This window comes from Anolis sagrei, chromosome 2, assembly GCF_037176765.1.
Source record: "Anolis sagrei isolate rAnoSag1 chromosome 2, rAnoSag1.mat, whole genome shotgun sequence".
NCBI classification, from domain to species: Eukaryota; Metazoa; Chordata; class Lepidosauria; order Squamata; family Dactyloidae; genus Anolis; species Anolis sagrei.
In genome coordinates this window covers 13,646,772-13,777,470 of record NC_090022.1, presented here as the reverse complement: position 1 = coordinate 13,777,470, position 130,699 = coordinate 13,646,772, and the positions used below count along the sequence as shown (strand labels likewise).

The following is a 130,699-nucleotide window of genomic DNA, read 5'->3' as shown; positions in this document are numbered from 1 at the left end:
GCATGTACCTGGCATCTACCAATCCCATTGTGTGCCGGTTAACTGAGAGTCTACTGTAATAATGTTCTGCTAGCCATACAGTGTCGTCTGCGTATCTTCAACTGGTGATCATCCTCTGATTTTCAAACCTCCCCCTCCCACTGTGGATGCAAAGTAAGCGGATGTAGGTTATATCCTTCAACGTATTGTTAAGAATATATATTTCCTTGATTACAATTGAATTGTGGTCAAGGGATGAACCAAAGCACAATAATGTTTCTTTGAATGTGAGAAACTCAAAGGAGGGAGGAACTCAAGTGTGCATCTACACTGTAGATTTAATGCAGTTTGACACCCCTTTCATGGTGCCATGCTGTGGAACCATTGGATTTGTAGTTTGGTGAAGCATCAGAGGCTGAAGACTTTGTCAAACTACAGCATTGACACCCAAATGTCCTGCCATTGCAAGAACTAATAATAATAATAATAATAATAATAATAATAATAATAATAATAATAGGGTTGTTGTAGGTTTTTTGGGCTGTATGGCCATGGTCTAGAGGCATTCTCTCCTGACGTTTCGCCTGCATCTATGGCAAGCTTCTGAGGATGCTTGCCATAGATGCAGGCGAAACGTCAGGAGAGAATGCCTCTAGACCATGACCATACAGCCCGAAAAAACCTACCACAACCCAGTGATTCCGGCCATGAAAGCCTTCAACAATACATAATAATTGTTCATATTTTTACCTGCTTTCCCCCATGGATTGAGACAATGACAACAACATCAACACATTAAAATACAACATGTAACATCACTTCGAAAGAATATATGAGAACACATGGCTGGATGGCCATCTGTCGGGAGTGCTTTGATTGTGCCTTGGCTGGTTGGACTGCATAGCCTGCAAACTTAATTGGCAAACAGTCGTTTTAGTTTTGTAATAATAATAATATGGTTCATTCCTAAATATACCAATGTCATGGTTTGAACTAATTCAAGCTTCCAAACTTGACTGTGCACTTTGAAACAGCAGCTCAATGCAGTTAAAGGGTTAACACCATGGAGAGGAATTTCCTAGAAGGGAGAAGCAATAGTGAACAAGCACTGCTGCAGGAAGCAAGAGGAGGCTTATTTCCTTTTAGGGGCAGAGCTTGGTGGATTTGAATAATCCCAAAGGGAACATGGTCGCAATGAAGTCCAGACCAACACTTCCGGTAATGAATTGAACAATCTTCCACTAAATATAGAGATCTCAAATTCTTTTTGGAAATATCATTTTTGTTGTGCTCATTCCCTTGGTAACTTTGCTTGCAATTTTTCCTTTGGATGCCTAAATACTCAAATGCAGTGGGAGAAATTTGAAATCCTGAAAGATAAATATAATGGATGGGCAAAAAAACTCATTTTTGGGGATCTTTTAACAAAAATTGAGAGGCGTTGGAGGTAAATGAAGTTTGGGAAACACAGTTTGAAGATCCATTATCTAAAGTGCTTGTTTGGGATTTTGGATGTCTTTATTGTTTTTTCCCTGAAACTTTGCATATACAAATAAAATTATTGTTATTATTATTGTTATTATTATGTGATGTACAAGAAGAGTAGTACACAGCAAACACTATGCTGGCTTTTGGACACTTCCCAAGTGTCTAGGACTATGTCATGTATCAGCGAATAATGTGTGCAGATCTGAGTAGGTTGGCATTTTGTGGCTGACAGGTGGTGGTTTTGTCAGCTCGGATTGTTTTTAAGTGCAGGCCAAGGTCTTTAGGCACTGCACCCAGTGTGCCGATCACCACTGGGACCACCTTTGCTGGATTGTGCCAGAGTCTTTGCAGTTTTATCTTTAAATCCTTATCTCAGGGGTCCTTAAACTTTTTAAACAGAGGACCAGGTCACAGTCTATCAAACTGTTGGAGGGCCGGATTATAATTAGAAAAAAAACATAATTTGAATTCCTATGCACACTGCACATATCTTATTTATAGTGCAAAACCACTGAAAAACAATACAATAATTAAAATGAACAATTTAAACAAATACATACTTATTAGTATTTCAATGGGAAGTGTGGGCCTGCTTTTGGCTGATGAGATAGGATTGTTGTTGTTGTGTGTTTTCGAGTCGTTCCAGACATAGGCTGACCCGGGTGAATGCCCTTGGAGGGCTGTATCTGGCCCCCAGGCCTTAGTTTGAGGACCCCTGCCTTATCTTATGTCAGCTTTTCCAGTTGCTTCTCGTCAATTCTACTATCACCTGGTATTATTATTATTATTACTACTACTACTACTAGCTGTCCCCTGCCACATGTTGCTGTGGCCCACATGGGGGTTCTGTGTGGGCGGTTTGACCCAATTCTATTGTTGGTGGGGTTCAGAATGCTCTTTGATTGTAGGTGAACTATAAATCCCAGCTACGACAACTCCCAAATGTCAAGGTTCTATTTCCCCCAAATTCCACCAGTGTTGACATTTGGGCATATTGAGTATTTGTGTAGAGTTTGGTCCAGATCCATCATTGTTTGAGTCCACAGGCATCTCTGGATACAGGTGAACTACAACTCCAAAACCAAAGGACAGTGCCCACCAAACCCTTCCAGTATTTTCTGTTGGTCATGGGAGAACTGTGTCCCAAGTTTGGTTCAATTCCATCGTTGGTGGGTTTCAGAATGTTCTTTGATTGTAGGTGAACTATAAATCCCAGCAACTACAACTCCGAAATGACAAAATCAATTTTTTTGAGTGAAGGACATACATTGGGTTGTTTGGTGTCTTGTGTCCAAATTTGGTGTCAATTCGTCCAGTGGTTTTTTGAGTTCTGTTAATCCCACAAACGAACATTACATTTTTATTTATATAGATTACTATTGATATGGGTGTTTCGTCTATGTTGTATTCTGTGAGGAAAAGCAGGTAATAAATAAAATATGCATTATTGTTATTATTCATAAAATCTCTCGGATATGGGACCAAAGTCTAAATATGAAATTAATTTATGTTTCTTATACACCTTATAGCCAGAAAGTAATCTTATACACTGTGTTGTTGAAGGCTTTCATGGCTGGAATCACTGGGTTGCTGTGAGTTTTCCGGGCTCTATGGCCATGTTGCAGAAGCATTCTTTCCTGACGTTTCGCCCACATCTATGGCAGGCATCCTCACAACCTCTGAGGATGCCTGCAATAGATATAAGTGAAACGGCAGGAGAGAATGGTTCTGGAACATAGCCATACAGCTGGGAAAACTCAAAGCAACCCAGTATTAGGTCTGTCTTTAATAGTAACTCTCAAGCATCCAGAAATTGCATGTACCTGGCATTTACCAATCCCATTGGGTGCCGGTTAACTGAGAGTCTACTGTAATGATGTTCTGCTAGCCATACAGTATCGTCTGTGTATTTTCAACTGGTGGTCATCCTCCGATTTTCAACCCTCCTCCTCCTGAATCTAATCCTGCCTTATTATGCCTTTTTATTACACTTGGTAATAAAAAAGAAATGTACAGATATAGGATTGGAGACACGTTGGAAACACTCCATGTGAATGGGATCTAGAAGAGTTTAGTTGACTCCAAGCTGAACACAAGCCAAGAGTGTGATGCAGCAGCTAAAAAAGCCAATATGATTTTAGGCTGCATCAATAGAAATTTATTTATTATTTATTTCATACACTTTTACCTTGCCAAGGGTGGACTCAGGGCGGCCTCACATAAGCACCATACAATGCTCTCATCATACAAATAGTCAACAAATACATTAAAACAATAGATTAGTCACACCAGTTAAAATCAAAACCAAGTCTGGGGTTAATTCAGTGTCGCAGTATCTAAGTCTTCTTTCCAATGTAGTGTCTAGACCAGGCATCGGCAAACTTCCTAACTTGGGGGCCGCATGCTAGCACTCCTTGCTAGGAGGATTGGCTGCCCACTGATGAAAGGAAGAAAGAAGGAAAGAGAGAAGGAAGGGAGGACGAAAGAGAGGAAGGGAAGGATGGAAGAAGAAAAAGGGAGAGAGGGAAGAAAGAGGGGAGGAAGAAAAGTCAAAAGGGTGGAAGGGAAGGATGGAAGGAGAAAGGGAGGTAAGGAAGGAAAGACAAAAGGGAAGGGAGGTATGGCCATCTGTCGGGAGAGCTTTGACGGTGCAATCCTTTAAGGCAGGATGGGGTTGGACTGGGTGGCCTTTGGAAGTTTCTAGGAGCCTATGGTTTGATGAAAGGAGTGAACAGAATTAACAGAAGCTTGCCTCTGGGGTGGCCAGATCAGGTTTAGCTTTGACAGAGGCAAAGTATGGCCATCTGTTGGGAATACTTTGGAAGTGTCATCCTTTATGGCAGGATGGAGTTGAACTGGATGGGCTTTGGAAGTCTCTAGGATCCTGTGATTCAATGAAAGGAGTGAACAGAATGAACAGAAGCTTGTATCTGGGGCAGCCAGATAAGGTTTGGCTTTGACAGAATCAAGGTACAGCCATCTGTCGGGAGTGCTTTGATGGTGTCATCCTTTATGGCAGGATGGAGTTGGACCGGGAGGACTTTGGAATTCTCTGGGATGCTATGGTTTGATGAAAGGAGTGAAGAGAAGCTTGTATCTGGGGCAGCCAGATCAGGTTGGGTTTGACAGAATCAAGGTATGGCCATCTGTCAGGAGTTCTTTGATAGTGTCATCCTTTATGGCAGGATGGGGTTGGTCTGGATGGCCTTTGGGAGTCTCTGGGATGCTATGATTTCATGAAAGGAGTGAACAGAAACTTGTGTCTGGGGCATCCAGATCAATTTTGGCTTTGATAGAGTCAAAGTATGGCCATCTGCTGGGAGTGCTTTGATGGTGTCATCCTTTATGACAGGATGGGGTTGTACTGGAAGTCTCTAGGATGCTATGGTTTGATGAAAGGAGTGAACAGAAGCTTGTAACTGGGACATCCAGATCAAGTTTGGCTTTGACAGAATCAAGGCATGGCCATCTGTCAGGGGTGATTTAATGGTATCATCCTTTATGGCAGGATGGGGTTGGATTGGAAGTCTCTAGGATGCTATGGTTTGATGAAAGGAGTTAACAGAAAACTTGTATCAGGGGCAGCCAGATCAGGTTTGGCTTTGACAGAATCAAGGTATGGCCATCTGTCGGGAGTGCTTTGATGGTGTCATCCTTTATGGCAGGATGGGGTTGGGCTGGATGACCTCTGGGGGTCTCTTCCAGCTCTAGGAATCAAGGAGCAGGAGGAAACCTCTGTGTTTGCAATACAACCTGCCTGGTGGAGCTACTGGAGAGAGGGCAGGAAGGAGTTAACCAGGAATGAGCTGGAGGAGGAGGAGGAAGTCCTGGGAAATTTGAGCAGGACCTGGAAGTGGTGCAACTGCCAAGCTCTCTTTCCTGCTTGGCTGGGAGGCTCTGCTTGCCTTTGAATGGCTGCAAGAGAGAGAGGTGAGCTTAAAGGGACAGATCCGGAGAGGAAAAGGGGGAAACCACACATGGATTCCCAACACCATGCACACAGCAATGGGGAAAGCAGCAAGGCAAGGGCATGGCTGATTGGGAAAGTTGGAAAGAGATTTGCTGGAGTTTCCAGCAAATTACCCAATCAGCAAGCAAGCCATGTCACATTCTCCAAATATTGCTTTCCCCAATGAGTTGTGAGAGCTAGTTTGCCACCTAAAACAGGCATGGGTAAACTTTGGCCCTCCAGGTGTTTTGGACTACAACTCCCACAATTCCTAACAGCCTGCTGGCTGTTAGGAATTGTGGGAGTTGTAGTCCAAAACACCTGGAGGGCCAAAGTTTGCCCATGTCTGCTCTAGAAGCCACTTTATTAGGGTGAGAAGTGTTTGCTCTTTGTTATGTTGGGCTGGCTCTCTACACTGAGGAATTTATGCAGTTTGATACCACTTTAACCACCCTGGCTCAAGGCCGAATGGTGGAAAGAGTGATTGGAATGGTGTCTGATGCCTTTATAAACTAGCAAAAAGGGCCATCATGAGGCTGGGCTGTCAACTAGTATTATAATGTTGGGACTCCTGGATGGGCATTGCAGTTTTCCAAGGTCTACCGCCTTCTCAGCCACTTCCTAACTACAAATCCTGGATTTCCCTAGCATTTAAAAGTGGAGTCAAGCCAGGTTATTTCTATAGTGTTCATGAAGCCTTCTTTGGAGGCTTTTAAACAGAGGCTGGATGGCCATCTGTCGGGAGTGCTTTGAAGGCGGTTTTCCTGCTTCTTGGCAGAATGAGGTTGGACTGGATGGCCCATGAGGTCTCTTCCAACTCTAGGATTCTATGTGGAGTCAAAACATATTGATTCTAGAATGTAGATGCAACCTGAGGCTCCTCTTTTGAAGGCTTTTAAGCAAAGGCTGGATAGCCATCTGTTGGGAGTGCTTTGAAGGCGATTTTCCTGCTTTTGGCAGAATGAGGTTGGACTGGATGGCCCATGAGGTCTCTTCCAACTCTAGGATTCTATGTGGACTCAAGCCATGTTGATTCTAGAGTGTAGATGCAACCTGAGGCTCCTCTTTTGGAGGCTTTTAAGCAGAGGCTGGATGGCCATCTGTCGGGAGTGCTTTGAAGGCGATATTTCTGCTTCTTGGCAGAATGAGGTTGGACTGGATAGCCCATGAGGTCTCTTCCAACTCTAGGATTCTATGTGGTCAAGCCATGTTGATTCTATAGTGTAAATGCAACCTGAGGCTCTTCTTTTGGAGGCTTTTAAGCAGAGGCTGGATGGTCATCTGTCAGGAGTGCTTTGAAGGCGATTTTCCCACTGCTTGGCAGAATGGGGTTGGACTGGATGGCCCATGAGTTCTGTTCCAGCTCTATGATGCTATAAGAGAGTGCCAAAAAGTCTTCCTTTCCCCATGCAAAATGGTTTAATAGAAACTGCAAACGAAAGAATACAAAAGTAGTGATATTTTAATCAGCCATTTGGAGGTAACGAACTAACTTTATTTGGATGCCATCCTGAGATCCTGTGATATAGGGAGGATATTTTAAAAAAAAGATATTTGAGTAAAGTAACCTAACTGAGCTCCCGGTGGTGCAGCGGATTCAACCGCTGAGCTGCTGAACTTGATGACCGAAATGTCAGCGGTTCGAATCTAGGGAGCGGAGTGAGCTCCCACTGTTAGCCACAGCTTCTGCCAACCTAGCAGTTTGAAAACATGCAGATGTGAGTAGATCAATAGGCAGAAAGGTAACAGCGCTCCATGCGGTCATGCTGGCCACATGACCTTGGAGGTGTCTACGGACAACGCCGGCTCTTCGGCTTAGAAATGGAGATGAGCACCAACCCCCAGAGTTGGACATGACTGGACTTAATGTCTAACTTTACATTTAATCTAACAAAACATGATGGGATATGTGAACTAAATTTATTTATCGTGTCAGGAGCTAATTGAAAATAGGAAAACCGCAAACAAAGTTACAAACTTGGCATTATATTAAATGTCCTTTGACTAGAAGCTGGCCACTTGTGAGTGCCTCTGGTGTTGCTATAAGAAGACCCTCCATTGTGCATGTGGCAGGGCTCAGGTTGCATTGCAGCAGGTGGTCTGTGGTTTCTGTATTGCAGCAGGTGGTCTGTGGCTTCCCAGAATAAGGACTCCCAAGCAATATGTCCCAAATGCACTTTACGAGAGATTTAGTACTGTCTGCACGCCCACCTATCTTTAAAATATCCAACCTATTTCCCTGGAGATGCCCAGCAATTTAAAATTTTCTTACATTTGGCCGGTTTTTAATTGCGTCGTGTCACTATCATATTGTTTTGCTTTTTTATGAGTTATTTATTGTTGTATTGTTGTTGTTATGTTTTATGATGTATTTGGGCTCGGCCTCTTGTAAGCCGCACCGAGTCCTGCGGGAGATGGTAGCGGGGTATAAATAAAGGTTTATTATTGCTCTTCTCCACGCCCGCATGTCATGGACTCCACTTGGTGGCCCCATTTCTTAAGGTTGGCTCTGCATCTTGTGGTGCCAGAGCGCAGTCTGTTCAGCGCCTTCCAAGTCTCCCAGTCTTCTGTGTGCACAGGAGGAAGTCTCTCATTTGGTATCAGCCATGGTTTGAGGTTCCGGGTTTTCTCCTGCCAAGGCAGCCACCTCTCCACAAAAGTCAACATTGACACTGAAATACAACACCGCCTGAGCACTGTGAGTGCAGCATTTAGCCTCGGCCACTGATTAGTGTTCTGCGAGTGCAACAATCAGTCTCTGCCACTGATTGGTGTTCTGGGTTTTAGCCTGCCACAGCAGCCACCTCTCCATAAAAGTCAGCATTGACACTGAAATACAACACTGCCTGAGCTCTGTGAGTGCAGCATTTTTCCAAATGAAGCAGAGAGTGTTTGAGGACTGGGACATCCGTAGGGAGACCAAGGTGCTTGTTGATAAAGCTATTGTCCTCCCAACCCTGCTATACGCCTGCAAAACGTTGACTGTCTACAGACATCACACTCAACTTCTGGAACGATTCCATCAGTGTTACCTCCAAAAAATCCTGCAAATCTCTTGGAAAGACAGGCAGACAAATGTTAGTGTTCTGGAAGTAGCAAAGACCACCAGCATTGAAGCGATGCTCCTATGCCATCAACTCTGCTGGACTGGCCATGTTGTCCAAATGCCCGATTATTATCTCCCAAAGCAGTTACTATACTCTGAACTCAAGAATGGGAAACATAATGTTATTGGACAGGAAAAGAGATTTAAAGATAGGCTTAAAGCCAACTGTGGCATAGTCACCGAGAACTGCGAAGCCCTGGCCCTTGGACACTCTAGCTGGAGGTCAGCTGTGACCAACAGTGCTGCAGAATTCGAAGAGGCACGAATGGAAGGCAAAACTGAGAAACGTGCCAAGAGGAAGGTGCGTCAAGCAACCCTGACTGGGACCGTCTTCCACCTGGAAACTGATGTCCTCACTGCAGGAGAACATGTGGATCAAGAATAGACTCCACAGCCACCTATGGACCCACAGCCAGGTAACTACACTAGGAGGACCATCATCCCTGGACAATGAGTGGTTGCCTAAGTAAGTGGGACTCTTGCTTTCTGAGGTGTTCCTGCAAGTATCTCTGTCAATCTTAGGAAACTCTTGATTTAAGGCATTGGCTTGCTGGCTGATATCCGAACAGAGGATGGGCCGGCGATGTCACTGCCTTGGTCCTTGCATTACAGGCTGTTCCTTCCCGACGAATGTCGGGTGGTGCAATACCGGCTAAAGAGTATAATTTCTCCAGTGGTGTAGGGCGTAGACATCCTGTGATAATGCGGCATGGCTCATTAAGAGCCACAGCCACTGTTTTAATGTGGTGAGATGTTTTCCATACTGGGCATGCGCATTCCGCAGCAGAGTAGCCAAGCCTGTGGAGCAGGCTTGTTGTCTGCTGCCCTGGAATCTAGGACTCGGAGCAATGGGTTCCAATGGCAGGAAAGGAGATTCCACCTGAACATTTGGGAAGAATTTCCTGAGAGTACGAGCTGCTCAACAGTGGAACTCCCTTGTTTCGAGTTTGGTGGAAGCTCCTTCCGTGAAGGCTTTTAAGCAGAGACTGGATGGCCATCTGTCAGCTGTGCTTTGATTGTTCTTTTCCTGCATGGCAGGGGGTTGGACTAGATGGCCCATGTGGTCTCTTTTGTGATTTGCTGCTTGCTTTTTGGCATATAATGTTTTCCATTTTTGTTGGAAACTGCCCAGAGTCTTCTTGGGGAGGTAGGGCGGGTTACAAATAATAATAATAATAATAATAATAATAATAATAATAATTGTTGTTGTTGAAAAAGAACAAGATGAGTCCACAGCAAACAAGATCACTCTGCTGGTTGCTGTATTGGATCACACGTCGGACACTTCCCCAGTGTCTAGGACTATGTGATGTATCCGCAAATAATGCATGCAGATCCCAGTAGGGTGGCCTTTTGCAGCTGGCAGATTATAATTTTCTCAGTGCTGATTGTGTTTAAGTGCAGGCCAAGGTCTTTAGGCACTGCACCCAGTGTGCCGATCACCATTGGGACCCCCTTGACTGGCTTGTGCAGTTCAATCTTTAAATTTTCGTATCGTGTCAGCTTTTCCAGTTGTTTCTCTTGCTGTCACCTGGGATTGCAACATCGACAATGCATACTTGGCTTTTTAACTATTATTATTATTGTTATTGTTATTATTATTCCGGGAGCCCACGGTAGCGCAATGCGTTAAACCCCTTTTTTCCATGTCAGGAGAGACTTCAGAAACTGCAAGTCGCTTCTGTTGTGAAAAGATTACCCATCTACAAGGACGAATGTTTGATGTTTTTACCATCCTTGTGGGAGGCTTCTCTCATGTCTCCGCATGGAGAGCTGGAGCTGACAGAGGGAGCTCATCTGCGCTCGCCCTAGATTTGAACCCCCAACCTGTCGGTCTTCAGTCCTACCAGCACAAGGGTTTAACCCATTGTGCCACCGGGGGCTCCACTTCTGTAATAATAATAGCTATATTATATCATATCTATAATAATAATAATAATAATAATAATAATAATAATAATAATATTTATAAGCCTATAATATCTCTAGGTCTGTAATAATAATATCCATACATCTATAATAATATCTGTATGTCAATAATATCTACACATCTGTAATTATAATAATACCTCTACAATAATAATAATAATAATAATAATAATAATAATAATAATACTTATATGCCTATAATAATAATGGCCAAGGCCATATAGCTCGAAAAAACCTACAACAACCCAGTGATTCCGGCCATGAAAGCCTACAACAATACATATAATAATAATATTTAACCCATTGTGCCACTGGGGGCTCCTGTTAAACCCTTGTGTTGGCAGGACTGCTGACCGACAGGTCAGCGGTTCGAATCTGGAGAGAGCGGGTTGAGCTCCCTCTGTCAGCTCCAGCTCCCTATGCGGGGACGTGAGAGAAAAATTTCCAGAAGGATGGTAAAAACATCAAAAACATCCGGGCGTCCCCTGTGCAACATCCATGCAGACGTCTGTTCTCTCGAGTGTGGAGAAAAGCAAACCACTGACCACCTGCTGCAATGCAACCTGAGCCCTGCCACATGCACAATGGAGGCCCTTCTTATAGCAACATCAGAGGAACTCCAAGTGGCCAGATACTGGTCAAATAAAGCTGAATCTCTTTGCTGCTGATGCAATGATTATTACAAATCAACCGTTAATTATGATAAAAGATACGATAAAAAAACTGGAAGAGTTTAAGAATATATCAGGATTATTTGTTAACATTAAAAAGTCAGAGATACTATGTCTTCACACCCCACCAAAAGAACAATTGGAGATTAGGAAAATATCAGGATTAAAATTAGGATCAAAGAAGCTAAAATATTTAGGAGTTTGGATATATAGAAATCCAAAGAGTATAGTTAAGGGGAATTACAAACAAAAATGGAAAATAATAGAGAAACTACTTAAGAACTGGGAAGGGAAAACATTAACAAGAGTGGACAGAATAAGGGCATTGAAACTGTTCATAATACCGAAATCATTATACTCATTCCAAACCTTACCAAACACAGTAGAGAGGAAGGCGTTAAAAACATGGGATAGAAGAATAAAAATATGGGCATTTGGAGGGGAAAGATCCAGAATAAGGGACAAATGGTTGAATGCAAAAGAGGAAGAGGGAGTCTGGGGGATCCCAAGTTTGGAAGTTTATCACGATGCATTTCAAATCTAAAGATTGCTGAAAATACAGTATACGGAAAAAATGGGTAAATGATCTGTAATTCTATGAAATACTAGCCGTCCCCTGCCACACGTTGCTGTGGCCCACATGTGGGTTCTGTGTGGGAGGTTTGGCCCAATTCTATCGTTGGTAGGGTTCAGAATGCTCTTTGATTGTAGGTGAACTATAAATCCCAGTAACTTCAACTCCCAAATGTCAAGGCCAATTTCCCTCAAACTCCATCTGTGTTCATATTTGGTTGTATTGAGTGCTTGTGCTAAGTTTGGTCCAGATCCATCATTGTTTGAGTCCACAGTGCTCTCTGGATGAAGGTGAACTACAAACTCAAACTACAAACTACAAATTACAAACTCAAACTACAAACTCCCAAACTCAAGGTCAATGCCCACCAAACCCTTCCAGTATTTTCTGTTGGTCATGGGAGTTCTGTATGCCAAGTTTGGTCCAATTCTATCATTGGTGGGGTAAAGAATGCTCTTTGATTGTAGGTGAACTATAACTCCCAGCAACTACAACTCCCAAATGACAAAATCATATTTTTTTGTGTGATGGTCACTCCTTGTGTTGTGAGACGTTTTGTTGCCAAATTTGGTGTGATTTCGTTCATTGGTTCTTTTGTTTTAAAGGCACTCATTATGCACAGAGCATTTTTATATATATAGAAGATGGAGAAGATAATAAATAATATTAAAGGAAAAGAAATAATATTTAGGGAATGGAAGAGGAGAGAGGAAATAGAACTTAAGGAGCCCTTTAAAAGAACAGCAAAAGTGTGGAAAGAAAGGAAGAAGAGGTTAAATCCAGGCAATGAGAATAAGATGGCAACTATATGGCAAATGAATAATAATAATGATGAAATTATAGGCAGAACATTGAGATTAATTGAAAGTAGAGGGAAAAGGTTAATAGCGGATCTATATACAGAGGATGGAAACCCTGTAGAACAAAAAGAAATTCAGAATTGGATAGGGTCCCCTGTGCAAAATCCTTGCAGACATCAGTTCTCTTGAGTGTGGAGAGGAGCAAACCACTGACCACCTGCTGCAATGCAACCTGAGCCCTGCTACATGCACAATGGAGGCCTTTCTTGCGACAACACCAGAGGCACTCCAAGTGGCCAGATACTGGTCGAAGGACGTTTAATCAACTACCAAGCTTGCAAACTTTGTGTTTTGTCTGTCTGTTTGTTTGTTTGTTTGTTTTGTTAAAAAAGTAATACAACTGTCGGGTTGCTCCTGACACGATAAATAAATAAATCAGTTCTCTCACACCAGAAGTGACTTGCAGTTTCTCAAGTCGCTCCTGACACACACAAAAAATATTATTCCAACTCTGTTATTCTATGATTCTGTGATTCTCTCTTTCTTTTTTTCCTCTTTAGGGATCAGCCCTACTTACTGTTCTTGGCGAAAAGGTGAGGCAAGATGATGTAGAGTTGGTCACTTGGAACTGAACGGTTCGTAGCCAAAATTATCCTGTCCTTCGACATCAAGGTGGTCAGACTACAAGTGGGGTGCCGAAATCTCCCTTTCTGAAAAAGATAATTCGTAATGGAGGAGGGTTTGGAAGCTGCAGGGAAGGCTCCGCATGTTGTGAAGGCGAGGTGCTTAAAGGAATTGCCGGGACGAGCAGCACCGCAAAATGGCAAGCATCAGCCCCTCGATGGGTTTCCGCCAACATGGCCAGCCCAATGCCAAGAGTTCCTGAAGGCACAAGATTGCCATTGCTCTGGATCGTCAAAGCCGGGGCCGTGGGACGATGCCAAGGCTTTCCTGGCCTCCTTTGAGCAAGTGGCCGAAGCCTGCCGGTGGCCAAGGAAAGAGTGGGTGGCCCGGCTTTTGCCTGCATTGAGCGGAGAAGCCGAAGAGGTCTTCAGTAACCTGGAAGCGGGAGACAAGGAAGACTATGAGAAAGTGAAGGCTGCCATCTTGCGCAGGGAAGCCAGCGGGATGGAGGCGCTGCGGCGGCACTTCCGGCAGTTCCGCTACCAGGAGGTGGAGGATCCGCGGAGCGTTTATGGGCACCTCCGGGAGCTCTGCCACCAGTGGCTGAAGCCGGAGAGGCACTCCAAGGAGCAGATCCTGGAGCTGCTGATCCTGGAGCAGTTCCTGGCCATCTTACCCCAAGGTGTCCGTAGTCGGATCAAATCATGGGGCGCGGAGAGCGGCACTGAAACAGTGGGAGCGGCGGAGTTCCTGATAGGAGCCCAAGGGGACAAGAATTGGGAATGGCAGGTGAGACAGTGTGTATGTAACTGGTGGAGGGTGGAGTTGGGACTTGGGAGATCTAGGGTACAGCTACACTCTAGGACAGGCATGGGCAAACTTTGGCCCTCCAGGTGTTTTGGACTTCAACTCCGACAATTCCTAACAGCCTATGTGCGTGTGTGTGATTGTGCAGTGGCATGTCTTTGTCCCTGGCAGTTCAAAGACATGGTTTATCAGTTTAACAGCTGAGCTACCTGTGTGCCATTACACGAATTCTTGTGATCATCACTTTTTCAAAGGATTGACTTCTAACAAGGGCATGCCTTTCCTTGACTAGTGGTTTTCAGAAGGTGGTCTCCAGATGTTCATAGAGATTCACATTTGCGAAAAGGAGATGACATCATTTTTCCTTTTCAAAAAAGGTTATGAATGCAATTCCCTCCAAAAAAAGAACAAATGTAGCTTGGCACCACTTTCACTGCTATGGCAAACTGCATGAATTCAACAATGAAGAACATTAGTGCTTTCACCATTGCAATCTACCCTGTTCTGTGTGTTTTTCTATCTCCTAACTATGATGCTCCATGTCTCTTTCAGGTGCCATTGGAAGAAGTGCCTATGAACCCCTCAAAAGTAGAGGGGGCCCTTCAGAGACAACTCTCCGCAGAAACCAAGGAGAAAGTTGATGAGGATCTTCGTCTGATAGGTGAGGATCCATTGACTTATTTATTTATTATTTACTAGCTGTAACTGCCACGCATTGCTGTGGCTAACCTTCCCTCCCTCTTGCTCTTCTTTCTTTCTCTCCTTCCTTTCCTCTCTCTTTCCTTCCTTCCTTCCTTCTTTCCTTCCTTCCTTCTCTCCTCCTCCTCCTCCTTCCCTTCCTTCCCCCGCCCTCTTTTCTTTCCCTTCCTCCCTTTTCTTCCTTCTCTACTTATTCTTGGACTGCAACCCCAGCAGTCCTCCTGATCTAATCTATCTATCTGGAGGATTGCTGGGAATTGCAGTCCAGGAATAGGAGATTGGAAATCTGCAAGGATTGGGATGCTCAAAGAAATCCAAGGAGAAATCCTTTAAAACCCCCCGTTGTTGGATTTCAGTTCCCAAGAGCCATAGTTATGATTGCTGAGGGATGATGGGAGTTACAATCCAGCAACATCCATAAGGCTATATATTGCCCATCCCTGGTGTAGGCAAAAGATATCGACGATGGCCCTTCTTCATCCATATCCTCTTCTCTCCTTCACAGCCAGTGGTTCAGTGCTGCCCCCTGAAGAAGAAATGGCCCAGGCTGGCCTTTTGAAGGTATGTGACGTTGTGTTGGAGTCTTTTCAGGAGGTGCATTTGGAGTCTAAGAGGTGCATTTGATAGATCACAAAATTAAAGGCAATTGAAGTGATGCGGAGACTGAATTTTTGCAAAATGCTGCCTTTTGTCATACTTCTCTATGCAGTTCTACTCTCTGGGGTAGAAATACTCTGTATCTGTAACTTGAAACTGCAGGAAAAGAGCTATGGTTCTACTTTAAATGGCATTGGTTTTATCTCTTTTATCTCACCCAAGTTTTTAATTAGTTTTTAATTAGTTTTTAATTAGTTTCTGATTAGTTTTTCTTTTAATCATTACATGTAGCCCTCCCATTGTCATTGTGTTGGTGCTTATTGTAATTTTATATTGTTATGTATTCACATGTTTTATGTAATTATGATGTTGTTTATTGTTCGCATTTTCAGTTTGCGTTTTCGGTTTTACTTTGTTGTAATTGTTGTTTGGGCTTGGCCTCATGTAAGCCACTCTGAGTCCCCATCGGGGAGATGGTGGCGGGGTATAAATAAAGATTATTATTATTATTATTGTTATTATTATTGGTTGTAAGATGCATAGTAATATCTGTACTACCAAAACAATGCAAAACAAATGCATGGGCCGGGCTAGCACAGCGGGCTAAACCGCCTGTTATAGAAGATCCTGCTGACCAGAAGGTTGGCAGTTCAAGCCATGGTTGGGGTTAGCTCCTGCCGTCAGCCCGGTTTCTGCTTACCTAGCAGTCTGAAAACAATAATGTAAGTAGATAAATAGGTACTGCTTTGGCAAGGAGGTAAAAGGTGCCCTGAAACACATGCCAGCAAAAATCTGACCAGGAAAGGCATCCTTGCCATGACAAATGATACAATAGCACCTCCCCATGGCCAAGTCAAGCACAGCTGGATGCCGGAAATGAAAAGAGGGAAACCTTGCCTCTGTGTATGTACTGTCTGCCTTTGTCAGTTGTATAATGGCATTGAATGTTTGCCATATATGTGCTCTGTAATCTGCTCTGAGTCCCCTCGGGGAGATATATATATATATATATGGAGCTCCCGGTGGCGCACTGGGTTAAACCGCTGAACTGCTGAGCTTGTTGACCAAAAGGTCGCAGGTTTGAATCCGGGGAGTGTCATGAGTTTCTGCTGCCAGCCCCAGCTTCTGCCAACCTAGCAGTTCAAAAACATGCAAATGTGAGTAGATCAATAGGTACCGCTCTGGTGGGAAGGTACCAGCACTCCATGCAGTCATGCTGGCCACATGACCTTGGAGGTGTCTACAGGCAACGCCAGCTCTTTGGTTTAGATATGGAGATGAGTACCAACTCCCAGAGTCAGACATGACTGGACTTAATATCAGGGGACAACTTTTGCCTTTACCTATATATATAAACTATATATATATATATATATATATATATATATATATATAAAATAATCATTATAATACGGATGTGTCTTAGAATCATAATTCTAAGATACATCCCATTTTTAGAGATATTTATATGGGGAGGAAAAGTGCCTCTTAGAACTGGGGAAATGCAGTATTGCCTCGTCTGTCCTGCTTGCTCAACATTTATTTGTTTATTGATTTGCATATTATTTATTTTATGTATATGCCAACCTTCTTTCCCCAAATGGGACCCAAGGCAACTAACTCAATCTACAAAACTGATTAAAACCTAAACAAAAATTATTAAAAACATTCTGAAATTATTTTGAAAGGAGAAATAACAGTATTTCAAATAGAGTTGTGCTACTTTTTTTGGTTTTGATTTTTACAGAGTTGATTATACACAGACTTGATTTTAAAATGTTCTCTCTGAAAAACAACCTTCCTAATGCCGCGACCCCTTAATACAGTTCCTGATGTTGTGGTGACCCCCCCAACCATTAAATTATTTTAGTTGCTACTTCACAGCTGTAATTTTGCTACTGTTTTGAATCGTAATGTAAATGTCTGATATGCAGGATATATTTTCATTCACTGGACCAAATTGGGCAAAAAGACCCAATACACCCAAATTTGAATACTGGTGGGGTTGTGAGGATTTATGTTGTCATTTGGAAGTTGTAGTTTATAGGTCACCTACAATCAAAGAGTATTCTGAACTCCACCAATGATGGAATTGAACCAAACTTGGCCCACAGAACTCCCATGACCAGCAGAAAATACTGGGTTTGGTGGGTATTGACCTTGAGTTTTGGAGTTGTAGTTCACCTACATCCAGAGAGTACTGTGGCCTCAAACAATGATGAATCTGGACCAAACTTGGCACAAACACTCCATATGTCCAAATATGAACACAGATGGAGTTTGGGGAAAACAGACCTTGGCATTTGGGCGTTGTAGTTGCTGAGTTTTATAGTTCACCTACAATCAAAGAACATTCTGAATCCCACCAATGATAGAAATGGACCAAACTTCTCACACAGAATCCCCATGATCAACAGAAAATAGTGTGTTTTCTGATGGTCTTTGGCGACCTCTCTGACACCCCCCCAAACCCCCCCCCCCAAGGTTGAGAAATGCTTCCCATTTCCATAATGGTAGGCACCCCTTCATTTTTACTTGATTAGACTTCAGACTTGTTCTGGTTAATGACAATCTGCTGTGTATGTGTGTTTCAGGGGACTGGGAATCTGAATGATGTCGCAGTGTCCGTGGACAGCACCGAATGGTCAGCGTTAAACCCCAGGCAAGGAACGATGCATTGGGAAGTCATGCCGGAGAACATCAGCTGTTTGGGTAAGTCCTTCCCAATGTGGAGGAGCGAAGACAACTAATTGGTTTCATCATGGGATAATGCCTCTACATTTGAAATTATTATTGTCCCTCCTATCTATGGAACCGATATACAGGCAGTCTTCTGTAGGTTTGTTCTTAAGTTTAATTTGTATGTAAGTCAGAACAGGTACATTTTTTAAAGTATAATTTCATATATATATAGGGAGGAGGGAGTTTGAAGCCATTGTTCCGCATCCTAGTCTCCAGGGCAGCAGAAAAGAAGCTTGTTTTTACTGTACTATTTTAATCTGTAATGATGTTGCACTTTGTGGTTTTGTATATTATTGTATTTGCATATATGCTGGAAACCGACCTGAGTTCCTCGTTTGAGGTGAGAAGGCCAGTATATAAAACGTCTAAATAAATAAATAATTAAATAATTGTTCCCTCCTCCCTAGGACTTCCTCTCACATACTTATACATGGCTATCATGTCTCCTCTCAGCCTTCTCTTCTTCAGGCTAAACATGCCCAGCTCTTTAAGCCGCTCCTCATAGGGCTTGTTCTCCAGCCCCTTGATCATTTGATCATTTTAGTTGCCCTCCTCTGGACACATTCCAGCTTGTCAACATCTCCCTTCGTCTCCCTTCAAAAGGCTGGTTTCCCTTTTTTGAGAGATACAGCTGAGGCATTTTTTGCAGAGTCCACTTTATTTATCATGTCATCAGCAATCATACCATTGTATTACATTTCTAACAGAACAAAACAAACAGATTAAAAAAAACACAGATTTTGCAAACTTGGTAGTTGATTAAATGTCCTTTGACCAGTATCTGGCCACTTGGGAGTGCCTCTGGTGTTGCCGCAAGGAGGTCCTCCATTGTGCATGTGGCGGGGCTCAGGTTGCATTGCAGCAGGTGGTCAGTGGTTTGCTCTTCTCCACACTCGCATGTTGTGGATTCCACTTTGTAGCCCCATTTCTTAAGATTGCCTCTGCATCTCGTGGTGCCAGAGCACAGTCTGTTCAGTGCCTTCCAAGTCGCCCAGTCTTCTGTGTGCCCAGGGGGGAGTATCTCATCTGGTATCACCCATGGATTGAGGTGCTGGGTTTGAGCCTGCCACTTTTGGACACTCGCTTGCTGAGGTGTTCCAGCGAGTGTCTCTGTAGATCTAAGAAAACTATTTCTTGATTTAAGTTGTTGATGTGCTGGCTGATACTCAAACAGGGGGTGAGCTGGAGATGTCACTGCCTTGGTCCTTTCACTATTGGCTGCTACTTCCCGGCGGATGTCAGGTGGTGCAATACTGGCTAAGCAGTGTAATTTCTCCAGAGTCCACTGAAAACGCTGCAGTGTTGTTGCTAACTGATTCATGCCAGTGGGTGTTGTTCAGAAACCTTTTATGTTGCCAGATTATTAGTTACCCCAATTTAAGGCCAGGGCCCACAGTTTAAGAAGAGGGAAACCTTGCCTCTGTCTATGTATTGTCTGTCTTTGTATAATGGCATTGAATGTTTGCCATATATGTATTCTGTAATCTGCTCTGAGTCCTCTCGGGGAGGTAGAGTGAAATATAAATAAAATATATCAATGCTGCAATTAATTAACTGGTTTATAAATGGCAATACGCTGTGTCCCCAAATGTTGTTCTGTGTCTCTCCTTGTTAAGGTGGATTTGTGATTCCCAAACCTGAACCCATGGTCCAAATGGAGCAAGAAGAAATGCTTTTCATCCCTGACACTGAGGCATTTCCGAGTAACATGTCAGGTAAAGTGACCTCAGGGCTTGTTGGGGTGGGGATTGCCAAGGGATCCATCCCAGTCTTAAGGAAATGTTATCACAGGTATGAGCAAACTTGGGCCCTCCAGGTGTTTTGGACTTCAACTCCCACAATTCCTAAAAGCCTCAGGCCCCTTCCTCCCCCCCCCCCCCCCCCCCCACAAAGGAACAATGTCTGGCGTGATAGCAGTACATGTGAAAAAGATCTTGGAGTCCTTGTGGGGAGGAAGGTGAACATGAGCCAGCAATGTCATGCAGTGGCAAAAAAAGCCAATGGGATGTTGTCCTGCATCAATAGGAATCCAGTGCCTAGATCCAGGGAAGTCATGCTCCCCATGCTCTATTCTGCCTTGGTCAGACCACACCTGGAATCACACTGCTTCCAATCCTGGGCACTGCAATTGAAGGGAAATGTTGACTCTAAGTGGGAATGTCTCCAGAGGATGGCAACTCAAAGAATCAAGGGTCTGGAGAACAAGCCCTATGAAGAGTGGCTTGAAAAGCTGGGCAAGTTTAGCTTCCAGAAGAGAAGGCTGAGAGGAGACCTGATGAGGGCCATTGATCAAGAGGTGAGGGGAAGTCATAGGGAGGAGGGAGCAAGCTTGTTTTCTGCTACCCTGGAGACCAGGACATGGAACAAACTACAAAATGGCTTCAAACTACTGGAAAGGAGATTCCACCTGAACATTAGGAAGAACTTCCTGACTGTGAGAGCTGTTCAGCAGTGGAACTCTCTGCCCCAGATTGTGGTGGAGGCTCCTCCTTTGGAGGCTTTTAAGCAGAGGCTGGGTGGCCATCTGTCGAGGGTGCTTTGAATGCGATTTTCCTGCTTCTTGGCAGAAGGGGGTTGGACGGGATGGCCCACGAGGTCTCTTCCAGCACTATGATTCTATGATTCCATGTGAGGTCTAATCAAAGTAAAATAGATCTCGCCAAACCACTGGTATCCTTTTCTTCCAACACCTCTCACGCTTCCACTGCTGTCTCTATTTTTAGGCCTGTTCCTGAGGTTATTTGGGACGCTGATTCAGAAAGTTGCATTGAATGGACCGCATCAGCTCTAGTTTCTTAGATATGGTTATCATGGTTTTCTATGGACGAACAGATGGTGACCTGTAGATGGCATACATTCTGTATCTCAAAAACAAGAGCCAATAAAGGCAAACTGGTGCAATTGTTTGAATCAGTGGATCAGATATACCCAGAATGCCCAGGCTGGCCCCGGGCTGCTTTCTCTCTCTGTGACCATGACATGAAGGGGGGGGGGGGGGGGGGGTTGTGGAAGATGAATGAGAGTACACTACAGATAAGACCATTTGGTCTTGTGGGAAACCAAAATTGTAGAATCACCACTGTGGGAATGGAATGTGCCCAGTAGAGGGGGATGGGATTGGGGACTGATATATACTGGGTTGTTTGGCAGGAAACCTTTAGAACTGTCTTTATAGGCATCGTGGAAAGACAGAATAAACTTGTTTCCAGAGATTGTCCTTTGTGAGCTTGTCTTTCATTCTGTGTTCGTCAGTGTTATCTACTTCTTTGGATCTCATTTTCTCTATTTTCCCTTGTAGATGATGAGGGACTCTTAAACGTTAAGGAGAATTGTCATGAAGAGAGCACAGAGCCTGAGGAAACGTACAGCATGTCACTGGAAATATCCCAAGGCAAGGCTTCTCTGGTTGCTGAGATTCACGAACAAGGCTGCGCCCCTGATGGACAGCGTCAGAAGAAGCCCACAGAGATGTGGGAGGAAGCCACAGAAAGGACCGTAAATCATTCAGCGCTGAAGGACTCCTCGAGGCATACCCGAGCGAGCAGGTTTTGGCACTCCAAAGGTGGGAGATGGTACCGGTGCAAAACAGGAATGGTTACCAATCAGGTCCTACATTCTGGAATGATGCCTTACGATTGCCCCGTGTGTGGGAAACATTTCCAGAGAAAGAGTGACCTTGCCAGACACCAGAAGATCCACGTTCAGCTGAAGATGTATTCGTGCTTCGATTGTGGGGAGAGCTTCGATTGGAGAGAGGAGTTGATCCGGCACCGGGCCAGCCACACGGGAGAGAAGGTGCACAAATGCCGCCAGTGTGGAAAATACTTCAGCCAGAGGGAAAGCCTCATCCGGCACGAGAAGATCCACACCGGGAAGAAGCCCTACGAGTGTCCGGAGTGCGGAAAGACCTTCTGTCGGAGGGATTCCTTGGTCCGGCATCAGAAGATCCATACGGGAGAGAAGCCGTACCCGTGCCGTGAGTGCGGCAAGAGCTTCAATCAGAAAGAGATCCTCCTCCGACACCAGAGGACCCACACGGGAGAGAAGCCATACCAGTGCCACGAGTGCGGGGAGTGCTTCACACAGAAAGCCATACTGCAAAGACACGAAAACATCCATACGGGGCAAAAGAGCGTACCAATACTCTGATGCCAGTGAATGCTTTGCTCCGGTTTTCAAGATATGCTGCCCTTGTGTGCATTGTGTGTGTGTGATATTTTTACAGGTTTTTTAAAATTAAGCCTAAATACAGTCCGCCCTCCACATTTACAAAAGTGGAACCTGCAGATGTGAAAGGCTAACTGTAATTCTGCTACTCTCAAGCAGTCAAGGTGGTGTTTTTATTTATTTATATCTTGCTTTTCTTCTGATTTAGAGGCTCAAGCGGCTAAATCTTTGTTTCCCAGCCCTTTCTGGCTGGTTCTCTTGTTCTCTCCAAGCAAGATAAAGTCCTCCCATTTTTGGTGTCCAGACAAAAAAGAATATCATGATATAAAGCAGGCATGGGCAAACTTTGGCCCTCCGGGTGTTTTGGACCTCAATTCCCACAATTCCTAACAACTGATTGGCTGTTAGGAATTGTGGGAGTTGAAGTTCAAAACACCTGGAGGGCCAAAGTTTGCCCATGCCTGATATAAAGTATGTACATTACCTTCAACATGTTCCCCAAACTTTATTTTACTATTTTGACATTTTGTTTTGCCATAATTACGGAATTGCATTGTCAAAGTGGGTTGCAATTAGCAGCAGCAGAAAGTTGAAACTGTGTAATTTTGCAGTGGAGGTGAATCGAGCAAAGGAGTGCAGAATACAGATTGCAGGAATATGCTTCACCAAAGTGACCTGATATTGCACCTATGTTGAGAAAGTGATGGTTCACATATCGGTGTCTTTTCATTTGCGTGTTGCGATTGCTGCGAGACAACAGTCTGGTGTGATAAATCCCGATGTTTGTCTCATACTCTTGTTTTGTAACCAAACGTGGGCATATGTGGATATTATAATTAATGTTTTATTTTCCCTTGGAAAGTTTAACTGGGCTTTTAAAAACACTTTTCTACATAGCTTTGCACACTTTTTGGAGCTGGGATAAGATAAGGACTCTGTTCCATTTCTTAAAATAAATCAACTCTTTTGTCAAGCATTCTTTGTGTTGATGGTGATTGTTCCTATGACGAAACTGCCTCCTGAATGTCTTAATCTCAAGAAATATTAATACACTAGCATATATAATCAGCATTACCACGTTTGCCTTTTGTTTATGGCTTTCTTTTCTTCTTTTGTTTTCCTCATACATCTACTCCCTCTCTCTACTTTTCTTTCCCTTTTCCCTTGCTTTTCTTTACATCTTTGCCTTTTCTTTCTTTTTATCCTTCCTTCTTTCTTCCCTCACTTTTGTGTCCCTTTTCTTACTTTCTCTTCCCTCTCTCCCATTATACTTTTTCCACTTTTCTTTTCCTCCCTTTTTTCCACTTTTTTCATTCCTTCTGTCCGGAGCTGTAGCTTTCTGGCGAAGAAATTACCTCACAAACAAAGTTGGAAGGCTTTAATTCAAAAGCATGCATTAGGGAATGCAACAAAATTCCAACTGACAGTTTATTTCCCTCACGCCTCACCCTGGCCACTCCCCTGCATTGTTTCCATCGACATGGCAACCCTCTCCCGGACTTCAAATCTACACAGGACTGGTCTAAAGCCTGGTCAAATTTCCTGGCTTCACACAAAACCAGGAAATAAGGTCACGACACCTTCTTTCCCTCATTCATGTCACCAAGTAGCAGCCATCTTCTTCCCTCCCTTTCTTTCCCAGTGACTTCAGAGGGACACTTCACCTAGCAACAGTTTCAACCCCTCAATTATTGTATATACTCTAAGATAAGCCCTTATTTTGGGATGAAAAAGCCTCTCTTGGTTTATAATGGGGTCAAGCACGGCAGCAGAGGCTGGGGGCCATTGCTTGCAATATATGTATATTTCTTTCTCTTCTTCCCTTCCCTTAACAGTGTATTTTGCTTTTCCAAATTCTCCCTTGCTCACTGGAGAGGAAGAGAAGCCCTTGCAAGTCAGGAATATCCATTAATTTTATAAAAACATTTTCCCTTAAATATTTGTTAATCTCTCCTACAGATATATAGGCATTTCCCCCTGCAAGCCTTTGCAATCCCTATGCCCCTATATCTCTATCTACATTAATTTTACGTAGGAATTTCACCTCACGTTTGCAAGTCTCTGCATCCTATATAGATATTGATATCAGTAACTATATGGAGGTATCTATATATATCTGTATGTATATGTGTGTGTGTGTACAGTATATATATATTCATATATGATTTTTTCCCTCACGTTTGCAAGTCTTTGCAAATCCTATATAGGTATAATTATCTATATATAGAGAGATGTCTAGATACCATCATCCTCGGAGAAGGAGGGATCACCTAAGTAAGATAGATATATTTGAATATATATATAGGGCTTGCAAATATTATAGGGGGAAAATGCACACACAAATATATATAGAGACATGTCTAGATAGATATGAATATAGATATATAGGGCTTGCAAATATTGCAGGGGAAATGCACACACACATATATAGAGAGAGATGTCTAGATAGATATAAACAGATATATAAGGCTTGCAAATAGTGCAGGGGGAAATGCACATATATAGAGAGGCTTTGAAAATGTTTCAGGGGAAAATGCATATGTGAAATTAGTATATATAATTATAGATCTATATCTAGCTCTGCATTGTTTATATAGAAATTGAATGTTTGCCTGTTAATATGTTGGAAGCTGGCCTGAGTCCCCATGGGGAGATAGGGTAGGATACAAATAAAGTGCTATTATTATTATTATTATTATTATTATTATTATTATTATTATATTATGTTATTGTTGATATTGTTTGACCATATTTTTCCACTTACAGAGCTAGTTCACTGTTTTTCTATGAAATACGGTAAATATTCAAAAACATTTAATTTGCGAATGCCTCTATTAATGTAATTTTATTGCTATCTATTTTTATTTTGAAATTGACGTAGCTTCTGCATTTCCCACCCTCGGCTTATACTCGAGCCAAAATGTTTTCCTAGTTTTTTGTGGTTAAATTAGGTGCCTTGGCTTATATACGAGTCGGCTTATAGTTGAGTATATATAGTATTTAAAGGTGGACAATGAAGGGTATGTTGTGTGCCATGTTTGATCCAGATCCATCAAGCCACAGAGGAGCCTTTGTGGTACAAACAAATCAACATACATACGTGAAATTAGAAATGGTGCAAAGAAGAAACAGCACTCGTGCTACCTTTTCTTGGTCTACTTTATAAAGGAATGTTACAAACAGCATTACAATGCATTTGGAGGCTCTGCAAATCCAAATCAGATTAAAAACAATACACCAAGTTCCATAACCGAACACAACACTTGAACAATTTTCCAAAAGAGTCCCACATCTCCAAAGAAGCCCTAGGGAGGGACCTGCTTGCAAAAAACAACACATTTCAAAGTTTAAGGACTTTCAAACTGTAAAAACCCGTAACAAAAATACAAGCTAGGTACAAATACATAAAGCCACTGTAAGGAATGGGCTTCCCTAGTCCTTTCTACAATAATTATCCATTCAACTCCTATTGGCTACGTCTAATTTAATGAGGGGAAGCGGTGATTCATGGCCCACACGCAGCCCTTGAATTCCACTTTTGTGGCCCACGAAGCTCCCTGCCACATGTCCCTTTTGATGCTCTTATTCATCTAACTTATAAAAAAAATTATCCAATTTTTTGGTGAAGTTCATCCCAAAACTATACAGAAACCTCTTCCCGTTCATCTCTAACGTCATTTCCCAAACACCACTGTTTTCAACTGAGTCCTTCTCAAAATGGTGGGCAAAAATGATGCAATATCACTTCCAGGGGAGTTTGGTTGCATGCTGCAAGTTGCTTCTGGTGTGGGGGCCAGAGAAGCAGATGGCGAAAACAGAAGAACGGCATCCCTCAGGGAAGCATGCTTCCTCCATCAGTGTTTAATATTTACATATTATCAGCCTCTGCCAGAGGGGACAGAGAGTTTCATCTATGCTGATGATCGTGCTATCATCGCCCAAGCAGGGAGCTTTGAGATAGTTGAACAGAAGCTCTCAGAAGCTTTAAGTGCTTTTACTGCCGATTACAGGGAAATCTAGCGAGACACTCGCTGGAACACCTCAGCAAGTGAGAGCCCAAAAGTGGCAGGCTCAAACCCAGAACCTCAATCAATGGCTGATACCCAATGAGAGACTCCCCCCTGGGCACACAGAAGTCTGGGCGACTTGGAAGGCGCTGAACAGGCTGTGCTCTGGCACCACAAGATGCAGAGCCAACCTTAAGAAATGGGGCTATCCAAGAAGTGGAATCCACGACATGTGAATGTGGAGAAGAGCAAACCACAGACCACCTGCTGCAATGCAACCTGAGCCCTGCCACATGCACAATGGAGGACCTTCTTGCAGCAACCAGAGGCACTCCAAGTGGCCAGCTACTGGTCAAAGGACATTTAATCAACTACCAAGTTTGCAAACTTTGTGTTTTGTTTGTTTGTTAAAAAATGCATTGCAACTGTTTGGTCTGCTCTTGACATGATAAATAAAAAAAGCTGATTCAGAATCCATCTAAAACACAGGTGTGTACTTTACATCTTAAGAACACACAAGCATCTGGATGGCATATGTTCTCTATCAGAAGCTCAAGCTGATGTGGTCTATCCAATGCAATTTTCTGAATCAACATTCCAAATAACCAAACTGAATTTAAAGTTGACCAAAAATTGATTTTGGTACTAATGTTGCAGAGTGGTCCCGGTTCAAATGGTCCTTGGTCAAGTGGTCCCTGGTCAAAAAAACGTTGTGAATCACTGTCTTATAGCCATCAATGTTTGGCACAGAATGAAGTCTTAGAGTGGAATGACACCTATATTCAGCACCGAACATTTCCTTATTGCTCTGAAATCTATACTATTTGCCGATAGTTGATAGATGAATTCATGTTCCAGGAGAAGAGCTGTTCAACACTAGATTTGCAAAAAGGCAATTGAAACTGAAAACTGCAGGATGGAACACAGTTAATGTGTGATGTGCATTCTGTGTTGGCTAACCAATTCGCCCATGTGACCAAAGTGTTCTCCATATTGGAGACGTCCAAAATAGGCCTCCTCGATGTGAAGTATCTGGTGGCGCTTCAGAGTGATACTCTTGGAGAAGCCCTTTCCGCAGTAGGCGCACTTGTAGGGCCTCTCCCCAGTATGGATCCTTTGGTGCTCAAGCAAGGTGTCTCTCCGTGAAAAGCTCTTCCCGCACTCGGGGCATTCGTAGGGACTCTCTCCCGTGTGCCGCCTCTGGTGGCGCCGCAGGTGCCCGTGTTGGGTGAAACGCTCCCCGCAATGGGAACACTCGTGCGGCCTCTCGCCCGTGTGAATCCGCCGGTGGATCTTGAGGATTTTTGTCGAGGAAAAGGTTTTCCGACAATCGGGGCATTCGATTCGTCTCCCGTATTTGGAGGCCAGGGGCGTTTTGGATCGGGGATGCTCCAAAATCTCACTCCTGGCACCTGGGAGAATGGACTCGTGGTTCCCATTCACTGGTTTCCTCCACTGCTGCTTTCTGGAAGTACACCTTGGTTCTTCGACCTCTGTTGTTATCGGCGCATCGCTCTCGATTATACATGGGATTGCATGAGATATTTCCTCTGGCTGATCTCCTGCACGGTAAGGATTTCCCACTTTGAGCTTAAGTTCCTTCCCATCACCTGAAAAAGACAATTGGAATGAGAGAGTCTTGACCTCATGTTGGAAATAGCAACTTCCCCAGCCTTTCATATTGATTTGGTAATGTATATATTTGCTAATCTGCATTCTATGAGTATGTTGATTTGCCAGTTTAACTTAATTTTTTGGTGTGGGAGGGGTTACAGACATATGATTGTACAGAGCATGTTCAGACTCTGGACTCCATTTTGTATTCAGTCTGCTTACCACCTCACTGGAGGTGGATGTGTCTGCTGAACACCTCATTGGAGACAGATGTGTCTGCTTTCCACTTCAATGGAGGTGGATATATGTTGCGGTTTGGGATTTAGTAGAGAAGAATCCTTTAGAGCAGGGGTCCTCAAACTGTGGCCCAGGGGTCAAAACGGCCCTCCAAGGTCATTTACCCGGCCCTCGCTCAGGGTCAACCTAAGTCTGAAACGACTTGAAAGCACACAACAACAACAACAACAACAACAATCCTATCTCATCAGCCAAAAGCAGGCCCACACTTCCCAATGAAATACTAATAAGTTTATATTTGTTAAAATTGTTCTTCATTTTAATTATTATATTGTTCTAAAGTGTTTTTTGTACTACAAATAAGATACATGCACTTTGCATAGGAATTCTTTTTTTTTTTTCAAATTATAATCCGGCCCTCCAACAGTTTGAGGGACTGTGACCTGGCCCTCTGTTTAAAAAGTTTGTGGACCCCTGCTTTAGAGCTCAACCTTCCTAATGCCACGACCCCTGAATACAGTTCCTCATGTTGTGGTGACCCCCAACCATAACATTATTTCTGTTGTTACTTCATAATTGGAATTTTGCTCCTGTTATAAATTCTAATGTAAATATCTGATATGCAGGATGTATTTTCATCCACTGGACCAAATTTGGCAAAAATAATCGATACACCCAAATTTGAATACTGGTGGTGTTGCAATCCAGAGCAGGGAACGAGGCCCTAAGATAACTTTCCACCACACTTGGCTGTGAAAAACAATCCTTTTTTATTGAAGAAAAATGGTTACAAAATAAAGGAAAAATGCAAGTCAAAAGCCACAGCAAAATCAGCAAACATGAATTTAAATGGACAAAGCAAAACCAAAAGCCTCACTGGGAAATACTGGAACCTGTTAGCAATCCACTAACCGTACATGATATCCTAGAAATCTTCCCAAACTATGGCCAGGGAACCGGGAGAACTGCCAAGGTCTTCATCAATTCTGAAACGATGCCTGAACTGAGACAATCAGCTCGGCGTATTGCAATTAAAACTCAAGAATTGGTTCATTGAACCGCCCTTCTGTTTTGAAGCCAATGTTTTTAATTCTTGAATTCGGGAGGATCGACGCAAACTGAGTGATTTACTTCTGTCTTCCCAAATTTGGCCCCTTCTGTTGTCATTACAGTTAACAGGTGCAGAAGGGAGGGAAAGTTCAAGGTCTCCCTCTGAAACATTCTCATGAACACTGGTACTTTCATTTTCCAAATCTACAGAAGTTCCTTCCTCACTAATTTCGGGAACATTGGCATTTTCCAAACCTACAGCAGTTTCTTCCTCACTAATTTCAGGAGCATTGGCATCAAAAGGTACATTTCCACTAGCATCAGTAAATATATTTTCATTAGCATCAGGAGGAACAAACAGAGAATCAGGTTCAAGTTCAAACTCAGGCTGAACCCCAACAGGTGGGGGGGGGGGTGGGAGGAGTGTTGATTTTGTCATTTAGGAGTTGTAGCTGCTAGGACTTATAGTTCACCTACAATCTAAAAGCATTCTGAACCCCACCAACGATAGACTTGGGCCAAACTTCCTACACAGAACCCCATGGCTTGAAGGGACTCACTGGTGCGAGCCTCCCTCCAGCCTCGCGCCCTCTTCCTCGCCTGCACATGCGCACAACGCTGGCATGCCTGCTCTCCCCTCCCTCGCTTGGAGTCTCAGAAACAGCCCTCCCCTTGGCTGAGAGACTGGCCAATCACAATGGAGGAGGGTTTTTGATGGGAGGATTCACTGTCTGTTTCCAAAAAGGAAGAGAATAACAGGCAGCAAGATCTTCAGCCTTCTCTGCCAAAGGGGTTCCCAAGACCATCAGAAATTTATGTTTTCTGTTGGTCTTTGGCAACCTCTCTGAAACCCCCTCGCGACCCCCCCCCCCAGGGGTCCCAACCCCCAGGTTGAGAAACGCTGCTTTAGAAGTATGATTATGGACTTCAGTGAGTACAGCTATACCTAAGACTATAGACTAATGATAAAGAATGATATCCTGTGTACTCAATACAGAGAGACACCTACATCCTATTTATAACTGAACGTTAATAAGAAATGTGGCAGTATGATGAATGAATGCAAGTTGTTGAGTAAACAAGATAAGTTATTTTAATAATAATAATAATATACTTTATTTGTTAACCCGCCACCATCTCCCCAATGGGGACTCGAAGCGGCTTACATGAGGCCAAGCCCAAATGACAATTACAATAAAGAAAAACCAAAAACACAAACCGAAAACGCGAACAATATACAATAACATCATAGTTATATAACACACATGAATACATAACAATATGAAAAATAAAAAATATGCACAGGCACAATAATAATGGGCGGGCAACATGTAGTAATCAAAAGGACTATTTTTCAAAGAAGACTTTGGGTTTTTTTTTAAATCTCTGAGTGCATAGTTTAATTAAGAGGTTTATTTATTTATTTATGCTATTCCTACCCCGCCCATATAAGCCTGAAGGCGACTCAGGACAGTGAACAAGTCGGCACAATTCAGTGCCATATATAAAATACATACCTTAATAAAAGTAGAAAAAAAATCACAATGCATTTAAACACATTTAAAAAAGTGAACAATAAAAAATTTAAAACTATGTCTTCATGTTCAGTCCTCATCTGTTCCATCGTCTTAGCCGTTCTTAGGTCATTTTCCGATTCAAGTTTGTTATTTTCAAGGGAGTGTATATGTTTTGGGCAACTGCAACTGCAATTAGAACTGCAATTTCAACTGCAAAGAAACAACCATCCTCTGCTAACCCAATTCAGTAGAGTCTCGCTTATCCAACATAACCGGCCCGCCGAATGTTGGATAAGCGAAAATGTTGGATAATAAGGCGGGATTAAGGAAAAGCCTATTAAACATCAAATTATATTATGATTTTACAAATATTATATTATTTTACATTATTATATTTATATTATGATTTATATTATTATATTATATACTATATTATTATATTTCTATATTATTATTATATTTATATTATGATTTTACAAATTAAGCACCAAAACATCATGTTTTACAACAATTCAACAGAAAAAGCACTTCAATACATAGTAACATTATGTAGTAATTACTGTAGTTACAAATTTAGCACCAAAACAGACAAAGGTTCTTACTTTCTCCCACCCTGGACATTATTCCAGGTGGAAGGCAGACTGCGTTGGATAATACAGAACGTTGGATGAGTGAAGGTTGGATAAGCGAGACTCTACTGTATATTTTTCTAGTGGCATGTCTTTATCCTTGGCAGTTCAAATACATGGTTCTTCAGACCTCACAACCTCTGAGGATGCTTGCCATAGATGCAGGTGAAATGTCAGGAGAGAATGCTTCTAGAACACAGTATTGATTTATGAGTATTTTCTCTCTCCTTCCCTTTTCACCTCTTCAACTCACACCTCTTACCAGGAATATCAGTTGCCACAAGCAGGTTTCCTGCAGGTTCTTCTGCCAACTTGACATGAATGTCCCCTATGCCACGCTCCTCTGTCTTGACCAGAATTCTCTTCTCGCCTGGACAGAAGAAAAGGGAGAGAGAAAATAATCTCACTCACATACTTGTCCACCAGATTTCTTGTACTTTCCTGTTGTTGACTTTCTGCTCTCTCTTCTTGGGGTGTGTAGTGAATCTTACCTAGTAGGCTGGAAAAGAAGCCTGGGTAACAGTATGGCAAACCTCTATTTTTGGAGTGTAAGCCAGGGAAGCAGCCATCTTGAGTGAGGATAGCTAGAAGATGGAAGGAGTTTGAAGTCTCCTGGGATTGGCTAGTGCAGATGGAAGGGGCCAAGTCTTAGGAGGGAAAAGATTTCAGCTTCTGTGTGAGTTGAGAACTGGGAGCTGGTGGGTGAAGAAATGTTTTAGAAACTGGGTTTTCAGGGAGAGAGTGTCTGTAAGACAGGGGCTGATTAACTGACAGGAGAAAGGTCAGAAAGCAACCTGATTTCTTGGGGGAGACAGCACAAGGGATTAGCTCTCTAGACTGAGTTAGCAGGAAGAACTCTGGGAAGAGTTAGCTGATAACTCAGGGGACTACCTAGGATAGGTTAGTCAGAAACTCATTACTATTTCTCTGAAGTAGAGTGAGGGATTTTTGTTACTAGCAGCTAGATCTGTTTGATTAGCTCTGACTGTAACTAAGTGAAGAAACTCATTCTAGCAACCATCAAACTGTGGAACTTTTGTAACAAGTCAAGCATTTTGTGCCTCTCAGAAGTAGTTAGTTGTCTGTTTTTATATATAAATCTTTTTCTATTTAACTTTCAAAAAGGTCTCTATTGTTCCTCAATTTATCAGTAACCCTTTGTGATAATTCCAGTAACTTTAACATCCTGATACTACAGAAAGGCCTCTTATCCAAATAGTCATTTTAGGAGCGAGGGGAAGAGCAGTGTTGGTGAAAGTGGGAAAAGTTTACCTCAAAAACTCATTTTAAAAATCCTAAGGCAACTTGTGTTGGTGGCAGCTTTAAACCAAAAGAAGACTAAAAGACAAGCAGTGTTCATTCTATTATTACACATATCTATCTACATCTCGCTACCAAATTGGAGGCACGGGAGTAGAAAGAACTATCCTGCCCAGACATATTATCAATAAGCCTCTAGCCTCGTGTCACTGGGTGTGATACCACATACATTCCTTTATAGTGGTGTCCAGCGGCGTGATATTTGGTGATATATTATATAGGGATCTGTTATACTGGTGTTCAGCTGTGGGATATTATAGTGAGTATGATATAGGGTGTGTCTCCACTGTTTGATGATACTTTACCTGCCATCACTCAATGCTGGGAGTTGTAGCTTTACAAGATCTTTAGCCTTATCTGCCAAAGAGGGCTGGTGCCTCGCCAAATTACAACTCCCAGGGCTCCATCACACTGCTTTTGCTTGTATACTTTTGCTTTTCTATTTACTGTATATTTTTGATTACATGCACAAGATCTCTTTCTATATACCTTAACATACCTTTTTCCAGTTCAAAGAAAAGCTGCCAGATCTTGTTGAACATCAGTGGAAGACATTCTTACCTGAAGCAGGCCGGCTCCCAGCATCCTCCTGCAGAACTTGCCAAAACATGGTCTGTTGTTCAGGCTGCGTCTGGGTCTCATCCACCATGTGCAAAGACATACCTGTCTCCTTGAGGTTCACCGGTACCTGCTGCACAAGAAAACAGTGTAAATGTACAACGAGGGTTCCTCAGTGCTGGAAGAATCCTCACTATTCTCTCTGATCGCCAACTAAGAAGAGCACTCTCATCTCCAGGCAATTCACACCTATCTCCAACAGACAAGAGTTCTTTCTCCCACCCTGGACTTTCCACAGATATATTATATAAACCCAATTTTCCTAGTTGTCAACAGACCTCACAAATCTGAGGATGCCTGTCATAGATGCAGGTGAAAAATCAGGAGAGAATGCTTCTGGAACATGGCCAGACAGCCCGAAAAACTCACAACCCAGTAATGCCATATCTTGGAGATGGGACCCAAGTCTAAACATGGCATTCATGTATGTTTCAAGTAGGTAAAGGCAAAGGTTTTCCCCTGACATTAAGTCCAGTCGTGTCCGACTCAGGGGTTGGTGTTCATCTCCATTTCTAAGCCAAAGAGCCAGCGTTGTCTGTAGACACCTCCAAGGTCATGTGGCCAGCATGACTGCATGGAGTGCCATTACCTTCCCACCGGAGCAGTACCTATTGATCTACTCAAATTTGCATGTTTTTGAGCTGCTAGGTTGGCAGAAGCTGGGGTTGACAGCGGAAGCTCACGCCGCTCCCTGGATTTGAACCTGTGACCTTTCGGTCAACAAGCTCAGCAGCTCAGAGGTTTAACCCACTGTGCCACTGGGTGCTCCATGTTTCAAATACACCGCCTGAAAGTAATTTTATGCACTGTAATAGTTTCAATAGGAAAAAGGAAGAGGGGCCGACCAAGGGCAAGATGGATGGATGGTATCCTTGAAGTGACTGGATTGACCTTGATCAAATCAAATCAAATCATTTATTTTGGTCATTGACCAGCACAAGGATTGACCTTGAAGGAGCTGGGGGTGGTGATGACCAACAGGGAGCTCTGGTGTGGACTGGTCCATGAAGTCACAAAGAGTCGGAAACGACAGAACGAATGAGCAACAACAATAGTTTCATCCATGAACCATCGGAAAGCAAAGGTATCACTACTTACCAGTATTAAAAAAACCTCAAAAATTATAACAGTAAATAAAAAAACACTCAAACACAGGGGAACTCCAGACAAGAAACAATCAGGGACAGCTAATCACCTCTCAACAAAGGATTCCCACATGCAGTAACAAGCCTCACCAAAAAACCGTCAGGCCATTGAATGCTAATCAAGGTGGCCAATTGAAACATTCACACCCATCTCCAACAGACAAGAGTTCTTTCCCCCCACTCTGGACTTTCCACAGATATATAAACCCCATTTTCCTAGTTTCCAACACACCTCACAACCTCTGAGCATGCCGGCCATAGATGCAGGCAAAACGTCAGGAGAGAATGCTTCTAGAATATGGCTAGACAGCCCGAAAAGCTTACAACAACCCAGTGATTCCGGCCATGAAAGCCTCCGACAAAACACGGATCCATACTTTCCAGGCTTTTGATGGGTTCCATCACGCTGCACACTGTTATGGACAAAATAGGAAATCCTCACCTGCCACTTTCCCGTTTCATCCACTTGCTGGCTCATCATGAAATCCTCCACAAGGGCCACGGCCTGGGAGCAACTGTCCGGTCCTCCGGCTCGGATCCAGGCTTGGAGGTCTTGGGGAAGACTGGCCAGGAACTGCTCCAAAATGAGCAGCTCCAGGATCTGCTCCTTGCTGCGTCTCTCCGGCTTCAGCCACCGACTGCAAAGCTCCTGGAGCTGGGCATAAATCCCTCGAGGGTCTTCAACCTCCTGGCAGCAGAACTGCCGGAAGTGCTGACGCTGTGCCTCCATTTTCAGGGCCTCCGCTCGCAAGATGGCCACCTTGACTTTCCAATAATCCTCCCTATCTCCGGTTTCCAGGCTCTGGAAGGCCTGCTCTGCTTCTCCGCTCAATGCGGGCAACAGCCGGGCCGCCCACTCTTCCTTTGGCCACCGACAGGCTTTGGCCACTTGCTCAAAGGAGGACAGGAAGGCCTTGCCGTCGTCCCACGGGATGGCCTCCGAGGTGATGATGTTCTCCTCTCCGGTGTGAACGGGCTGCATAGTCTTCAGGAACTCCTGCCATTGGGATTCCCAGTGCTGTTGTGTCCCGTTGCCCAGTTGCCCTTTGGTCTCTTGAGGTGCCCGCCATCCTAGCCGGTCAGCCATAAATCCTCAGGTTGAAGCTGTCCTGGTGGGTTCTTCTTAACCTTCTCCTCTTTCCGTTCTAGTCCTTTATGATCCTTCTTTTCTCTTCTGATTAATCCGCCAGACCTAGACAGAAAAGCAAAATAATACCAAAGTGTGATTCCAGGCAAAGTCCTTTAGGGATGGATCTACACTGCCATACAAAATCCAAATTATATGCTTTGAACAGGGTTATATGAATCTATAACCAGGCATGGGCCAACTTGGGCCCTCCAGGTGTTTTGGACTTCAACTCCCACCATTCCTCACAGCCTCAGGCCCTTTCCTTTCCCCCCTCAGCCGCTTGTGAGGAATGGTGGGAGTTGAAGTCCAAAACACTGGCTGAGAGGGGAAAGGAAAGGGCCTGAGGCTGTCAGGAATTGTGGGAGTTCAAGTCCAAAACACTGGCTGAGGGAGGAAAGGGAGGAACTTGAGGTTGTGAGGAATGGTGGGAGTTGAAGTCCAAAACACTGGCTGAGGGGAGAAAGGAAAGGGCCTGAGGCTGTCAGGAATGGTGGGAGTTGAAGTCCAAAACATTGGCTGAGAAGGGGAAAGGAAAGGGCCTGAGGCTGTCAGGAATTGTGGGACTTTAAATCCAAAATACTGGCTGAGTGGGGAAAGGAAAGGGCCTGAGGCTGTCAGGAATGGTGGGAGTTGAAGTCCAAAACATTGGCTGAGAAGGGGAAAAGGAAAGGGACTGAGGCTGCTAGGAATTGTGGGAGTTGAAGTCCAAAACACTTGGAAGGACCAAAGACTGAGAACCATTGCTTAGAATTGTCTTCTTTAAAGAGACTTCATTTCCCAGATGCCTCAGCCATTGTGGCCAACCCCAAAGGATTGTGGGAAGTGGACCGCACATTCCCCAACACCGCTCTAGTAGCCTTGGGTGGCTGGTGAATTGGAAAGACTCCATTTCCCAGAAGCCTCGGCCATTACCGCCCTCGGCAAGGCATTGTGGGGGTTGTAGTCTCTAGGCTCCCTCCGCCTCTGGCTGCAAAAAACCAACCACACCCCCCGTCCCCGCGATGGCTTCTCTCTGTGCCTCACTTTTTCGGAGCCAGGCCTTCTTCGTCGAGGCGGGATTCAGCCCGGTTTCGTGGGGATGCGCCGGGATGGCCCGTTTGCAAGGCTGCGAAAGGGTAGCGATGCTTCCCCGCCTCTTCGCCTGGGATTCAATGGCGGAGCTGCAAAGGCTGGGAAGGGCGGCTCTCGGGCTCCCCCAGCCGGCCGCCTCTGGTATTACAGCTTCTGGCCCACACTCATGAGATGGTGATAAGGATGATGAGGATAACAAAAACAATAATAACAATAATAACAATAATAATAATAATAATAATAATATAATAATAATAATAATAATAATGAGATGGTGATAAGGATGATGAGGATAACAAAAACAATAATAACAATAATAACAATAATAAAAATAATAACAATAATAACAATAATAACAATAATAATAATAACAATAATAATAATAATAATAATGAGATGGTGATAAGGATGATGAGGATAACAAAAACAACAACAATAATAATAATGAGATGGTGATAAGGATGATGAGGATAACAAAAACAATAATAACAATAGTAATAATGATGATGATGATGAGATGGTGATAAGGATGATGAGGATATCAAAAACAATAGTAACAATAATAATAATAATGAGATGGTGATAAGGATGATGAGGATAATAAAAGCAACAATAACAACAACAATAACAACAACAATAATAAGGATAATAGTCATTATTGTTGTTTTATATATATGGTATGCAGTATATGGTGATATGTTTCAATTGTGTTGTGCTATGGGGTCCTGGGAGCTGTAGTTTGGTGAAACACCAGAACTCTTTGGCAGAGAAGGCGAAAGGCTTGCAAACGACAACTCCCACGACCCAATAGCATTGAGCCCTAGCACCGAAAGGGGAGTCATGCTTAATCTCACTCAACACAATAGACTTCTCCCTTGGAAACGTAAACCCATCCACCCGGAACAGCCACCCATTGTTCCTTCAAGGCAACCTTCCTTTCTTCCAGCCGATGCCAATCCACAAGCATTGTTTACCTAAAATAATTCTCTCTTGGTCTGATGGGCAGGAAGGGGAAGACTCAGACATAAGAGATGGATTCAGGAATTCCGCAAATAAGAACTTAATGGAGTTTCCCAATATCCTGTGCGCCAATCCCAAGAATAACAAAGCCAGTAGACCTGATGGGATCCCTGCTGAAATCTTTAAAGAGGGAGGACCTGAGCTGACACACCAACTCCACCAGCTCATAGAAAAAGTGTGGGTGACCGAGAAAATCCCAGCAGATTGTCCGTATTTTCCCCAAATCATTCGTATTAATGATACAATAAACAGAACTATGAGTAAATAATCCTTACACAGTAACTATAAACATGTCTTGATCTTCTTCCAACTTGTTTAGTCTTCTCAGTTTATATCATTGCCATTGTCTACTCATATTATTCTTAACTGCAAATACCCAAGTTTGTTGTTTTAACATAAAGTAAGTACATAGTCTATATTTATCTAACAGTCGTATATCCTGTTGCACTTGTATGCAACTAAATAGATTTGATTTGTTGTCTAAGGCTTTCAGGGCCGGAATCACTGGGTTGTTGTGTATTTTCTGTGCTGTATGGCCATGTTCCAGAAGCATTCTCTCCTGACGTTATGCCCACATCTATGACAGGCATCCTCAGAGGTTGTGAGGTCTGTTGGAAACTAGGGAAATGGGGTTTATATATCTGTGGAAAGTCCAGGGTGGGAGAAAGAACTCTTGTCTGTTGGAGGTAGGTGTGAATGTTTCAATTGGGCCACCTTGATTAGCATTTGATTGTCATGATAGTAAAGCTCTCCGAGATTTACTATCTTTTCGTAGAGCTTGTAAAACTTATTTATTTAGGCTGGCATTTGAATCTGGTTGATTGAAATTTTTCTTTGTTTTGAAATGTAATGTATTGCATATGTATGTTGTAAACCGCTCCAAGCCTTCGGGGAGTGGCGGTATATAAATTCGATTAATAAAATAAATAAATAAATAAATAAATAAATAAATAAATAAATAAATGACTTTTCAATAACTTTAAAGCATAGGTTCTTTTTATTGCAATTTCCAATGTGAGAAGGTATATTAGATTACAGAAAAAAATTTAGACATCCAGACATACAGATTCTATGCAACTACGTTGGATTTACAATTACATGGCTAACAAACAAACAAAGGGGAATTACAATTTCACTCAGCATTCACACACATGTACATGCATCCATCCTCGTGCATCCAAATATTACCATATCCTTTTCTCCCTCCTTGGAGAAACACCTGTTAGCCCAAACCCTGCTTTCCTGCAGCCTGCCAACGCATAGTTCCATAACTTCCATAACTTCAAAATCCCAAAACTCCTTTTCCTAAGGACAGTGCCAAGGACTAGATCTCTGTTTTCCCTACAGCAGAACCTGACTCCTTGCACAAAATCTAAGACTCCAAAAGTGCACTTGTTCCTCTTCCCTTGAGAAAGAAGCTCCAAAGTATCCAGAATCATGCTTTCCCATCGCATATCTGACACTCTCCGAATACACCATCTCTGTCCTTCCCATGGAGCAGAGAGGCGGCTGAACCAGACTCCTCAGGTCTGTCACACTTTGAGCATTATTAGACTGAGTCTTTTATAGGAATATTCTACTGATGTCATCCCAAAGTTGTAAATGAATGATAGATGTCTTCCATCCTGGCTCCATCTCAGTTTCCTGGCCAGATGCTGACTCTTCTTGATTGGTGTTGACAAACACAAGGCTTGTGTTGACTTCCTTCTTAACATAAAACTTAACTTGAAAGAACCGTTGTCACAGTCCTTATCAGAGTTTATTTTTCAGTTCTTATTAGCAACTTTTAATTACAGTCCAGCAAGCAGGTAGTCATTGAAGGCCTTAAGTTATTTTACTGGTGTTTCCAAAATGATTAACTCCATCCATACATCCTTCCATTCATTCCCACACATATATTAAATTCACATTTATCAAATCTGCACATTGAATTTCTTGTGACATGATGGCCTGACAGTTTTTTGGTCCGGCTTGTTACTGCCTGGGGGAATTCTTTGTTGAGAGGTAATTAGCTGTCCCTGATTGTTTCTTGTCTGGAGTTTCCCTGTGTTTGAGTGGTTTTATTTACTGTTATAATTATAGAGTTTTTTAGTACTGGTAGCCAGATTTTCATAGTTTCTTCCTTTCTGTTGAAATTGTCCACATACTTGTGGATTTCAATGGCTTCTCTGTGTTGTGACTCAGATGGAATCACAGAGTGATGGTGTCAATTACTCTGATGGGGATGATGAGATTCACATTCAGAGTCAGATGCAAAGCAAGGATGTTCCTGTGTTAGACGAGGAAGACCAGGACCAGGGGGCAGAAGTTCAGTTGTTTCCCACAGCAATGGTTGACGCTGGGGAAAGTGAAACTACTGAGAGTGAGAGCCAGGTGCCTAGTGAAGGAAGGGAGGAAAGGCAAGATGCAGGAAGGGAGGATACTTCTCAGCCAGCTAACAAGGGATTTGACCTTGACGGGGCTGGTGGTTTAGAGAGGGCTGATCGATTGGTATTGAAAGTGCGAAGGAGTGTCAGGATCGCCAGGAGGCGAGAGAGAGAGGCCTGGGGCCATAAAAACGCCTTCATGTTGTCCAAAGAGTATTAAATAGGCTGTTTGAATGTGTCTCAGTGCCAGAGCAACTTCCCGCTTCAACCAAGAGACTTTGGATTTATCTTGCAGCTTTTCATGCTCATGTTTCAGGACTTTGTCATGTTCTCATGGGACCTTGCCTTTGCCTTCATGGATCTTGTTTGCCTATGTTACCTTGGATTGATCCTTTGAAATATACTTTTGCTTTTTGAACCTTTTATCTTTTCTTTTAATAAAACTATAAAGACTAGTGCTGGACTGATTGATAACTGGCAAATAGAGGGAGAAACCGTGGAGGCAGGGACAGGATTTGTCTTTCTAGGCGCAAAGATTACTGCAGACACAAACTGCAGCCAGGAAATCGGAAGACATTTACTTCTTGGGAGGAGAGCAATGACCAGTCTCGATAAAACAGTGAAGAGTAGAGACATCACACTGGCAATGAAGATCCACATAGTTAAAGCAGTGGTATTCCCCATAGCAACCTATGGATGCGAGAGCTGGACCACAAGGAAGGCTGAGCGAAGGAAGAGAGATGCTTTTGAACTGTGGTGTTGGAGGAAAGTTCTGAGAGTGCCTTGGACCGCCAGAAGATCCAACCAGTCCATACTTCAGGAAATAAAGCCCGACTGCTCATTGGTGGGAAGGAGATTTAGAGGCCAAGGTGAAGTACTTTGGCCACATCATGAGAAGACAGGAAAGCTTAAAGACAATGATGCTAGGGAAAATGGAAGGAAAAAGGAAGAGGGGCCAACCAAGGGCAAGATGGCTGGATGGAGGGAAGGATAGTAGAGACAAAGATGAAGTACTTTGGCCACATCATGAGAAGACAGGAAAGCTTAAAGACAATGATGCTGGGGAAAATGGAAGGAAAAAGGAAGAGGGGCCAACCAAGGGCAAGATGGCTGGATGGTAACCTTGAAGGGACTTTCTTGACCTTGAAGGAGCTGGGGGTGGTGACGGCCGACAGGGAGCCTTGGCGTGGACTGGTCCATGAGGTCACGAAGAGTTGGAAGTGACTGAACGAATAAACAACAAATGTATCTGATCCAGTCCTCATTGTAAGTTTTGTCACTCTTTGTCTTTGTGTACATCTGAATCCATGGTGGGGTGATAAGGTGGGCCCGTTGTACATGCAAACCCAAGTACCCAATTATATTTGACAGCTCTTTATACATTTCGCATGGCAAGCCATCCACTTCAAATACAGGTGTTTTTTTTGTCGTGTCAGGAGTGACTTGAGGAACTGCAAGTTGCTTCTGGTGTGAGAGAATTGGCCGTCTGCAAGGACGTTGCCCAGGGGATGCCTGGATGATTTGATGATTTTATCATCCTTGTGGGAGGCTTCTCTCATGTCCCTGCATGAGGAGCTGGAGCTAATAGAGGGAGCTCATCCACCTCTCCTCGGATTCTAACCTGCGACCTGTCAGTCTTTAGTCCTGCTGGCACTAGGGTTTAACCCACTGTGCCACCGGGGGCTCCTCAATACAGGTTGAGTAACCCTTACTTGAAATGCTTGGTCTGAAGGTCTTTTTATACAGAATCTTTGCAATCACGTTGTGGATAAAACCAAGTCTGTGTATGTTGTGACTCAGCTGGAATCTCAGAGTGATAGTGTCAATGATTCTGATGGGGATGATGGGATTCAGATTCACAGTCAGGTGCAAAGCAATGATGTCCATGTGTTAGAGGAAGACCAGGAACAGGGGGCAGAAGTTCAGTTGTTTCCCACAGCAAGGGATGACGTTGGTGAAAGTGAAACTACTGAGAGCCAGGTGCATGATTCAGGAAGGGAGGACGGTTCTCAGCCAGATAATGAGGGAAAAAGCACTAAGGAGGGAATTGACCTTGATGAAGCCGGAGGTTTAGATCGAGGTGATCAGTTGGAATTTAAGGTTCGAAGGAGTGTCAGGATCTCTAGCAGGCGAGAGAGGGAGGCTTGGGGACATAGGAACGCCTTCATGTTGTCCAAAGAGTATTAAACAGGCTGTTTGAATATGCCTCAGTGTCAGAGCAACTTCCTTCTTCAACCAAAACTTTGGATTTATCTTGCAGCTTTCATGTTCATAGGACTTTGTCATGTTCTCATGGGACTTTGCCTTGCCCGTGTCTTCATGTTACCTATGTTACCTTGGATTGATCTATTGAAATATACTTTTGCCTTTTTCAACTTTTTATCTTTTACTTTAATAAACCATAAAGACTACTGCTGGTGTGTTCTTTGGTGTCTTAAGCAAGGTGACTTTACTCTGAGGTGCGACAGTGTACCCTGAACCACCAGGAAGCAAAGTTATCATTCTCTCAGCCACCTATGGGGATAATTACAGTATATTTCTCATTTCATAATTCTGGATAAGGAATGTGCATAAGTCTATCACTTGGCTTGGAAATCAGGTCTGTAATAATCATGTTATGCATTAAAGTTAGAGGACCCAGACTTGGATTTGCAGATCTTCAAGAGAGATGCTATAGGTGTTGTGAGGAAGTTAATAATCATTTGCATGATTTAAACTGTATTTATGGGTTTGTGTTGGCTGCAGTAACTCTGGAGCGGCCTACTTCAAAGGAATCCTCCATCTGCGTTGCCATGGAGACCAAGGCAAGCCGGCAGAGAGAGAAGTGGGAGGAGCCTAGAGGAGAGAGTTTTGAAAAGAGACAGTTAGTGAGGCAGTTAAGATTGGAGGGTGAGGAGTTGGTAGAGAAAAGTATTAGGAGGTGGTAGCTGAAAGAGAGTGAATTGTGAAGCAAAGTGTTGAGGCTTTGGAAAGCCAGATTAAGCTACTGGAAGTTTCTTAGGCTAGAGAGGCTGATAAGGAAAACATCACGTTTGCAGACGACACCAAATTGGGAGGGATAGCCAATACTCCAGAGGACAGGAGCAGGATTCAAAACGATCTTGACAGATTAGAGAGATGGGCCAAAACTAACAAAATGAAGTTCAACAGTGACAAATGCAAGATACTCCACTTTGGCAGAAAAAACGAAATGCGAAGATACAGAATGGGGGACGATGCCTGGCTCGAGAGCAGTACGTGTGAAAAAGATCTTGGAGTCCTCATGGACAACAAGTTAAACATGAGCCAACAATGTGATGTGGCGGCAAAAAAAGCCAATGGGATTTTGGCCTGCATCAATAGGAGCATAGTGTCTAGATCTAGGGAAGTCATGCTACCCCTCTATTCTGTTTTGGTTAGACCACATCTGGAATATTGTGTCCAGTTCTGGGCACCACAATTCAAGAGAGATATTGACAAGCTGGAATGTGTCCAGAGGAGAGCGACTAAAATGATAAAAGGTCTGGAGAACAAGCCCTATGAGGAGCGGCTTAAGGAGCTGGGCATGTTTAGCCTGAAGAAGAGAAGGCTGAGAGGGGATATGATAGTCATGTATAAATATGTGAGAGGAAGCCACAGGGAGGAGGGAGCAAGCTTGTTTTCTGCTTCCTTGGAGACTAGGACGCGGAACAATGGCTTCAAACTACAAGAGAGGAGATTCCATCTGAACACGAGGAAGAACTTCCTGACTGTGAGAGCCGTTCAGCAGTGGAACTCTCTGCCCCGTGGTGGAGGCTCCTTCTTTGGAAGCTTTTAAACAGAGGCTGGATGGCCATCTGTCAGGGGTGATTTGAATGCAATATTCCTGCTTCTTGGCAGGGGGTTGGACTGGATGGCCCATGAGGTCTCTTCCAACTCTTTGATTCTATGATTCTATAGCCAGTATTCTTTTAGTTTAAGGAAAGGCTAAAGAATAAGCTTATTAAGTATCTGATCAAGGGAGGATCAGATCAGGGAGACATCCCTGTATTGAAACTTTGTTTAGTAATAAGTGCTTCACCTCAGGAAGGTACTGTGTAACCTGAAAGAGTGAAACGTTCAACTAACCAAGTATTATTCTGAGTTCTATAACAAAAGTTACAACTTGCAACCACACGCTTTGTACTCAATAAATTTGTTAACTTTTGTTTGAAGACTGCCTCATCTCCATCAATTCTGCGTCCAGAGTGCCATTTCTCACAATAATACATCTTACCTCACGTTGGTGGCAGAAATACAGAGAAATAAATAATAAATCTCCCTCTACTCTCCTTTTACACAACAGCACTTGTAATTTAGCTACTCCTCTGCTGACTACTTCTCTATTTGGTGGCAGTGATAATTAATGGAACTTCGCAAATTGGTGGCAGACGACGGGATCCGTTTAACAACTGATTTAGTGCCTTAAGATCGCTTAGTGATAATTACAGCATCCTCACAGTGTATTTAATAGGATGAACAGATCTGATGTAACATATTCCGAACTTTCTTTGCTAGTAGCCCATGTTGTCAAATACCTGAAGGATGGGATACATAAATCACCGTATGATAAAGCCATGTGTGCACCCTCCATTTTCATATGCAGTTTCTCAAGACGCTCCTGACACGACAATAAATAGATAAATAAATAAATAAAAATGTATGTAATGAACAAATACCTGAGCATTAGGTTGTTGTATTCTGTAGTAGTTGAAGTGTATCTATTGTTCTTCGTCCTGTGTGTCTTCAAGTCTAAACTTATGGCAACTCTATCTAGGTTTTCTTGGTCAGATTTGTTTAATTTCCTCTGAAGGCCACCCAGTGGGTTTCCATGGCTGAGCAGAGATTCAAATCCCTCTTGGGAGTCCTAGTTCACCACTCAAACCATAGCATAGAATCATAAACTAATTGGAAGAGACTACATGGGCCATCCTGTCGAACCCTCTGCTTGGCAGGAAAAGCACAAAGCATCCCTGACAGATGGCCATCTGTTTAAAGCAGTGGTCCCCAACCTGTGGTCTGTGGACCACCAGTGGTCCGCAAGAACTAAAATATGGTCCGCGGCCTCAAAGTTACTAGATCATTGTAATGAGAGTGACTAGTCTCACAAAACCCTCTTATAGTGCCTAGGCTTATTAAATATGATTTTCTGTGGGCAAGCAGATGCCAACTACTGGATGGCATATGTTCTGTATCAGAAACTAGAGCTGATGTGGTCTATGAAAATTATTTATTTATTTATTTATTTTACTTTACTTATATACCGCTGTTCTCAGCCCGAAGGCGACTCACAGCGGTTCACAACAAAAAATATGGTCCGCATTATTATTATTAAGTGATTTTGTATACCGATCTTCTCACCTCCATCGAGGGACTCAGGCCGGTTTCCAACAACAATATTACAAACAATCATTAAAACATCATAATTCAAAGTACACTAAAACATTAAAATAGCAAGTACAGTCATCATTACAGTGGTCAGACATCATCCTAAAATCATTGTTCGTCATCATCCATCCATATCACAGAATCTTGACTCATTCGTCGAATGCCTGTTTCCATAGCCAAGTTTTCACCTGTTTTCTGAACGTCAAGATAGAAGGGGCAGTTCTAGTCTCCAGTGGAAGGGAGTTCGAGTCGAGGGGCCACCACCGAAAAGGCCCTGTCACTCGTCCTCACCAGACGCACTTGTGAGGCCGGTGGGACCGAGAGCAGGGCCCCTCCCAACAATCGTTCGGACAGGTAAACCGGTCCGGAGTCGTTTAGGGCTTGATAGGTTAACATCACCATTACTCCATCGTTGCCTCAAAATCACGCGGCAACGAGAGCAACTGATCTTGTGAAATCCTCTTATAGTGCTGAGGCAATGGGGATGTCGGGAGGGGAGAGGCTGACTGCCCACAAAATATTACTACTACCACATCAGCTCTAGATTATTAATTATGGTTTTCTGTGGGTGAGCAGATGACGACTACTGGATGGCATATGTTCTGTATCAGAAACCAGAGCTCATGTGGTCTATCCAATGCAATTTTCTGAATCAGCACCCCAAATAACCAAACCAAATCTAAAGTTGACCAAAAAACTGATTTGTAACCTCTTTGGTACTAATGTTGGAGAGTGGCCCCTGGTCAGAAAAAGGTTGGGAACTACTGTTTTAAAAGCCTGCAAAGAAACTGCCATACTTTGAGGCAATGAGTTCCACTGTTGAACAGCTTTTACAGTCCTTACTTACTTACTTAGGTGATGCCTCATTGTCTGAGTAGGATAGTCTTCCAGGATCGGTGTACTGGTGGTAGGTCCGTAGGTGACTGTGGAGCCCTATTCTTGACCTGCATCTTCTCCCACAGTGAGGGCATTGGTTTTCAGATGGAAGGTGGTCCCGGTCAGGGTTGTCTTGATACGCCTTTCTCTTGGCACGTTTCTCTCTTTCACCCTCCTTCAAATTCTACAGCACTGCTGGTCACAGCTGACCTCCAGCTGGAGCTCTCAAGGGCCAGGGCTTCCCAGTTCTTGGTGTCTATGCCACAGTTTATAAGGTTGGCTTTGAGACCATCTTTAAATCTCTTTTCCTGCCCACCAACATTCCATTTTCCGTTATTAAGTTCGGAGTAGAGCAACTGCTTTGGGAGACGGTGGTCGGGCATCTGGACAAGGTGGCCAGTGGAGTTGATGGCGGAGGACCATCGCTTCAGTGCTGGTGGTCTTTGCTTCTTACAGCACGCTGACATTTGTCTGCTAGTTTTCCTAAGAGATTTGCAGGATTTTTCGGAGGCAACGCTGATGGAATCGTTCCAGGAGTTGCATGTGACGTCTGTAGATAGTCCATGTCTCGCAGGCGTATAGCAGGGTTGGGAGGACAATAGCTTTATAAACAAGCACCTTGGTATCCCTACGAATGTCCCGGTCCTCAAACACTCTCTGCTTCATTTGGAAAAATGCTGCACTCGCTGAGCTCAGGCGGTGTTGTATTTCAGTGTCAATGTTGACTTTTGTGGAGAGGTGTCAGTCAGGAAGTTCTTAATGTTCAGGTGGAATATCCTTTCTGTAATTTGAACCCACTGCTCTGATTTTCAGAGAGATGTACTCAAAAGTGAGTCCAACGTTTAATGGTGACTTGCTTTCATGTAAACACACACAAAGAACTAACATTAAAATGCTGTAATTATTCAATTCTAAGATGCAGACTTCCCCTCATATCTTTACAAATGGGGTGCATCTTAGAATTGGGGGTGCTTTTATACATAAAATTGTTTTTTCTGTGTGCATCTTACAATCAATGGTGTCTTAGAACAGAAGAAACATGGTATTCAAGCCAACTGACACAACTGTTGAAAAAGGTCTCAAAGTTGTAAAAACCTTTATTAGCGAGAATCATATCAACAAATTGATTCAACCCCATCACAATTTGTACAAGCAACATAACCTGGGAGCTCTAAATTAATTTTATTCTTTTAACTGTTTGCTCTAATATCGACATAAGACCTTTTTTCCCCACCCAACCCTTTGGGAATATAGGGATTTATATTGCTACAACATACTTTGAACAAGTTCTGCTGAACTCAGGGGAACTTACATTTTCAACAGACCTATACAAGGGTTTGCACGGTAAGACCACCACCTTAACTCTGGGCCCTGCACTCATGCATTCAACAGTATCAAGATATAAAAGCAGAACTGGGAGTTGGGGTTGGACTACAAATCCCAGAACACCCGAGCCAGTATGCCTAGTAGTGTAATGCTGGATGGGAAACTCTGGGGCTCATAATCCCCGAAAGAGGAATTTTCCAAGTTCTGCACAAGTTAAACAAGAGCTTTCCTACCACTTAAGCTGCCTGCCACACCTGAATGTTTAAGAAACCGGTTTCCAAAGGACCGAGAGCTGTAAGTGAAACTGAACCTCTGTATTCTAATGCAGTATATCTCAAATATTGTTTGCTGGTGGAGAGCGGAAGAACCGAAGGCAAGGATGGCGGTCTTTAAATTTTACTTGTGGGGTTACCCAAAGCTGTGAGAGAGAGGACGCTGAACTATGTAAACGTTTAATCCAATTAATAAAACATTTCATCTCCTTATGACGCCAAGCCTATTAAAATGCAATAATTAAAAAACAATACCCAACCATCCCTAGAAGCCCTATGTTCAATGTGAAAAACAAAATAAACTTGAGGCAACAGCAAAGAAATAGAGGGAGGGAGGCAGACAAAGTTGGGAGAGAAAGAAGCGTTTCCCCACAAGATGGGGGGAAAAGGGCAGGGAAGAAAAAATATACAATGAACTGTCTTTAAAACCTCAGTTGTGGTTGCCTGGTATATCTCAGTTAAAAGAAATGAAACAATCCCTTCCAAAGCACGAGGGTGATGTCGAAGAGCTAAAGTATGTTTGGGGACATTTCAAACAGTAAAACAAAACACAAGACAATGGGATTTCCAACATCACAAAAGCATAACAAAACACAAGAAAATTGGATTTACTAGTCAAACAGGGGGTTGTGGTACAGTCACCAAATGGCCCCTCTCCCTGAAGCTTGCTTGGTTCTTCTGCCTTCAAAGAGGGCTTTGAGGTGGAACCACAAACGGATGAAGCCCCCCATGAGGTAGAGGGAGGAACCACCAGAAGCCCTTGGTTCAAGAGGCAATGCCATGTAGTGCAGCAATTGGGTGTCCCTCGGTTTGGCAGCAGCCCCAAAGTCTTGGGAATCACTTAGAATAAATGTACAAATAGCGCCGAAGAAGTGTATGAAGGTATGGAAGCGGGCCTTTACTCAAAATACAGTCAGTGATCGTGTGTAAATAAAAAGGACATGGAAAGGTGAGCCATGCACCACAACGGAACTGCCCCAAAGGTTCTGCCTGGTCCTCTTTCCCTTTCGTCTCTCCTTGGCTCCCTAGCAGTGTTGCTCTGCGTGGCTCCTCTTATGCCTCATCAGCTCATCCTGCTGAACAAAAACCTCATCGCACTCGCCACACTCGTAGATGTTCTCGAAGCCGTGCGTTTTGAGGTGGATCACCAAGTTGTCTCTGCAGTAGAACTCCTTCCCGCAATCGCAGCAAGGGTGCGGCTTCGGCCTGGCCTGGCCCAGGTGATACTTCAGCAAGTTCTTGCTCCACAAAGTAAAATCCGGCTGGTGCTCTCTGCTCTCCACGGGCGTGGGCACCGCATGGGTATTCTCGTGGAGAGTGAGGTCGATTTTCATCTCAAAGGCTTGGCCACATATGAGGCATTTGTAGGACGGCTTCGGTTCTGCTGAGGCTGCCGCATCGGTTGAAGACCCTGTCTGATCTGACTCCGTGGTTTTGCAATAGGCAAACTTCCCCAGAATGGCCCGGAAGACTGCTTTCTTCTCGGCGACATCCTCCTTGGTTTCTACCGTGGCCTCTTCGCTTCTTTCCACTGGGTCTGGGTCCTCCTCATCTTCCTCCTCCTGTAGCTGCTGCTCTGGCCTGTCGTAACACCATCGCTCCCGGATCATCGCTATGACGGGAGCGTCCTGCTGAATGACCAGGGTGTTGTTTGGTTCATTTGGCAGTAGATTCTCTTCACCCACTTGTGTTGGGTTTGTGTTGTCTAAGATACAGAGAAAACAAAAAGAAAAAAAGTACTGAGTATTGGAACTCAACCACATCCTGCACAAGTTTGTGGTCCTCAACAAGGAGATAGGTAGATGGAACGAAATGGCTAATTATGATGTATGTTTTAAATGTGTTTATTGATGTTGTGATATGATAGGTGCAGGCCAACATTTACTGGTGGGAATGAGAGACAGGGCCTTTTCTGTGGTGGCCCCCCGGCTATGGAACTCTCTCCCGAATGAAATTAGATCTGCCCCCTCCCTCCTGACCTTTAGGAAGCTAGTGAAATCCTGGCTGTGGAAGGAGGCATTTGCAGAATGACAGCTGAGGCCGGTAATTGACCAATGTTATTGACTACAATATGAGGACTGAGTTGGACATGATTTTATCCGGGTGAATTGCTTATATGTATTTTATTCTATATGTATTGTTGATTTATTATTGTCGTATGTTGTTTTTAGATTTTTATTGTTAGCACTGAATTCTTGCTGTGAGCCGGTCTGAGTCCCTCTATGGAGGTAGAGAAGATTGGGCCATAAAAGCTATAAATAAATAAACAATACTGTGGTTGCCTTAGATAATGCATTGCCATAGCGACATAGGCCTCCAGGCAGAGGCAAAAGGGGTGGAGCTAACTGCCACTGGTGGAGAGAGGGAGTCATTGGGGAGGAAACCAAAGAGGATGGTTGGTTCTGGTGTGTTGATATAAGTCTTCAGCCTGTGTATTTAAAGAGTCAATTGGACCTGGTTAAAGGGGAAAAGAAACCGCAGTAGTAATCCATAACTTCAGTTGGGAGAGCTGAAGGGAGAAAAAGGGAAGCCAGTGCCTTGAATTCTCAGTTAAGAAAAGAAAGATACTTTTCAGTGAAATAAGTTGAAAACCAGTCTGGTGGAAGTAAAAGCCATACTGAGAGTTTTATTGGAAACTGTTACAAGTATTTGTGTTAACTAAAGTCAACTGTAACAACATTTAAAGGAATACAGAATAATGTATGTATATATGTAGGTATGTGTGTGTGTATACACACACACAGTGTTCTCTGGCAACAATGTAGTGTGGAAGGGGGTTTTCGTACTCTTAGATCTGCCGGGGAGGTCCTGCTCTCAGTCCCGCCAGCTTCGCAAACATGCCTGGTGGGAATGAGGGACAGGGCCTTCTCGATGGTGGCCCCCCGCCTGTGGAATTCACTCCCCAGTGAAATCAGATCGGCACCCTCCCTCCTTTCTTTCAGAAGAAAACTGAAGACGTGGTGGTGGAACCAGGCTTTTGGCTAATTGATACAACGGCTCCTGAACATTGAATCAGGCCATATGATTGTTGTAATGGAAAAGGCTTTATGATTGTTTAACTAACGTTGTTTTAACTTATTGTATTGTATGTTTTTATCCTGTTATTATAATTGTAATTATGGCGGCGTCGAATCGTTGCCATTGTTAGCCGCTCTGAGTCCCCTGCAGGGGTGGAAGAGAGGGGCAAAAATGTTGTAAATAAATAAATTAATTAATTAATTTTAAAAAATCATCCTCCCCTTTGGGAGAGAGGCAGCCAATCAAGAGAGATTGCAAAGCTTTTCTCGAAATGTGACAAGGAAGGAAAAGCTATAAAAGCCAAAGTGAGACACCCCCTCCCCTGAAACAAAAAAAACATTGATCTCATTTGCTAAGTGATCATTTATTACCATATAGGTCAGCGGTTGTCAACCTTCCTAATGTCACGACCCCTTAATACAGTTCCTCATATTGTGGGGACCCCCAACCATAACATTATTTTTGTTGTTGCTTCACAACGGTAATTTTGATTCTTTTATGAATTGTAATGTAAATATCTGATATGCAGGATGTATTTTCATTCACTGGACCAAATTTGGCACAAATACCTAATACACCCAAATTTCAATGCTGGTGGGGTTGAGGGGATAGATTTTGTCATTTGGGAGTTGTAATTGCTGGGATTTATAGTTCACCTACAATCAAAGAGCATTCTGAACTCCATCAACGATGGAATTGAACCAAACTTGGCACACAGAACTCCCATGACCAACAGAAAATATTATGGAAGGGTTTGGTGGGAATTGACCTTGGGTTTTGGAGTTGTAGTTCACTTATGTCCAGAGAGCACTGTGGACTCAAACAATGATGGATCTGGACCAAACTTGGTAGAGATACTCAATATGTCCAAATGTGAACCCAGACGGAGTTTGGGGAAAATATATCTTGACATTTGGGAGTTGTGGTTGCTGGGATTTATAGTTTACCTACAATCAAAGAGCATTCTGAACCCCACCAATGATAGAATTAGGCCAAGCTTCCCACACAAACCCCAATGGCTGACAGTAAATACTGTGTTTTCTGATGCTCTTTGGTGACCCCTCTGACACCCCCTTGCGATCCTCCCCAAGGGATCCCGACTCCTAGATTGAGAAACACTGATATATGTGATAATGCAGACATGTTGTTAGGATCATTTACTTAACAACAATTTGATAGCAGAGGCAGAAAACTGGGAAAGGTGAAGTGTAAGTGATACTGGGCTATGACTGTAGAGACCAGGGTTCAAATTATGTAGTTTTACAAGGGGTCTTTGGCCTTCTCTGTCAAAAGAGAGTTTATCTCACCAAACTACAACTCCCGGGATTCTGCAACATTGAGTCAGAGCAGTTTAATTGATTTTTTAATATTTACCTGAGGAGATCAGGAAAGCCCCTTCACTAGAAACATTTAAAAAGAACCTCAAAACCTGGCTTTTCCACTGCGCCTTTGGTGAGTAGGTGCACAGCATTATATTTTACACCTCTCCACATTTTCTGCTAATGGAGTTCGTGCCTTCCAAATAGGATGTTCTGCCTCACAACTCTGTGTGTTTTATGAGTTCCATTTAAACGTCCTGCTCCTATCTTATCTCATCATAGTTTGTTAACAGTTTTTTATTCAGAATATGTGGCCCGCCCATTGTCATCTCTATCGTGATTGTGTTTATTGGAATGTTTATTTTATTTTATTATTATTATTTTTAATGTCATTTTGATAATGTTGTTGTCTGTTGTATATGCTTTGACTGTATTGCTGTATTATGTTGTCTGGGCTTGGCCCCATGTAAGCCGCTTTGCGTCCCCATCGGGGAGTTGGCGGCAGGGTAGAAATAAAGTTGATTATTATTATTATTATTATTATTATTTCATAGATGTGTTTAACTATGTTGTGCCCCGCCTGGTGTAAAGGAGGGGTAGAACAACAACAACAACAACAACGTCAAATGGCATATATTCTACAGTGTGGACAGATGTGCTAACTAAAACAAAAACCTTATTTTTAATACCAATATCAAGCCTACCTTGATGTGTCTTCATATGTTGGAAGATAGATGGTTTTCTGCTGCTGGGGCTGCTTTCCAACTTGTGTGCAAGTGCCTCATGCCTCATGAGATCTGTGTGGAAGTTGAAGGTCTGTCCGCACTGCTGGCATCTGTATGGATTCTCGCCCCCGTGGGTTCTCATATGGACGAGAAGGGTCGATAATTTGTAGGTCTTATGTCCGCACTTGGGACAGGTGTGTTTTTTATCTCCTGGGCCTATTGGGATTCTCTTTGCAGCATTTTCTCGACACAGCGGGATTTTTTTGTAGTGGGTGTTGAGGGCTGACTTCTTCAAGAAGGTTTTGCCACAGGTCTGGCATCTGTAGGGAGTGTTATACTTGTGTCGATTCTGGTGTCTCTCCAGTTCGGAGAGATAATAAGCCCGATAGTCACAGTCAGGACACTGGTATTTTTTCTCGAGCTTTTCGTATCTGCTGGTCTTCGAAAGCTCCTGGTTTTTGGGAGGCCGGCCAGTTTTGGCTTTTCCTGCCAGATGGGATTGTTTGGAACCTCCTTGTTGGAGGAGGTTAATTAACTCCTCTTCGTCTGTGGGGTGCAGAGATAATATTAATACATTATAGATATCTCTCTCTCTCTCTCTCTCTATATATATATATATAAATGCTCTGTGCATAATGAGTACATTAAAAACAAAAGAGCCAATGAACAAAATCCCACCAAATTTGGCAACAAAATGTCTCACAACACAAGGAGTGACCATCACTCAAAAATTATGGTTTTGTCATTTGGGAGTTGTAGTTGCTGGGATTTGTAGTTCACCTACAATCAAAGGGCGTTCTGAACTCCATTAACAATGGGATTGAACCAAACTTGGCACACAGAACTCCCATGACCAACGGTAAATACTGGAAGGGTTTGGTGGTCATTGACCTTGAGTTTGGGAGTTGTAGTTCACCTACATCCAGAGAACACTGTGGACTCAAACAATGATGGATCTGGACCAAACTTGGCACAAGCACTCAATATGCCCAAAAATGAAGACAGATGGAGTTTGGGGGAAATAGACCTTGACATTTGGGAGTTGTAGACACTGGGATTCACAGTTCACCTACAATCAAAGAGCATTCTGAACCCCACAAACGAGAGAATTTGGGCAAACTTCCTACAGAGAACTCCCATGACCAACAGAAATTACTTAAGGCCATCAAGTCCAACTACCTTCACCAGGGCAAGAAAACATAATCAAAGCCCTCCTATCAGAGCGCCATCCAGCCATAGATATAGATAGATATGATTCACACACGAAGAGATAATAGTATCATAGATTTGAAAGGGATCCCTAAAGAAGGACAATGATGTGTTGCATGTTCCAGAGTGGGCAAACCAGACACTCTCCATATCAACACTGACAAAGAAACAGCAGAAAATACTGTTTACCCACAAGCACAAAGAAATTATATACATTAGAAACCAACACTTTCTCATTACTTTATTTTCCAGATCAACAGACTGGGCCACAGCAACGTGTGGCAGGGGACAGCTAGTAATATATAAATGCATACAGGATGGAACTTGTAGTTCCCACTGCATCAAAGCAGAGTACTGTGACCCTCTTCAATAATGGATGTAGACCACATTTGGCACACAGAACCCTCATGACCAGGTTTCAGGGAATTGATGTTGCAGTTCACTCTTACCCAGAGAACACTGAACCCAGCCAACGACAGATCTGGGAAATTGTGAATGCTGGCTGGGTTTGTGGGTGATTGCTTTGGGAATCTGGGAGTTGTAGTTCACCCTTCTCAAGAGAGCACTGAACCCAGATGATATCGGATCTAGACCAAACTTGGCACACAGACCCAATACGGCCAACTTTGAATAATGGCAGGGTTTGGAAAGCATTGGCCCATAATTCTGAGATTTGTAGTTCACCACAGCCATATACATTTTCTAATGGGAGCATTAATAAAGAATCAAAAGGAAAAGATTGTTTTCTTTTCTAATAAATATCAAATAAAAATCAGCACCTCTTTCCCACCTGTAATACAAATGCAGTTAAAGAAAGGGATGAGGGAGGAAGAGAAGAAACAAGCCATCACTGGATTAATACTCACCAGTAAGAGTGACGTCACATTCAGCAACGGAGACAGGAGCCGCCTGCTGCGGAAGCATGGGGGTCTGCTGACGGTGCCCCATCAAGGCTGACATTCCTGCCGGGTGACCCATGGATCCTCTAGCAGCAGCAGCAGCAGTAGTAGCAGCAGCAGCTTCATCAACTAACTCCTCATCTTCCAATTTGATATCCCGATTTAAGAAAGGTTCTTCTTTTATCTTCTCCTGGACTGTAGGGATAGGAGGTAATTCAGATATGTGCTGCATTCCCCAAGTTACAGATATCCAACGTACACACAACTCATAGTTAAGAACACGGGTGACAACAGGAAGTGAGAGAAATCTACCCTTCAGAAGGGAAATTCACTCCTGAAACGTTATCATGGAAAAGGTTGCCTCCAGTGAAGCTTTCTCACCAATCCTTGTTTCCACAACAAGCCAACTTTGTTCAAAACCCAATTATCTCAGGGACAGAAAATGAGGTGAAATCTTCCCAGCAGGGGCATGGATAGCAAAGGAAACTTCTCATGGGTTTTAATCCTTCCCTAAGCTTTGCAAAACTCTCGGTCTCTCTCTCACACACACAGTTACACACATTCAACATAAGAGCAACGTAAGAACAAACCTACAGGACCTATCTTGTAAGTAACATGGGGACTGCTTGTATATGGATTATTTTTTGATGTATAGTGTAGGATAAGTTTCATATCTGTGGAAGACCCCCATGTGAATCCCTTTTATTTTGTGTCAGGAGTGACTTGAGAAACTGCAAGTCGCTTCTGGTGTAAGAGAATTGGCCGTCTGCAAGGACGTTGCCCAAGGGATGCTGGATGTTGCACTATGGGCCACGGGAGTCCATGCTCTGGTTACATCCCAAACAGACTACTACAACACGTTCTGTGAGGGGTTGCCTTTGAAGACTGTTCGGAAGCTTCAAATGGTCCAATGGGCGGCAGTTAGATTGCTCACCGGAGCAGCATACAGGGAATGCACAACCCCCCTGTTGCGCCAGCTTCACTGGCTGCCAGTCTGCTACCGAGCACAATTCAAAGTGCTGGCTTTAGCCTATAAAGCCCTAAATGGTTCTGGCCCAGGTTACCTGTCTGAACGTATCTCTCCCTATGAACCATCTTGGAGCTTAAGGTCATCTGAGGAGGCCCTGCTCTCGGTCCCACCTATCGCAAGCGTGACTGGTGGGGACAAGAGGCAGGGCTTTTTGAGTGGTGGCCCCTCGAGCTGTGGAATTCCCTCCCTAGAGATATTAGATCAGCCCCCTCTTCCTGACCTTCTGTAAGAAAGTAAAAATGTGGCTTTCTGATCAAGCCTTTGAAGATCCTACGGAATAGATAAAATTGGAATTATGAGCAATGACTATTGGCCCAGATGACGAATTTCGATAACGTGGTTAACAGTGAAGGCATTGTTTTATTTATTTATTATTTATTTCATATTCTTCTATCCCGCCCTTCTCCTCACAAGGGGGACTCAGGGCGGCCTCACATAGTCATCAACGATGCTTGCAATGTATACATCATAAAAATACAATTAAAACAGTAAAACAATAAAAACATCTTTAAAACATCATACAAATCAGCGAATAAATTCATTTAACATTAATATTAGAGTGCCAGTAAAAGCAAAAATCAAGCCAGGAAATCCAATGCCGCAAACCCAAATTCCTTTCTTGTTGTCACTTCATCTAATCAAACGCCTGGCCACAGAGCCAGGTCTTCAGTTGTCTTCTAAAGGACAGGAGGGAGGTAGACAACCTGATGTCCTTAGGGAGGGAGTTCCACAGACGGGGGGCCACTGCCAAGAAGGCCCTGTCTCGTATTCCCACCAATCGCGTTTGCAAGAGTGATGGGATTGAGAGCAGGGCCTCTCCTGATGATCTTAAGGTTTGTGATGGTTCATAGTAGGAGATACGTTCGGACAAGTTTTACATGTTTAAATGAATTTTATAATTCTATTTAAATGTTTATTTTAACTGTACATTGCTTTTGAGGGCAACAAAAAGTTTCGTAAGTGTAAACCGACTTGAGTCCCCTCCGGGATGGAGAAAGACAGGATAGAAACTTTGCAAATAAATAAATAAATGATGACAAATAACAACAATAGCAACTAGTTCTTCCACTGCAGAAAAAACATCAGGGAGGGGACACAATGATGGCATCAGTGAGATGGAGAAAAGCAAATGAGTCAAGTTGTCATGCCTACCTGTTTGGGTCTCCTGATGCCCTCCAAAAGAAGCACTGGGGACAGTCCTCTTGGGGCAAATGACTTCACTGTGCTGCTGAAGGCTTGATAGCCACCGGAAGCTTCTCCCACAGTCCTGGCATTTGTAGGGTCTCTGTCTTGTATGGGATCTCATGTGATTCGCGAGATGAGTAGCATTATCAAAACCATACCCACACTCGTTGCACTTGTGCTGCTTCCCAGTCCGAGAGCCAAGTTTTGTCAGCACAACCCTGAGGGTTTTGACTCCTTGCCGGACAGGAGGTTCATTCCCACCTGCAGTGACCAGAAGGGAAAGAAAATCAGGCACATGGTCTTTCCCCAATTAGAACAAAGAGAAAAGAGTGAAAGAGGACAATAGCAGAACTGCAAGGCTTGTAGCTGGCTTACTGATGTATTAACTAGGCACATGTCTATGCTCAATGACTGGCAGATTAATACAGGAAGCGATTCCAGTGGAAAGCCTATCTATCACAATATAATATATACCTCTTGTATTGTGACATAGCTAAAAAACCACCGAATTACAGAATTTGAAGAGACCACAAGTGCCATCCAGCCCAATCCCATTCTCTCATGCAGGAACATACAATCAAAACACTCTGGACAGATGGCCATCCAGCCTATTTAAAAGCCTCCAAGATTCCTCCATACTCCCAGGCAAGTAGCATATTCCACTAAAGAAGAGCTCTAACCATCAGGATATTCTTTCTCATGTTTGGGTGGAATCTCTTTTCCTGCTATTTGAAGCCATTGCTTGGTGTCTGAGTTTCTAGACTAGCAGAAAATAAGTTTGCCAATCCCTCAATAGGACAGTCATGCAAGTACAGCAGAGTCTTGTTTATCCAACCTGCACTCATCCAACATTCTGTATTATCCAACACAGTCTGCCTCCTGCCTGGATCCACAGCTCTTTCAATACATTGCTATGTTTTGGTGTTAAATTCGTAAATACAGCAATTACTACATAATGTTACCATGTATTGAACTTTTTCTGTTGATTTGTTGTAAAACATGATGTTTTGGTGCTTAATTTGTAAAAATTGTAAAATAATTTGGTGTTCAATAGGCTATTTCTTATTATTATCCAACATTTTCGCTTATCCAATGTTCTGCCGGCCTGTTTATGTTGGATAAATGAGACTCTACTGTATTTTGAAATGGCTACCATGACCCCTCACAGCCCTCTTTTCTCCAAACTAAACACATCCAGGTCCTAAGGCTGCTCCTCATAGGGCTTGGTTTCCTGATAATTTATCATTCGAGATGTCTGAATCCTTGGTATGAAAGTCAAGAGAAAAAGCTTCCACCTCAAGGCCAGGCTTTCAGATTCCTTCCCTAGGGAGGTCTTTACTTTCCTTCTCCAACCAAGGCAAATCATTCTTATCCTTTTAGAAATTTACTGAGCTTTTAATGTTGTGCTGCGTAATATAGCTTTATTTAATTTTAATGTTTTTAACTTATACAACAACAGCAACACTTGTTTTCAGAAAACACCTCCATGTTAATGAATTTAAATGGTCTGCTTGAAGCTTCCAATAGCAATTGCAGTGTCTTTAAGTTGCAGACCTGACTAACATTGATGGGGAGATATTGGAAATATAGATATTAATTTATACATAAGCTGTATGTACTTTAGAAGCACTGAAATGTATAGAAAAATCAGGCTCTCTCTGTATTAGAAAGCCGAGCTGACAAGACAAAGGGAAACTGAAGTATCTGTGTCCAGGCACAGCAAGAGGGGGGTAAACATTCCAGGAGGGTGAAGATAAGCCCGTCCTAGCACCAACAGCGATAAGTAAAGAGTAAGGTTTCTCTCCCTCCCTCCTGACAGCTCAAAAGTAGGCTCCTGATGGATGTAAGCTGCTTTATAAAAAAATATAGAGACATGTCTTTTGCATGTTTGAAGATAGAATTTGATAGTTCCACGATGCTTAAAGTGATACAGTGATGATGTTAATGTATGTAGAAGCATGTTTCTTTGTTTGCCTGCATTTGTAGAGGTATAAAAGGCAAAGTCAACACCTTTATCCTCACTTTGGTTTGCTTTTGGATGAAAGTCCACACCAAAGTCTCAGCTGATAATAAAGCCATAGGGTTGTTGTAGGTTTTCCGGGCTATATGGCCATGCTCTAGAGGCATTTTCTCCTGACATTTCGCCTGCATCTATTGCAAGCATCCTCAGAGGTAGTGAGGTCTGTTGGAAGTAGGAAAATGGGTTTATATATCTGTGGAAAGACCAGGGTGGGACAAAGGACTTTTGTCTGCAGGAGCTAGGTGTGACCACCTTGATTCACATTTAATGGCTTGGAAGTGCCTGGGGGAATCTTTCTTTGAGAGGTGATTTGATGTGCCTGATCGTTTACTCTCTGTTGTTTTGCTGTTGTAATTTTTGATTATCTCTCCTATTATCTCTCCTATCTATTATCTCTCCTATCTGCTGCTACAACATGAATACAGATTAAAGTCTACAGTAATAACTTCTAAGCTGCAGATGTGACTAACTAGATTTATCAGTTTCAGTTTCTACACTGCAGACTTCATTAACTTGAACACAGATCTACAGCTAAAGCCTGAAATACCAACTTCAGCCTCTAGGTTGCAGACTTCATTGAGCTAAATACAGATTTACAGTTAAAACCTGCAAAATCAACTTCAGTGTCGAAACTGCAGAATTCATTAACTTGAATACATACAATTATAGCCTACAATACCAACTTGACCCTCCAGGTTGCAGACCTGACTAACTCAACATAGGTTTGCAGCAGCGGTTCCCAACCTGTGGTTCGTGGACCACCAGTGGTCCCCAAGAACGAAAATATGGTCCACAGCCTCACTGTTATGACATCATTGCAACAAGAGTGACTGGTCTTGCAAAACCCTCTTATAGTGCCAAGGCAATGGGGATGCTGGGAGGGGAGAGGTTGACTACCCATGAAAGGTGTGACAACAACCCTCCTGCCTGCTGCTGCTCCTCCTCCTCCCTCCCCCTGAGCACATGGAAGCGGGGGCACCTTTGTTTTTAGGCCTGTTCCTGGGCTTATTTGGGGTGCTGATTCAGAAAACTGCATTGCATAGATCACATCAGATCTAGATTATTAAATACAGTTTTCTGTGGGCAAGCAGATGACGACTACTGGATGGCATATGTTCTGTATCAGAAACTAGAGCTGATGTGGTCTATCCGATGCAATTTCCAGAAGCAAATAACCAAACTGAATCTAAAGTTGACCATAAATGGATTCGTAACCCTTTTGGTACTAATGTTGAAGAGTGGTCCCTGGTCAAAAAAAGGTCGGGAACCACTGATCCAGACAAACATTCATCTCCCACATTTCTCTCAGCCTGCACTTCTGGCAGGTTCTCATGAGAACTAATATCACTTTCTCCAGTCTCATGGGAACTGCTAGGAGATTCCAAAACAACTTTCTCTAGACCACTTCTATCCTCCTCTGGGCCTGCTGCATCTATCCCAGCATCCCATTCCTCATCTCGAGTCACCTTCGGGCTGAGAGGGGCGGTATATAAATATGGTAAATAAATAAATCTGGTAAATCTTCTGAGCACTCAGAATCTGACCAGGCTACAATTTTTACTATGAGGGTTGAATGAAAAGTAATGCCGCCACCTTCATAACTCCTCAACAAATGGCAGTACTGGTATGTGGCAGGTACTGGCTTGTTCAGTTGACTCTCCTCTACAGTTCCAGTTCAGCAGGAAGTCTTAGCATTGAACGGTTGTGTTGTTAAAGTGCAAAGTATGGAACCCTATGCAGACAATTGGTCAATGTGACTTAAGCAACGTGCAGTCACTGAATTCTTGACAGCAGAAGGTGTCACCCCAAAGGAAATTAATCAGAGAATGCAAGCTGTTTATGGTGATTGTGTTGATGTATGGTGTGTTGTTAGGCGAGTAAGTTGAAAGATGCTGAGGTGGGAACATCTGACTTGCATGACAAAGAATCAGACGTCCTGTGACAGCAACCACTGAGTTTCACAAGCAAAAGGTTGACAAATTGATTCAGGAAGATCATTGTATCACTCAAGAGAAAATTTCAAGCATAATCAGCATTTCACAAGAACGTGTGGGTCACATTATTGCTTTGATTGGCTATTGGAAGATCTGTGGATGATGGGTTGTGGAAACAGACTGTCGACTTCTTCCATGACGTCTTCAGAAAAATTGTTCATTGTTGGCAGAAATGTATCCAATTGTCTGGTGATTATCTCAAAAAGTGAATAGTGGTAGCTAAAGAGCACATTCTAAGGATTACTTCTAAGTTTGATTTATTAAAATATTCCCATCCAAACCCAAGTAACGAAGGTGGAGGCATTGCTTTTCATTCAACCCTCATATATTTACTTATTTATGCATACCCTGCTGTATCTCTCCCCAAAAGGGGACTCAAAATGACTTGACATAAAAGCATTAGTATACAATTTAGAATAACATGCAAACATTAAAACAGAATTAAACAAAAAATTCAGTTAAAATCCATTAAAAACAGAATTCAGTGTTAAATACTTTGTGCAGGTATTTTTAAAGTGTAAATCCAGCCATACATACACGCGCGCGCACACACACACACACACACACATTTATGTGTGTGTGTGTATAAAATATCTGTGTTCATGGAGTCCTTGGTGGCACAGTCCTTGGTGCTGGCAGGACTGAAGACCGACAGGTCGCAGGTTCGAATCCGGGGAGAGGCGGATGAGCTCCCTCTATCGGCTCCAGCTCCTCATGCGGGGACATGAGAGAAGCCTCTCACAAGGATGATAAAAACATCAATTCATCCAGGCGTCCCCTGGGCAACGTCCTTGCAGACGGCCAATTCTCTCACACCAGAAGCGACTTGCAGTTTCTCAAGTCGCTCCTGACACGACAATAAATAAATAAATCTGTGTTCATATATGTAAACTAAAGTTGGAAAGTGGTCTCTGGTCAAAAAAAGGTTGGGAACCACTGGTTTACAGTAACAGGAATCCATGTGAACATCAGAGGACTACTCCCCTCTATGTCAACCCAGCACGTTGGGTGTGGGGTCTGCAGGAATGAGAATGACATGATTCTGACTCCCCTGAACTCTTTCGGACATAGAAGTAAACAGAAATCACCCTTGGTTTTGAAAAAAAAATGTCTCTTAGGACTAAAAATACTGGCTCAGTTGGCTAAGGCATTTTGAGAATGGCAGTCTAAAAAAGGGAAACTGAAACTTTGTCACACTTCTAATTCTGTTCTGCTTTTTGCTCCACACAACGCCTACAGCGTACCTGTTGACCCGCAAGTCTAAGAAAGTAATCAAGAATCAATGCATTTTGGAGGAGCTAGAGACAACCCACAAAGCTTACCTTTCAGCGTGACTACACGCTTCACGTTGTTGTGAGTCATCTGGTGCTTCATGAGAGTGGTCTTCAATTTGAAGACCTCGCCACATATATCACACTGGAAGTGCTTATCGGATGTGTGGACCTTCATGTGTTCGGTGAGGCCTAACTCGGTCGCTTTGCTGATCCCACATTCACAACATATGTATCCGCCCTCAGTTTGGTCCTCTGCCGGATTGGTGCCGCTGGAGTTGTCCGGTGCCACATGAGTTTTCTGATGAGCCGTCAAAGTGGCTTTCGCTTTGAATCCCTTCCCACATTGAGAGCACTTGTATAGCTCATTTGAATGCTTCTTCATGTGCCTCAGCAGGTCAGATAAGTAATAGCACGCGTGCCCACATTCGGAGCATAGGTGCTTTTTCTCGGGTGGGTAGCAACGGCCATTCTTCTTCCGCTGAATTTGAGAGGACGTTTCTTCCTGTGGCACCTGAGGAGGTGGGTTTGTTTCAGAATTACCCTGGTTCTTCTCACTACCCTGGTCCTTATCATGACTCCAGGAACTGTCTTCCGGAAATGGGAATTCAAATGAGACGTCGGTATCCGACCCTGAATCCTGATTATCCTCTGTTTTGATCCCAGTCAGCATTATGTTACCTAGTGGGAAAAGACAAAAATGCACAAGGAATCACTTCCTGCTGAGTAACTTCCAGTTTGATCCCATGAACAGGTAAGTGGCAGAACATCTGGAAAACAATTCACTAATTGCCTTTAGAAAATTATGTTCCCTCTCTCTGTCTTTCAGCCTCAACAGCTCAATTTGAATAATGGGAAGCTGGAACAGAATAGGAAAATGCCAGAGAAACATCTCAGGGAGTGTTATGTGCCAAATTCCAGCTACCACAATTCAAGAGGGACCAGAATCTGTCCAAAGGAGGTCAAACAAAATGGTCAAAGGTCCGGAAACCCCTATGAGGAGAGGCTTAAAGAGCTAGATATGTTTAATTTTCCGAATAGAAGGTTGAGAGGAGACATGACCACCATTTGAAGGGATGTCATAAGGAGGAGGGAGCAAGTTTGTCTTCGGCTGCCCTGGAAACCAGGACTCTGAGCAATGGGTTCAAATGACAGGAAAGAAGATTACACCTGAATATTAGGAGGAACTTTCTGACTGTAAGAAAAGCTATTCAACAGTGGACCTCTCTGCCTTGGAGTGTGGCGGTGGCTCCTTCCTTGGAGGTTTTAAAGAGAGGCTAGATGGCCATTTGTTGGGGATGATTTGACTGTGCATTGTATTGTCAAAGGCTTTCATGGCTGGAATCACTGGGTTGTTGTAGGTTTTTTCGGGCTATATGGCCATGTTCTAGAGGCATTCTTTCTGACGTTTCGCCCGCATCTAAGGCAAGCATCCTCAGAGGTTGTGAGGTCACCTCACAACCTCTGAGGATGCTTGCCATAGATGCAGGCGAAACATCAGGAGAGAATGCCTCTAGAACATGGCCACATAGCCCGAAAAAAACCCTACAACAACCCAGTGACTGTGCGTTTCCTGTATGGCAGAAAGGGGGTGGACTGGATGGCCCTTGGGGGACTCTTCCTAGTATAAGGTTCTGTGATTCAAGATAAACTTAACATGGGGTTTTCTTGATGAGATTTTTCAGAGGGCTTTGTTGTTTTCCGAGGCTGAGAGTGTGACTTGTGTGCGATCCAACCCAAGGGTCTCTGACATTCCAGTCCAATACTCAAAACACCACCCCACACTGTCTCTCAGTATTATGTCTTAGGGCAGTAGTTCTCAACCTTCTTAATGCCACGACCCCTTAATTTGGGAGCTGTAGTTGCTGGGATTTATAGTTCACCTACAATCAAAGAGCATTTTGAACTCCACCAACAATAGAATTGGGCCAAACTTCCCACACAGAACTCCCATGACCAACAGAAAATACTGTTTTTTTCTGATGGTCTTTGGCGACCCCTCTGATGCCCCCTTGCGACCCCCAGGTCGAGAAACACTGTCTTAGGGCATCCTTGATGGCTGTACTTTTTCCTACGCTTAATATGCAGACACAACACAGGTACTCGAGGCCTAGAAACCTGGAATTCCCACCCTCCAGATGGTCTTGTCCCTGCCTCACATCTGCACACACTTACCCAAAGGGGTGTTGGGAATTGACTGCTCATTTTCAGAGTTTGGGGGAAAGATGGGTTCTTTCTGAACAGGCTGCGCAATGGTCTGAGGCACAGGAGCCAAGAAGCCTTCTTGAGTCAGGACTAGGAAAAAACACAGGAAATGAGGTCAGTTCGGACTTCCTTAGCTCATCTGGCCAAAATAATCCCAAACAGCATATTCAAAATATTTGTATGCTAGCCATTTGGGATACCTGAGAAAGGTTCTGGTATAAAAATTATGTATATATTTATTTACAGCATTTATATTCCGCTCTACTCACCCTGAAGGGGAGTCAGAGCAGATCACAGAACACATGCACGGCAAACATTCAATGCCATTAGACATACAGGACAGAAAGACAGATAGAGGTATGTGTTGGTATTATCCCAACTTCAGCATCCTGGAAGTTATGCTAGGTTCCAGCCACAAGGGCTGCTGTCACTCCATCCTCTATGACAATGAGCCTTTTTTGATCACAGACTTTCCTCCTGTTCTTTGATTGCAGGCTTTTTTTATGGTGCCGCAAAACACCTTCTTGTTTAAGCAATGCCTATTTTTTCTAATCACAGCTGTTTTTGAACTGCTTAGGTGGGCAGTATGCTAGGCTGAAGGTCGGGTGCTCACCCCGACCCGGGCTCGAACTGCTAATCTTTTGGTTGGGAAAGATCTATTGATGCTAGTGATTAACCAGATGTGCTAAAGCCCGGCCTCCTTGTGGGACTTGCCAAAGTCTGTAGTTTTCTAGGCTGAGAGGAGATAATACTCAGCACACGCTACATACATTACAAATACAGAGGCATTATACTCAAGGACAGTATTTAGTTGGTCTTTATTGCAAACAGATGAACGAAACCTTTGGTCAAATACACTGAGGCATCTTTTGTGTTGGCAATGGGCCTTCCTCATCTTTCTTTTATACTGATTCCTGGCGAAGCCATTCTTTAGAACCTAAGATTAAATCTTGGTTGAACATGCAAAAACCTTAAGTTTTTGCAAGCACCCTGTCCTTAAAAGCTTTGCAAATTTATTTATTTATCACATTGGTATCCCATCCTTCTCATCCCTAAGGAGACTCAGGGCAGCCTCACAAAGGCAAAATTCAATGCTGTATATACATATCGGTAAATAAACATTAAAATCAACCCAATGAAAAACATAAACATAAAACATCAATTGAAATCACAAAATCCAAATCTTATTCCAGGGCCAATCCGAGTCATCATTCCGTTATTGGTAGTCTCTTACTGTACTGCTTACTGACCCAAAACTTGTTCCAACAGCCAATGCTTTAGTTGTTTCCTGAAGGTCAGGAGGGAGGGGGCCAATCTAATTTCACTAGGGAGGGAGTTTCATAGACAAGGGGCCACCACTGAGAAGGCCCTGTCTCTCATCCCCACCAGCTGCGCTTGCAAGGAGAATGGGACCAAGAGCAGGGCCTCCTCAATGATCTTAGCTTCCGAGGTGAATCACAGAGGGAAAGACATTGGGACATCTCTTCTCAAAGGGTTTTAATGTTCTAAATATATGTAAGTATACTTCTAAAAACAAACAAAGGTAGAATATGTATACAATATTGGATATTTTGTATTCTTTGAAAAGTAAATTGGAATACTTTATGTTCTGGAATTGTGTACACTTGAAATACAAAATCTATTAAGAAGGTCTTTCTGTCTCTCCACCCTCACAGGTATATTTGATGGGAAAACTTGCAGCTCCTCAAGTCACTACTGACATAAAAAAACCCTCCTTGCAATGTTTTCATAAGCAGATGAAGATCTTATTGTTTCAGTAGATCTTTGAGATTAGAACAGCATTTTCTGTGGGTTAAAAAAAACTCCAAGTATTTTATTTATGGTTTTTCCACTTTCCCAGGGTATTGATCCCCAGTGAATGTGGGGGACTGGATGTAATATCTTAGCTCACAAATAAAAAGCAAAGTGAGGTTAGGTAAAGGCATTCCCCTGACATTAAGTCCAGTCGTGTCTGACTCTGGGAGTTGGTGCTCATCTCCATTTCTAAGCTGAAGGGCCAGCGTTGTCCATAGACATCTCCATGTGGCCAACATGACTGCACGGAGCGCTGTTACCTTCCTATCAGAGTGGTGCCTATTGATCTACTCATATTTTTTTGTTTTCGAATTGCTAGGTTGACAGAAGTTGGGGCTAACAGCGGGAACTCATGCCACTCCCTGGATTCGAACCTGCAACCTTTCAGTAAGCAAATTCAGCAGCTCAGCAGTTTAACCCATTGCACAACCAGGGGCTCCTAAAGCAACACTAACCAGTTTATTTCCTAAAGTGAACGGGAAATATAAATTATGTTTTAAAACAAAATTAACACACTAGGATTTTTGAGATCCCTTCCCATTTTGCCCACCCTTTCCCGAGGGAAGATGCTCACCTGAACCAGCGCTAGAGCTGCCAACACTGGTGACATCGCGCACAAATTCACTACAGGAGGGTCTCAAATCAAGATCAGGCTCTTCTTTCACCTTCACAGGCTCCTGAAACAGGGGACACGTGTCTTGTTCAGATTTCCCACAGGCCCCAGGACCAATCTCAGTCCCCTTAGTGTCCTTTGAATATCCTCATGCAGACTTAGGATACCAGGAGCTACATTCCCCTTTCCCCCCGGAAGCTTATTTTGAAGCCCTGAAACCGCTCCTCAGCTTCCTAGAAGATCTCAGCACTGCTGCAATCAATCTGTGTCTTCCCATGAGGGGGGGGGGGGAGCCAATGCTTGCTTGCAATGACAAAATAGCTTTGGGGGTTTGTAGTAACTTGGGGAGATAGGAATATCAACCAAAAAAGGGCATCCACACATTTGTGAAAAGGTCTCTGACTGAATTTTGATTATAAGTTAGTAAGGTCTTCTTCACACCAGTAGGTGGGAATTTACAAGTATCACATACAGTTGGCCCAGGCCGATCGGAATCACAGGATATGCACAAGCCCTTGCCATACTGAGATGAGGATTCTGGGCACCAAATTCGCTTCCTCAAACTCTGTCCTTTTCTTATTGAAATGCAAGCCTTGCTTAACTCAACACAGGACAAGACTGTACTTCTGCCTTCAGTCAAGAAGTTTTGTGGGTGAGCCACTTACCTGCATTAGCCCAATTCCAGCTCCTTGCTGGACTTGTGGAGTGGCCTGGATTAGTCCAATTCCAGCTCCCTGCTGGACTTGTGGAGGGGGTGCAACATCAGAGCTTCTTGCTGGGGGCATTGTGTTGGCTGTGAAAGATAAGGTAAAGTGAGTGGTTTATCATCACCCACAGTCTCTGATATTCATACCTCTACATCACCTAACCATTAAGACATAATATCTTGCTATAGACTTTCTATTCTGTATATGCTTATTTGATTTTAATATAGACAGTGGGTAGTCATTCTGGATTTGAGGATTCAACCAACCATGGATCTCAAATAATAATTTTTAAAAACACAACTATTCTATTCTGCAGTACTCCCCTGTTTGTAATGAATCTGCTACTAAGGTGGAGGGGAAGAAAGCGAGAGAGAGAGAGAGAGGAAGAACAGGAAGTGGTTGTTGGGGACACAGAAATGGTCCTATAGCTAGAATACTACATGTCTTCTATGGCATGATTTTCATAAGCATTTCAATGTCTTATATAGGAGCCCCCGGTGGCGCAGTGGGTTAAACCCCTGTGCCGGCAGGACTGAAGACCGACAGGTTGCAAGTTCGAATCCGGGGAGAGGCGGATGAGCTCCCTCTATCAGCTCCAGCTCCTCACGCAGGGACATGAGAGAAGCCTCCCACAAGGATGATAAAAACATCAATTCATCCGGGCATCCCCTGGGCAATGTCCTGCAGACGGCCAATTCTCTCACACCAGAAGCAACTTGCAGTTTCTCAAGTCGCTCCTGACACAACCAAAAAAAAGGTCTTATATTGGAAGTGGTCGGCCTATGGCCTAAACGCCTTAAGTAGCAATTATTTTTAATGATGATGATGATGATAGTAATAATAATAATTTTATTTCTTACCCACCTCTACTCGAGGGGGCACAACACAAAAACAAATCATAATAAAACATTATGAAAATGCATACCATATATACTTAAGTATAAGCCGAGTTTTTCAGCCCCTTTTAAAATTGTGTACTGTTGTCAGGCTCTGCTGGTAGGTTTTAGCAATCAAATAGTACTCACACGCTAGGTGGACGTAGCCAGCTTTATTGCTTCTACACAGACGAGAAAGAGAATAACCCTACTAATTTCCCTTTTTCCTTCAGTCCCTTTTATAGTGTTTTTCCCTCCTCCCCTTCCAAACCCTTCCCCAGCCTTCTCCAACTCCTTTGAACAATTTCTCCTGATTATCGCTTCCTCTCAGGACTGCTCTCCTCCTCCAGGTTCTTTTGTTGACGCTGACCTTGCTCCAGGTATGTTGGCAGGGGCAGGACTCAAATGCTTATTTTCCCAAGCTTTGAATCATGTCCTGACAACTGTGACTGTAATGTTTTTGATGTTGTTGTCGATTTCATTTTTATCTTATTGTGTGGGTTTTAATCTGTATTTTCGGGCTTGTCCCTTGTAAGCCGCCCCCGAGTCCCTTCGGAGAGAAAGTGGCAGGGTATCAAAATAAAGTTGTTGTTGTTGTTATTATTATACCCGAATCAAGATTATTTATTATTTTACTCTGTTATTATTATTACATTATTATTATTTTACTCTATTATTTTATTACATTTATTATTTTACCCTTATATTGTCATTATTACATTTATTATTTTACTCTATTATAATTATGTTTATTATTTTACTCTTATTTATTATTATTCCATTTATTATTTTATTCCATTTATTATTGCTATTATGACATTTATTATTTTACTCTATTAATTATTATGTTTATTATTTTACTCTATTATGCATTTATTTTTTTACTCTATTACTGTTATTATTACATTTCCATTATTTTATTCTAATTATTATTATTATTACATTTATTTTTTACTCTATTATTATTGGAAGGATACGTAAGCACATTTACATTGAAGAAGGTTAGAATAATGGTTTAATCAGAGTTGGACAGTCTTATCTTAAATTACAGTTTTATGTAAATATTCACAAACATTTAACCTACTGAGGCCTCAATTAATGTAATTGTATTGGTGTCTATTTTTATTTTGAAATTTACCAGTAGCTGCTGCATTTGCCACTGGGATGCCCTCTTCACATAATATATCTTCAAACCAAGTTTGGGGGGGGGGGGGGCAAAGATCCTTTCCTTTATATCTCTCCACTGTCACCAATTCAGGCCAGTAACTTATACCAGTTCTCTTTTGAAATCTGCTGGGACTTCTCTGGGTTTCTCTTTAAATCTTATTCAATGTTTTGCGAAACAGTCTTGATACACAACTCCACATTAACTGAGTTTATTTATAGATGTCCTGTATAAAAGCTTGTTGTTTACATTTGTATATTAGCGTCTTAGTTGAATATAACATTGTTTCATGACAACTCTCATCCTTATGTCTTTTTACACACAGATTCACTTGTTAACCATATAATAGCAAACTCTCAACTGTTCTCCACTCACTATCCTGACTATTTCCTTAAATACTCTTACTTAACTTATTCTCTGACCTATATTCATGGACCCCTAACTTATCCTCATCTAACAGCTTTTCTTTCCTCTCTCTGACTTCTTTTTTCTCTCCGAATGTTCAGTTTTTTTCCCCCTTAACTCCCTCCTTTTTAAAATTCTGGCACCTGCTCATTTAAATATGACCAATCAGATTCCCTTATGTAAATTAGCTCCGCCCCTATTGCTACTACCCCTTTAAGAATCACAGAATGGCTGATCCCATTCCAACCCTGCAATATAGGCCTTGTCCTAACATTAACTTTTACTTTTAAATTCTACCCCATAACCAGTAGTTCGCTACAGCCACCCTCGGCTTATACTCAAGTCAATACGTTCTCCCAGTTTTTTGTGGCAAAATTAGGTGCCTCGGCTTATATTCGGGTCAGCTTATACTCGAGTATATATGGTATATTAAAATGTATATTTTTTTATGAAATACCTGTATTAAAATGCACAAAGAGAGAAATAGAGTTAACACAGGACATGAGTTTGGAATTTTAACAGGTCTCAAGAGTTCCTCAATACTCAAAATTTGGTGCTGGACTGCCAAAGGGCAATCAGAACAGTCCTTCCATCCCTTTGAGTTTCTTGAAATAAGAAAATAATCTTCCTGAAGACTTCTAGAAAACAAAATTTTCCTTTCAAATAACCCATGTCCTCATGTTTTAACAAGAAAAACTCTTGGGCTGTTAATCCCAAAACTAAAAGCAGATTTATGGTAATGTCCATTGCTGAAGTATCTTGCCAGTGCAGGGGCAACAAGACAAGCTGAACCCTTCGTCTGATCTGTGAATAGGAAACGAATACTGGAACTTCAGAACCACCACGGCTGTCGATGTATCTCACTTGGCTGGAAAGTAATGTAAGTTCTTACCTGTTACCAGATGTAACTCCTTGCCTGTTAAATTAGTTTCCCCATTGCCTTTCTGACTGGTTTCTGCACAGCGCTGAAGTGGAGGTGCGACAGCCACCATGGTATTTGTGCTCGTCCCCGGCATAGGGACCTGAAAACAGCAACAGAAATCCAAATTTGGAAGTCTGAATTTTTATGGATAAAGACCTCACAGCATTCACTTTATTTCCTGGTTTCTGGCAGACTGCATCTGAAATAGTTGCTTTATTTATTTACTCAGCCCAAACAACTGGCGCACGTCAGTTTCTCAAAGGGAAAAGTTTTAGTTCTGTTCGACAACACTTGAATAAGCCAGCTTTTAACCACTTAAATGGATTATTTCCAGTGTTATTTGGGATTCAATGTGTTACTGGAATCAAAGAATCTCTAGGTATCTTAACACAACTCTATAGTCAATTTATATATGTCCAAGAACAATTGGGCAATTGACCTCCAAGCCCAGAATCTACATGTGAAAATCCTTATTTAACCCTTACTCAGTGTTCTCTGTCTATCACCCTCCTCCGTTTAACTCAAGTCCAAGTCAATACACTCGATCTTCAGATAAGGCCACAAAGTCATTGCAGAAGTGGATGATTGTCTTTCGGAACCAATGCTTTCCTGCAGCTCAGACTAAGGAGAGAATTTTCCAGAGCTTAGATAATCTAAAGAAAGAACTCTTCCGTCACAAAACCAATAGTAAGGTCTAAGTTTAATTGAGATAGAGATGTTGGCAAGAGTTACTGCTCCAGTACAAACTAATTAAATTCCATGATGTTGTCTTATACTTATGTATATGTTGTGAGTCAGCATTCTGACACCATACCTACTACCAGTAGTAGGAGAAGAAGGAGGAGTGATGCAGAAGCAGAGGAGAACCAGCGCCAGCTGAAACGCATTCGTGACATCTTTCTGGCTTCCAGTGATGAAGAAGACTTTGCAGGATTCTGCCCAGAGGAAGCTATGGATGCAGATTACAGGGGAGTGAAGAGAGTGGCTAGCGACTCTGGCAGTGATAGTGACACTATGGTTAAGAAGCTTAGAGACACAGCAGATAACTCCAGTGATAGTGAGGCTGAGATGGAGGAGGCTGTAGACTGGACTCTGGTTCAGAACATTAGAGACATTTGCAATCAAGCAACCTCGAGTGATGATTTTGAGGGTTTTAAGGATAATGGGAATGAGGAATCTTATTGGCAGGATCAGGGATTAGAGCAAAGGTGGCAAGCTTGGTGTGGCGTAGATGCTTCAGCTGCGCAAGCAGATTCAGATGCAAGTAATGAATCTCATTCTTCTGATAGTGAATAAAATGAGCACATTGGGACCTGTTTCCTTGCAGACGACAAAGTGTTGTTATGCGTTGTTACTCTGCCTAATCTTGTTTGGATTCCCAGTATCCTGTTTTCCTGCCGTGCTTCGTCGGATCTTGGAACCTTCGCTCGTGAATGTTACATCTGGCTTCCTGACCCTTGGACCTGACTGACTACGCGTTTTGCCTTTCGGACCTTGCTTCGTACCTTGCATTTCTCAAAGACTGTTTTGCTTTGTATTTGCAACAAGTTTTTGTATCTCCTGTTATTTTTGGCTGCAATTCAAGCCTGCTAGAGTTCCGGACTATCTTCTGTTTATGTTCCTGTTTGAAAACACCCTTTGAACTATTTGCACTGATTATTAAGTGCCTCGTTAAGTTTGTTTTGCATTAAAGACTATTATTTTGCACCTCAATTGCTATTTAAGACAATCTGTGTTCTGTGGGTCGCGACAGTATAAGTCAACATCATGTATTGGCTGAGGGCAGACTTTGGGGCCAAAATTACACATTTTGATATGATTCATGAATAAAGTAAGGGCAATTCTACAGAGAGGGGAAAGTATCAATGCCACTTCACGTAGCTAATTTCCCCTGACCAAGGCATTAAAAATGGCCATAACTTCTGGGCTCCTGCTTCTCCTGGGACAGACTAATCTCTCACCTTTTTGAATAAAATTTCTAGATTTATACATGAGTATATACAGTGAAATAGACTTAGTGTCACGGGAAATCTTTACATTTGCTTTTTATATACAATGAACAGGTTCTTTTCAGACATAACAATAACTTAAAGAATCATCCTGGCAGAAAAGGGGAGAAAGAACTGAGGAAAGTTGCTATCCCTTCTGTTACCAAGAGCCAATTAGGGTATGCTCCAAGATTAGATACTTTGGAGACTCTGTTTTGTTTTTTTTTTACGGTTTTATCATGGAATATTGCTGGGTGGTTGAGTAATAATAGTAATAATAGTAATAATAGTAATAATAATAATAATAACACTTTATTTGTACCCCACTACCATCTCCCCAAGGGACTCGGTGCAGCTTACATGAGGCCGAGCCCAAACACAACAATACAGGCAATAATCACAACAATACAAGCAATTAAAATAAAACATAGATGATAAAATATAACATTATCAATAAGACAACATACATATGGGAAGGCCAAATGTAAAAATTAAAATTGGAAATAGTGCTGAATAAGATGGCCGACTGGAAATTTAAGAAATTTATTTTAGCATTTTATATTTTGTGTCTTGGTTAATGGATATTCAACCTGTGCTTGGTTAATGGATATTAACTTGGTTAATTGATATTCAACCTGTGCTATACAGCTGCTATTTACTTTTTATTTATAATTTTTTTAATTTTAAAAAGATAATACACCGACCATATACATTGCAGACTGTAATGAACTCATACCTCTGCTTGCTAGCCCGCAGCCTGGGAGTCAGTGAGTCGGCCTCCATGTTGGTAAGGGCAGAGAGGCAAGGGGAGGAGTCAGCCAACTCCTGATTGGTTTAGACCCAAGGGGAGGAGTTGAAGGAGAGTGTAAAGTTGTCATTTCTGACAGGAGGGGAGAAGAATGATTTGATCGGAGAGACAAGGATTTGATCTAGCAGAGAAAGGATTAGGATTTCAGACAGGGAGAAGAGAGTTTCTGAGTGAGCTAGGAATTAGACTGTTAGGGAATAATTAAAGAGCAAGTGCTTCTGTATAGTTTGACTAGGACAGTTAAAGTGAAGGCTTGTTTACTTGTATTAAGATAGAATACAAGTGGGTTTATTTCCCTAAAGTAGACTAGTAGAAACCTAGATACTCTGGTAGGCAGCCAGGGCGGCTGGTCTAAGTAACACACTGTTACTTGCTATAGGGATAGTGTGTGGAAAGTAACTCACGTCAAAGAAAAGTTACTCCTTCTATAGAAACCGTTTGTTTTATAAGTCTGTGCCTCAGAAACCAACTACGCATATGTACCACTCAGTAATGAGTTGTCTGTTTCAAATATTTTAATAAACCTGTTCCCTAGTTTGCTTTTGATCTGCCTCAGCCTTGTTTTGTTATATAAGGCTAGATTCAGTCAGCCTCTGCATCTCTGCAGTCCAGTCACAGGAGGGGAAGCCAAAGAGAAGAACCAGTGTATAGGGACATTTTACCCTGGGTGTATCATCTAGTTAATTCCTCAATCAGAGGTTTGAGGTGGTGGCAGCAAACCTACCATGTGCACACACCTTTCTCTCTCATCACTTGTAACACCCTCGCGTGTTCCTGTCACACAGGAGCAATGGGAGACCTTGATCTCTTAACTCCCTTTACAGTGGTGGCAGCGGTGGGATGGAAAAGGAAGGTTCCCCCCGTCACACATGCGTTAAGGGACCCCTCGTTCCTTAACACCCTTTACACAGACATATACACATACACATACATAGACAACCCGCGCCCACAGTACAATTAACCCTCAACCCACCCCCAGTGCTACCCATCACCTTGGCTTCCGTCACTGATCCCTGCAGAGTTTACGCAAGTTTTGTTTAACCATCTATACTTCTAGCTCAATAAATTCCTCTTGTTTTTCTTTAAATCTCCTGTCAAGTAGACTTCCAGTTTTTTTCAGCTTTCAGTTGATTTTCCACTGGGTGGTTGGCTTACCTGCCTTGGAACCCCATTGAAGCACATCAATCCCACAGTTTATTCTTCCAGTTTTTAATGCTTAATGTTTTCTCCCCTTACCAATCTTTGGCAATTGTAATGCGTGCAGCTGCAAAGCTGTACAGACAAATTTCTCTATCTGGTTGTTGTAGTCTATATCTGAAATCCCTAATAGGCACATCCCTGGATTTTTTTACTTTGTTGTGGATCATTGTATTTGTTTCCTTTATTATTCTTTTTCAATAAACCTGCACAAGTTTACAAGACCACTATATGTGAAAAAAGGTCCCTTTCTTTGTATTGCGCCTCCAACAGTAACCTGATTGTGAGCTGTCTATTTTGGCTAGGAGGGCTGGGGTTGTGTAACATCTGTAGAACATTTTATATACATTGTCTCTAATTGAAACTTCAATTACAGTTGCCATTTACAAAAGTGTTGGCACTCAGAGGTGAAATTGTGCAGCAAAAAAAGACATTGGAGCTACAGATTTGACTTATGGATTCCATAGCCCTGCAAATGCGGAACACAGCAGAACACCCATCTCTTACCTGCCAATTCCATGACTGAGCTGTCTGCTGACGAGCCAACAGGAAAGTTTCTGCCAGCGTCACTGTCTGAACACAGTCTTCTGGGGCACAATCCTGCACAAAGCGCCGGACTTCCAATGGCAGCATGCCAAGGAGTTGCTCCTGGATGATTAACTCCAGAATTTGCTCCTTAGAGTGTCTCTCCGGCTTCAGCCACTGACGGCAGAGCTCCTGGAGTTGGCTGTAAACCCGTCGAGGCCCTTCTAGCTCTTGGTAAGTGCACTGCCGGAAATGCTGACGCTTCCGTTCCATTCTGAAGGTGTCTGCGCGCAGGAGGGTGGCCTTCACCTTTTGGTAATCTTGCCGCTCCTGAGGACTCAGCCTACAAAAAAACTGCTCCACTCCTCCACGCAGTCCCGGCAAGAGCCGGCCCACCCACTCCTCTCTTGGCCACTGGCAGACTTCGGCGACTTGTTCAAAGGCAGACAGGAAAGCCTTGGCGTCATCCCAGGGCACGGCGTCCATCAGTGGAGGGTTCCCGTCTCCCGTCTGAGCACTCCTGAGGAATTCTTGCATCTGGGCATCCCACTGCTGGGGTAACGCTACACTGGGTGGTTGGCTTACCTGCCTTGGAACCCCATTGAAGCACATCACCTGGACAATGCGAGGGATCTTCCCTGGGCCCTCTAAACCCTTCTCCATATCTGCCCCTTGCTTCTAGAGCTGGGAAACACAGAAATGCTACTGCAGGTGTTAATCTTGCAATTGGTATTGAGGGTTCCCCTAGCCCCCAAGGGGGAAAATATTGAATAAACGACCAACTCTCCTGCACTATAAGCGCTGCTTTCAGAGTTTCAAATGTGTTTCTTCTTCAAAAGCATCCGTTCCAAAAGGTGGGGGATTCTGAAAGGCAAGAGAAGAAACATGTTAACAGTGGAAAAGGAGGTAATGACTTGACACTGACAAACATCTTTTAGAAAAATGGCATACATAATATTTTTGAAAAAAATAATTATGTCATATCCTTTTGGCAAATGTGAATCTCCCATGAACATCTGGAGACCACCTTTTAAAAACCACTAGTCAAGGAAAGGCATGACCTTGTTAGAAGTTAACCCTTTGAAAAAGTGATCTTCATAAGCATTCATGTAATGGCACACAGGTAACTCAACTGATAAACCATGTCTTTGAACTGCTAGGGGCATGCCACTATGCCCCCCCCCCAATAAAACAAAAACAAAACAAAAAACCATATGCTTAGATAGCAGAGTTTTGAAAATCCTTTTTTGAACTTGTATTTGAAATTGCAGTTGCCCAAAACATATACTCTCCCTTGAAACCACTTAAGTTTAAAAATATGCACTCGGAGACAAAAAACCAAAGTCTTCCTTAAAAAGTAACATTTCCTGTTTACTCATCAACATCTTGTATTAATTCAACATACAGGCACATTTATAGATAGGATTTAGTTTCTCTGTGTTGTGAACACAGGACATCATTCTTAATCAATAGTCCGGGGGGGGGGGGGTGAGGACTCGAGTGGGAGTGGTACCATTGAGGTTATGTGAGGCAGGAGGAATGCTGGTCGCTTCCAACCCAGGGAGAAGCACAATAGAGTTCTTGCGACCCTGGAGGTTAGGTGCGGTAGTCTCCATGACAGACCCCCTGTACTTAAGATCCTGCTTGTGAATGCCAGATCCGTCAACGGAAAAACACCTGTCATCCAAGACTTGGTCTTGGATGAGGGGGCAGATCTGGATTGCATCACCGGGAAGTAGTTGGATGAGCTGGGTGGAGTAAATCTTATGCAGCTGTGCCCACCAGGTTTCGGGGTGCACCAGCAGGCTAGGTCCGGGGGGTGGGGAGGAGGGATTGCAGTGATCTTTAAACAGTCCATCGCTCTGGTCAGATGCACCGTTCCGCAATCCTCTGGGTTTGAGTGTGTCCACCTGAAGGTGGGAACCCCAGACAGCTTGGGGATTCTGATGGTGTACCATCCACCCCATGACTCAGCAGTTTCCCTCCCTGAGCTAGCAGAATTTTTTGTTGATAATTTAGGGAAAACCACAGAGAATGTATTTTTTGTTCCACGGATGGATTATAATCACTTTATCAGTGGAGAAACTCAATAGAGGGGTTTGATGTTAATTTTTCAGGAGGCAAGGTAAAAATTCTGAAAGGGAACAAACTGTATGGAACAGGAAGAATACAGGATGGTTTATATGTGTTGGAGCCAAGGGATGGCAATAATATTAGCATAATAAGCAAAAATACTAATTTACACCATAGGTGCATTGATGAGTTGCACAGGGTTTGGGGCCATCCAAGTTTTAAGGTACTGTACAAGATGCAGGAGTACAGGGAGGGTCTGAATTTAAAAGACTGCAAACATTTTTGGATTGCACAATATGCAAGAGAACCAAAGCCTAATCTGCTCCTATAAATAAGAAGACCCCGAGAAACTCGGAAAAGCCTTTCCAGCTAGTGCATGCAGATTTAATTGGGCCTTTTCATCCCTGCAAAGGAGGGGCAATTTATTGTTTGTGTATCCTAGATGACTACTCCAATTTTGAGTGAAGTTTTTTGTTAAAACACAAAAGTGTTTAAATTTTAAAAAACTGGGTTGCTTATATAAAAAGGCAGTTTGAAGTAGATGTGAAGGTAGAGGGGGAGAATTCACGTAACATAATTTGGAAAATTTCCTTAAGAAGGAAGGGATTAAGCACAGGCTAAAATGTGTGTACCAAAGTGCTGAAAATGGCAAAATAGAGAGGTTTGTCAGGAAGATTCAAACAGTAAAGGATTTTCTTTTGGCAGATTTAGGGTTACCAAGTAATCTTTTGGGGGAGGCAATTATGGCTGCCAATTATTTAATTAATAGAATATGGTCTGAACCTATTCAAAATTCCCCATATTTCTTTTGTATGGAAAGAAGCCTCCATTAGGACACTTAAGAGCATTTGGGACTCAGGCATGGGTTTTTTTGTGCCAAAAACAATTAGAAGAAAGGGCCAGAAGAAGTTGAGGAAGTGAATAATGGGGAGATATGCTCAAGGAGCTAAGGCATGGAGATTCCTGGACAAGGATGGTGTGCAGAAGTCATTGTTATTATGTTTATGTTTAACTGTTAAGAGTATATATTTGTGCTTGTAACAGTAGCTAAAACTGTGGAGTCATCTGGTTTGAATCCACAGTGAGCGTTGCCAAGGAGACGAGGCTGCCTAGCTCATGGAGGGAGAAGTGGGCGGAGCCAAGCAGGAAAAAGTTATGTGCGTTTTAAAAAGCAGCAGAGTGAGGCTTGAAAAGGCCTGAGAAAGAGGTGTGTGTGAGCGGCTGGTGTTTTTTCAGTCTAGGAGGGCTGAAGAAGGAAACCTTGCCAGATTCTTTAGTCAAAGAAGACTAAAGGAAGCCTAGTTAAGATCCCTAGTTAAGGGAGGACTAGAGATCAGAGATTTGATCGAGGGAAGATCAAACTGTAAGGCTATTTATAGTAGTGAAACATTGTTCACCAGAGAGCTTCACCTCAGTGAAAGTTAGCCACAAGCTGTGTTATCTGGAAGAGTGGACTGTATTATAAACCACGTGTTATTCAAAGTTCCATAAGTTATTTAACAGCCTGCAACCATAAGCTTTGTACACAATAAACTTGTTATCTTTTGTTGAAAACCGTCTCATCTCAACTAATTTGCGTCTTTAGAGCCAGATCTCATCGATGGTACCTCAAATACCTCACGTTGGTGGCAGTTACCTTGATTTACAAACAATAACTGGCCTCCTCCAAAATATACTCTTTTATACAATTGAGGCCTGAGATAAATTCCCTCCATAACATTCACATCTGTACAATTGGTGATAGCGGTGGGGATCTTCAAAGATAAAATCCCTACACCCAGTCTATTGTTGTGTCAGCATCGTCCCAATTGGCGGCAAGCATGGGATACGTGTAACAACGAAGTTTAGTGCCTTAAGACTGCTTGGAGAAGAAAATCGTGAGGTAAAATTTGACAGAAAATGGCCACTAGACGTCAGAAAAAGATTGCTGAAGAAGCAGATGAATACCAGGAGGAGAGTTCAGATTCTGAAGAAACGCCTGTGTCAGAGATGACTCAAATATAGACTGGAGATGAAAAAGTAAGAAATGGAGGAAAGACAACGGGAAAGAGAATTGAGAATGATGGCTGAGGAAAAAGAAAGGGAATTGAAGAGGTTGGAATTAGAAAAAGCCAGTCAGGCTGAGGAAAAGGAAAAAGAATTGAGAAAGTTGGAATTAGAAAAAGAACAAGAATTAAGGAGAATGGAGATAGAATTAGAACAACAGAGATTGACATTATCTCAGACACACATCAATAACCAGGAAGGGAACTTTAGAGCTGAGGCAACAGACATGTTTTTAAAGAGATTCCCAAGGTTTAATAAGGACGATGATGTGGAAAAGTTTTTAATTTCATTTGAAAGGTGCTGTAGAGACTTTGAGATTAGTGAGGAGAAGTGGATGATTTATTTGAGACCTCAAATTAGCAGGAAGCTTTTGGAAATCTATGGTGACATGCCTGAAGAGTCTCATAGAGATTACAGTTTATTCAAAAAACAAGTACAGCAAAAGTGTCATCTGATGCCTGAGTTCTATAGATTGAAATTTAGAACTCTGAAGAGAGAAAGAAATCAGAGTTTTGCTCAGGTAGCCTCAAAGCAAGCTCAGCTTTTTGACAGTTGGTTAAGAACCTCTGAGGTAGAGAACTATCAACAATTGAGGGAGTTAATGAAATTAGAACAGCTATTTCAGTTAGTGCCCTCAGAATACCGATGGCTAGTGCAGGATCGCAAACCAGCAATTGCTGGGGAAGCCGCTGTCATGGTGGATCAATTGATCACCCTGAGAGAAGGATTTTAAAAAGATGATGGGCCAAGTGATAAAAAGCAGAATAAGCTGCCATTTTATCATTACCAAGCGCGCGCACAGCAGGGAAGAGAGCCTGTAGGAGAAAACACCACCTGGAGGAGACAGGGCGGAACAAACCAAACCATGCCTGAAGGAAAGATGAGGTGTTTTCAATGTGGCAAATGGGACCATTTAAGATATCAATGTCCCCTTTTAAAAAAGGACAAGACATCTTTCTTTGTGAACAAAGTAGCTGTAGAAACCAAGGCAGAACAAGATACTTAGTATAGAGGCAGCCTTGAAGCAGTGCCCAAAGAGAAACAATAGGAGCATAGTGTCTAGATCTAGGGAAGTAATGCTACCCCTCTATTCTGTTTTGGTTAGACCACCAAAACACCTAGAGTAGATAGATAGGTACCACATTAAAGCCGGAGGTATTTAAAGGCACTGTGGTAAAGTGTGAATTTTAATCTACAGTTATGTATAATTATAGATAGGTGTTTAAAAGGGTAAGTATTTAAAGTAGCATAACTGGGGGGGGGGGGGTGGTAGCCTGCTCAGCTCAATCTGAACTGGGTTGCCATGGAAAAAGGGGCGGAGCCAACTGCCACTTGGCAGGGCAGCCATTTTAAAACAGTCTGTAGTCAGGAACTACAGGGAAGGCTGGTTCTGTTGTGTGTTGAGAACCAGTAAGGTAGTCTGTAGTTTAAGAACTACAAGAACTACAGGGAAAGGCTGATTCTACTGTGTTGAGAATCAGGAAGGTTTTGGCTTTTAGCCTGTGTAGTTTAGATAGGTCAAGTTGACTTATTTATATTATTAGTCTGTGTATGAGCAAAAGGGGGAGAGAACCCTAATAAGAATCTCTACTGCAACAGAAATAACATAAGGAAAGAATAAGCTTGTACCTGAAGTAATCTGTTAAAGAAAGAAACACATTTTGAAGGAAAATAAGTTTGAAACCTGTTTAGTGGAAGGAATAGTCCTCTTAAAAGTTCTTTTTGGAAATGTTATAAATGTAACCTCTGAAGAAATGTGCCTCTAAGAGTTAAGAAAGATTGAAACCATCAAGCTTCTTCTATACTTCAATAAACTTATTACAGTTTCTTCTAAAGCCAAGTCTCTGTTACAAATACTTTAAAGTTAGGCCATGCTACACATTGAAGAAAGACCAAATCAATATTACAAGCTATTAGTTGTGCTATCAATTTAGTAAGTCCTTACAAAGTGGTGGCTCCTTTACAAACTTTCACAAACTGGTGGCCTCTTTACAAATTGGTGGCATCATTATAAATTGGGTGCCTTCGTTGCAGTCACCCAATAAAATAATTGTCAGTGTAGATTTTCAATCATTTTCTGCATGGAACAACGGGCGAGTAGCTTGAACCATCAGAAAGGAAAATACCATATTTCATTGCATAAGTCACACTTTTTATCTCTTTATAGAAAAGAAGGAGCGACTATTATGTGATAAAAAAAATCTGCCTCTGATTCTCCGGTTTTGGAAGGGAGGTTTTTTTTTTTAACTGCATATGAGGGATGATCCAGCCTCAAACAAAGAGCACTGCTTCTGTTTGCCTGTTTGTTTTAAACTGCCTCATTCCTCCTCCCTTCCTTTTTTTACTGGAGTGGAAAATTACCAGCTAAAAACTAGGGAACTTTGAAATGGAAATTTGCAAGCCAAGGAAGACAAAGGGGAAAATTCAAAAGGGAAATGTCTAAATAACAAGCAAGCAAAAGCGAAAGAGGGGGAGGGAAATGGTCAAAACATTCAAAGGAAGGAGAAGCAAAAGGAGAGCTGAAAAATGGCAGGCACAAATACTGATAAGAGCTCCAGAGAAGGGAACAAAGAAAAAGATAAAAATCAAATGGGAGAAAACAGCCTGTGCATATACTAAAGATATTGACTATTGTTGACTATAAAACTGAGCTGCGTCTCAGTTGTGTGTGGCACTTTTTCTTTTGCTCACCCGGCAGGTGTTTTGATCAAATAAACCTGTTGAATGATTGAAGAGGATGGGATTTTACTAAGGAACCCAAAGAAGTTTAAAACAGAAGGGAAGGGAAATTGGATGAGTTGAAAAGAAAGCCAAAATTCTTTGCCAGCCAAAAGAGCAGTAAGAAAGAAAGAAGTGGGAGAAAATTAAAAAGGAGGATTTTATGACCTAAAGAGAAGGGAGGGGTTGCGCAGGAAGGAGGGAAGAAAGAGGGGAAATTGTTGTGGAGAAATGGAATGAAGATAGAAAAGAGGCTGTGGAGGGAGGGGGAAAAGAAGCAAAGGGGTGGATGGAAGGAGGAAGCTTGTGTGCACATGTTTCAGAAACTTTATGAACTTGTACTATAAAGGGCTGAGTTGCACCTCAGCCACCTGGCACATTTCTTTTTTAATGCTCACTCGATGGCTTTGCTCTACAAATTAAAGCTATTGATTTGATCTCCTTGCCTCCAGTGTCTGGTTGGAATAGATACTAGGGGTTGGGCAGCACCGAGCCTCAACACAATCTCCTTGCCTCCAGTTGTTTGATTTGATAAAAGGGCCTAAGGTTTGGGAGCTACTTGGAAAAAAAGGAACACAGCTGTGTGTTCCAACAGCAAGGCAGTTTACAAAATTTGAATTGCAGCTCTTTGAAGAAAAGAGGGAAGATATGAGTCCCAGTGGCCCTTATTTCTCATGCCAGTAAGGTAATGCTCAAGATCCTGCAAGGAAGACTCCAGCAATACATGGAGCGAGAGTTGCCAGATGTTCAAGCTGGGTTTAGAAAAGGCAGAGGAACGAGAGACCAGATTGCCAATATCCGCTGGATAATGGAGAAAGGCAGGGAGTTTCAGAAAAACATCTATTTCTGCTTCATTGACTATTCTAAAGCCTTTGACTGTGTGGATCATAATAAATTGTGGCAAGTTCTTGGTGGGATGGGCATCCCAAGCCACCTTGTCTCTCTCCTGAGAAATCTGTACAAGGACCAAGTAGCAACAGTCAGAACTGACCACGGAACAACAGACTGGTTCAAATTTGGGAAAGGCGTACGGCAAGGCTGCATACTCTCACCCAACCTTTTTAACTTGTATGTAGAACACATCATGCGAGGATGTGCGGGGCTTGATGAATGCAAAGCTGGGGTGAAAATTGCTGGAAGAAACATTAACAACCTCAGATATGCAGATGACACCACTCTGATGGCCGAAAGCGAGGAGGAGCTGAGGAGCCTTCTAATCAAGGTGAAAGAAGAAAGCACAAAAGCTGGGTTGCAGCTAAACATCAAAAAAACCAAGATTATGGCAACAAGAATGATTGACAACTGGAAAATAGAGAGAGAAAATGTGGAGGCCGTGACAGACTTTGTATTTCTAGGTGCAAAGATTACTGCAGATGCAGACTGTGGCCAGGAAATCAGAAGACGCTTACTTCTTGGGAGGAGAGCAATGTCCAGTCTTGATAAAATAGTAAAGAGTAGAGACATCACACTGGCAACAAAGATCCGCCTAGTCCAAGCCATGGTATTCCCTGTAGTAACCTACGGATGTGAGAGCTGGACCTTAGGGAAGGCTGAGTGAAGGAAGATCGATGTTTTTGAGCTGTGGTGTTGGAGGAAAGTTCTGAGAGTGCCTTGGACTGCGAGAAGATCCAACCAGTCCATCCTCCAGGAAATAAAGCCCGACTACTCACTGGAGGGAAGGATACTAGAGACAAAGTTGAAGTACTTTGGCCACATCATGAGGAGACAGGAAAGCCTGGAGAAGACAATTATGCTGGGGAAAGTGGAAGGAAAAAGGAAGAGGGGCCGACCAAGGGCAAGATGGATGGATGGCATCCTTGAAGTGACTGGACTGACCTTGAAGGATCTGGGGGTGGTGACGGCCGACAGGGAGCCTTGGCGTGGGCTGGTCCATGAGGTCACGAAGAGTCGGAGACGACTGAACGAATGAACAACAACAACAATGAGTCCCAGAATTCCATTTCAGGTTTTCTGAACTACCTTGCCTCCGAGGAAGGAGGGGAAGAGAGGAGGTTCAGAGACCTCAATTACATAGTTTTAACTGCCTTGCCTTCTGAGAAGGAAGAAAGGAGAGCAGGAAGGAAGGGTCAGCCTTAAACCGTTCCACAACTATTATGCAAGGAACACAAAATTACCAATTTTGTCTCCCAAAAACTGAGGGTGCAACTATTATGCGGTGATGACTATTATGCTATGAAATACAGTAGTTAGTTTCTCAGCGTCATTTTACATGCCATGAGTACAAGGTTGAAGAATGCAAAACATCTGGAAGTCTAGTATGGGAGAGACTGAGGCCTAGGCTGGGAAGAGACTGATAAACCTAACATTGGACCTAGCAGAAAGAAAATTCGTGAACTGAGGTGGGGTTTCAGGGAGGGATTGATTGAGAAGTTATCCTGGGTTTCTTATTTGAAACTTATTTGAAACTTTGCTGTAGTGTAGTAACCAGACATTAAATATATTTCCAATATTCTCTTGTGAGTGACTGTGAGATCGAAGGTAAACACCCCCCCCCCCCCCCCCCCCAGGACACTGTAAAAGATAGTTCAAAATCAGGGAATTCATAGTTTTGCCAAGGACACGAGACTGGAATGATCCTATAATCCCCTATCTCTCCCCTATGTGGGGGCTTAATGCTTTTTCCATGGCCCCACATGGCAACGCCCCTGTGGCCCAAACTAGCACCTGACCAATTTGGCTATTTATTTATTAATTGGATTCCTTTTTCATGAATGAAACTCCTGTTTTATGAATGGACTCCGACTTCTCAGTGCTCCGATTGACTGCAGTATGCTCCCCATTGACTCTTATGGACTTCTCTAGGACTTTTAGACACTTCCCCCAACCCTCATGAACTTTTTTCAACTTTAAAGGGCTTTTGGAACTCCCAGAGACCCTGTTGCAAATCCCTTTGGATCTCCTCATGATTTTCACCAAACTTTATGGACTTTTGATGAGCTTTAGAAGGAGGGAGGACTGACATGGTTCCCCTTTGACTTTACATGATTTATCCTCTATGAATTCCTTGTATGTTCCCTTCCCCATATGTTAGTATGCCTACATTCTGAAAAATGAAGGAAAAGCCACCTTCTTCAGGAATCCAGCACCTCATGGCACCAGGAAGCATTTCTCAATTTCCTGAACCAGTAAATCCCTAGACAAAGGACTCAATCAGAAACTCATTGTATGAACAATAGATAAATGGTTCTTATCAACCAGATCTCGGAGGGCAAAAGGCTAGTCCACCTGGAAATAAGATGTTTGGGCATCGAAATCACCCAACATAAAGGATGTAATCCTGTCTGCGAGGAATTGGGATTCACCACTGCTTCTTTTTCATTGTGCCAACCCAGCTGGCTGATACCAGCCTCAAATCTCATCAATGGATCTCATATCCAGGACGGAAGGACAACAAAGAATCTAGCCTCTGAGCTAGACAAAAATGTATTTTCAAGAGAATCAGGCAATAGCCCTGGCCAGCTTGAGGGCTAGAAAAGCAATCGCTGAGCCATTTTGCAAACATTAGTAATTTAAACCAGTCAACTGGACATTTCTTCATTGTTTCCCTGTTGCTTGCTTCCCTTCCACCCCACTGGCTGAGAGGCCAAAGCAGGGCTCAGGCCGCCATTGGCTTTCCTGCTGGCTTGCTGACGTCAAAGCCAATCATAACAACGCCAGCTCGGGAGGGGGAGAGGGGTGGGCATGGGAATTTTTGAATCTGAAGGCTATAAATATTGTATCTCTTTGCCCAATGGACATGTCGATTTGTTGGCAGATTACCGCAATCGTCATTCTATCCAATAAACATGAAATAAACATAGAATCATAGAATCATAGAATCAAAGAGTTGGAAGAGACCTCATGGGCCATCCAGTCCAACCCCCTGCCAAGAAGCAGGAATATTGCATTCAAATCACCCCTGACAAATGGCCATCCAGCCTCTGCTTAAAAGCTTCCAAAGAAGGAGCCTCCACCACACTCCGGGGCAGAGAGTTCCACTGCTGAACGGCTCTCACAGTCAGGAAGTTCTTCCTAATGTTCAGATGGAATCTCCTCTCTTGTAGTTTGAAGCCATTGTTCCGCGTCCTAGTCTCCAAGGAAGCAGGAAACAAGCTTGCTCCCTCCTCCCTGTGGCTTCCTCTCATATATTTATACATGGCTATCATATCTCAACTTGGTGAGATTTATTCTGTAATATTGGCTTTTTTTCTCACCAAGCAACCTACAATGGCTTGGGCCTAACCCACAGCCATTCTAAATTGCTCGACAACAACTGTGACTGCTATCAAGGTTCTACCATCCTCACATTCAGCCACCCACATGGACAATTTTGGATTACGAAGCTTTTCAGATTGAGGGTGCAAACTTGTTTTCTGTTGCCCTGCAGACCAGGACATGGAACAATGGCTTCAAACTACAGGAAAGAAGATTCCAACTGAACAAAGGTAGAACTTCCTAACTGTGAGATCTGTTCAACAGTGGAACTCTCTGCCCCGGAGTGTGGTGGAGGCTTCTTCTTTGGAGGCTTTTAAACACAAGCTGGATATCTGTTGGGGGATGCTTGGAGTGCGATTTTCCTGCTTCTTGGCAGGGGGTTGGATTAGATGCCCCACGAGGTCTCTTCCAACTCTGTGATTTCCAGATAAAGGATACTCAATCTATATCAATGTTACAATGTATGTCAACTGTAATAATCTTATATTAAATTATCCTTTGTATCCACACTCCACAAGACTTCGTTTTGTGTCTAAGAGGAGACAAAAACAGGCTTTCTCCTCCCACCCCTGCATTTGGCATACCTGTATTTACTCAAATCTAGTGCACCATCGAATCTAATGTGCACTTCAATTTTCAAAACCCTGAAATAAAAAAAAGTATTTGCTGGCGAATGTAACGCACACTGGCAAAAAGTGCACTTTTCGTAATTTGTTCCAAAAAGGTGTGAATTACAGTTGCTGTGCACTTAGAATCCCTTCTTTAAAAGGAAAAAAAGTGTTAGATCACCAAATCTTCCAGGAATAGAAAGTAACACCAGAGAATCAAGTAGCCCTTCGCGAGAAGATGGGAAGGAAAGAAAGACTGAGGGATATTGCAAGGAGGGAAAATGGAAGGAAATTTTTTAAAAATGATGAGCTGCAAAAGGAGAATACGGATGGATGGTTAGAAAGAAGTTAAGAAAAGAGGAAGGAAGGAAAGGAAAGGAAATAAGAGAGGGAGGGAGGGAGGAAAAGGTAGAAAGAAAAAAGGAAGAGAGAACGAGGGAAGAAAGGAAAAGAAGAAAGGAAGAAAGAAAAGTGTTGCACTAGGGTTCTGATGCCTCTTTCCCACCACAAACTACACACTGTCCAGGTGATCCAATATAAGATTTTTTTAAAAGTAGAGTATAATAAAAGCTGGATATATAAAACACAAGCAAATATAAAAAAGAGAATCAAAGTTCAAAAGGTTATTTCCATAAAAGCCACGAGTCCAAAAATCCATACAAAGAAAGTATCTAAAGTAATTCCACCAAGATATCCAAAACAAGGTAACATGAAATCAAGGCAAGCAAACTATGCCGCACAAGACCAGAACGCAGGAACAGCTTGAAAACTTGAGTACACGAATTCCAGACCCATGAAAAGGAGAGCTCCTGACCTGAATGCAGTGTTGCTCTCACAAAGATTTTAGGAACAATAACCACTTTTAAAAGCCCCAAAACATCCCATGACCTCATGCCTCACACACCTGGTGCTTTGCTCCTTAACTTGAAGTCTCTGGGAAAAGCAATTTTGACTCAACTGCAAGCCCTGTTTCCATAGCTCCAATCTCTTTGACCTAGATAAACATTCCACTTCCCCCATTTCCCTCAGACTGTTTCCATGGGAACAAAACTCATTGACTCCTGGGAACTGCCTGGAAGAAGATTCCAAAACAACTCCTTTCCTGCTGCTACCATTCCCTTCTGGGCCCTCAGCATCTCTCCCAACATCTCCTCCTTCCTAATCTGAACACTCAGAATCTGACCAGGTTACAAGAAAAGGAATGAAAGAGGATAAAGAAAAAAGTAGGATGAGAAGGAAATAAGGCAGTACGGGTAGAAAGAAAAGGAAAAGAGAACAAAGGATGGAAATAAGATAGGAAATAGATAGAATAAGGAAATTATAAGATAAGCTAAAGAAAAGAGTTACAAAAGGGAACAGAAGAAGTGAAAGACCTTTGTAAAACTATAAATCCTGATTTCATAGCACTGTGGCACAACAGTCAAGGAGCAGTCAAATAATGCCAATTCACTAAATGCTTTAATAATGATACCCTGTCTGCACATAAATGTTTCAAAACCAGGTCCCATCATCCTCAACCAAACATTTGGAACATAAGCATAAAGACTTGTGCCCATTACAGCAAAGAGACTTATCATTCTCAGAGAGACTTACAGACTTTGTTCATAGACTTTTTGGCTTGTAAAATACCTACAATAAGACAACTTTTAAAAATGTTTAACTAAGAGACTACTTTAAAAAAATTCATGTTTAATTTTTATCTTTGAAAAATATTTACAAATACTTAAAAACCAATAGAGGAAAACCTCTATTATTAAAGATCTAATTCAAGAAGAATAAGCTGATATGGCTTGTATAACCGAGACCTGGTTGGACGAAGGGGGTGGGGTTAATCTCACTCAACTCTGTCCACCTGGTTACTCTGTGCAGCACCAACCAAGACTTGGAGGGCGGGGAGGTGGAGTCGCAGTGGTCTAGAAGGATTTCATCCCCCTGATCAGGCGTCCCATCCCACAGTCATCTTCATTCGAATGTGCCGGCTTTAGGATAGGTGACCGGGACAGGATAGGGATTCTGTTAGTGTACCGACCACCCCGCTGCACTACAGTCTCCTTACCTGAGCTAGCAGGAGTGGTCTCGGACATGGCATTGAGCTCTCAACGGCTTTTAGTCCTGGGAGATTTCAATGTCCATGCCGAGGCCTCCCTTTCCTGTGCGGCTCAGGATTTCATGGCCGCCATGGCAACCATGGGCCTGTCCCAATTAATATCTGGTCCCACCCATAGTGCCGGGCACACATTGGATTTGGTATTCTCTCAGGGATAGGATGGGGGTGACGGGGTGGAGGAGCTGACCATCGCTCCATTGCCATGGACCGATCACCACTTGATCAGGTTTAGACTAGCTGCGCCTCCCAACCTCCGCAGGGGTGGTGGACCCATTAGAATGGTCTGCCCTAGGAGACTTATGGATCCAAATGACTTCCTGATGGCTCTTGGGGATTCTCCCACCTCCTTGGCTAGCGATCCTGTCGATGTTCTGGTCTCTCGCTGCAACAGTGAGTTGACCAGGGCCATTGATACAATCGCTCCGGAACGCCCCCTCTCGAGTAGCCGAGCTAAACCAGCCTCTTGGTTCACTGAGGAGCTGGCAGCGATGAAGCGAGAAAAGAGGAGGCTAGAGTGCGTGTGGCGCCGGAACCCCACCAATCCAGCTCAAAAACTTCTGAATACCTTTTTAAGGTCCTACGAGGTGGCAATAGCGGCGGCACAGAAAACATTTCTGGCAGCCAATATTGCATCTGCGAAGAATCGTCCAGCTGAGCTTTTCCAAGTTGTCAGAGGTCTGTTAAATCCGCCAAAAAGCGAGGCCTCGGATAACTCGGTGGCTCGCTGTGAAGCATTTGCTCGATTCTTCGCGGATAAAATTGAACGGATTCGGTCGGGTTTTGACGTCATGTTAACGGCAGTCTCTGGGGATGTAACGCGAGCATCTGCTTGTCCAGTTTTGTTGGATTTGTTTCAATTGGTTCAGCTTGAGGATGTGGACAGGATCCTTGGAGAAGTGAGACCCACCACATGCATCCTACACCCCTGTCCATCCTGGCTGATAAAAGAAGCCAGAGGGGGTTTGGCAGAGTGGGTGACGGTGATGGTTAATGCTTCCTTACAGGAAGGAAAATTTCCAGCGAGCTTAAAACAAGCTGTTATAAAACCGCTGTTGAAGAAACCATCACTGGACCCCACTCAATTCGACAACTTTCGGCCAGTTTCCAATCTCCCCTATTTGTGCAAAGTCATGGAACGTGTGGTGGCAACACAACTCCAGGGGTTTCTGGTAGACACTGATTATCTAGATCTGGCACAGTCTGGCTTTAGGCCGGGACATGGTACTGAGAAGCTTTGGTCGCCTTGGTAGATGATCTTCGCCGGGAAATGGACAGGGGGAGTGTGTTGGTTTTGCTGGATCTCTCAGCGGCCTTCGATACCGTCAATCACGGTATCCTTCTGGGGCACCTCATGGATATGGGGCTCGGGGGCACTGCTTTGCAATGGCTCCGATCCTTTCTTGAGGGATGGTCCCAGAAGGTGTTATTGGGTGACACCTGTTTGGCCCCACAACCGCTGCTGTGTGGAGTCCCACAGGGTTCAATTCTGTCCCCGATGTTATTTAACATCTACATGAAGCCGCTGGGGGAGATCATTCGGAGTTTCGGGATGAGATGTTATCTCTCCGCAGATGATGTCCAAATCTGTCACTCCTTTCCACCTGTCACCAAGGAAGCTGTCCAGGCCTTGAATCGGTGCTTGGCTGCTGTGTCGGACTGGATGAGAGATAATAAATTGAAACTGAATCCAGACAAGACAGAGGTCCTACTGGTCAGTCGTAAGGCCGAACAGGGCATAGGGTTACAGCCTGTGTTAGACGGGGTTACACTCCCCCTGAAGACGCAGGTTCGCAGCTTGGGAGTGATCCTGGACTCATCGCTGAGCCTGGAAGCCCAGGTCTCGGCGGTGGCCGGGAGAGCTTTTGCACAACTAAAACTTGTGCGCCAGCTGCACCCGTACCTTGGGAAGTCGGATCTGGCCACGGTGGTCCACGCTCTTGTTACATCCCGATTAGATTACTGCAACGCACTCTACGTGGAGTTGCCTTTGAAGACTGCTCGGAAACTCCATCTAGTCCAGCGGGAGGCAGCCAGACTACTCAACGGGGCGTCATACAGGGAGCATACCACCCTCCTGTTGTGTCAGCTCCACTGGCTGCCGATCCAGTTCCGAGCACAATTCAAGGTGCTGGTTTTGACCTACAAAACCCTATACGGTTCCGGCCCAGTGTATCTGTCGGAACAGATCTCCCTCTACGTCCCACCTCGGAGCCTAAGATCCTCTGGGGAGGTCCTGCTCTCGACCCCGCCTCTATCACAAGTGAGATTGGCGGGGACGAGGAGCAGGGCCTTCTCGGTGGTGGCCCCCCACCTGTGGAATTCACTCCCCGGGGAAATTAGATCTGCAACATCGCTCCTTTCTTTTAGAAAAAAACTAAAAACATGGATCTGGGACCAGGCATTTGGACAAGCGGGCAGATAAAGAAAGAACTTCGATGATGACTAGGAAATGATTAACGGATTGGATTTATGGAACTCTGGAATAACGAAACGCTGATTATAAGAATGACTTTTATATGATGTTTTATATGATGTGTTATGTACTGGCTGCTGACTGTTTTAGTTGTGATAACTGTTTTAATTATGTTTTTGTATATTATGTGTAATTTGTATAGGCATCGAATTCTGCCTTTTATGTAAGCCGCCCTGAGTCCCCATTCCGGGGTTGAGAAGGGCGGGGTACAAGTACCAGAAATAAATAAATAAATAAATAAATTTCGCCTCCATTAATTGCCATTATTTTTTTTCTCATTGCTGTAATAACGTTTGCTGTCCTCCCAGAATAGATAGCTGGATTAGTTAGAGACAAAGAGGAAAATATACAATTATTTGCCAGCGCAGTGACTTTTTATCACCAAACTGACTTTGCAAAAACTTTTAAAAAATAGCCGTTTTGTTTAAAAATTGAAAGAATTTAATTCTTTTTTTAAAAAAAATAAGAAAAAACAAATAAAAACAAAAAAACATGGGGAATGAAGATGCATCTGGAGGAAATATAATTTTAATTAATTGTTACAACGATAATTACTAAATTATATGGTCATTTTGAAATGTTGGTTCAGTAAAACAACAGAGATAGGAGGAAATTGGTAAAAGTAAGAATGCTCGAATTTGGAGAGCTAGATTTCCACAGCAATGGGACACTCTGACCCTCAAACTCCAGACACCAACCCAAAAGACAAGATAGTGGGAACAGGAACACAGTGGCTTCGTTGGGTGGGAATGAACAAGGAAGGTAGAGTTAAAGGAGGAACCAGGGGTGGAAAAGAGATGGAACTGGGAGGAGCATGGGGAGGGGTGAAGAAATATTAATGTGGAATGTGCAACCAAGAGAAACTTAGAAAAGAGACTTAGAAAAGAGACTCCATTTTGAAAGGGGTGTGGCATTCTGGTCTTTACAGAGCCCACCATGGCTTTTTCTTCTGCAGAAACAAAGCTTCTGTGTTATAATCTCCTTGTTTCTGGTCTAAATTGGGAAACAAGTCCAATAATATATTTAAAGGAAGGCCTGTGTAATGATTCTTACCTTGTAGGCCGAAAGAGAAGCCTGGAATATCAGTAGGCAGGACGCCATTTTGGGAGAATCAGCAAAGGAAGCAGACATCTTGGGAGTGTAAAAGGAGAAGAGGGGAGGAGCTGAAGCTCTCTTTTGATTGGTTAGGACATATGGGAGGAGTTTAGCCCTGAGAGGGAAAAGTGTCAGCTTGACAGAGAGCAGGGTGATTGATTTGAGGGTTTGAAGAAGGAGGAGTAATTTTGGGAACAGAAGAGGAGAGAGGTAGATTTTTGAGCTTAGATTTTTCTGTCAGAGAGCATTTGTGACAGGCAAGGCTGCATTATTGAAAGGGAGGTCAAAGTAGATGCCTGGGTGCTAGTGTGGGGTTTTACACAAGTGGTTTGCTCTCTGGGTTAGAGTAGATTAGCTTATAGAGGACTCTGCTTAGAGTGTAGCTAATTGCTCTGTAGACAACCTGGTTAGGTTAGTCTGGGGAACTCACTGCTACTGTGTTATTGTAGAGTGAGGAGTTTTACTCGTATCTAAGTCAAATAACTTGTTTAAAGTAACCATCAAGATTATTGTACCTCAGTAACCATTCAAGCTTGTGCGCCTCATTAAAGATAGTTGTTTGTTCAATATTATAAATAAACATTTTCTCTAGTTCAACTTTTAAAGATGCCTCAGTAGTGATTCATTCCTGTGAGAATAGTTTTATCTGTTTTTAACATCATAACATCACAGTCAATGCTGGGAGTCAAGGGAGCTGGTGGGCAGGAAGAAGAATACCTCAGGGAATCAACTTAATTATCCTAAAGTAATTTAGGTGGTGGCAGCGAATCTACCAAAGTACATACACGTTACCACATATATATATATATAAACGCTCCGTGCCAGAATCTTTATTTCCTCATATTGGGGTGTAGCTGTGGGATTAGCAATTAAGATCCTTTATACTGATGATCAGCGACGTAATTTATTCATAAGGTATAACCCTGATCCTTTAGAGTGGTATCAAGATACAATACGATTCGTTAGAGCCTGCCTTTACAATATGCTCCGGGATTATATCATTGAAAGGAAAAATAGATATATAAACGGATATTGTATGTGGAACTGGGTCTCAAATCGGAAAGAACCGATAGCCAAAGTGAAGGGGAAAAGAAAATACAAGGAATTAAATCAGACCATATCCATGATCCAGTAAATAGAATAAAAGCCAGGACAGGCTTTAGCACAGAAGGTTAACCACCAGTTGCTATAAATCTTGCCAACTGAAAGATTAACAATTTGAAGCCTGGGTCAGGGTGAGCTCCTGATCTTTAGCCCAGCTACCTGCCCACTTAGATAAAAAACAAATGTGAGAAGATAAATAGCTACTCCATTAAAGCAGGGAGGTATTTAGACAAGCTGTTTTGGTTAGACAAAGGAGAAAGTTTATGATCCAAAGAAAGCAATTTGGCAGGGATGGCGTGACAGCACCCTTCTATGGCCGGAACCGAGCACAGCATCCAAGATGCCGATATACCTCTATCTGTTGTCAGTCTTGTTATTGTATAATCGGCAGTTGAATTCCCACAGAAGTTGGTTTTGTTTGAGAAGCAAGAAGAGGCTAAATTCTTTAGCCAGCAGTGATTGACAGTTGCAAGGCAACAATTAGTGACTCATTGTTCCCTGTTCTTTGAAGCTCTCTGGGAGTGAGTTGTTGCTTCCTGTTTCACCTATATAAGCCAGGGCCTGAGCTCAAGTGGCAGTTGAGTTCCCACAGAAGTCGAGGAAGGAAGAAACGATCTTGTTCCCCTGCTTCAGGTAAGCCTTGTCTTAGAGTGCATTAGGAATCTGAGTGAGTGTTTGAGATTAGCTGCTCTGAGCGTTTGTTTTGTTTGAGAGATGAGGTGAGGCTCTCACTAACCCACACCTTTACCCCTGCATGCAGAAAAAAGTAAAACAAACCCAGTAAAAGGGAAGTGATTAGCAGTCTGCAGATGGAACAAACACAAAATCTTCTTGTCTCATGCACAAGCTGTGGCATGTTCAGTTTCTTCACACAATAATTACTCAATTACATTTTGCCCCAAGTGTAAACAGATCACATACATTGAACAGGGGATCCAGCTACTCGAGGACTGTAGTAAGACCCTTAAGGACATTCAGGAACTTGAGCTGTTCTTGGATACCACACAACATACTGTCCTAGACACGCAACCTACTTCACACCAACATTATGGGGAGGCTCATGAGGAGATCACCTCAGATATGGACAACCCTCAGGCTTGGATGAATGTCACCCTTAGAAAGAGACATAGGGTCATTACGCCTCCTCAGAATACTTCTGCTCAGCTGCAGTTACATAATGGATTCCAAATTCTCACACAACTAACACCTGACTAGGAAACGCAACATCTCGGGGAAGACCAGAATGGCTTAGATACTGATCAGTGGCTCGTCCTTGAGCAGAGTGCGGGGGATAGCCCTGACTGGGACAACACTTCACAACATTCATACTAATACAATAATGCTGATGTTCCATTCCCAATCATAGACCAGGTGCAACAGGAACACACTGAGGAGTATGATAGGCTCTTGGATGGACCTCAATGGATTGTCCTTGACGAATGCACCGGGAATGTTGAAGAGGAGGACAACACTTTACACCTACACAATTCACATCAACAGGATCACTTTTCTGTGGACCTACACACTACATTGCACAAAAGGGACTCCGTCAATCCTCAAAGTAAGCAGGTCTTGGTAGTAGGTGATTCCCTCCTTAGAGGAACAGAAGCCATCATTTCCAGACCGTATGGGATGGTTTGAGAAATATGCTGCCTCCTGGGGGCAAAAATACACTATATCACTCAGAGGCTCACCAGGCTCCACAAGCCCCATCACCATCTCCCCATCATGTTGATTCATGTAGGAACCAATGATACTGCTAGACATACTTTTCAAAAGATCATAAATGATTTTCATGCTCTAGAACCAAAGTTAAAACAATGTAATGTCAGGTGGTCTTTTCATCCCTCTTCCCAGTTGCAAGACACGGCTCTATAAGGGCCAGAAAAATAGTACAGGTCAATAACAGGCTTGGAAAATGGTGTCAGGACGAATGCTTTGGCTTCCTTGATCATGGCCTGCTTTTCCAGGAGGATGGCCTATTGGCAAGGGATGGGTTGCATCTCACACAAGTAGGAAAATACCTTTTTGCTCACAGACTCGCTAACTTCATTAGGCCCACTTTAAACTAGATCCACTGGGGGAGAGGGACAACAGCCTTGTGAACAGTACTTTACCCACAATGTCAGGGAACCGTCAGAAGGATAAACGGAGGGCTGCACAAACACAATGAGGACCAAGTAATGAAAGCACAATAATCCCAAATAAACAGCTCAGGGGAAGATCTCAGGGGCTCACATGTCTTTACACTAATGCACAGAACATGGGAAATAAACAAGATGGAACAACTTTTATCACAACACCACAAATATGATGTCATAGGCATCACCTGGTGGGATGACTCCTATCACTGGAATGTAGACATCGAGGGCTACAACCTCTTTCACAGAAATTGAATAAAGGGGAGAGGAGGCGGAGTAGCCTTATATGTCAAAAACTGTTACGCTGCAGAAGAGATGCAAGACAGAAATTTGGGAAACCAGCTTGAAAGCATCTGGATAAGAATCAAAGGAACTGGGACTCAAAAAGATCTCATTGTAGGAGTCTACTACAGACCTCCAAGCCAGGATGAAGATCTTGATGAAGTCTTCTGCCAACAGTTGCCCAAACAGGCACGAAGAAGAAATATAGTAGTCATGAGGGATTACAACTATTCCAATATTTGCTAGAAAACAAACTCAGTCAAGAGTACAAAGTCTAACAAATTCCTCGCTTGCCTTGCAGACAATTTCATGGTCCAGAAGGTAGAAGAGGCAACAAGGGGGTCAGCTACTCTCGATCTCATCCTAACAAATGCGGAGTACCTGATCGATGCAGATGAAGTGGTCAGAACCTTAGAGGCAAGTGACCATGTGCTCCTGCAGTTTGAGGTACAAAGGAAGGCCAAAACGAAGACAAGTCAAACCCACATGTTGGACTTTAGGAGAGCTGACTTCCGAAAAATGAAGGAAATATTGAGCAGCATTCTGTGGACACAGATATTAAAAGACAAGGGAGTTATGGCTGGATGGGAGTTTTTCAAGAATGAAATACTCAAGGCTCAATTGCAAACAGTGCCAACAAAGAGAAAAAAATAGGACAAGTGGAAAGAACCCGGAATGGATGTCCAAAGAACTTCTAAATGTGCTAAGATTCAAAAGAGACATGCACAAGAAGTGGAAAAAGGGAGAAATCACCAAAGAGGAATTAAAAAAATAGACAAATCCTGTAGGGAAAAGGTCCGCAAGGCTAAAGCACAAAACAAGCTCAGGCTTGCCAGGGACATTAAAAACAATAAAAACGGCTTCTTTTCTTATGTCAGTAGAAAAAGGAAGAACAAGGAGGCGTTAGGGCCTCTTCGAGGAAAATATGGGATAATGCTGACAGGGGATAGGGAAAAGGCAGAACTACTTAATGCCTTCTTACAAAAAGAAAGTCATCTTCAACCTCAGAAAGATGGAGTGGATGAGGGATTAGAGAACATCCAACCCCAAATTGGGAAACAAGTCATCCAGGAATTCCTGGCCGCTCTAAACGAGTTCAAGTCCCCGGGGCCAGATCAACTACACCCAAGAGCATTGAAGGAACTAGCAGAAGTCATCTCTGAACCATTGGAGAATGGGAGAAGTCCCAGCAGATTGGAGAAGAGCCAATGTAGTCCCAATCTTCAAGAAGGGAAAAAAGGATGAACCAAACAATTACTGCCCGGTCAGCCTCACGTCGATACCAGGCAAGATTCTGGAAAAGATTATTAAGGAAGCGGTCTGCAAACACTTAGAAACTAATGCGGTCATCGCCAATAGTCTACACGGATTTATCAAAAACAAGTCATGTCAGACTAATCTGATCTCTTTTTTCGATAGAGTTACAAGCCGGGAAGATGCAGGGAATGCCGTCGATGTAGTGTACTTGGACTTTAGTAAGACCTTCGACAAGGTCCCCATGACCTTCTGGCAAACAAACTAGTTCAATGTGGGCTAGTCAAAACTATGGTTAGGTGGAACTGTAATTGCTTAAGCGGACGAACCCAAAGGATGCCCACCAATACTTCCTCTTCATCCTGGAAAGAAGTGATGAGCGGAGTGTCCTGTCCTGGGACCGGTCCTGTTCAACATCTTTATTAATGACTTAGATAAAGGGTTAGAAGGCATGATCATAGAGTTTGCAGACAACACCAAATTGGAAGGAATAGCCAATATTCTAGAGGACAAGAGCAAAATTCAAAACAATCTTAACAGATTAGAGAGATGGGCCAAAACTAACAAAATGAAGTTCAAAAAGGACAAATGCAAGATACTCCATTTAGGCAGAAAAAATGAAATGCAAAGATACAGATTGGGGGATGATGCCTGGCTTGAGCAGGACATGTGAAAAAGATCTTGGGGTCCTCGTGGACAAGAAGTTAAACATGAGCCAACAATGTGATGCGGCGGCAAAAAAAGCCAATGAGATTTTGGCCTACATCAATAGGAGTATAGTGTCTAGATCCAGGGAAGTCATGCTCCCCATGGTCTATTCTGCCTTGGTTAGACTACACCTGGAATACTTTGTCCAATTCTGGGCACCATAATTGAAGAGAGATACTGACAAGCTGGAATGTGTCCAGAGGAGGGCGACTAAAATGATCAAGAGTCTGGAGAACAAGCTCTATGAGGAGCGGCTTAAAGAGCTGGGCATGTTTAGCCTAAAAAAGAGAAGGCTGAGAGGAGACATGATGTTGTTGTTGTTCATTCGTTCAGTCATCTCCAACTCTTCGTGACCTCATGGACTAGTCCACGCCAGAGCTCCCTGTCGGCCGTCACCACCCCCAGCTCCTTCAAGGTCAGTCCAGTCACTTCAAGGATGCCATCCATCCACCTTGCCCTTGGTCGGCCCCTCTTCCTTTTCCCTTCCACTTTCCCCAGCATAATTGTCTTCTCTAGGCTTTCCTGTCTCCTCATGATGTGGCCAAAGTACTTCAACTTTGTCTCTAGTATCCTTCCCTCCAGTGAGCAGTCGGGCTTTATTTCCTGGACTGGTTGGATCTTCTCGCAGTCCAAGGCACTCTCAGAACTTTCCTCCAACACCACAGCTCAAAAGCATCGATCTTCCTTCGCTCAGCCTTCCCTAAGGTCCAGCTCTCACATCCGTAGGTTACTACAGGGAATACCATGGCTTTGACTAGGCAATGGATCTTTGTTGCCAGTCTGATGTCTCTACTCTTTACTATTTTATCGAGATTGGACATTGCTCTCCTCCCAAGAAGTAATCGTCTTCTGATTTCCTGGCCACAGTCTGCATCTGCAGTAATCTTTGCGCCTAGAAATACAAAGTCTGTCACGGCCTCCACGTTTTCTCCCTCTATTTCCCAGTTGTCAATCATTCTTGTTGCCATAATCTTGGTTTTTTTGATGTTTAGCTGCAACCCGGCTTTTGCGCTTTCTTCTTTCACCTTGATTAGAAGACTCCTCAGCTCCTCCTCGCTTTCAGCCATCAGAGTGGTGTCATCTGCATATCTGAGGTTGTTAATGTTTCTTCCAGCAATTTTCACCCCAGCTTTGTATTCATCAAGCCCCGCACATCGCATGATGTGTTCTGCATACAAGTTAAAAAGGATCACCGCCTTGTTGTGGTGCTGGAGCTTGAGCACCTCAATGATGTCATGAGCGAAACCGTGAAGGGTCACCCAAGACGGGACGGTCGTGGCAGAGAGGTCAGACTAAGCGTGATCCCTGGGGAAGGCAACCGCAAACCACCCCAGTATCCTTGCCAAGAAAACTAAATGGACCAGTACAACCAGAGATATGTCGGTATGCCATTGGAAGATGGGACTCCCAGGTCGGAAGATGGCCAAAATGCTACTGGGGAGGAGCAGAGGATAAGTTCAACTAGCCCCAGATGTGATGACGCAGCTAGCTCAAAGCCGAAAGGAAGGCTAGCGGCCGACGGTACTGGAGGTGAACGACGAATCCGATGCTCTAAAGATCAACACACCATAGGAACCTGGAATGTAAGATCTATGAGCCAGGGCAAATTGGATGTTGTTATTGGTGAGATGTCAAGACTAAAGATAGACATTCTGGGGATCAGCGAACTGAAATGGACTGGAATGGGCCACTTCACATCAGATGACCACCAGATCTACTACTGCAGACAAGAGGAACATCGAAGAAATGGAGTAGCCTTCATAATTAATAAGAAATTCGGTAAAGCAGTGCTTGGATACAACCCAAAAAATGACAGAATGATCTCAATTCGAGTGCAAGGAAAGCCTTTCAACATCACAGTGATCCAAATATACGCCCCAACCACAGCTGCTGAAGAAGCAGAAGTAGATCAGTTCTATGAGGAGACATGATAGCCATGTATAAATATGTGAGAGGAAGTCATAGGGAGGAGGGAGCAAGCTTGTTTTCCTGCTGCACTGGAGACTAGGACATGGAACAATGGTTACAAACTACAAGAAAGGAGATTCCATCTGAACATTAGGAAGAACTTCCTGACTCTGAGAGCTGTTCAGCAGTGGAACTCTCTGCTCCGAAGTGTGGTGAAGGCTCCTTCTTTGGAAGCTTTTAAACAGAGGCTGGATGGCCATCTGTCAGGGGTGGTTTGAATGCAATTTTCCTGCTTCTTGGCAGAGGGTTGGACTGGATGGCCCATGAGGTCTCTTCCAACTTTGATTCTATGAATGTATGCTGTACATGTGTTCTGTGATCCACTCTGAGTCCCCTTCGGGGTGAGAAGGAGGAATATAAATACTGCAAATAAATAAATAAAATCACAAATGTTCCAGAAGGTGGGAAAAGGAGGAAAATAAATGGAAAGGTATAAGTAGAAGACTAAGATGGAATTAGAAAGGAGTAGAAATTGAGCTGTATCAGAAAAGAATGTAATCCCTGTTACATGTATGTATTGATTTTCTTTAATATTGCGGTAATATAATGGAGACAGTTATACTCTACTTATACAATACAACTTAAAAAAAAAACACAGGGCAATGTGTATTCCTCTTCTTTCTTTGAAGAGGAATTGGAAGAAGAGAAGGCTGAAGAGGATGGGGCTAGGGATTCTGGGCAGATGGTCAGGCTGGCTCAGAAGGAAGAAGAGGAGGGAGGCCTTTCCTTTCAAGAATGCCAAAAGGAACATCAAGCAACCAGAATTGTTGAAAGACGAGCAGCAATCAGACCACTCCTTAGAGACACAGGTGCTGTGGGCTATATATCAGAAGCGGGGAATAGCCTCGCTGGCAGCAACTGATCCAACCACCTAGCCTTTGATCCTGCAATTGTTCCAGCACAAAACCTCGTCTCTGTAAGTGATTATGCCTTAGTGAAGAAACTACCAAAGACTCTATTTTGCTCAGCCATGAGACTTTTGCATTGCTCTTGTTACTTTAATTTTGCTGAAGTAAGCTTTTTGAGTTTCTTTAAATTTGGTTTCAAGTCTATTCTTGGGCAAAACAGGACACATGTTCTCTTAGCACTGAGCAATTCAAAGTGCCTCTCAAAGAGACTCAAAATGGCTGCCGCTGGTGCTAAGTATTTCAAAGTGAATCACAAATGACTCAACATGGCTGCTGCTATTTCTCATAAAATGGCTTCCTTCTCTATGGCTTTTGCTTTAGCACACAAAGTCCTGGCTTTCTATAAGCAGCTCCCTGCCTCGCTTCTTTCCAGCTAGAGGGTTTGGTTTGTAATATCTTACTGAACGGGGCTAGGAAGCTTATCTTCTACAAGTCAGAGTTTAAAAGATTCTTTATCTTCTACTGGCTGGAGCCAGGAGGTGATTGATCGTCTCTCTGGGGAAGAAGTGGAGGAAGTAAGAGGGAAAACAGCAAAAGATCCTGAAAAAGGCAAAACCTTTCCCTAGCAACGTAATAAGGAAAGAATGAAAGGAGATCAAACACCTAAATTCTGCTCCAGAAATCCTTCTCCTAGCAGACAAGGAGAATGCCACGGTAATCATGAAAACAGAACAATACCAAAATAAATAAATAAATATCAGACAACTCCTGGATCCCACAACATACAAAAAACTAAAACAGGACCCAGCTAACAATATCACCGGAAAAAACAATACTCTAATTAACCCTTCAATTAATCTTGACACATGGCAACATCTTTGTAAATACAACATTCTATTTCCTAGGCTTTATGGACTCTGAAAAATCCATAAGGACTCCTCACTGCTCTGACCTATTGTGAGCATCATTGGATCCCTCACATATGATTTGGCAAGATTTCTGGTTGCACAACTACAAATTCATATTGGTCTCACTACACACTACATTAAGGAGTCAGCCCACTTCATAGAAAAAAAATCAGCAATCTCAAACTGAACGCCAATGACAACCAGATCACCTTGGATGTGGTGTCTCCTCTATTCACCAAGGTCACTACAGCAGCCACCATCGCACTTATTAAGCGGAATTTCCTAGAAGACAACACAGTCCTTTTTCAACATTGCCTCACTACAAGCTACTTTCAGCAGGACAATCGATTCTATGAACAGAAAGATGGAGTAGCCATGGGGAGCCCTCTTTACCCTGTCATAGTAATTTTTTACATGGAACACTGGAGACGGCACCAAAAAGCCCATTATATGGTTCCGATATGTGGATGACACTTTCACCATTTGGAGCCATAAAGAAGAACCCAACAAGTTCCTGGATCACATCAACAACATCCATCCACCCAAACATCCAATTTACCACGGAAAAAGAAAACAAAGAAAAACTGCCATTTCTAGATGACCTAGTCATCCGCAAACCCAATCAACAATTGGGCCACACAGTTTACAGAAAACCTATGCACAATGATAAATACAAAAATCCACCTAGAGGCAAAGTGTTCTTACATCAAGGGAACCATTGAATGCATAGGTAAGCTGATGAAGAAACACAACCTACAAACAATCTACAGAGTGCCCCAAGAAAATTCAACTAAGTTTGGCAAAGAATAAGGGAGATCCTCTAACCACTACAGGAGTCTACCATGATAAACCTCAATGGATTGTCACCTTCTCACGATGAGGGGGCTTGCGTGTTCAAATGAACCTGCGGGTGAAACCACTGGGAGTATGTACTCCCAAGAGGGGCTGCAGGGGAGGATCCAGACCAAGAACAATCTGAAGACCTCAATGGTGGAGCAGGCAGATGACAACATGCTAAATATTACAATGGCTGTGGAGGCGGAAGAATTCTGTATCAGATGAGAAACCACCGTTATCACGTTAACCATGCCACTGGATGTGCACCTCATTCTGTGAAGACTGTGTGTTGATTAGCTGTGCACTGACCTCCACATGAAAAAAAACTCACACACATAGGAGTCTCCCAAGAAATATAAAACAAAACCAACAAAAGTCCCATGGCAATCAGCGGGTGGCGACAGGGACAGGACTGTGAATTCTTGAAGCCCCTAGTCACAGACTAGTACATGGGCAGTGGATTCAGCTGTTCTACCTCAAAGTACGAGGCAGTTGAGTAGTCCGGCAGCCTTATCCATGACTGAGCAGCCCTTTTTAGGATCCATTCTGCTCACCCCATACTGGGAGGAGGTTAGAAAAGTTGCCTAAACAAGCCTACCTCTTTTATCCCTGACTGAACTGCCACGTCCAGAGGGGTCACCACCACCTTGCAGTTATAAAAGAAAAATGAATTTAGAAACATGAAACGTATGGACTGTTATAATTCAGCCACTGATTGTGTCTAATATCAAACAGGGGCTGGATGGCCATCTGTCAGGGGTGATTTGAATGCAATATTCCTGCTTCTTGGCAGGGGGTTGGACTGGATGGCCCATGAGGTCTCTTCCAACTCTTTGATTCTATAATAAAGAAGTGGATCATGGGATTTCTAGGCCTGCTGAGCCTGCAAGTCAGCATGAGATTTTAAGTCCTGATACTGAGCATTCTGTGTCTCCTGCAGTTAGTGAAGGCAAAGGCTACATTCTAGAAAGGTGCCAAGAGAAGGGAAGCAAGTTCAGAGGATGAACTGCCAGGTGAAGAGGGTAATGAGCTGATAGATAAGAGACTTAGCTTTCGCAAACTCTGAGCTAATTCAGACACTTGCGAAGGTCACAGTGCTTGTTAGACAAAAAGGCGTTATCAGGGAAAACAGAATGATTTCATGGATTTATTCGAGAAACCAAAGGGATCGTTGGAGTTGAAGCAACATCTCTTGTCAAGTCCTAGTCAAGCCTGCTAAGAGAATTTTAGTTTCACGTTTCCAGTTGTTCATGTTCCATGCTTCCAAGTTTAAACGATTGTTCTTGAATTTTGTGCAGACTTCATACTGCCTTATATATTCTGCTTCTTTTGCATTCGTGGTTTTTTATGCAACTCTTGTACCCTGAATCTTATGGACTAATTCATATTTTTGGACTGAGATGTTTTTACTATTTTGCTGAACTTTTTATATATTCTTCAATAAACTGCTTTGCTGATTTACATTGGACTGGAGTGTGGTGGTTAAGTACAGAGATGTTCCCTGTCCTGGAAGACAACACAGACACTGTTAGACAACACCGACAGTGACTGCCCTGAACGCAGGACTGCTATTATTGAAAGGGAGCTGGGAGGCTTTAACATTGACATAGCAGCACTTCAGGAGACCTGGAGAGCAGGAGATGGACAACTGAAGGAAGAAAAAGGAGGCTACATCTTCTTCTGGAAGGGACTGCCTGAAGAAGAACAAAGAATAAACAGTCGGCTTTGCTCTCAGAAATGACTTGATGAAGCAATTGTCTGAAGCACCCTGTAAAGAACCCTTACCTTTAGCAGCCAGAATGTGGGCCTACTGAAGCCTGGCGGCCTAAACAGTTAGAATGTGGGCCTAGCGAAGCCCTGGTGGCCATTTTAGATTAGGGAACAGGGAGACTCCATCTTAGGTCAGGTTTTCTTAGGGGGGGGGGGGGGAGTGTCCTAGTCCAGTAAGCAACGAGTAGATGGCCAGGATTGGTTAGGAATAGGGGGCGGAGCCTAACATTCTAATAGAGAAAAAAATGTACCTTTTTGAATTTAAGGCTTGTTTTTTGGCAGTTGGGATTTGTCAGTTATACCAGTATTTAAAAAAACTCTAAAATCACAACAACAGAACAGAGAGGAAACAAACAAGGACATCTAATCACCTCTCAACAAAAGTTTGCTCTAGGCACTGTCAGGCCATTATATGCTAATCAAGGTGGTCAGCTGAAACATTCACACCTAGCTCCAGCAGATAAGAATCCTTTGTCTCACCCTGGTCATTCCACAGATATATGAACCCCTTTTTCCTAGTTCCAACAGACCTCACCACCTCCAACAGAAGTGTAGGTTGTGAGAAATGTGGGAGACAGGTGTTTGTCTAGACCAGTGGGTCCCCAGATGCTTTTGCCTACAACTCCCAGGTTATCAGCTGTTAGGATTTCTGGGAGTTGAAGGCCAATACATCTGGGGATCCACAGGTTGAGAACCACTGATCTAGGTCAAGGCACCTGGAATTGCAACGACAGAGCATGGAACAAAGACAGGCTCATTTTCCCCTGAGAATTAGAGATAAAGAGAGGAAAAGCAGGTGTGTGAGAAATGATGTTATGGGAGAGATTGAGGTCTTTTAAAGTGATTCCTACTGGTATGATCCTTTGTGAGAGAAATGTATTCAGGCAAAAAGCTCTTGGTTTTTGGTCCTATGTTCTTGGAATTCAGGTAATCAAGTTTTCAAGTTTGTTCTTGCCTCTAGTTCGTGTGTGGCATGGGTTACCTGCTTTGGATTCATACTATCTTGTTTATAGATATATTTATGGATTTACCCTGGAAACAGTATTTGAAAGGATTTTGGACTCACAGCTATCTTGGAAATAACTTGAATTTATTTATTCTATATACATATGCCCTTCTTTAAATAAACTTCTACTTACTGGCTCTTCCGATGTGTCTTTGGAGAGTGACCATGTATCCCATTTCTGCTTGCTCCATCTATAGTGTTGCCCCTATGATGCACTTTCCCCCATCCTAAACTGAATGCCTACCCCCACTGTTTATTCTTTTTGGGTTCCCCTTAATTATGTATTTTCTTTCCTACCTCATCCAGGGTTTTATCATGTTACCTCCTCCATTTGGCCTGTCCATTCTGTTCAATTTTATATTGTGTTAATTTTTTTATCCTATTTTGCTACTGTACGTATTTTATTTTGATGTAATTTTTTTGTTTCTACATTCTGCATTTTATTTTGTTATGCTGTATCTTTGGGCTTGGCCTCATGTTAGCTGCCCCGAGTCCCCTTTGGGGAGATGGTGGTGGGGTATAAATAAAGATGATGGTGATGATGATGATTATTATTGGATTTCCAGGACGGAGTGGTTTGTGGTGAAAAGGTGTTTCAAGGGCTCTAGTGTAACAATAGAGAGGGTATGCCATATTTGGAGATACTGTGTGCTTCAGGCATACATGTTGCGTGCGTACCATATTTGGAGATAATGTAGGTGCCTGGAGCAGGCACACCGTATTTGGTGATGGTGTGACTCCTGTGACAAACAGGATGATTAACCAAAGAATGCTTGCTTCATGATTGCTTCAGGTTGACCACAAGGTACAGGGTGGTTGACCACAGGGCACATGGTTGCTACATGTTTGCCTGAGGGTATATAAGCTTCTCAACTGTGCCATTAGGGCACGGCAGTTTGGGATTGGCATTACCATATGTATGCTGTCTGTCTGCCTTTCTCACTGATCAGTAGAAATAAATCTGTGTTTTGCTCTAACTGTTTGGACTCCTGCAGTGATCTCAAATAGCTTCCCGGCAAGTTCCCTGAGTGGGGGGACGGCATTCCCTAGGTTCTTCCCCCCCCCTTTTTTTTTTTGTCGTGTCAGGAGTGGCTCCTGGTGTGAGAGAATTGGCCGTCTGCAAGGACGTTGCCCAGGGGATGCCTGGATGATTTTGATGTTTTTATCATCCTTGTGGGAGGCTTCTCTCATGTCCCCGCATGAGGAGCTGGAGCTGATAGAGGGAGCTCATCCGCCTCTCCCCGGATTTGAACCTGCGACCTGTCGGTCTTCAGTCCTGCCGGCACAGGGGTTCAACCCACTGCGCCACCGGGGGCTCGTTCTTTCCCCTTACACAATAATAATGTTCTGACTTACATACAAATTTAACTTCAGGACTGAGCTAAGGAACCAATCTTGTCTGTAAGTTGGGGCCTTTCCTGTATAGAGAGAAACATAAATTTATATAGATAGATTTTTTTGTCGTGTCAGGAGCGACTTGAGAAACTGCAAGTCGCTGCTGGTGTGAGAGAGTTGGCCATCTGCAAGGACGTTGCCCAGGGGACGCCTGGATGATTTGATGTTTTTTTATCATCCTTGTGGGAGGCTTCTCTCATATCCCCGCATGAGGAGCTGGAGCAGATAGAGGGAGCTCATCCGCCTCTCCCCGGACTCGAACCTGCGAACTGTTGGTCTTCAGTCCCGCTGGCACAGGGGTTTAACCCACTGCGCCACCGGGGGCTCCTAGAGATAAGAGAGTAGGCATGGACAAACTTGGGCCCTCCAGGTGTTTTGGACTTCAACTCCCACAATTCCTAAGTCCAAAACACCTGGAGGGCCCAAGTTTGCCCATGCCTGATATATAGAGAGGGAGGAAGAATATGTATAGGATATTTTATTTATTTACTTACTTTATTTGTATACCGCTCTTCTCAGCCCTTAGGCGACTCAGAGCGGTTTACAACAGTTTAGATATACAGAATACAAAATCATTATGCATTTAAAAACAATTAAATGCTCTGGTTACATCCCGCATAGATTACTGCAACGCACTCTACATGGGGCTGCCCTTGAAGACTGCCCGGAAGCTTCAGATGGTCCAGTGTCCGGCAGCCAGGTTGCTAACGGGAGCGGCACTCAGGGAGCATACCACTCCTCTGTTGAGCCAGCTCCACTGGCTGCCAATCTGCTACTGGGCACAATTCAAGGTGCTGGCGTTAGCCTACAAAGCCCTAAACGGTTCCGGCCCCACTTACGCATCTCCACCTATGAACCGATGTGGACATTAAGATCGTCCGGGGAGGCCCTGCTCTCGGTCCCGCCTGCGACACAGGCACGGTTGGCGGGGACGAGAGACAGGGCCTTCTCGGTGGTGGCCCCTTGGCTATGGAATGCCCTACCCATAGACATCAGACAGGCTCCTTCGCTGCTGGCGTTTCGGAAGAAGGTTAAGACCTGGCTCTACGAGCAAGCGTTTGGCTAAACAGTGCAATATTATATGTATATACAATATATTATATTATATATATACACATACACACACACCACCTGCTGCAATGCAACCTGAGCCCTGCTACATGCACAATGGAGGACCTTCTTGCAGCAACACCAGAGGCACTCCAAGTGGCCAGATACTGGTCAAAGGACATCTAATCAACTACCAAGCTTGCAAACTTTGTGTTTTGTTTGTCTGTTTGTTTTTAATGCAATACAACTGTTTGGTTCGCTCATGACTCGATCGATCGATAAATAAATAAATAAACACACACACACATACATGGCTCACTTCCTGAATGGATCTCCTCCACACACAAAACCCGCCAATTCTGCTCCCTCCCTCGCAAAATGGCTTTACAAAGGCGAGACAATAAAGCAGTAGCAGCAGCCCAGCGCCCTCCCTCCCTCCCTCTCCTCCAACCCTCTCTCTCTCACACACACACACAAGGCCTCTCTCTGGGCCCGCCTCACCTGCTAGGCCCGGATCAGCCTCCGCCCGCTTGGGGGAAACCAAAATGGCTCCTCCTTGGTTCAAAGCAGAAGGGGAGACACTCCACACCGAGCTGCCCCTTCCGGCGGGCCCGCTGATGCCTTCCTTCCCGCAGCTTCGAAAAAAATATCCCGTCCGAAGGCGTCGTCCCTCGAACCGGCGGGCCTGCCTCGCTCTGAGCTCGCTTCCGTTCTCCGCCTCTGCCGCCGAGCATGCCGGGAAATGGAGTCGCAGCCGGGCCTCGCTACGGGGAGGGCGAGGGGACAAAGTGCCTCCTCGCGTTTTCTTATTAGCCTACCCAATGATAGTAGGCACACAGGTGCCTGAAAGGAAGGTTATGTCTCATGGGTAATAACAAAATAGGCAGACACAGTTTGAGCATATGTGTGTCTATACATTCTCTATGTGGATCATAATAAATTGTGGCAAGTTCTTGGTGGGATGGGCATCCCAAGCCACCTTGTCTCTCTCCTGAGGAATCTGTACAAGGACCAAGTAGCAACAGTAAGAACTGACCACGGAACAACAGACTGGTTCAAGATTGGGAAAGGCGTATGGCAAGGCTGCATACTCTCACCCAACCTTTTTAACTTGTAGGCAGAACACATCATGTGATGTGCGGGGCTGGACGAATGCAAAGCTGGGGTGAAAATTGCTGGAAGAAACATTAACAACCTCAGATATGCAGATGACACCACTCTGATGGCCGAAAGCGAGGAGGAGCTGAGGAGCCTTCTAATCAAGGTGAAAGAAGAAAGCGCAAAAGCCGGGTTGCAGCTAAACGTCAAAAAAACCCAAGATTATGGCAACAAGAATTATTGACAACTGGGAAATAGAGGGAGAAAACGTGGAGGCCGTGACAGACTTTGTATTTCTAGGCGCAAAGATTACTGCAGATGCAGACTGTGGCCAGGAAATCAGAAGACGCTTCCTTCTTGGGAGGAGAGCAATGTCCAGTCTTGATAAAATAGTAAAGAGTAGAGACATCAGACTGGCAACAAAGATCCGCCTAGTCAAAGCCATGGTATTCCCTGTAGTCACCTACGGATGTGAGAGCTGGACCTTAGGGAAGGCTGAGCGAAGGAAGATCGATGCTTTTGAGCTGTGGTGTTGGAGGAAAGTGCTGAGAGTGCCTTGGACTGTGAGAAGATCCAACCAGTCCATCCTCCAGGAAATAAAGCCCGACTGCTCACTGGAGGGAAGGAGACTAGAGACAAAGTTGAAGTACTTTGGCCACATCATGAGGAGACAGGAAAGCCTAGAGAAGACAGTGATGCTGGGGAAAGTGGAAGGTAAAAGGAAGAGGGGCCAACCAACAGCAAGATGGATGGATGGCATCCTTGAAGTGACTGGACTGACCTTGAAGGAGCTGGGGGTGGTGATGGCCGACAGGGAGCTCTGGCGTGGGCTGGTCCATGAGGTCACAAAGAGTCAGAGGCAACTGAACGAATGAACAACAACAATATATAACATACTTATACTCCATAGAGAATGTATAGACTCCATAGAGAATATGTGTGTGTGTGTATAATGGCATAGTATGTATAATAATCTATATAAATAAAAATGTAATGTTAGTTTGTGGGATTGACATAACTCAAAAACCACTGGATGAATTGACGCCAAATTTGGACACAAGACACCTATCAGGACAATGAGTGACCTTCGCTTTAAAAAATTGATTTTGTCATTTGGGAGTTGTAGTTGCTGGGATTTATAGTTCACCTACAATCAAAGAGCATTCTGAACTCCATCAATGATGGAGTTGAACCAAACATGGCACACAGGACTCCCATGACCAACAGAAAATACTGGAAGGGTTTGGTGGGCAGTGTCCTTTGGTTTTGGAGTTGTAGTTCACCTACATCCAGAGACCACTATGGACTCAAACAATGATGGATCTGGACCAAACTCTACAAGAATACTCAATATGCCCAAATGTGAACACTGGTGGAGTTTGGGGAAAATAGAATCTTGACATTTGGGAGTTGTAGTTGCTGGGATTTATAGTTCACCTACAATCAAAGAGCATTCTGAACTCCACCAATTATGGCATTGAACCAATCTTGGGGCACAGAACTCCCATGACCAACAGAAAACACTACAAGGGTTTGGTGGGCATTTACCTTGAGTTTGGGAATTGTAGTTCACCTATATACAGAGAGCACTTTGGACTCAAACAATGATGGATCTGGACCAAACTTGGCACAAATATTCCATATGCCCAAATGTGCATACTGGTGGAGTTTAGGGGAAATAGACCTTGACATTTGGGAGTTGTAGATGATCTTCGCCGGGAGCTGGACAGGGGGAGTGTGTCCCTGTTAGTTCTGCTGGACCTCTCAGCGGCCTTCGATACCGTCGATCACGGTATCCTTCTGGGGTGCCTCATGAACATGGGGCTCGGGGGCACTGCTTTGCGGTGGCTCCAATCCTTCCTTGAGGGACGGTCCCAGAAGGTGTTACTGGGTGACACCTGTTCGGCCCCACAACTGTTGTTGTGTGGAGTCCCACAGGGTTCAATTCTGTCCCCGATGTTATTTAACATCTACATGAAGCCGCTGGGAGAGATCATTCAGAGTTTTGGAATGAGATGTTATCTCTACGCAGATGATGTTCAGATCTGTCACTCCTTTCCACCTGTCACCAAGGAGGCTGTCCAGACCTTGAACCGGTGCTTGGCTGCTGTGTCGGACTGGATGAGAGCTAACAAATTGAAATTGAATCCAGACAAGACAGAGGTCCTACTGGTCAGTCGTAAGGCCAAACAGGGCATAGGGTTACAGCCTGAGTTAGACGGGGTTACACTCCCCCTGAAGACGTAGGTTCGCAGCTTGAGAGTGATCCTGGACTCATCGCTGAGCCTGGAAGCCCAGGTCTCGGCGGTGGCCGGGAGAGCTTTTGCACAATTAAAACTTGTGCGCCAGCTGCGCCCGTATCGTGGGAAGTCGGATCTGGCCACGGTGGTCCACGCTCTTGTTACATCCCGGATAGATTACTGCAACGCACTCTATGTGGGGTTGCCTTTGAAGACTGCTCGGAAACTCCAGCTTGTCCAGCGAGAGGCAGCCAGATTGCTCACCAGAGCAGCATACAGGGAGCATACCACCCCCCTGTTATGTCAGCTCCACTGGCTGCCGATCCAATTCCGAGCACAATTCAAAGTGCTGGTTTTGACCTACAAAACCCTATACGGTTCCGGCCCAGTGTATCTGTCTGAACGGATCTCCCTCTACGTCCCACCTCGGAACCTAAGATCCTCTGAGGAGGCCCTGCTCTCGACCCCGCCTCTATCACAAATGAGGCTGGCAGGGACAAGGAGCAGGGCCTTCTAGGTGGTGGCCCCTCACCTGTGGAACTCACTCCCCAGGGAGATTAGATCAGCGACGTCCCTTTTTTCATTCAGAAAAAAACTGAAGACCTGGATGTGGGACCAGGCATTTGGACATTCTGGCAGCTAAAGAAAGACCTGATGATGAGCAGGAATTGATGGAACGGAATGGATTTACGGAACTCTGAACACTGAGCATGGGATTAGTTTTTATTGTGTTATGTACAAATGTTTTTAACCTGTTAACTGTTTAATTGCTTTTATATATGTATGTATATGTGACACAGGCATCGAATTGTGCCTTCTTTTGTAAGCCGCCCTGAGTCCCACCTCGGGGGTGAGAAGGGTGGGGTAGAAGTAACTGAAATAAATAATAAATAAATAGGGCCATGTTCTAGAGGCATTTCTCCTGACGTTTCGCCTGCATCTATGGCAAGCATCCTCAGAGGTAGTGAAGTCTGTTGGAAATAGGACAATGGGTTTATATATCTGTGGAATGGCTGGGGTGGGGCAAAACTTTAGGAGCAAAGCACCATTGCCCTCTAGTTTTGTAAGTACTTTAGAACCATTTAGAACCATGGATTGCCCATTCCTAATAAACATAATACCTGCAGATTTTTGTTGTGTGTGTGTGTATAATTGATAGTGCAAAGCTGCCTATAAGATAGACTACATATAATAAAAATAAAAACAAAAAGATGTAGATACCGATTAAGCATGTGGAAGCACATTCACTTATATAGTTGATAGTGCAGAACTACAGATAAGGTAGACCAGAAGTGGAATTAGAGCATGCAAAAAAAGGATGAGTATATAGAGTATTGTAGCGTACTGAAGCACCAGCACTTGTTGACAAATTAAATACAACGATATACAGTGAATTCTCAGATTATGACAACCTTTCATATATTTCTACTCCTTTAGCAAATCACATTTTCTCTTTCCCCCCTAAAAACCAATGGAAGTTCTCAGTTTTTTAAAATGACACCAGTGATTTTCTCTGATCAATGGTTGTTCATTTGTTCAAGTCCATCAATTTCAGTAGCAAGCTCTCACTCATAGGTATTGCTTTTGCATTACAATAATTAATCATATAATAGTCATGCATCCAATCATCCACCAAGCTCAGCAAAACAGCTCTGGTTTTAGTAAGATATCATTTTTCCACATTTTACCATGCATTTGAATCCAAGACATTGTGTGAACAGAGAAAGAAAAGGTAGAGTTGAACCTGCCTCAACAGCTTCCTCCGAGGTATGAAACTGTTTTTTAACATCTGCTTTACCATGCCTATACTGATTAGCAATTCATCTACTGCCAGTGTCATAAACACACTGTGCCTTAACCGGGCAGCTATTGAGTGAGATGTTGGGCACATTTATACTGTGGGATTAATGCAGTTTAACTGCTATGGTTCAATGCTATGGAATCATGAGTTGTAGTTTTGTCACCTCAATGTCTTTCAAAGTGCAGCTTTAGAAACATGGCCACAAAATGTTGACATTTTGTGGGAAGAACTACACTCTACATTTCTAATATACATCCAAAGATTTCTATCCAGATAGTGTCTGTCACTGTTATAAATTAAAAGTGCTATTTGCATTTGCTCTGACTTGTCTTTCTTAGCAGTTATTGGCTGGTGCCCTGTTGGTGACCTGATTGTGTAAGCCCAATGTCTATGGATTTTCATGGTTGTTGCAAAAGTTGGCGTACTCCTCCTCCCTATGCAACTGATGGGGAGATGTTGGAAAAATAGATATTTATTTATGCATATATTGTATGTACATTACAAACATTGAAATGTAAGAAAAAATCAAGTTCTCTCTGTATCAGAAACCCAACCTGACAGGACAAGCCAAGCTGCTGTCCAGGCACAGCAAGAGGGAGGTGAACATTCCAAGAAGGGGGACATGTTATCTATACAGAGACTGGTACAATATAGCATCTAACTTCTAAGTAAGGAGCCTATCTCTCTCCCTCCTGACAGGTCAAAGTAGGCCCCTTGATTGATGAATGTAAGCTGTATGCTGCTCGTTAGATAGAAATACAGAGACAAGCCGTTCGCATGATGGAAGATAGAATTTGATATTTCTACGATGCTTAAAGCGATGCAATGATGATGTTTAATATGTAGAAGCATGTTTCTTTGTTTGCCTGCATTTGAAGTGTATAAAAGACACAGTCAACGGCTTTATCAGGCACTCTGGTTTGCTTTTGGACACAGCTCCACTCCAGGGTCCCAGCTGGAAATAAAGCCGTACTTTTCTTTCTCCAGAAAGGATCTCTCTTGATACTATCTCTCCTATCATGCTGCAACATCATGCAGCATGAGATCATTCCTCCATCTTTATCTGCCATTTCACCGGCCATGAGTGGGAGGGACCCAGCTTACCAACCAGGTAATTTCCAGTAGCTGTTTAGAGGCCATTCCTCCATCTTTAACTGCTATTCTACTGGATCTTCAGTAGGAAGGGCCCAGCCTACCAACCAGGTACCCTCCAGTAGCCATTTAGAGACCATTCCTTCATGTTTAACTGCCATTCCACTGACCCGTGAGTGGGAGGGGTCCAGCTTACCAACCAGTTACTCTCCAGTTGCCATTTATAAACCCTCCATCCATCCTCAACTGCCATTCTACCGGCCCGTGAGTGGGAGGAGCCCAGCCTACCAACCAGGTACAGTCCAGCAGCCATGTAGAGACCATTCTTCCATCTTTAACTGCCATTCCACCGGCCGGTGATTGGGAGGAGCACGACCTACCAACCAGGTACTCTCCAGTAGCTGTTTAGAGACCATTCTTCCATCTTTCATTGCCTTTCAACCAGCCCATGAGTGGGAGAGTTGCGACCTACCAATCAGGTACTCTCCAGTAGCCATTTAGAGGCCATTCTTTCATCTTTAACTATAATTCCACCAGCCCATGTATGGGATGGGCCCAGCCTACGAACCAGGTAATCTCCTGTAGTTGTTTAGAGACCATTCCTCCATTTTTAACTGCCATTCGATTGGCCCATGTGTGGGAGGGTTGCAACCTACCAACCAGGTACTCTCCAGTAGCCATTTAGAAGGCCATTCCTTCATTGGGACGGGCCCAGCCTATGAACCAGGTAATCTCCTGTAGTTGTTTAGTGGCCATTCCTCTAAGCCACCAACAAGGTACTCTCCAATAGCCATTTAGAGACCATTCCTTCATGTTTAACTGCCATTCCACTGGCGGTGAGTGGGAGGGGCCAGCCTACCAAACAGGTACTCTCCAGTAGCCATTTGTAGACCCTTCCTCCATCTTTAACTGATATTCCACCAGTCCGTGTGTGGTTGCAGCCCAGCCTCCCAAACAGGTACTTTTCAGTAGTCATTCAGAGATGTTCCCTTGATCTTTAACTGCCATTTCACCGGCCCATGAATGGGAGGGGGCCAACTTACCAACCAGGTAATTTCCAGTAGCTGTTTAGAGGCCATTCCTCCATCTTTAACTCCCATTCCACCGGCCTGTGAGTGGGAGGGGCCCAACCTACCCACCAGGTACACTCCAGTAGCCATTTAGAGACCACTCCTCCATCTTTAACTGCAGTTCCACCGGCCTGTGAGTAAGAGGGGACCAAGCTACCAACCAGGTACTCTCCAGTATCTTGAGGGTTTTTTTTTTTTAACACACACATACACACACACACACAAATTCTTTATCGGATTGTTCTATTTTTCCAAAGTTTTTCCACTTGGTATTCTGAGCATGGCATCAACAATTTGAGGTATATGCTGGAATTTACTGACTGGTGCAATAAACAAGGCAAACATGCGAGCTTAAACATGATTGAAGCAGACAAGGTTTTATTGAGTCTGTCTATTTAAAAAGTTTCTTCAGTTTCTTTTGTGCTATAATTCATTGTTGTCTGGTGGAAGAAAGAGAGGGAATGGTGAGCTGGATGTGCTTTTTGTGTTTTATGCTTTCCCATGTTTTGTATCATCTGTAATGAAAGAAGGAGCATGAAGTTATTGATAAATTAAGCAAATAGGAATCTAGTGGGCTGCCTTATACTAAGACGGATAATTAATCCAGCTCTAACCAGCAGTGGCTCTCAATGCTTTCAAATCAGATTGTCTTCCATTTCTATCTGGAGATCATGGATGGTTTCTCATCCAAATACTAACTGGCTCATCTTCCTTAGCTTCCAAAATCAAATAAGGCAGAGGCTGGAAGCCAATGACGTGCTGACTCTCATGGCTTCATCCTATGTAATCCTTGGATTTGCAGTTTAAGTGATAGATTTCAAATGTTCAGCCATATAGCTCAAGTGCCCAGCTAACTACAAATCCCAGGATTCCATAGGACAGAGCCATGATGGTTCAAGCAGAATTATAATGTTATGATTACACAAGCATATGATCAATTTCCCCCCAGCATTGCAGCTGAATTGAAATCACAACAAAAATGTTATACCACAATTCAATATTTTCCTTTCATCAATTCAATAATTTTATCAGTTCATAGTTAGTTTATAGTTAGTTTTGATTCATTTTTAATTTGCAATGTGCCATATTTATTGTTAGCCACCCTGGGTCCCTATATCAGGATAAAGGCAGGATAAAAACTAAATAAATAAACAAATAATACAAAAATATGTCCTTCAGGAGGAGATAACTTAGAATGTAAAGTCCGGGATTCCTGGGTGAGTATGGCCACTGACCTACTGTATTTCATCGCACAATAGTCGCACCCTTTTGGGAAAGGCAAAATTACTATTTTGCTCATCTCCACATAAAAGTTGCACTCTTAGTTCATTCACTTGAGCGTGTGAATTAAGGATGCGACTACTCCTTTGGCCTCATCCTTTGATGCCTCCTCCTCCTCCTGCACAGCTGTCCCCTTTGTAACTTGGAGGGGAAGGGTATGTGGGCAAGTTCACCACTCGGTAGCCTCTCCCTTCTGAACTACACTTTGAGATTACAGTCACGCAGATGAATGAGGATTCACATCACCCATGCAGCTGAGCTTTCAAAAGTCCTATTATGTGGCAAAAAGCTACTCAAATTGTTTTTCACTGAATAATGGTTGCCCCCATATAATAGTTGCACACACCCCCAAAAAGGGAGGGGGAGTATGAAATAAAAGGGACTATTATGTGGTGAATTACAGTATTGCCCAAGATTCATCAGCTCCAGCTCAAATTAGGAGTAACTTCTGCAAATGGCATTTCTTACATATCAAGGTCAAACTAGAGGCACTTCCAGATGAGCAGTTATCCCAGGATCATCCGCGTTTCTACGTGCTGGGAGAGCTGCTGCAAGACTGTACTGGAGGCCGGGTAAGTTTTCTTTACTTTTCAAAGGGGTTTGGGGGAGGGGGGGGTGGGTGGGATTCTCACAGTTTTATGGACTAATTTAGTCTGGAAAACTGTAGAAATGGTGCAGTCCAGAACCAGAAATAGTGAGTTTATCCCGCGCCTTCCAAGAAAGCGCGGAATAAATCCACTATCTAATTATTTCATTACAAACTAGGGTTTTCCTAGTTTCATAGAATCATAGAATCATAGAATCAAAGAGTTGGAAGAGACCTCATGGGCCATCCAGTCCAACCCCCTGCCAAGAAGCAGGAATATTGCATTCAAATCACCCCTGACAGTTTGTGGCAAATTAATTTAGGATTGCCCGGGACATCATCTGGACAGCCCCTTCTTTATTGTGGGAGTTACCGCAATAAAGGGGCTGTCCAGATCCGCCCTAGGTTCATTTTGCCCATGGTATCCATAATGGTTCCCACCAATGGTTTTCAAACAATTCCCTTTGTTCCAGGTCATCTCAGAAAGGATGTTTTGAATTAGACAATGCAATTTCCAATACAGTTCTGATTTAAAACTAGTCTGTTGCTGGACTTCGCCAACAACTGCAAAGGAAGGAACCGAATTGGGGGAAATTAGAAATCAGAAAAGAGTCAGAGGATGGGTGTAAAAAGGAAATTCGCTGTCATACTTTACCTTCATTGCAGGGAGCGTTGAACTCTGCCAGGGCAAATTCATCTGGAAGGAGAAAAAAAAGAAGGAAAGATGGTCAGTGTTTTACTACATGAGGGCTGTCAAAGCTCATTTTCATCGAGGACCATATCAACCTTACGGCTGCCTTCAAAGGGCCATTGAATCCATAGGACCAAATATAATATTTTGACAAAGTGGTTGGTGCTTTTTAGTTTTTACTCAGTTTGAGTCCCCAGATGTTATTGAATCAGCTCTTTTGATTATCCTCTGTCTTCAGTTTACTTGAATTGCCACAAAGTTCACAGTACAATAGTAGTTTGTATTCAACTCAGCATGAAGGAATTTGCACTCAATAGTACCTTGTACTCAGTAGTAGTTTGCACTCAAGTTAATTGGGAGGAGAGGGGAGGAAGATTTAGATTTTCCCTTCTCAGAAGGCGGAGAGAAAAAGAAATTGTTGCAGTACCTCCTCGCTTGCGTGTTATTCCTCATTATTACTTTTACCATCTCGACCACACATTAATATTGTTGTGGCCAAATGTGTCCTGGGTTTGATGTCTCTGAACAAGTCCACACCCAAACCCTTCTGAATCCACAGGCCTCTGCAGTGCTTGGGGTATTTCTGCATGTTTTTGTACATGAAGATGGGGGACTTCCTGGATGATTTGGGGCAAAAGCTATCCTCAAATCCTGCCATGTATAATGGAAGTAATGAGGGACTTTGGGGGCCACTAAAGCCCTGGGATCCGGCACACGTAGTCAACAAGGCTAGAATAACCACCACCTTGGAGGCAATGGCCGCATCTCCCAAGCTATCCTCCTGTGCCAACCCCTGTTCTCACCTGTTTCGTAGTAATCGTAGATTTTCACCAAGGCTGGCTTCAGGCCTTGGACAGGCACATCCTGCTCAACTGTGAATGTGTAGCTCTGGGTTGCATTGGTCACCTGCGGAGGAGCAAATGATGCCCATTAAAGATCTACTCTATATACTCATGTTTATGCCTAGCGATTTTAGTAAAAAAAATCCACCCCAAAACCTTGATAGACTGTTAGGTTTCATCCCTGGACTGCAAAAGTCTCTGTGTCATCAAGTTTCCAGTCCTCAATGAGTAGCTAGACTAGAGATTCTGGCCCAGCTTAACTATCCGAACGCATCTCCTCCTATGAACCATCTAGGAGCTTAAGATCATCTGGGGAAGCCCTGCTCTCGATCCTGCCTGCCTTGCAAACGCGACTGACGGAGACGAAGGACAGGGCCTTCTCAGTAGTGGCCCCCCGACTATGGAACTCCCACCCCAAGGATATTAGATCACCCCCCCTCCCTCCTGACTTTCCGGAAAAAAGTAAAGACCTGGCTCTTTGAGCAAGTTTTTGAGAATGCAACTGAATAGATAACACGGAACGATGAATGATGAACATGGAATGGCCAGACGATGTTACTGGATAACATCTTTAACAGGATGACACGATGATTCTATGTTCTAATATATTGTCATGTTGATTGTTTTTAATGGCACTTTTATGAATGCCTGGCATTGAATTATGCCAATCTGTAACCCGCCTTGAGTCGCCGTATGGCTGGGAAAGGCGGGCTATAAATATTGTAAATAAATAAATAATAGACATAGGATTTGAGTGAGGGATTCCTCCCCCCACGTTCCTATGCATGTTTATCCCAGAAGGCGCTTTGTCTACTCTTCTTCTTGCTTGCCACTATCTCTTTGAAGATGTAACAATGGAATCTCTGTGAGGCATGAGCTAGCTTCCTCTTTAAAGGTGTTTTTATTGCCCTTGGTTTGCCATGTGGTCATTCTCCATTGCTGGCTTTCTTGGCCCTTTCTTCCTTCGAGTGAGGACGCATTTTGCCTTTCTCCAGGCAAAATGTAGCTGCATGAATATTTTTGACTTTTTATCCTTTTACTTCTTAGAAAATAATAATAATAATAATAATAATAATAATAATAATAATAATAATAATTTTATTTATATACCGCTCTATCTCCCTTAGGGGACTCAGAGCGGTTTCCAAATAGCAAAACACCAATATACAGAGTATGCAAAACATAAGCATAGAATTATCAAAACAACACAAATACACTAAAAACAAATCCCACCCAATTCTTTGTGCAAAAATTACTATTAGGGCAAGAATTTCAAAAATGAGCCTAGGTAAATTAAAATTGTCGGATCGAGAATAGTGCATAAATAGATTGGCCCCCTCCTTATTGGCATTTCGGAGGAAAGTGAAGACCTGGTTGTTCGAACAGGCATTCGATTAGGCAGTGTAATTGATTATAGGAACACGGAATAACGGATGATGAGATTGGATTCTGATTCTATTGATGAGACGTGAATGATTTGTCATATTGATGTTTAATTGTTGTTATGGTATTGTTTTAAGTGCTCCAATGGTTTTGTAATGTGTGTATTGAAATTGCTGTTGTTAACCGCTTTGAGTCGCCTAAGGGCTGAGAGAAGCAGTATATAAATGAAGTAAATAAATAATAAATAAATAAATGGGGGGAATGGGTAAGGTGCAATAACTGGTCCCAACTGGTGGGGATTGTAGCTGCTCAATTCCAGGGCCTATTGGGGGACTGTTCGGGATAGGAGATGGGGGTGCGAGGCCAGATCCTAATAGTGTCCAGGGGCTGGGCTGGCACTAGTCATTCTCAAAGGCCTGGTGAAACCACCATGTCTTCAAGCTCTTACGAAAAGAGGAGAGAGGTGGGGCCTGTCTTATTTCTCTTGGAAGGGCGTTCCAGAGGCAGGGGGCCAGCACCGAGAAGGCCCTCTCTCTCGTTCCCACCAGCTGTACTTGTGACGGTGGTGGAGAGCGAGAGAAGGGCCTCCCCAGAAAATCTTAGAGTGAACTCTGGTTCATAGAAGGAGATGCGATCGCGAAGATCGAATATGGACTTAGTAAGCTAGCTAGCTCCAAGACCTTTTCTATATAGAATAGATTTCTTTCTTACTTCAATAAATATTTTGAACCTAAAGTTGTGACTCTTCAATCCTGTGCAATCTTGTTGAATGGAAGCTTATCCTAGCTCACCACACTTAAGTCTCTGCTGGTTATGAAATTTGCTTTAAAGGCCAGGAAGGTCAATCGCTCTTTCTTCCCTGGGAAGTGGGAAGCCTTCTTAAATGCCTTGGAAAGCTGTGTGCGGGGAGAGAACGCACGTGCCTGCAGCCTGTCTCCTCTAGACTAGAAAGAAACAGCTTTTACAAAGCATTAAACCTGGTCTCCTCTACAGACAAAAGGGAAAGGAACAGAGAAAGACTGGTATCTTTACTCTGATGGTTTCATCCAGGTCTTAATGAAGGATATAAGGACAAACAATGCCTAAAATGATGGGAAGGGGAGTCTGGGAAGTCCCCCTACCCCATAATGGGCCAGACAGTTCAGCACTTTTAAATTTAGTCCATTATATTTGGCCCGGCCTTTGGTTTTAATTGCGTCACAGTGTCATTGTTTTATTGTTTTACTGTTGCTTGATGTTTTATTATTTGCTTATGAGTTTATTGTGTTTTGTGTACTGTATGTTGTGCTGTTGGCGGCCTTGGCCTTTGTAAGCCGCATCGAGTCCTTCGGGAGATTTTGCGGGGTATAAATAAAGTTAATAATAATAATAATAAGAATAATAATAATAATTCCTTAACCCTGTTGCTGAAACCAGGCTCCCTTGAAGGGGAAAAAAAGAAAGGGCCCCAGGTATGGAAAGGGTTTGAATTGCATGTTCCCCAACGTCGCCAATGTCTAGCCATATTTTTCGACCTCTGACCAAAAACAGCTATCTGGCTATCCGCCCATTTTCAGGAGGTGCTGTCCAGATCTATAGCTTTGTGGTAAGATTATTACTGTATATACTCGTGTATAAGCCTAGTTTTAGGCTGAAAAAGTCCCCCTCGGCTTATTCTCAAGGTTATTTATTATTTTATTCTGTTATTATTATTACATTTATTATTTTACTTTATTGTTGTTATTATTATTACATTTATTATTTTACTCTATTATTACTGTTATTACATTTATTGTTTTACTCTATTTATTTTTATTGGAAGGATATGCAAGCACATTTACATAGAAAAAGCTCAGAATAATGATTTAATCAGTTGGGCAATCTTCTCTTATAGTAATTTTTATGCTAACGACTTGGCTTTAAATAATTATATGATAGTACTTTAATGTGTTTATATTAGTGTATTGTTGATGTGATGTTTTTAAACTATTGTGTATGAACCCCCTTGTTGTAAACCGGCCTGAGTCCCTCGTTGGAGGTGAGAAGACCGGTATATAAAAGTTCTAAATAAATAAATAATAAATAAATAATATCTTAAATCACAGTTTTATGTAAATATTCAAAAACATTTAACCTACAGATGCCTCAATTAATGTAATTGTATTGGTATCTATTTTTATTTTGAAATGTACCAGTAGCTGCTGTATTTCCCACCTTTGGCTTATACTCAAATGAATCCGTTTCCCCAGTTTTTGTGTGGTAAAATTAGGTGCTTCATCTTATATTTGGGTCGGCTTATACTTGAATATATACGGTACCTCACAAAGTTGGAAAGATTTAATTCAAAAGCATGCAATAGTGAATGCAACAAAGTTCTCTCACACCTTACCCGGGCGCCTCCCCTGCATTGCTCCTGTTTTCATGGCAATCCTCTCCCATATTTCAAATATACACCTGAAAGGTATATGTCATGGCCTTATTTCCTGGCTTCACACCAAACCAGGAAATAAGGTCATGACAGGTGTGGGAAAATGGATACGGGGTCTACTGGAATCTGGCCAGCAGAAATGGATTGAGGTTCAAATAAGACCCTAAGGTTCAGATAACATCTTCCATTTCAAATTGTATCTTTCCTAAGCTTTCCTAAGCTTTGGGAACATGCAGTTTTTGAGACTTGTATCCCCTTGTTGAGTTTACTGATTCTCCCAAAAAGAGGAACCCCTTTCTCTCCCCAATCTTCTGCTTTGGACCTCTTTACCTTCTCTAAATAAATCAGGACGTGACTGCTGCTGATTTCTGTTCGCTGCACCAGGTGATGATTTTCCATCTGGAAAGAAGACAAAATGGAGACTGGTTATACCCTCCCAGAGTGAGGGGATCAAGGCGGCATATCTTAGCTTAACAGGGTTTTTTTTTCCTGGTAGTGAGGGTGCATCTACAGTGTAGAATTAATGCAGTTTGGCACCACTTTACTTGCTATGGCTCAATGCTATGCAATTGTTGGAGCTGCAATTTTATAAGGTCTTTAACTTTCTCTGCCAAAGAGTGCTACAGCCTCAGCAAACTACAAATCCCAGGATTCCACAATGCTGGTCCGTGATAGTTAAAAGGGTGCCAAATGACATTACTAAATAATAATAATAATAATAATAATATATTTATATTCCACCTTTCTCCCTGAGGGGACTCAGAGAAGATTACAGTATATAAACAGACACAGGCAAACATTCAATGCCTTGATTACAATGACCTACAATGAAACAGAAATACATAGACAAAGGCAAAGGTGTTGTATCTCAGGCTAAGATTCACCTTGCTATCTCTGACAAACCAGCCAAAATTGTGAGGTAGAAAGTTTATTGTGAGGTTTTCAAACAAAGCAGTTCATCAGCAGTGGAAAGATCAGTAATACAGGGTAAAAATCCAATATAATCCCTTTGAGTCAAAGCAGGAGACTTGAAGCATAGAAGCAGAGTAAAAGTCCAGGAAATAGCATGAGGTAACGTGAAGCAGGCTTTCCCCAAGCCCCAGAGTCGAAGACAAGCAAGCCATTTAGCAACGTTGGAACTGACACAGAACCAGCTCCAAGGCAGTTTACTTATAGGTAAAACATCAAAACATTGAACATCAAACAGGCAGCTAACAAGCAGTTTTCCCACCAACGGATGAGCTCAATACTTGGCCGCAATTCGTAAACTCCGTCTCAACACCTGTTGGGCAGCCTGACCTTGATCCCCACCAACTGCCTTATCAGCTCCATTCCGTTCCTGTGAGAAAAGCGGCTTGTCTCAAGCTACAGATTGTGACTGAGAAAACTGAAAGCCCACACCTGCATCTGTACTCTCATTTCCATCATGCTCATCTGCACTCTCAGTCCCATCATGCTGTTGCTGTTGAACCACAACAAAAGGCTTCTCCTTTCATTTCCAGCTCTGGAGGCGGAGCTCATCTCTGGCTCTGGTGGAGGTGCTCTTTCTCCCTTTCCAAGCCGAGAAGTCCGTCTCCATAGACATCTCCTGGTCGTGTAGCCAGCATGACTGCTTGAAGCATATTTTGCCTTTTCCCATTGAAGCATGTTTTCAAACTGCTAGGTTGACAGGAGCTAGGGCTAACAGTGGAAGCTCACCCCGTCTTGTGGATTTGAACTACCGACCTTCAGGTCAACAGCTCAGCAACACAAGGGTTTAACCCACTGTGCCACCACGGCCCCTTATATATATATGTCCAGCAATTGACCCTAAAAACCTGGGTTGACTTATCCATGGGTTAATGTAAACATTGTATCTTAACTTTTATCAAAAAATGGACCATCCCTTCTGCAGCCACTATTTTAAAACCTTCAGAGAAGGAGACTCCACCACACTCCTAGGAACTGCAGCAGTGTCTTCCGCTCTTGAACAGCGCTTACCCTCAGGAGGTTTTTCCCTCTAATATAGGGGTGTCATCTCTTTTCTTATGGGTTGAATCTGGTAGGGTCAATTACCTTTCTCACAGACGGTTTCGATGGGATATATCCTGAAAGCATCTTGATATCGATGATGGCCATGTTAGAAATTGGGCGCTTGCCAGTGTAGCTGGGAGAAGAAAGGGAAAAGGGTTGGTTTAACAAACCAGAAGGAGAGGTGGCCTTCATCCTTAACCTTGTTATCACCAATCTAATTCATGATTGAACACCAAGAAATAAGACATGAGAGAGATCCACCTTCAAGTTGGTCACGTAACCACCAGAGTTTGGGAAATAACTTTTTGGAACTGTAGTCAGCCCACCGCATTTGCTGGGGTTGGAGCAGGCATGGGCAAACTTTGACCCTCCAGGTGTTTTGGACTTCAACTCCCAAAATTCCTAACAGCTGGTAAATTGGCTGGGAGTTGAAGTCCAAAACACCTGGAGGGCCAAAGTTTGCCCATGCCTGGGTTAGAGGTATGACTCTTTGGTTGGCTTCCATTGTAAGCTGACCATAGAACTGCACAGCACATCCAACAGGACATCCAGTTCTCCAGAAATATCAATGTCCTCCAGCTAAAAATAGGAAATTGGCCATGGAGCCACACTGGAAAGTCCAGAAAGACCTAGAGAGAACCTTTTAAACAAATCCACACCTGTTAAAATGGCAAATATGGAGGGACAACTGTACATCTCCCAAAAACAAGGGCAGCTGTAGCACAACATTTCTCCCATCCTTGGCCTAAAGCTCTTCTGGGCAGGGATTTGAAGGCAAGTATTTCAAGTCTGGACCTCTCCCCATTTATATTTCTTTATGTGAAGGCCTGTGCTGCCCCTGCAGTTATGCTTCCTCCTCCTTCCCACATGTCCTTGTGGGAGCTCTGCTTCCTACCAAGGCTTGGAATGGAGTTCCTTTTACCTGACGTTGATCGCGAGGTTGAAGACTTTGTTGGCCTTGGGTCCGGTGCAGGTCTCGGGTACTGTGTGGACATCCAGTATGAAAGGTGCATCCTCCTGGCGTGGCTGCACGTTGTACTTCAAGGTGGTCTGGAAAGGAAAGGAAATTGAAATTGAATCCAGACAAGACAGAGGTCCTCCTGGTCAGTCAGAAGGCCAAATAGGGCATAGGGTTACAGCCTGTGCTCGACGGGGTCACACTCCCCCTGAAGACGCAGCTTTGCAGCTTGGGAGTGATCCTGGACTCATCGTTGAGCCTGGAAACCAGGTCTCGGCGGTGGCCAGGGGAGCTTTTGCACAATTAGAACTTGTACCTTGAGAAATCTGATTTGGCCCCAGTGGTCCACGCTCTTGTTACATCCCAAATAGATTACTTCAATGCACTCTACGTGGGGTCTCCTTTGAAGACTTTTTGGAAGCTCCAACTAGTTCAACAGATGGCAGCCAGGTTGCTTACTGGAGCAGCATACTGAGAGCATACAGCTCCTCTGCTATGCCACTGGTTGCCATTCTGCTACCGAGCATTAGCCTATAAAGCCCTGAACGGTTCTGGTCCAGCTTACCTGTCTGAACGTATCTCCTGCTATGCACAATTGCAAAGTCTAACATTGATGGGAAAGGCCCTGATCTCGGTCCCACCATCCTTGCAAACACGACTGGTGGAGACGAGAGATAGGGCCTTCCCAGTGGTGGCCCCTCGCCTGTGGAACTCTCTACCCAGTGACATTAGATCGCCCCCCTCCCTCTCGTCCTTTAGAATGAAACTCAAAACCTTGTTATGGGACCAAGCATTCAAACAGTAGAGGCAGCAATTTAGAATGAGACCCAATTTTTGTGAATGGACTGACCTGGACTATGATTTCAAACCTGCATGATTTAAGCAATGTTTTAGTAATTTTAAAGCATTAACTAATTGTTTTAATTGCTATTATTATTTATTAATGTTGTTGGCACTGAATGAATGCCTGTTGTGAAGCCGCTCTGAGTCCCCCTCCGGCGGGAGGACAGGATACAAATATGTGAAATAAATAAACAAATAAATAAAGCACATCATTTTCAGTGGCAAGGTCTCCATGCGCAGCCTGTGTGTCTTGAACTGTGCTGTGTGGGCCAAGAGATCCAGAGGTTATTGGATCCAGTTTAGTTGGGAAATAGCAATTGAATTTAAGACTGCATCTACACTATAGAATTAATGCAATGTAATACCGCTTTTACTGCCACGGTTCAATGCTACGGAATCCCGAGAGTTGTAGTTCGGTGAGACAAGTGTATTAAATGAATATTCCAGTTAAGAATGAACTCGCCCAACGGTGGCCCACACCTCCTCCCCAGCTGTGTCACGTGACATCAGGGCTGTTTCCTTTTACCTCTGGAAACTCACCTGAGCAAAGACGCATCCTTCCCCTGCCACTTCAATGGCATAGTCTCCTGGCACATTGGGCACAGCTTGGCACTGAAGCAGGAGGCGGTTGTCTATCTCCACCTGGAACTGCTTCAGAGCATTCTCCCCAGCCTTCAGGGTCACTTGCACGCCTTTGCTGTTCTTGACGTAGGTCAAAGCGCCAAAGAGGGAGAAGGCCTGCAGAGCCACCACAGTATCCTGAAACAAAACACAAGGCAAAGCACTTAGATATAGAGTCTGAAGTGTCTTTAGAGATTTGTTGCAAACACCAAAACTCACAATCCTTCTACACACACACACACAATAATCCAAGTTAGCTAATGCCTTTACTTATCCCAGCAGTATAATTTGGCTACTACTGTTAATTAAGATATCAGACATCCTTGTCCATCTAGTGCAGGTATGGGCAAACTAAGGCCCGGGGGCCGGATGGAGCCCCCTGGGCACTTACTTCAGGCCCTCCTCATTTTCCTTGTCCTCTCGACATAAGGACACGGTGTCCTGCTGCAACTTTATGCGGAAAGGAAGGAGGAGGAAGGCACAAAGGTGCTGAGAGCCCTCTGGAGCGCTCTCAGCCACCACATGTCTTGCCCACCTCCTGGCATAACGATGGTGCGAGCGTCCCTGTCCTTATGCCAAGAGGATGGCCTGAGGAAGGCATGCAGTGGCTAAGAGCCCTCTGGAACGCTCTGGGCCATCGCCTCTCTCGCCTTCCTCCCGGGATAATACTATTAGCTATTGTCCTCCCAACCCTGCTATATGCCTGCGAAACATGGTCTACAGATGTCACATGCAACTCCTGGAACGATTCCATCAGTGTTGCCTATGAAAAGTCCTGCAAATCTCTTGGGAAGACAGGCGGACAAATGTCAGCATGCTGGAAGAAGCGAAGACCACCAGCACTGGAGCGATGCTCCTCCGCCATCAACTCCACTGGACCAGCCACGTTCTCCAAATGCCCGACCACCATCTCCCAAAGCAGTTGCTCTACTCCGAACTCAAGAATGGAAAACGCAATGTTGGTTGGCAGGAAAAGAGATTTAAAGATGGTCTCAAAGCCAACCTTAAAAACTGTGGCATAGACACCAAGAACTGGGAAGCTCTGGCCCTTGAGCACTCCAGCTGGAGGCCAGCTGTGACCAGCAGTGCTGTACAATTTGAAGAGGCACGAATGAAGGGCAAAAGAGAGAAATGTGCCAAGAGGCAGGCGCGTGTAGCCAACCCTGACCGGGACTGCCTTCCACCTGGAAACTGATGCCCTCACTGCAGGAGAAGATGCAGATCAAGAAGTGGGCTCCACAGTCACCTACGGACCCACTGCCAGAACACTGACCTTGGGAGACAATCTTACTTGGACTACGAGGGATCGCCTAAGTAAGTAAGTAAGTAAGTCTCTGATCTGCACTGAGTTCAGGAAAGAGAAGAACTCACCTGAGTTGAAGAGAATCCTCCCGTTGGGTTCTGCTGCTTAATCAGCCAGAGGACAATCTGGGTGGCCGTTTTCAAGTCTTCCTCTGACGGTGCCGGTCGTTTGGCCAGGTAAGCCAAGAGCGCATAGGACGTCATCTCCACTTCCGCTGATGGAGCGCGATGGTAATAGGATGGCATATCCTCCTTCTCCCCCTCCAGTTTCTTAGACCGTTCCCAGTGAAGGGAGCCATCTGATTGAGATAAAAAAAAAAGAAGGAAAGGTTGGTGTTTGGATTAGAAAAGCATTTATTCCACTTACTATTTCTCACTATATGTCATTAACAAGTTTAAGTAATACATATACACATACATACAGTCTAGAGATGGATATAGATGCACATAGTCAACCCTCCATAGCCATAGATTCTACTTCTATGGATTCAACAACCCACAGCTTGGGGAAAAATTAATTCCAAAAAGAAACCTTGATTTTGCCATTTTATATAAGGCACGTCATTTTATCATGTAATTGCATACAATAGGTCTTGGTATCTACAGGAGGTCCTGTAATCAAAACCCAGTGAATACCAAGGGACCACTGCATGTGTGTGTATGTGTGTAAACACATACCCTGGGGCCAACTGCCACTCTGGGGTCAGAGTGAAGAAGGGGAGTCAGGAAGACAGTTCCACCATGTCTCCTGGGTCATCAGTTGGGAGCCCCTCCTCCAGCAACAATATAGGAATATATAATACTAATATTGTGCTGTGCTAATAATACAATATATTATATACACATATAATATGGATAATATTAGAATGGAATGCAATATAATACTAATAATAATATGATATAATATTTGTATATTATATATATTGTATATTATATATTTGTATATTATATATATATAATATTACTAATAATATTGCAGTATAGTGCTACAATGCAATATAGCAACAAATAATACTAATATTGTGCTATGCTAATAATTATAATAATTATAATTATTTATATATTATATTTATATTATAATTATAATAATTATAATATATGTATGTATAATATTGATCATAATATTGTAATACAATATTGGATTACATTTGCATGGCAAAATACAATACAATAATATAATAATTATATATTTTATATTATATGTAATATTACTAACAATATTGCACTATAGTGGTACAGTACAGTATAGCAATATATAATGCTAATAAGAGGGGGGCAGAAGACAGCTCCACCTTGTCTCCTGTGCTATGCTAATAATATAATATAATATAATATAATTTATTGTATCTACATATAATATTTATAATATTATAATGTAATGCAATATAATACTAATACTAATAATATGATATAATTATATATTTATATTACATGTAATATTACTAATATTTCAATATAATGGTATGGTACAATATAGTAATATTTAATACTGATATTGTACTATGCTAATAATATAATATATTGTATGTATATATATCTTGTAAGCCGCTCTGAGTCCCCTTTGGGATGAGAAGGCCGGCATATAAATGTTGTAAATAAATAAATAAATAATATTATAGGGCTGTTGTGTGCCTTCAAATCAGTTCGAGGTTGACCTATGGCAACTCTATCATGGGATATTCTGGGCAAGATTTGTTCGGAGGAGGTTTGGTTTTGCCTTTCTCAGATCCCAAGGAAGTGTGACTCGCCCAAGGTCATCCCATGAGTTTCCAAGGCTGAGCAAGGATTCAAACCCAGGCTGCCTTTCTTTTCATGGGAGCTCACTGAAAACAAGCTGGATCACGTATAAAGGAGAGTGACCAAAATGATGAAAGGTCTTGAAGCCATGAAACACTATGAGGACTAGCTGAGAAAGCTAGATAGGATTAGCCTGGGGAAGAGAAGGTGAAGATGGGACATGAGAACCATGCTTTAACATTTGAACGGATGTCACCTTGAGGAGGGGGCAAGCTTGTTTTCTGCTGCTCTGAAGTCTAGGATATAGAGCAATGGATTCAAATTGCAGAAAAAGAGATTCCACCTAAACATTATGAGCAACGTCCTGATGGTGAGAGCTTTTGAACAGTGGAATCAGCTGCCTGGGAATGTGGTGGAGTCTCCTTATTTGAGACATTTTGAAATAGAGATTAGATGGCGATTGTTGGGAATGTTTTGTTTGCTTTTTCCTGCATGGCAGAATGGATTGGACTGGATGGC

General features: G+C 43.2%; 4 protein-coding genes across 6 annotated transcripts in view; 1 reads left to right on the top strand and 3 right to left on the bottom strand.

Annotated features, from left to right (window-relative positions):
* The first annotated feature begins 956 nt into the window (after positions 1-956).
* On the top strand, positions 957-23,108 carry LOC132765743 (zinc finger and SCAN domain-containing protein 31-like). 2 transcript variants are annotated; one of them, XM_067465284.1, is made up of 7 exons: positions 957-1,197; positions 13,057-13,909; positions 14,480-14,588; positions 15,132-15,187; positions 17,818-17,935; positions 19,582-19,680; positions 21,264-23,108. In XM_067465284.1, exons 2-7 carry the CDS (start codon positions 13,226-13,228, stop codon positions 22,112-22,114), a joined length of 1,917 nt encoding a protein of 638 aa, XP_067321385.1. In that variant the 5' UTR covers positions 957-1,197; positions 13,057-13,225; the 3' UTR covers positions 22,115-23,108. The 2 variants fall into 2 exon arrangements, with proteins under 2 accessions (XP_067321385.1, XP_060616000.2); XM_060760017.2 differs by lacking the exon at positions 957-1,197 and adding an exon at positions 5,280-5,397.
* Positions 23,109-25,273: 2,165 nt separating this feature from the next.
* Positions 25,274-36,572, bottom strand: LOC132765277 (zinc finger and SCAN domain-containing protein 16-like). 2 transcript variants are annotated; one of them, XM_060759537.2, is made up of 5 exons: positions 36,422-36,572; positions 34,712-35,461; positions 33,068-33,197; positions 31,449-31,556; positions 25,274-27,749 (listed from the first exon to the last, which is right to left on the bottom strand). In XM_060759537.2, the coding sequence occupies exons 2-5, from the start codon at positions 35,354-35,356 to the stop codon at positions 27,067-27,069; spliced, it is 1,566 nt and encodes a 521-aa protein (XP_060615520.2). In that variant the 5' UTR covers positions 35,357-35,461; positions 36,422-36,572; the 3' UTR covers positions 25,274-27,066. The 2 variants fall into 2 exon arrangements, with proteins under 2 accessions (XP_060615520.2, XP_067321459.1); XM_067465358.1 differs by having other exon boundaries at positions 33,068-33,194.
* A 10,623-nt stretch (positions 36,573-47,195) lies between these two features.
* On the bottom strand, positions 47,196-108,951 carry LOC132765278 (zinc finger protein 287-like). Its single transcript, XM_060759538.2, has 11 exons — positions 108,717-108,951; positions 75,592-76,473; positions 71,062-71,191; positions 67,683-67,810; positions 66,979-67,081; positions 64,560-64,679; positions 62,436-63,065; positions 57,067-57,360; positions 54,852-55,079; positions 52,756-53,322; positions 47,196-49,419 (listed from the first exon to the last, which is right to left on the bottom strand). Exons 2-11 carry the CDS (start codon positions 76,270-76,272, stop codon positions 48,740-48,742), a joined length of 3,561 nt encoding a protein of 1,186 aa, XP_060615521.2. The 5' UTR covers positions 76,273-76,473; positions 108,717-108,951; the 3' UTR covers positions 47,196-48,739.
* A 6,921-nt stretch (positions 108,952-115,872) lies between these two features.
* LOC132765744 (alpha-2-macroglobulin-like) overlaps positions 115,873-130,699 on the bottom strand; it is a 93,992-nt gene continuing 79,165 nt past the window's right edge. The window contains exons 29-36 of the mRNA XM_067465075.1: positions 128,513-128,742; positions 127,061-127,279; positions 125,642-125,769; positions 124,762-124,852; positions 123,037-123,105; positions 118,878-118,980; positions 118,039-118,080; positions 115,873-116,031 (exon numbers count right to left, since the gene is read on the bottom strand). Of these exons, the coding sequence (XP_067321176.1) occupies positions 116,006-116,031; positions 118,039-118,080; positions 118,878-118,980; positions 123,037-123,105; positions 124,762-124,852; positions 125,642-125,769; positions 127,061-127,279; positions 128,513-128,742 (908 nt within the window). The 3' untranslated portion in view covers positions 115,873-116,005. The remainder of the gene's footprint in view (positions 116,032-118,038; positions 118,081-118,877; positions 118,981-123,036; positions 123,106-124,761; positions 124,853-125,641; positions 125,770-127,060; positions 127,280-128,512; positions 128,743-130,699) is intronic.

Bases quoted from the DNA above. Each gene is read 5' to 3' on its own strand.
- LOC132765278 (XM_060759538.2), bottom strand. From the start codon at position 76,272: ATGGAGAAGGGTTTAGAGGGCCCAGGGAAGATCCCTCGCATTGTCCAG. The intron at 55,080-57,066 runs GTAGGCATGACA...CTATCCCTACAG, and splicing joins GCATCAGGAGACCCAAACAG to TCCAGGAGAAGATAAAAGAA. The intron at 53,323-54,851 runs GTGAGTATTAAT...TGCACCCCACAG, and splicing joins ATGTGACGTCACTCTTACTG to ACGAAGAGGAGTTAATTAAC.
- LOC132765277 (XM_060759537.2), bottom strand. From the start codon at position 35,356: ATGGCTGACCGGCTAGGATGGCGGGCACCTCAAGAGACCAAAGGGCAA. The intron at 31,557-33,067 runs GTAAGAATGTCT...TCTTCTGTCCAG, and splicing joins TGGGAGCCGGCCTGCTTCAG to GCGAGAAGAGAATTCTGGTC. The intron at 27,750-31,448 runs GTAAGAGGTGTG...TGTCTTTTTCAG, and splicing joins TGTGGCAACTGATATTCCTG to GTGATGGGAAGGAACTTAAG.
- LOC132765743 (XM_067465284.1), top strand. From the start codon at position 13,226: ATGGAGGAGGGTTTGGAAGCTGCAGGGAAGGCTCCGCATGTTGTGAAG. The intron at 14,589-15,131 runs GTGAGGATCCAT...TCTCCTTCACAG, and splicing joins TGAGGATCTTCGTCTGATAG to CCAGTGGTTCAGTGCTGCCC. The intron at 17,936-19,581 runs GTAAGTCCTTCC...CTCCTTGTTAAG, and splicing joins GGAGAACATCAGCTGTTTGG to GTGGATTTGTGATTCCCAAA.